The 134,746-nt window shown below is 38.0% G+C and overlaps 4 protein-coding genes across 5 annotated transcripts in view; 2 read left to right on the top strand and 2 right to left on the bottom strand.

The window, feature by feature from the left end:
* Nucleotides 1–13,762: 13,762 nt before the first annotated feature.
* On the bottom strand, nucleotides 13,763–14,494 carry LOC129923454 (involucrin-like). The gene has a single exon (XM_056014369.1). The coding sequence runs from the start codon at nucleotides 14,492–14,494 to the stop codon at nucleotides 13,763–13,765; it is 732 nt and encodes a 243-aa protein (XP_055870344.1).
* Nucleotides 14,495–21,803: 7,309 nt separating this feature from the next.
* On the bottom strand, nucleotides 21,804–71,926 carry LOC106069499 (sensorin-A-like). Of its 2 annotated transcripts, none has more exons than XM_056014648.1 (4): nucleotides 71,603–71,926; nucleotides 25,452–25,634; nucleotides 23,513–23,601; nucleotides 21,804–22,209 (listed from the first exon to the last, which is right to left on the bottom strand). In XM_056014648.1, the coding sequence occupies exons 2-4, from the start codon at nucleotides 25,622–25,624 to the stop codon at nucleotides 22,172–22,174; spliced, it is 300 nt and encodes a 99-aa protein (XP_055870623.1). In that variant the 5' UTR covers nucleotides 25,625–25,634; nucleotides 71,603–71,926; the 3' UTR covers nucleotides 21,804–22,171. The 2 variants fall into 2 exon arrangements, with proteins under 2 accessions (XP_055870623.1, XP_055870622.1); XM_056014647.1 differs by lacking the exon at nucleotides 71,603–71,926 and adding an exon at nucleotides 42,972–43,003.
* Nucleotides 71,927–91,298: 19,372 nt separating this feature from the next.
* LOC106058429 (mammalian ependymin-related protein 1-like) lies at nucleotides 91,299–98,795 on the top strand. The gene is made up of 4 exons (XM_013215860.2): nucleotides 91,299–91,478; nucleotides 94,047–94,165; nucleotides 94,496–94,698; nucleotides 98,213–98,795. Exons 1-4 carry the CDS (start codon nucleotides 91,395–91,397, stop codon nucleotides 98,449–98,451), a joined length of 645 nt encoding a protein of 214 aa, XP_013071314.1. The 5' UTR covers nucleotides 91,299–91,394; the 3' UTR covers nucleotides 98,452–98,795.
* A 13,261-nt stretch (nucleotides 98,796–112,056) lies between these two features.
* The window catches only part of LOC106066853 (uncharacterized), a 443,149-nt gene continuing 420,459 nt past the window's right edge, over nucleotides 112,057–134,746 (top strand). Inside the window, exons 1-7 of the mRNA XM_056013586.1 lie at nucleotides 112,057–112,202; nucleotides 114,384–114,453; nucleotides 121,259–121,297; nucleotides 122,715–122,878; nucleotides 125,186–125,293; nucleotides 129,685–129,825; nucleotides 132,158–132,302. Of these exons, the coding sequence (XP_055869561.1) occupies nucleotides 114,390–114,453; nucleotides 121,259–121,297; nucleotides 122,715–122,878; nucleotides 125,186–125,293; nucleotides 129,685–129,825; nucleotides 132,158–132,302 (661 nt within the window). The 5' untranslated portion in view covers nucleotides 112,057–112,202; nucleotides 114,384–114,389. The remainder of the gene's footprint in view (nucleotides 112,203–114,383; nucleotides 114,454–121,258; nucleotides 121,298–122,714; nucleotides 122,879–125,185; nucleotides 125,294–129,684; nucleotides 129,826–132,157; nucleotides 132,303–134,746) is intronic.

Here is a 134,746-nt window from a genome sequence, read left to right as displayed (position 1 = left end):
CAACTGAACATGATTGGGAACACGATGGGAAACATGAGCAGGAACATAATGTTGAACAAAGTTGATAAAAGTGTATTACAAGTAGAAGGCCAAATAGACCAAAGTGATAACATTGTGTCGCAAGCAAAAGGAGGAATAAACTCGTTATGGAAGGAGCAGTTGCCTGGTCAGGACTGTGGCTGCACAAACAGTGGTGATGGAGGCGCTGGGGATTGGAGCGCCGTCTGTGACTGTGTTGTGGGCAAGTCTGTCGGGGATGACTTTCAAGGCGAGAAACGTGACGACGATTGCTTCGACGATCTGAACGGTATGTTTCAAATCGAAAGGAAAGAATTAAATGAAGAAACAAGAGAAGTCTGTTATGTGCCTGAAGTGTTTGTTCCTGTTGCACCTGTTACCAGTATCTCGGTGAGCCGGACAGATCAAGACAACGTTGGGTCTGCGTCCAAGCTTTCTGCTGTGGACCTTAAAGACCTCTGTTTATCTGTCAGTACCTTTGGCGAGAATTCAAACCATGAAAGCCTGAAGACCGTTTCTGATTCCTTGCCTTGGATGTCGTCGGGTGAAATTACGAATACGGGCCCCAACAATGGCCGAGATAGAAACAACGAATTTGACTTTGGCAGCGGCATAAGAGAGAACTCGATGCTTGGCAACTGCATCCATTGACATGAACTGTATATGCGGCGCCATGCGGGGACAGTGCCCATGCCTAGAAACCTAGCTACAAGATCTGAACTTGACAGAAATGTGTACTTCTGCCCACATCAGTGAGAGTGACTTCAACGGTTGTGAATTAATTCCAGCGAAACCTGATGTAGAGGTGGAAGAACATTACAAGGATGCTTCATCGGCATACCTTACAGATGAGGCTGAGAAAGACTATGTGCCTGAAACCATGGCTACCAGTGGGCCTACAACTGTGTCACGAGACATCCATGGAAAAGGTCCGCTGACTCAGCGTCTTGGAACAACAACCCTGGAATCTACAAAGATCGCCACAATCTCCATTTGTGTTACGTGGCTGGCAACCATGACCTCCACTAACTCTCCCTGTGTCATCTGGCTGGCATCAGCGACTATCGTCATGAGGTTGAAGCAGCGACCACGACATCGTCTCAAGCGTAGACTGGCCAACTGGAAGAAGAGGAAGCGACGGCCGCGGAATACTGTGCAGATGGCTTCGTGGGCAACAGGCTCAATGCCCTCTGTGGCTCCCACGGATCGACCTCCACCTGAACTGTCAAACCTCAGCTGCAGTGTTTCTTTCCGGGACGAAAAGTGCTAAGACGGGGGCAATGTTATGACTTTGCCATGCGCACCGCCATCCAAGATAGTGCAGAAAGAAGGTGCGCACTATCTGTGACTAAGCAAGTCGGATGTTGACGTAGGAGACGAACGATTTCCGCCCAAGTAGAGAGCCAATATGGAGATGCTGTACTCAAGGCAGATGCCCTTTGTGTTTGTCATGTCTCCATGTAAATAAACGTCTATGTCCTCGTTGAGTTGCCTCACTTAAGTTATTACAATATATATATATCGATCAGTGGGAGCCACAGGCGGCAGGGAGCGTGTTCCCCACGAAACCATCCGCATTGTTTTCCTCCAGTGCCGCTTTCTCTTTCTCCAGTTGACCAGGCTGTTGTTGCGACGATGACGTGGCCGTTTGACACACAAAGAGATATTGTCGAGCACTGTTTTCTTCAGCACAGCCGTTGATTGGACACGCTGTCTCAGCAGACCTTCCCGACAGACGCCTCTCAAGGGAGCTGCAGGTTCACATGCAGCCACGTTGCAAACAAAGTCCAATTCACCGCAGTCATCCTCAGACAACAGTTTCACGTCCAGAATACAGGTCTCTTCAGTTTCAATTGGAAATTGTCTTCCTCTTGACGGCTCAGATTTAGAGTAGTCCGATTGACATTCGTCTATGCCAATGTCGATGATGATAGTAGAAGTACATATGCCCTGTTGGTGGTTTTCTTGGCATCTAAATTCTATGTATGATGCGCCGCACGTACAATTCATGGTAAACTTCTGGATGAAGTTGTCAAGCTTCGAATTTCCCTCGTGAGCACCGACAGATAGGCAGAGGTCTTTAAGGTCCATAGCAACAGGCTTGAACGCAGACCCAACGTTGTCTTGCTCCGTCCGGCTCATTGAGGTATTGGTAACAGGTACAACAGGAACAAACGCTTCAGGCACATAACAGTCTTCAGTTTCTTCATTTGTCTCTTTCCGTTCGACTCGATACATCCCGTTGAGATCATCACAGCAATCGCCATCACGTTTCTCGTCTTGAAAGTCACAACCACAAGACTTGCCCACAACACAGACGGCGCTCAAATCCCCAGCGTCTCCGTCACCACTGTTTGTGCAACCACAGTCTTGACCATGCAACTTCTTTACCAACGAGTCTACAGGCAACTGCTCCTTTACCAACGAGTCTACTCTTTCTTTCACTTGAGACACCATTTTATCTACCTTGTTCCCCATACTGTTAATTTGTTCACACAATGCATCAATACCTTCATTTATCTTGCCAATAAGCTCATAAATCTCCGGTTCAATTTCAAATAGGTAGGTCTCCGGATCTTCGTCTTCATCAATTAGGGCTTGCCGGAGACGAGCTGTAAGCACCTCCTTGCTACCACCAAGCTTCAGGCGTCTGTAACGAAGTTCCTGCCTTAGCTCTTTAACTAAAAGCTGGTCTAGTTGTTTCAAAGATGCCATTGTGCTAGAATCCTACCTCCTCTCGTTGAGTCGCCTATAATCCCACTTCTGACACCAATTGTAATAACTTAAGTGAGGCAACTCAACGAGGACATAGACGTTTATTTACACGGAGACATGACAAACACAAAGGGGCATCTGCCTTGAGCATAGCGACTCCATATTGGCTCTCTAGACTTGGGCGGAAATCGTTAGTCCTAATGTCAACATCCGACTTGTTTAGTCACAGATAGTGCGCACCTTCTTTCTGCACTATCTTGGATGGCGGTGCGCATGGCAAAGTCATAACAATATATATATATATATATATATATATATATATATATATATATAAATATATATATATATATACTTTGAAGCCCATTTAATATTTGTGGTTGTTCGCGGGCCGCATAAAACGCTCCGGCGAGCCGCATGTGGCCCGCGTACCGTAATTTGCCCACCCCTGATCAAAAGTATTAAGATGTCAGATTTTCATTATCTTTCCTAGTTTACGAGATCTAAACGGGACGGACAGACATTCCACACAAAACTAGTAGCGTCTTTTCCCCTTTCGGCGGCCGCAAAAAAATGCTTAAAACTCTTGATAAAGATAAACTTATCATATAAAGGTTTGACAATAGAATACACTTTAAAAATACTTTATATTACTTAAACATTTCCATGTCAACTATTCAAAGGAAAGATAACTACAGAATGTTCCAATAATAAGACAGACATCTTGAGGCTATTCACATTATAAATCATTATAAATATAAAACTTTTAGTTTGTTTGAATTGAGTTATCAAGGAAGTATCAAGAAAACAATTCGATTGGGGGTTATGTTGACATCAATTAAACATTTTCTCTATTTTGTGCAGAATTTTTACACTTCCTCTTATCAGCTTACACATTCAAGTTTACATGGACACTACCTGGACACGGATCTCGAAAACAGCATTAACGATTTTCCTAGAATTTTAATAGTTTATGTATATCTTTAGGAAAATAATTCCTACCTAATCGGCCACACAAGGAAAACTGATTTGGTTGTTATAATTTTTCAAATTATAATCTACTTAAAATTAAATTTGGTCTGGAGGTCTAAAGGACCAGATGATGGCGTAACAAAGGTGCCCCCGTAAGCGCTATAAAGATCAACTCAGGCGCCATTTTGCCCCCATTGACATAGAGGAAAGTAGCTGGCAGCAGATGGCCTATGAAAGAGACAGTTGGAAAGCTCTCAACAAGCTCTCATCAAGGCCGACGGAAAGACATTGGAAAGTAAAAAAAGACAGGCGCAGAAGACGAAAATAAAACTTCAACAGACCGCCAGTGGACAACGGCTTTGTCTGCACGAGAAGCGGTCAAATATGTCTTAACTAGGTTTGCGCAGTTGGCATGTGAAACACTGCACTCATCCTTAATTTTTGGAATCAAAGACATAACCATTATTGCTCCTACCATCATGAAATTATTATCTGCTACAAACAGAAGCGCTTAGAAAATTCGAAGCTTCTGTTTGTAGCAGAAAATACTTTCATAATTGAAGAAGTATTAATGTCAAAGTATTCTGTATGTCCAGGCTAAAAAAAGTGAACAAAAAGTTGGCATTAAATCAGACATATTATCAACACCTCCTTTAGTTTGTGCACCGGATACACCAAAAAGTTATCAATTTGTAGTTTTGTTCTTCACTAAAGATAAACTAAAAGCAATATCAATAGTAAACGTAAAGAAACACGTAGTGTGACAGCTCCGAAACTTGATGAAGAGACACGATCTACATCCAGCTCTTTCCAAGAAATCTATAGAGACTAGTGAAGTTAAACAGACAAGAGAGCAATATTGCACATTCCATGCAGCCAGGGCATACAGATTAATAAAAAAAATGACAAGAAGTGCTTTCATAAACATGAATGTAACAGGCAATATATAGAAAGTTTGTGCTGCACACAGGGCCGGATTTGAGTATGTGGAGGCCCCGAAGCAGGATTTTTGTGGGGGGCCCTTACACTTTTTTAAAAGGTTTAATAAAAACCCACTAAGGAATGAAAACACTTCTATCTAAAAGCAATAAATATTTTAGAAGAAAGAAATGGAGTTCTTGTAAATGTTATCTTATTTTTTTTATAAAAACATATTTTATATGCATTTTTATTTTTAAAAAGAGTATTTTTGTTATTAGCGGGGAAGGGGATAAGGCCCTTGGTAGAAGCACTGCCGTAAATCCGAATCTCTATTTATTTATTCCAAGCATGCTACAAGCTTACACTTCTTAATTAGGACAATTTGGCCAGACTTAAAAATACAAGGAAAAAATATAAGAAGTACAAAAGTTTCTGACTCGTAGAAATTCAGATATATTTTAATATTATTTGTGGAGGGCCCTTTCTTGTGGATGCCCCGGCGCTGTAGCCCCACCTGAATTCCCTTAATATCCTTTCCTAGTTGCACACAATTTCGTAGGTTGTTGTAGTACTGATTTTTACACTCACACTTACCTTTAGGACAAGTCCAGTAAATGCGGCTGAAATAATGGCTAATGTAGGTCCACTAAACCTTAGGAGAGAAAGGTCAGTACTGACCTGCTTTGAGCGGTATAAAACCTTGGATGAATACCTCCTAGCTAGAAAACTAGTGGATAGTTGGAGATGCAGAAGACGTATTCAGATGCAGTCTTTAAAGCATCATGCCAATAGACTATCTGATAAAGCTGGCCTCTCCACCAACCGACAAAACATTCAACGTTTTCATCCCCTTCCCCCTTTGGGTCGCCCAACAACCCCAGACATACGTATGAAACTAGTAGACCCTAATGCAACTAAGCTAAGTCGTTCATCTAACGACCTTCAAATTCTAGCATTGGATACAATTAATACCTTCAAGCCCAATGCTATTTTTGCATACACTGGTGGGTCGGCATCGATAGATTCTGGAAGAGCAGGCTTTGAAGCCTACATCGACTTTCTTGGCGCTCACTCAGTCAAAATTTTTGGACCATGTGGTAGTGTTTGCTGTTTCGATGCGGAGACCATGGCAGTCTGTGAAGTCTTAAAAGTCATTTATTCTCATCTCAGTGTGAGCAGGTCAGGGTGTGGCGCTACTGAGTGAGGCCCTTTTTATTATTATCTGCTGCTCAACATTTGTTCAATATTTATAACAGTAGGCAGGTGGTAGCTCTACTGGGTGGGCCCAATCTGTGCACCTCGGTCTGCGACCAAGGGGCTAGAGTAGCCTAAGCAATCAGACAGCACAGTTAAACTAAACTAAACTAAACTAAACTAGCTAACTAAAAATAAAATAACAAACTAAAATTTATAAAAAAAAATTATATACACTTTATTTACATTGACACAAAAAAAAGTAATAAAACTAAATATACACACTACTAAACAATAAACCACTCAAATAACCTAAATTACCCCAACACTACCAGTAAGCTACTAGCGGCAGTAAAGCAGAACTACAGCAGACAGCTATAATGGCAGTACTATAGCAGTAATGGCAGTAGACATAACGACAGCAAACAGTTGGCAGTAGCAATAACGACAGGAATTATAGCCTGCAATTATACAAAATAAACAAACATAAGACATATGAAAAATATATAAAATAATCATTATAATGGACTAGATCTAGACTAACACACACTCAAAACAATCTACGCAGGTAATAATAATCACCTTCATTTGGCTAATAAAAGCCATACATACTCAAGTCAAAGTCTAAGCCACAACACACATTGGGCCAGACTACAATAACATAAATCTAAGTCTAGGCTCAACAAACTGAATAAAGCCGCCATGACAGCGATGCTTAGGACGCAGCCATCATTTAGATTAAAAAATTAAAATTAGGAACCTGCCAACTTGTAAAAGTAAAAATAAAAACATTTTCCAACTTACAGGCGGTCCCAGCTGAAATTTACACTACAATTACTAACTACTAACTCCCTTCATGGTCACACGACCAACGGTCAACACCGGAAAAAGAAAGAACTGACCGCACTCTTTCTATTAATAGAGCCAGGTCATGACTCACCTAAACTAACTCTAACATTAAAGAGCTGGCGGGAAACATGCATGCACTCAGCACTAGCCTAGATAGTTTACACAAATTAACAACAGATAAAAATAGATAAAAAATTAGATCTAGGATCGCCAGCTCACATCAGCAAGGGACATTTGAGGGCAACGCAAAATCTGTACTACAGGCTTTGCAAAGCCCACGGACCATGGCCTCCCAATATCGACACTGTCATCATGACTTGACACAACATAAAACAACGCTATGGCACCCCTGTAATAATGCAGTGGGTTCTGAGTCACATAGGTGTGACTGGCAACGCTATTGGAGACTCCTTAGCCCATCAGGGAGGGCAAATTCCACCCACTGAACAGGCTGTAAGTTTTCATCATGCCCTGGCTATAATTTTAAAAAAAAACAGAAATGGAAAAGTGGTTTGAGTGCTGGGACAAGTCCCAAAAAGCCCGGGGTGGAAGAGGAAACCGTGCCTCAAATTCTGTTTGACTGCCCCAGACTTGCTGATCTCCGTCTCGACAGGTCTGGGAAACCCAAAATTCTCGACCTGTACGGCGACATTTATGCACTACGCAAGACAGCAGGGTTTCTGTCCAGGGCTATTGCGAGAGAGGATTTGAGCCTCTCAAGCCCTCACTCTAATGGAGTTTGATGATGATGATGATGACACTCACACTTACAGGCCCATTAATTTACATACAGTCTAAGGCAGCCGCTGCAGGTCTCTAGTATCACACATTTTTAGGTGGCCCATGCGGGTGTATGCAACAATTTAAAAGTTCTCGGACTAGAAAGCGATCAATTTTAGTGGCGGCTACAACGTTATTCAGTTACTTTAGCTAGAAAGTAGCGGTAATAGATTGATAAAGTGAAAGCAATACTACAAGAGGGTCTCAAGCCTATCCATGCCTTACAATACAAGATTGTCTGCTACATCTAGACGCAACACATTCATAGCAGGGAAACAACAGCGAAAATAAATCAGCGGTGATTGAGTGGCAAAGAGATCGGTTTCCGAACCGAGGGCTTTCGGGTTCGAATCTCAGTGAACCGTCGGCCATGGAAACAGATTTCCTTTACATCAACTGCCGAATAGATTCATAGGACTGAAAGAGGTACTTTTTGGGAGAATTGAAAAGAACAACAATGTAGAAATGTGTATCGTATCAAGCCCTACAAGTCTTATTATACATGGCACGTAACTATAATGGACATCTAAACCAGATCTACTGTTGTTTTGATTTTTTTTTATCCCTCCTTCCCACTCCAAACAGGCGGCATTCACGCAGTTGGTCTGGTACACATTCACGCAGTAGGTCTGGTACACATTCACGCAGTTGGTCTGGTACACATTCACGCAGTAGGTCTGGTACACATTCACGCAGTAGGTCTGGTACACATTCACGCAGTAGGTCTGGTACACATTCACGCAGTAGGTCTGGTACACATTCACGCAGTAGGTCTGGTACACATTCACGCAGTAGGTCTGGTACACATTCACGCAGTAGGTCTGGTACACATTCACGCAGTAGGTCTGGTACACATTCACGCAGTAGGTCTGGTACACATTCACGCAGTAGGTCTGGTACACATTCACGCAGTAGGTCTGGTACACATTCACGCAGTTGGTCTGGTACACATTCACGCAGTAGGTCTGGTACACATTCACGCAGAAGGTCTGGTACACATTCACGCAGTAGGTCTGGTACACATTCACGCAGTAGGTCTGGTACACATTCACGCAGTAGGTCTGGTACACATTCACGCAGTAGGTCTGGTACACATTTGCGCAGTAGGTCTGGTACACATTCACGCAGTTGGTCTGGTACACATTCACGCAGTAGGTCTGGTACACATTCACGCAGTAGGTCTGGTACACATTCACGCAGTAGGTCTGGTACACATTCACGCAGTAGGTCTGGTACACATTTGCGCAGTAGGTCTGGTACACATTAACGCAGTTGGTCTGGTACACATTCACGCAGTAGGTCTGGTACACATTCACGCAGTAGGTCTGGTACACATTCACGCAGTAGGTCTGGTACACATTCACGCAGTAGGTCTGGTACACATTCACGCAGTAGGTCTGGTACACATTCACGCAGTAGGTCTGGTACACATTCACGCAGTAGGTCTGGTACACATTCACGCAGTAGGTCTGGTACACATTCACGCAGTTGGTCTGGTACACATTCACGATAGGGTATAGGTGGCTTCTTAGTAAGGGAGACTATCGAATTAATTTTTCTTATTTCAACTTGTTCAGTGTCAATAGATCTCAATTACCCGCGGTGTGGTATCATTGACATTAGGAAAGTGCTATCAACAACGCCGGCTAGTTTCTTCAATTTTTATCGTGACTAGGGCAGACAATCGTGATCAATCTCTACACATTTGTGCTCATTTATTTTATTTTTTTCATTTTACAGAAAAAAATTCCCAAGGGAGTTTAAATAACAACAAACACTTAGTGGGCCACTGTGGCTGTGGTACTTAGTACTACTTACACGTAAACTCACACACAAACAAAACCTACATTGGAATCACAACTAGCAGTATGGTTGTGCTCATGGTCGTCAATTGAAATCTGATTTCCAGTAGGCATTTAATGACTTCTTGTAGCCTGAAAGGTATGAATAAGTGATAGTAAAAATGGTATATCAGTATTGTATTTGTTATTTCTCAAGTGCATATCGAAGTCATACACCTTTGTTCTAAATTTGATAGGCACACAGTATGCACAAACATATAAACCACTTTTAAACCAAGGTAAAAAAAGGGAAATAACTTTTACATTTTTAGAGGTGGGGATACGACATTCTCTTGAAAAATGATTTTTTAAAAAATATTTTGCTTGTTATTCATTTAGAATAGAATATGCTACTTAGGTATGATCCAAGTATATTTATACTAGCGTGAATTCTCTTACTTAAGGTTGTTTGTTATTCACTTAGTATGCTATAAGACTGAGCTCACCACAATCACAGTATGTGGTTATGGGCATTGCAGCAGCCATTGAAGTAGATATCTCTCGGAGAAGCTGGAGATGGATAGGTCACCCCCTTCACAAACATGCAGCTAACATAACAAGGCAAGCCCTAACCTGGAACCCCCCCCCCCCCAAAGAAAGAGGGAAAGGGGACGGCCCATAAATAGGCGCCGCAATTTGGAAACAACAGATGCCAAGACATGGGGGACAGTTGGAGAGACTCGCCCAGAACCGAGATGCCTGGAGGAAGCTGATTGAAGAGATGAAGGTCTACATTTACTGAAAACAAAGTCACTTTATGCCATGTTACACCGCAAAACCTAAAAATGTATTTTCTGGTAATGCAAAGGCCATTCGTTTTGTAGGGTTCTTTTTCTATAGATATTTTATCAATGAGATTACTGCAATTTAGGGGGCACGGTGGTTGAGGGGTAAAGCACTTGGGTCTCGGTGAAGACTGGGGTTTTTAATTTCGGGATTTTTAGAACAGTCCACCTAACTCGAATGGGTACCTAACATTAGTTGGGGAAAAGTAAAGCGGTTGGGACTTGTGCTGGCCACATGACACCGTTGTTCAATAGCGGCCAAAGAAACATATGACCTTTACATCATCTGCCCCTATAGATCACAAGGTCAGAAAGGTGTACTTTACTTTTTACTGCATTCAACGTCGGGCTGAAGGCCCCATTTTTTTTACAGGCCCACTGGGCATTTGTCCAGATGCCCGTCTATGTAGCCAGTCTACCCCTGACTCCTTCACACTTAAATACAGACACTACAACAGTTACACACACACACACACACATACACACACACACACAATACCCTGATGTTTAAGTACTAAAATGAGTTACTACATTTCCAAGCACGAAATCACTGTCAAACCTAGCCAGTGGCATCTACTGTGCTCGTGTTTGATAGATGCAGTGTGTTACTAACAAGTCATTCGAGTGATCGACCAGGAAAGTTGAAAAAGCTTTCTGAATTAGATCTAGAAGTCATTAATGTACTTAACAAGGCCTGCAGCTGACAGAATACAGTGTCAAGGTCATAAAGTAATGTAGTGTATAGGAGATTTACAGTGCTCAGAAAGCGCTTCAAGTTTTATTTTTTTCACTGAAATGTCATCGATTTTCTCTTTATTTCTCTCTCTCTTTCTCTCTTTCTCTCTTTCTGTCTCTCTCTCTCTTTCTCCCCCTCTCTCCCTCTGGTCAATGCATTCTGCAATATATAATATTTTCAATGGTATTTGTGGTGCACACCCACAACCTATTTTGAAAAAGGCCAAGACATCATTTTTGCGAAGTGCGCACAATTTGTGATAAATTCCAACCAGCAGAGATATTTTACTCTAGTCTTCCTCTTTTCACTTATGCCACACAAAACCAACTGTTAACGATCTGGATTGACACTGTACACAAAAGAATGGTTATAAACCATCGAGGAGCCCAGGTAAAGCAGCATCTATCTTTATTGTGACCAAGTTGACCGCCAACTGGTTGTCCATCCTCACATTTGCCAGGTAAAAATAATGAATAGGCCATCACTTTCCTCTTTTCACTAGAACAGGGATGGGCACATTACGACCTGCGGGTCACATGCGGCCCGCTGAAGTGTTTTATGCGGCCCGCGGACCAACAGAAATCAGGTTTGCCCACAGTATATAATGTAAAAATTGAAATCTATTAAAATAACTATAAATATCTATATAAAGTATTGAAACTGTCTCATTATAACATTTCCAATTATAAAAAAAAAGTTTGTATTGTAGCCTATCTTCAATACACTCTTCCTAAGACACAATCTCAGGCCAGTATTAATTCAATGCAATGAAGAACTGTGTTGAGTGTTGGGTATGAATGGAACAAGGTGGAGCTCGATCTTTGACTGAGAAAAAGTTTTTTTTTTTTTTTTAATAAAGAATATCCCAACCAATAACTCTAAACAAGAAAGTTTGCATAAAGTTGTATAAAATATTTACATAATATAAATGCAGTAGTAAAAGTTATTAAAGTTATCAGAGCTAAGTCAAGTGTCCTAACTACAGGCAGTTCTGAAAAGTATTTGAAGATAGACACAAAATATTCCAATGTATTCTCTGGCTTAGAATGGGCAAGGTAAAGAGAAGAATATAAAATGTCAAGGAAGAAATTGTTATGTTCCTTGAAGGACATTGACTGTGATTTTATTTCTAATATTTCTAATGAAGAGTGGAAGACAGAGCTAATGCTTTTCATGATTGGTATTACAATGGGTTGCTTGTGCATGTTAAATCGTCGAACAACGCTTTCCCATTTCTCCAGGCAAGCAAGTGAAAATAGACTTTGTCATTTTCCTTTGCTGAAAACTGAAACTAGTTTTAGTGAAATGGTTAAAAGTACAAGACTTATTTAGATTCCCAAATTGTGGAATTTATAAAAGCAAATTTTAAGACGACAAAAACCTAGAGCTAGTTTTCAATACCACCAGATCAACATTTAGCGGAGAAGCTCCAGAGAACATAACTCCAAGCAAATTATGAGCTGAAAGAAAAATTCCAGTCAGTACCTCCAGTACTATATATATATATATATATATATATATATATATATATATATATATATATATATATATATATATATATATATATATTTATATGCGGCCCTCCGTTCCAAAATTTTGTTTAATGCGGACCTCGATACAAAAAAGTTGCCCACCCCTGCACTAGACTACGGCATTTAATTTCTCAAGCGCGAAACATTGCTTAAGAGAGGTCATTGGCTACTTAATCGCACGCACTAGATCACGTCCAGTATGTTTGGCGACAGGTTTAAACTCATACATTTAATTTATATCCCTCTCATTGGTACCCGCTGGCCTCTACGATCATGGTCTAATCTAAGCTAAGGCATACACTCTTAATAGATCCTTCATCTGAAATAACCCCTGCTCAACTCTGTGACTGGGGAAAAGGGATTTCAAGATCTGCACGCACTGGTTGAGCCCCAGACATCTAGACCTAAACCTAAAGTTAGTACCCATTTTTTCATCACTACATCTATCAAGAGGACCCTCTCCTGCCACAACCTCGTTCTGTCATAGCGGGATATCATTTCAAATAACATTTGCTTTCCCCTTATTTTAAAGAGCGCTAGGTAACTAGTGATAGTCCAATATCGGACTAATCCTCGTCTCATTGACCACAGTCGAGGGTGGTCATCCACGTTGACCTGTAATAGTATTTACACTTAAGCCTATAAGTTCGATAATCCGGTAGCTTCCTCGGCAGCAGCAATCGCCCCAGAAAGAGCAACAACTTGAGACTATAACTACTGACCAAAGTTATAGAAAAATTGGGCAGATAAAATATATATTCACAGCAGCAGTCGAGAGATGATTAAATTCTCTTATCTATAGTTATAGAAATATAAATGACATGAAGTCAAAGTCTGAAGTCATTGCGATGTTCCCCGCTATTGTCATTCCTCTTTTTATCTTCTTCTAGATTCGTTACAACTTTGAAACTATAATGATTCTTCCTTGCATTATGTCAACTCTTAGTATGCGCTGGTCTTTGGTTTAATTTTAGAAACCACTAGATCACTAGACCCATCAGTGACATCTCTAATTAAATATTTAGTTAATTAATTCATAAAACACCAGGATCTCACAGAAGAAAACATTGGGCTTTCCGGAAGTGAAACTGGACAATTCGTTGTTTAGTACAAAAGTAAGACAAGTCCATTAGTAAAGTAGAAAATTTTCAATTTGGTCCATTTTGTTTTATATATATGTCTGTCTGTCTACTTATCTATCTATTTGTCTAGCAATGTTATCTGTCTGTACGTCTGTCTCTCTGTCTGTCTCTCTTTTCATTATTGTAGAGTATTTTTTTCAGAGAAACTGTGTTTCTGTTTCCATGTTTTATTTTATTGGCATTAGGTTAAGGTATTATTAGAAAACTGAATTTGTTATAGCAGCAAACTTTGGGGTTTATATACTTCGGAACGCTGAATTCTATAAAGTCTATTTTATTTCTAATTGTATGTGCACACGAGTCTCCTTGTTTTATGTGCACACGAGTCTCCTTGTTTTATGTGCACGCGAGTCTCCTTGTCTATGTACACATTAGTCTCCTTGTCTATGTACACATTATTCTCCTTGTCTATGTGCACACGAGTCTCCTTGTCAATGTGCACACGAGTGTCCTTGTCTATGTGTACACGAGTGTCCTTGTCTATGTGTAGACGAGTCTCCTTGTCTATGTGCACACGAGTCTCCTTGTCTATGTGCACACGAGTCTCCTTGTCTATGTACACATTAGTCTCCTTGTCTATGTGCACACGAGTCTTCTTGTCAATATGCCCACGAGTCTCCTTGTCTATGTGCACATTAGTCTCCTTGTCAATATGCACACGAGTCTCCTTGTCTATGTGCACAAGAGTCTCCTTGTCTATGTACACATTAGTCTCCTTGTCTATGTGCACAAGAGTCTCCTTGTCTATGTGCACACGAGTCTCCTTGTCAATGTGCACACGAGTCTCCTTGTCTATGTGCACACGAGTCTCCTTGTCAATATACACACGAGTCTCCTTGTCTATGTACACATTAGTCTCCTTGTCTATGTGCACACGAGTCTCCTTGTCTATGTGCACACGAGTCTCCTTGTCAATGTGCACACGAGTCTCCTTGTCTATGTGCACACGAGTCTCCTTGTCAATATGCACACGAGTCTCCTTGTCAATATGAACACGGTTCTCTTTGTCCATATGCACACGAGTCGTGATTGACAAGTTATTTTTTTTCTCCTACTGTAGGACAGTTATAGAACCTGTTCCATAGTTGCACACTAGGGAAAAAACAGTTTTCCCTTCTAATAACCTTTGCATGAAAATGTTTATAGTTATAATTATTTATGACATTTTTTGCTAAAGAATTTTTTGCAATCATATATCTTGTCATCCCTAGAACATTAGTACCTGCAAATAAGATCTGAACTTTGACCTATGTATTTTAATTTACCTTTATTGTTCTTAGGACTCTTAAAGTAGACTAAAAAGAAATGATAGTATCTGTTTGCTCGTTTTGTCTGTCTCTCTGCCAATTCCCCCGCTACGGATTTCCTTGTTGAGATTGCAAGTATTGTTATGTTTACCTGTCTTTTTTTGACAGCTACTTGCTATTCCGACGTTAAGGGCGATAACAACTGTAACAGAGTTAATACTGTTACGAATCTCACTATCCAGGCTCTCTGCAAACTGCACCTTACACCACCAACTTGAAGAACTTGACAACTCAGGGCTCCAGAGTAACGTAACACTTTAATAGTTGAATAAATAACAGCCAATACTGTGCAATTGGCAACACGTACACTGTACAAATATCTCTCCGATAACACCGTTCCGCCGTATCAACTCTTGCACTGGCCTCTCCGTCTCGTTCCGGGCTTGCACTGGGTTCAACAGTTCAGGACTGACTTCACACACTAGGCTCGTTGTGTCAGACTCGATCGCAGACCAAGATCAAGACGCCGTTCGTCTCAACTGTACTTGATAGTACTCCGCACTGAACCGTCGTAATGCTCCGTACAGAACCACACCGCTGAACTGTGCTGTAGTCGACCGGACTGTAGTGAACTGGGCTCTGAACCTCTGCCGTGAACCGTGCTGTATTGAGCCCCTTTTCTCGACCGACCTGACTACGACACCTCCGCTCTTTATATAGGATCCCTACTGGCCTTCTCGAACCGGACAGAACGCCGCTCGACGTTTCTAGGTGGTCAGATGACTACAACTCTCGTGACGCTGCGATCCTTCCCGAACCTTCCTGTTGATACTCGACTCGGCTGACAGTCGTAGCTCGTCACGGTTGACCGCTCGTCTAGCGCTGGCCTGGGGCGATTTGCGTCGGCTGACTACACACACACCACTACCCCCATCTGTGCCACCACCAGGTTTATAACAATAAACAGAAAGATTGTTTGACAAGGAGAGAGAGAGAGATTGAGAAGGAGAGGAAGAGAGAGAAGTGAGAGGAATATATGGTGCCAACTTTAATTTAATTAAAATTATTTGACTGATAGTTATAATTCAGCTTCAGATGGTTAAAGTGACCTATCTTTACAGGTGCGGTGGCTGAGTAATAAAGTGCTTGGCTTCCGAACCGGGGTCCCGGGTTCGAATCCTGGCGAAGACTGGGATTTTTATTTTCCGGGTCTTTGGGCGCCCCTTAATCCACCCAGCTCTAAAAGGTACCTGGCATTAATTGGGGAAAAGTAAAGGCTGTTGGTCGTTGTGCTGGTCACATGACACCCTCGTTAACCGTAGGCCAAAGAAACAGATGAATCTCGTACAATACATTTCAAGCCCCTCTCTCTCTTTACTGAACAGATTTTCACTTATCTCCCCCCTCCCGGAGAAAAACAAAAAGTTAGTCCTTCCTACACTCTATAACTTTTCTTCGGCTTCTCAATTTAATCTACATATATATTTCGACCTTGACCCTCCCCTTTCTTTTTGCAAGCTTTAATCTTAATGAATGCAATGTACGGTATTAGACACCGCATACATTTCTTTATACCATCAGTTTCAGGCCTAGAGGAAAAAAACCAACATAAATCCATGTTCCGAAGGCCCCAATGGAATGCCACATTCCCGTTACCCTGACTACATTTATTTTTGTATTTTGTTCTCTAAATTAAAGACTAAATAAATGGAAATATCATTTTGGTTTGATTTAGTTTATCTCACCACTTTTGACTTTATCTAAATGACAATAGATCTATTCATTTCGCGCTCTCCCTGCGATCCCCGTTTCGGAAAAAAAAAGAAACAGACTTTAGATCTATCATCTCAATCATATTAGGATTGGTTTTGTTTTTTTATTTAGTGGAAGGGGCAATGATGTAATTCAAGTTTTAAAAGGTTCACTTTGGGGGAAAGAACTAATAAACAGGAAGTCTTATTTGCGTGATATTTTTTAAATGCTTCATAATATGTAGACTGACTTTTGAGGAAAATAAATACAAATGTTGATATAAAGCTTGCGGTTACCGTTCTTTTTGAGTGTCGGTGCGTAGGTTATAGTCATAGACTTATAGATTATATACTATATCATGTCTATATCTAGACTGGACATGGAGACTTTTTAACACTACAAAAAATGTGAAAATGTTTTAGAAAGTTGGATCAAGGCGTTGTTTTGTAAAGTAGTTAAAAGAAGTAAAGGCTTTTTTTTTCAATCCTAACCTATGTAACATAATATAATTTAATCTCTAGATCTAGATCTAGTAAATGAACATCAAAAATAAGAGTTCTCTCGTCTCATAATTATTATTTTGCAATTTTTAGGAACATAATCTTCTTTATCAAAAGACTGAATGCAAGACTAAATTGTGATTTTTGTTTATTTTCGATAATCAATTACTAGATCTAGATCTAAAAAATAAAACAACTTTACTTCTTTTAACTACTTTACAAAACAACGCCTTGATCCAACTTTCTACAAAATGTTCACGATCGATCAGTCGCGGATAAGAATTAATTTCCGCAGTCTAGTTGTAGAATATTTGTATTACACAAATAACAAACTAGTGTTTAAGAGGGAAGACATATTAGGAACTCCATTTATTACGTAAACACAAGCGGTGTTGCACTGACGCGCTAGTGTGCAAATGTACATATATTACTATTATGTTACATCTCTCTTCTTTAAAATTTAGAAAATCTATTTATCAGAATAACTAACAAACTAGTCAACTAAAAAGTCTAATCAGTTCATCACAAATCAAGTCTCTTGGGTTTGTTAACTATTCTGCCTGAGCGTGTTACATAAGGTTCATTTGGTCTAGAGGTGTTAGAAGAAGCAGTGTGTAGTGGCGGCTCAAAATCTAGTGTAGTTTGTAATCTTGGACTCTCTAGATCTAGTGGTTCTGGTTGTTCTGAGATGTCATCTGGAAAGTCATAATTGTTGTCAAATCTGTTTGCTTTCTCAGAAGACTTTCTGATGTGTATTCTGTTTCTTCTGTAGACCTTATTTCCACTTTTGACATCATACGATCTAGGCTTAGAATGCTTCGAAACTACTGTTCCTGGTTTCCACTCAGAATTAAGTTGCATTCTGACTGCCGTTCCGTTTTGTAGTGGATTATGACTCTTAACTCCTTTCCTCTTATCATAATAATGTTTCTCAGACTGTTTCTCGGAGTCAAAGTGTTTCTTCACCACCTTGAGATCTGGTGTCTTGGTAGGTATTAGCGGTTCTGACACATTTTGATTCTGATGTTCAGCACACCTGCTACAATCCCTAACTGTCACTTCAATGTCTGCATTCATGCCTGGCCAATACATGACTTCTCTGGCTCGCTGCTTACACTTGACTATTCCTAAGTGAGACTTGTGAATCAGATTTAGCATGTATTTACGTAAGCTTGGTGGCATGACTATTCTCAGACCTTTGTATATAATACCATCCGAAGTTGATAACTGGTCTCTTGAATCCCAATACGGCCTGACTTCAATTGGAGTCTCGCTTCTTGTGTCTGGCCAACCAGTCATAATTACTTCCAGAAGCATTGAAAGTTCCTTGCTTGTACAGTCTTTAATTTCACTGTATTTCGAATCACTTACAGAGATCATATGCACTGAATCATCTGTAAATTCACATGTCTGTGTATCAGTATTTGGTAGATGTGCACGAGAAAGTGTATCGGAGATAAACATTTCCTTGCCTTTTCTGTAACAGACTTTCAGATCATACCACTGCAGTCTTATCAGCATCTTCTGTATTCTCATTGGTGCTGAAAATAGAGGTTTCTTGAAGATTTGCTCCAGAGGTTTGTGATCATTATAAACTGTTACTTCTTTACCAAATATGTAGCAGTGAAATTTGCTTGTACTATACACAATTGAGAGCATTTCCTTCTCAATTTGAGCATATCTTGTTTCTGTATCTGTGAGAGCTCTTGATGCGTATGCAATTATACGACCTTCCTGGAGTAATACTGCTCCCAGTCCATCTTTACTTGCATCACATTCTATCTCTACGTTCTTGTTGACATCATAATATGCTAAAACTGGAGGGTTTGTACAAAGATGTTTCAATTCTTTGAAACTCTTGTTTTGTTCATGATTCCATTGAAATTCTATATCATCTTTTAGAAGCTTTCGTATTGGAGCATCTGCTTGACTTAGATAAGGAATAAATTTTGCTAGGTACTGAATTAAACCTAGAAATCTTCTGATTCCATCTTTGTCTTGAGGAGCTGGCATGTCAATAATTGCCTTTATCTTTGCTGGATCTGGTTCTAAACCTTTCTCTGACAAGATATGGCCCATATAAGGTACTCTGTTTTGCCTTATCTTGCACTTGTCATAGTTCAGCTTTAGATTGTACTTCGTTGCTCTTTGCATGACTTCAAAATGTGATCATGATGCTCAACATCTCTACCAGCTACTAGAATGTCGTCTATGATGACATATGCTCCTTCAATTTCTTGAAGCATTTCATTTATAATTCTTTGGTAAATTTCTGGCGCTGATTTGATACCAAAAGGTAATCGTAACCATCTATATCTTCCCAGAGGTGTGTTGAAAGTTGTGAGAAATGAAGATTCTCTTTCAAGCTTTATTTGCATAAACCCTGACTTGGCATCGAGAACTGAGAATATCTTCGAATCTGGAATATTAGTGATCACATCTTCAATAGTTTTCATCTGGTGATGTTCCCTTCTGATGCTTTATTGAGATCTTTTGGATCAATACATATTCTAACTTTGTCATTCCTGAACGAAACAACCATGGAGCTAACCCATTCAGTAGGTTCATGTACGGCAGTAATAAATCCATCAGCTTGCATTTCTTTAAGTTTTTCTTCAACTTTATTGCGTAGAGATGCTGCTAAGCGACGTGGTGGATGAATAACTCCTTTAGCATTTCCTGTAACTGAATCTTGTATTCTCCTGGCAGTGTTCCAGTTGTTTTCAGCATTTCAGGAAATTCTCTTTGTAACTCGTCTTCTGCCTTGGATTCTATGCTGTCAATCCGTTGTAGTAGTCCTAAACATTCTGCTGTGTCACCACTCAAAATGTTCTCTTGACTAATGTCTACTACCTCAAATCTTGCTTTCACCTCTTGGATATTATTTTTCAATGGTAGCACCACTGCTCCTAAAGTCTTAATAACATGATTAATGTAAGACTTCAGCAACTTTACTGAATAAGCAAGTTTTACTTTGTCTTTGAGCTTTTCAAACTCTGACTTGACAAGAATGTTACATCTTGCACCAGTATCGATACGAAAAATTAATGTCTTGCCATGCACGACTAGTTTTACAGTCCACTTGTCTTCGACGACATTGATGTTCTCAATATTACCCTTTCTATACTGGCTACTTGCAGTGCTAACAGGTATAATATTTTCATCACTGTGACTGTCATCTTCTACTAGATTGACGTTGCGTCTTTTTCTGCACATTTGAAACCAGTGGTTTTTCTTTTTGCAGAAATTGCATGTGGTTCCTATTGCTGGACATTTTCCCTTTTCGTGGTTCTTGCCGCATTTACTACATAATTTATCTGAGTTGTCTTTAGACTTCTGCTTGAGTACATTGTGTGACTGTCTCTTGATTGTTAGAACTTCTTGGCCCCTAAACATTTTCACTTGGCTTTGTGACAATTCATATTGTTGTCCAATTTCAATAGCCTTGCTAAGGGTCAACTTCTGTTCCTGATCAAGTAGTCTTAACTGTACCTTTTCGTGTATGACTCCACTAATAATCAAATCAATAAGCATATCGTCTGGGTTGTCATACTCACAGTCCATAATGAGAAGCTTTAGGTCTTTAACAAAGTTATCAAAACTTTCTCCTTCTACCTGCTTTCTCTGATGTGCTCTAAATCTAGACACTCTTTTATTTTGTCTTGGCCTTATGTAGTCTTCTATTTTCTTTAATAGCAATAGCGGATCTCCCTCTTCACTATCAGTAATATTTAGAGTTTTGTAAACTTCACGGCCTTGTTGACCTATCCACATTCCCAGCCATCCGGCTTTTTGTTTACTATCGGCACCAGCTAACGGTCCTTTGAAACAAAAGCTCACCTGCTGTTGAAATCTTATAAACTCTTGATACAGATCTTTAGCATTCCAATTCAAGATTGGTTGCTCAAAATAAAAAGAAGCCATTATTAGATTAATAAAAACCTTTGTCTGGACAGCTTTTCAAGTTTTATTCTGACACCATGTAGAATATTTGTATTACACAAATAACAAACTAGTGTTTAAGAGGGAAGACATATTAGGAACTCCATTTATTACGTAAACACAAGCGGTGTTGCACTGACGCGCTAGTGTGCAAATGTACATATATTACTATTATGTTACACTAGTAGTAGATATAAGTCTATGGTCTATGGTTATATTATTCTAGCACCAATGTTTATTAATGCGCACAATTTTTGAACGCACTTTCTTTTCTTTGTTGCCTTGCTTTTAAGCGTATGGAGTGGTTTTGTTATTATGCTGGTGTAACGTTTCTTTAAGATTCTTCTGTGTACCCCTGTTTAGGGGAGTTAGTTTTGGGATTAGGAAGTTTACACTAGAAGCTAGAGTCAGCAGTGCGTTGTGTTGTGCTTGTGCGTACTAATGTGTTACGTTGTGGGACTGCAAGGTGCAGAATGATTAGTTAATTAATATAACAATTATATTATAACATTTGTTAACTTCAAGGATATTATTTCATCAGTTTTTCAGCATAAAGTACATTTATCCAATGAGACAGCTATATTGTTAACATCGAGTCGATTGTTTATTGCAAGCTCGAAGGTGCCTGTTGAATGTCAGGTGCCCGGGCGAACGAGCTATGGCATAAACACAATCCTGAGAGTGAGCATCTTGGAGGTAAAGGGAACCTGTGTAGAAAATTTCATGCGGATACGTACAACAGTTGTTGAGATCTCTTGATCGATCAGTGAAAAGTATTTGTAAGTATGTAGTAGATTTGGACAAATATTAAAGAAACATTTACACAAATATGTGCATAGATATGTACACAAATAAAAGTCGTACACATTTTTTGGGGGGGGGGGGGGTTCAATGCTATTTATTTATTATAATTAACCGATCAAAAATATAAAACAACTAAAAACAAGAAAATTCCAATAATAAATATCATCAATATGAAACAAATATAAACAAAGAGACTTCTTAATACAAATGTGATTCTTTTGGTTTGTTGATGTTACAAATTCATTTTTTTCCTAAGTAATAATAATACTGTAATTACGTAAGCATTTTAGTGCCACACTTTCTAAAGGTTTTAAATCTATCTGTATAGAAACCAAATCTTTAAAAAAAGTAAAATTAGAAATAGGTAAATAAAATAATCAAGTAAATATTTGTTTATTTAAAAAGGTCACTTATGACTCTGGTCTCTGTAATGTCGATCATAGATCAGATAATTAAGTCTGTAGCTGTTATGTATCCATCATCTGAAATAGAAATAAGAGTGTTACAGAAAATGTATCTTATATTGGATGAAAAAGAAAGGATGATATAAGTGAAACATATCTTCCTTGTCTGTAATTGATTAATGTGACTAGATAACGTCAAAGAAATTGATTCTAGGAGACTCAAGATTCGGGCAACGAATTGAAAGTACCTGTCACTGGTACAATAGTACACTTATTGTAATGCACTATGTTTTACATGACATTGTTACACATAAAGCATACAAGTGTGACCTTCACGTGAACCACTAATTTTAAGTTGAACGGCTGAACGAGAGAACGATCTATAGGGCAGAAGGCGTTAGGGTCATCTGCTTGATTAGCCAACAGTTAACGAGCAGGGTGTCATGTGGCCAGCACAACGAACAACAGCCTTTACTTTTCTCCCACTAATGTCAGGTACCCATTAGAGCTGGGTGGACTCAGAGGCGCCCAAAGATCCCGACATTAAAAATCCCAGTTTTCACCCAAACCCGGGACCTCCAGTACAGAAGTCAAGCGCTTTACCGCTCAGCCACCGCGCCTCTATCTTACATAAGAATGTACAAAACTAACAAAAAAAAACCAAATTACAAAAAAAATCATGTGGGGGGGGGGGAAGAAAGCTGCATCTTATACAATCAAGACTCTACAGGGTGGAAGATTTTAAATTATAGAAGCAAATACATAATCTAGTGTATTGTGTAATAAACATAGAGATGGGGTTAACACCAAGCATTGAAAATGACAGAAAACGTGACGTATTTGGACTAAGACTACGATAGGATTATAGAAGACATTACTGCCTTGCCTTCTTAAGGGTAACATTAATGGGGTCAGAAGACATGGCCTGGATCTCTTAGTGTTTACTAAACATAAATACTGATCTCCGTCGGTTATTACAGTTACTCGAGTTATTATATATCTTGTGATGTTTGTTGTTATTTAACGATCTCCAACCTAATTCAACCAAGGCCTTAGAAAAAAACCCAGACAAACAAGCAAACTTTACAAATGTTAAATTTTTGACTTATATAGAAACACTTTACGACTCCTGTCTAAGTGTACGCAACTATACTTATGACATAATTTACTCATATTTCTTTATAAATATGTAATTAATATATGTAGATATGTATAGTTAGAAGTTTATTTAATTGTGGCAGCAATTTAACTAATGCAGAATTGTAAAAAAAAAAAAAAAAAAAGCAAATGTTCAAAAGTTATTTTGTATATTTAAATTTCATGATCAAGCCCTGATTAAATTCGTCATCCTTAGTGTGGTTACAAAATTTACGAAACTTACCATTGCGGTCTAAGATCGTTATTAATTCTGATAATAGTTCTGGTTTCTTTAATATTAGAGATTCCAGTTCTTGCTTTGTTTTCATGTCACTGTAAAACAAAAAAAGTGCTTCATTTTCAACAGAGTATCTTAACTAGAAAGACAAAAAAAGTTAAATATCACATTTTTCGTTTTTTTTTGTTTTTTTTTTAGGAACTGGTTCCGTAAGTTTGTCATTGCCGGAAGTGGTAAAGAATGTAGCCACTTCACTACCTATAACATGCTTCCAACGGCATGTACCTCAAAGTAGCTTCTGACAACCAATTTAACTCCTGACTTTCATGTGTGGTTCAGAAATTGTGTCTGGCTTAACTGTCATCACGGAAAGGAGAAGGGTCAAACGAGCCACTGCGAGCAGGAGTGGCTTGGTAGCCTTGGCTGGCTACTCACTGAGAAGAAGGAAAACTCTGAAGTCAATCTTCGGCTACATTGAGGCTAGACCGAAACATGGAAACGCCGCTGATTCAAAGCTGTATCGGCATCTGCCGTCTCTTTGGTCACATTAGCTGCGTGGAAAGGTGAAACTGCTGTGCTCCATCCATAGCTAATGCCAATGCTATCATCTTATAATTTCTACTAGATGATCCATACTCGCTTCGCAAGCGAAGAAGACCATAGATAAGAACTATTAAAGAAATGTGCATAGAAGATAATTAAAACTTCAAAACTATCTCGACGATTCAAGGTCCAACTTCTAGAACAAAACCATACACTTGTCCGAATACTTGAACGATACAGTTACTGAAATTAAATCTCCTAACTGAACCGTGGTTTCTGCCCAGGTCCGGCCTTAGGCCACTGCAACCTATGCGGTGCCGCACGTTCATAGGCCCCGCGCTAGTTCTTAAATTAAACCATTATAATTTAAAAGTCCTGGAGATCTCCTGAAATTATTTAAAAAAAAACTCCTGAAAATTGTCATTTTGAAGATGTTATTCAATATGGAAAACGTCAATCCTACGTGCGTAAAAAAGGCGTTATCAGCTGTCATTTAATGAAAAAGGTAATGTAAAGGCAAATTTATTTTCTAATATAAAATCTTAATTATCCTTATCCCTACCCAGACGGGGCCCCGCGAAATCCTTTTCGCATTTGGCCCCGCAATAGTTAGGGCCGGCCCTGATTATGCCTACTATATTTTTAAATCTCTTCAGTTCTTAAATTTAGTCAAACTCACTATAAGAGACGGAACTCCATCCTGAAAGCTAGTGAGGCGCTTAGCTGATGTCTGATTTGAGCGTTTTGAAAATATTTTAATAAGTTCCGGACATTTCAAGGACTTTTTGTATATATTGCAATTTCAGAAGATTTCCAGGAGCTCCTGGAAAATCAGGAGGCCGCGGGAAATCTGTTATAACTTATAAAATTGTTTAACTTAATAATTTACACCTAGAATTAGCGCGAGCCCTATGAAAGTGCGGGGCCCAGTGCGATCACATAGGTTGCAGTGGCCTAAGGCCGGCCCTGCAAAATAGCGGCGTATGCTACGCCGTGGGTCGACTAGTAGTTAATAAAAGTGTACAAGAGAACTTGGTCAAACTATCATTTGTACCTAGCAACTAAATTGGACTCCAGATGACCTATGTATCTATCTATGTATCTATCTATGTATCTATGTATCTATGTATCTATGTATCTATGTATCTATCTATCTATCTATCTATCTATCTATCTATCTATCTATCTATCTATCTATCCATCTATCTATCTATCCATCTATTCATCTATCTGTCTGTCTGTCTGTCTGTCTATCTATCTATCTATCTATCTATCTATCTATCTATCTATCTATCTATCTATCTATCTATCTATCTATCTATCTATCTATCTATCTATCTATCTATCTATCTATCTATCTATCTATCTATCTATCTATCTATCTAATGTATTTATCGCTTACTTTGATACTATATCAATAAGACTTGTGCTCGGTGATTCGATTCCTCGTTTTCCAAACAAATAGCCGACTCGATATTTGTGGGCAGAAGCCAGGTCCATCATGGCGCAGCACGTGACCAGGACAAGAAGGACTACCGGAAGAAAGTGGACTTTGGACGTTCTGTTGCTGGACATTTTGAAATTTCTGCAATAGTGAAACATATCAAAATTATAGGGAGTATCGAGATTATCAAAATTGTAGAGATTATGAACATTATCATTAATTATTAGAAATTATCAACATTATCAACACTAAAAATCTTAAACATTATCAATATCATAGAGATCATTATGGAGATAGTTAACATTATCAACATCATAAACATTATCGTCATTATCAACATTATAGAGATTAAAAACTATCAAAATTATAGAGATAATTAACAATATGAACATTATAATAAAAAGGCTTGTCTTCGAGTCCGAATGTTAATGAGGTGGGCAGTATTTCATGTGGCTACGCAAATGCGACCAACATATTATACTACAATTAACAATCGGACTATAAGAAGTCCCTCTATAGCAGTGATTCCCAAACTTTTTTGTCTCGTAAACCCCTTGCCACATTTTCTGGTTTTCGGTAGACCCCTTGCATATTTTTGCAAATTCATACTTTTTTTAAATACAAATTTCTAACTGTAGTGAGTTGAAGAGTGAAAAATTTAAAACTACATATGAAGTTATAGAAATCTATCTTTCATTAATAAAATTGAAATGTAAACCAATTGAAATAGCAATTAATATGTATTGCTGGAATCACCAAATACACTGGAAATGTTTTTTTTTTCATTTTGTAGGTTTATCATCCATTGCAACGGGTATTTTATATAGGAATTTGTTGTTCTATGATGTAGTCCTTCAAATATTAAATATTAATTAATTCATTTGCCTTAAGTGTCATTGTAAAGTTTTTTGCAAAGAGCAGTTTCTCGTGTATTTCTTGATCTTTATGTGTGGCTCAAATATTGAGTCCGAGGAACAGTTTTAACAGGAGAATGGGGCGAAGGCGAGTAACTGGCGCCTAAGCAAGTAAGCTTCAAACAGGAAGGGCTCATTAGCCTTGGCTTGCTAACTACCTAGCAGAAGGAAAACTGAATTAAAAACTCTGCTGTCTTGCAATTATACCCAAACATGGGAAAGGTTTCTGGGTCAACCCTGAGGAAAAATAAGGAGCTGGCTAACCATAGGCAGTTTGCAGCACATAGCTCTACATCCTGTGAGAGTCTGCGACGCTGCTGATCCCAAAACTGTATGTCACAGATTACATTATAGAATTGTGTGTACATTTCACATTTGAAAGTAATATAAGCCCTCGACATGAGACTCGGGATTTACCCCTCAAATTTAGACACTTGACAGCACGTCGCAGGATTTACCCAAGGGACGTGATTATGAAGTTTGAAATCTATTGGTTGATTTGAAATTAAACAAAGACATTTTTTGAAAAGAGTTAGCGCCAGAGAATTGGCGGGGAGTAAGAAAGTAACAGGAGTCGAATAAATAATGTCCTTGTAGACAGTCACGTTTCTAAGAGCTCTGTTTGAAAAGCCATTGTAATATGTTCCATGCTCATTGATTTGTAATTTGTACATAAACTGTACTTACGTTATATTTAAATAAAGTTCCAGAGTTTTGTTTTATCAAAAGAATCGTCAATTGTAGTTCTAGATCGTCATTTTTGTTAACTATTGAATTCAAGTAAAATCCCCGGCATCACAACACATCGTGACATCATACCATTAGCCCATGTTGTGACACTGTATATATGTCGTTTGTAAAGAATTACATAAGAAGCTTCTAATTGTAGAACTCATACCACCAATGTGCCCCTGTAATGTATTGATGCTTAAAGAAATTCTTTTAATAACATCAGATGTAGGTTTGTGTAAAACAGTATTTAAGATTAGAACGGCTGGTAAAATCAATGTTTTACCTATAGTGTTTTCCGTATTTTGATAAAAGTAAATAGATATACAATTATCTTCTCAATATGATGTCGAAGAGAGATTTCATGGTTCTATTTTGAATTTTATCTTTGAACATTCGAAAGTTTTTCAAACCTTTATCTATTTTATCAGAGTTACATTGTCTCATATCCTCCAGCATAATTAGTTTCATATCGTCAAAAAAAGGAACTTGGGCAACCGCTAGTGTGACAAGGAAGGAATGACACTTTATGTTAAACATTAGTTACATGCAGACAAAATTAAGCTTTTTAAATAAGTCTTGCAATTAAATACAACAATTTTTCATTTGACTATCAGGATAAATATTTAAAGGATTAAGGTGCAACTCATATATTAATGTATGAAAGAATTACATTAATGAGATGTAAAAATTACACGACCTGCTTAAATGAAATCTATTATTATAGACCCACGTGGACATGTCATAGACCCCAAATTTTTTTTTTTTTTACTTTCGTAGTCCCCTTAGAAGTCTTCGTAGACCCCTGAGGGTCTATATAGACCACTATGGGAATCACTGCTCTATCTATACCGGCGATAGCATGACATCGCTATTTGTAGTGCAGTCTTGCCACCATGTGTCCTGGAGCGCAAACATCTCTGATGAGTGTTCAATAAACCTTAGCTGCTTTCTGTACAGTACCCATGTCTCACTGCCATATAGAAGGGTTGAGAGAACCATTGCTTGGTAGTTGGTAGACAAGACACTTATTTTTGTAGGTAGGCGGTGTGACAGGTGGTAGCGTGTGACGTGTGTTTGGCTTGTTTAATGTCTAGGGGATGATTATTTTTGAAGTTATCACACACTGACCCATCAGCATATAAATCGGGAGCAGGCACGCAACGAGACAAGCAATAAAAGAGAGATACAAAGTTAAAAATTGAAGAATATTTATTTACATAAATATTTACATAGAAGAATAAAAAGGGGGAGGGTTTGCATCTATCTCTAATCAATATTATCTATATTTAATCATCACTCTTGCACTTAATAAGAGAGTATTTCACTTTGTCTTCTGAACTTAGCTGGTCGTCCTGCTTGGGTCGCAGTTGGGTGTGTCCTAGCTTGAGGCTCTGCAGCTGGAGGTGGCGCTCTAGCGGATAGAGGGACTCCCGTGATTCTGTTCTTGTGGAGTCTCAATCCAAAGTTCTGATATCTGTAGTGGGCACAATAGGGCGGGTGGACGGCTACCGTGGGCACACGTGTACTGTGGGCAGAGCTGATCTGCCATGGGTAGCCTAGTTAGCAGGATATGTTGCCGAGATCTGGCGGAGCTATGACGCCTCGCACAGGCACGTGGTCTATAGGGACGTCGTACCTAATAAGTTGACAGGTGGGCTGTCGAATAGGCAGGCGAGTAGAGCCGATAGCGCCAAGTAGTAGATCGCAGTGTTGACTAGCACCAAATAAAGTAGGTGATTGGTGTGGAATAAGTAGGCAGAAGTGCAGTGCTGAATAGCACTAAGTACATAGGCAGACACCTGGGGGAGGCTGCGGATAAACAAAGACAAGTTAGGACAGGTCTCTCATGCATCTTATTGATGCCCTCGACTGAGGTGCATTCGTCAGATTGGTAAAATCTCTTTTGAGTACAATGTGCAGATGATGACAAATGGGATTTGGAAAATAGATGGCTAAATAGTAGCAATATAAAAATGTACAGAAAAGAGGAAAAATAATCTCAAATAAACAACACAAGTGAAAAGAAAAATGGGGGGTGGCGGACGCTGGTCAGCGACCATTACGCTATTGTTTACACATGGCCGTCGGCCATAAACATAGTAGCGAGCTTGAACGGGGAGAGCGTCCGTTCGTTGGGGCGCAACTTTCGTCAAAGTAGAATGACTACAGGGTAGATAATTCATATCTCTTTTCTAAGCGCAGTATTAGTGCGCTAGTAAAATTATCAAGGCGGTCAACCGAGATACAGGAAATAAAATAAGATGTACAAATATATACATGGCTGCATCAACGATCAATTGAGCAACATAGCATTAATAGATTAATGCAATACATAAATATATACATATGCCATGTTTATATTTTGCTACTTACGACAGTGAGAAATACACAATGCACTAATTAAATATAAATGAAATAATAAAATAGACATGATAATATCCAGTGAGAAATATGCACAAAGTAATTAAGTGGAACTGTGATTAAGCTCGGCTTACAACCAGGTATTCCTCTGAGAGTAAGAATGTATGAAATAGTCCAAACTCGATAGCCAGCGAGAGAGAAGTGAGAGCGTGTATGTCCCGCCTTATCCTACCTTATAAAGGTCCGGAAGAGATGGGCGGATAGGCTAAAGATTATCTCTCACGTGGGTAAAGCCCGACGAAAGTTGCACCTTGGAAGGGTCAAGAGGAGTGGTAACACGAATAATCTCCTTGATCAAAGAGAGACGTGGGTGGGGTAGAACAATTAATGAAGCGTGTGCCATCAAAGCTGGCTTCGACTTGAAAGCCGGACATCTAGCGCCTAAGACCAAAGTACGAGACTGAGTGTTTAGTTTTCCCCCGGTCAAGGGGAGATAAGTGAAAAGACGCGGCCTAGTTGTCGCCAAGGAGGTGGACTAAGTCTAGTGAGAAGAGGAAAAGGTGGGGCGGGTGATGAAATTGGGGATAGAACGGGGAATTAATTAAAATAAAATAAATAAATAATAATACTTAATGCTGTAATAAAATTGAGTGACTCTGACAACAAGCTTTTGACTTGTCATACGCGGAACGATCTATTCCGCCAAACTCTCGCCTGGAGGCGTCCAAAAGCACTCCTGGCCCTGTCCCGACGGTTATCAACTTCCCTTGAAAGCGATGCGACATTTGAAACTACACTTCCTAGATATGTGAAGTGGTGAGATTATCCACAGCATAAAAATTATATTACACAGATTAATACTATTATAGAAATTATCAACATTTTAGAAATTATCAACATTAACGATTTTATTCACATCATCAATATTTTCAACATTAGAAACATCCTTAATGAAACGCCCGAGGTAAGTGTGTCGAACATTTTTTGCAACCTGAGTTGTTTGTGACAGTTACTCGCAAAAACAAAAGTACACAAATAAAGTGACACCTATTTCTCCTTAATTAAAAGCGTGATCCAATATCAGGGCCGGCGCTAGCAATTGCAGGTCCCAATGCGAAACGGATTGCGCGGGGCCTTCTGGGTAGGGAAAAGCATAATGTCAAAATTAAGATTATTTTAGTTATTTTATAGGCACCCAAAAAATAACATTATTGTCCATTTTTCATGAGATTTTAATAATTTCAGGAGATTTTTAGGACTTTTTTGTTCATTTTTCCTTTTTAGGAGATTTCCTGAAAATCAGGAGGCCGTGGAAACCCTGTTATTATATATAAGTTATAATGGTTTAATTTAATAATTGACACTTACAATTACCGCGATGCCTATGAAGACGTGGGGCCCACTGCGACCGCATAGGTTGCAATGGCTTAAGACCGGCCCAGTCCAATATACATCTTACATATATAAACGCAAAAGCCCTGACTAACTGAATCAATAATTTTCCAACTTGCGGTGGACAAAAGATGATAATTTTTTAACTTACCGTGTACAAAATCAACTAAGCCTTTTTTTTTTACGATAGAAACCGTGGGGTTTGGCCCAATATTTTTTTTGTTTAAAGCCGACATATTCAAACGTAAATTATTATATTTCTTTAAGAACTATTGAAACTCTTTTTGTGTAATTTTGAATAGCACTCATTGGCGCATAACTTTCTTTTGTAGACATTTATAAAAAAAATTTTTATGACATTTAAAAGTGGGACATTGCATTTTTTTAAGGCTGGTATTGACGTAATACGTGATTTTGTTTGTAAAAAATGTAAAAACAAAATGAAATGTAGGTAGAACATAATGATTGTGTGTGTTGAGAGTGAAGGTCAATAAAAAAGATAAAAGAGTTCCTGGGTGAGAGAGCGTTATGATTTCAGAGTGATAACCAAAAAGGGATCCAACCAATAATTAGCATATATGGAATATATTAATATTGCATTAAGAAGCCGAAGAAAAGTTGCTGAAATTATATAGAATTATTTTTAGGGATTATGACCCGGGCGGGGGGGGGGGCAGGGATAGTGAGAAAAGTCAAACTAGAATGCTCAGGAGGATAGAAGTATGTGTCTGTGTGTAGGAGGTCAACATATGTTCTTATTCAAAGTTCTTCTTCTTCTTCTCCTAGCCAGCTTTTTGCTGCTGAGCTGTGAGCTCGTTTGCAGACTGTGCCAAGAAAATATAATGTGCTGTTATTTTCATTTGTTCGGCACTGCCATACATGGTGTTGGTTATGTTGGGCTGGAGTGGTAGTAGGGTCTGCCTAAGGTGGATTAGGAAAGGGCATTCAAAAAGGATATGCTAATTCAGCGTAAACTACTTTCATTCATGGTCGAAAACTGATGTCAAGGGAGCGTTCAAATGGAAGGGGTGGGGAGGTTCGACCAAAATATGTGAGCGTTCAGTGCTCAGAACAGGGGGATACAATAAGTAGGGCCTGGTAGGGTGGGGGCGTTAGAGACCTGGCATACTAAAATTAGTTTTTTTGAAGTACCTTTTTTTGGGGAGGGGGTGAGTGATACTGTTATTATCGGACGGTCTAAATCAGTGATTCCCAAAGTGGTCTTTATAGACCCCCAGGGGCCTACCAAGACTTCCAAGGGGTCTACGAAAGTGAAAAAATAAATTTGAGGTTTATGACATGTCCAATGGGGTCTAAGATTATAGATTTAATTTAAGCAGGTCGTGACTTTAATTTTTACATCCCATTAAATGTAATTATTTCATATAGGGCCTATATTATTTGTACCTTAGTTAATCATTTAAATATTTATCCTGCTATTCAAATGAAAACAATTTTGCACTTAATTCCAATAATTATCTAAAGAGCTTAATTTTGTCTACATGTAACAAATTTTTAACAAAAAAGAAATGTAGATTAAACAGCTATGATTATTTAAAATTGGGATTCATTCCTTCCTTATCAAACAAGCAAATGCTAAGTTTATTATTTATGGCGATATGAAACCAATTGCGCTGGAGGATCATTTGAGGCAATGTCATCCTGACAAAATAGATACAGATTAGAAAAACTTTCGAACACTCAAAGATAAAGAAAAGAACCACACAATTACTCTTCAGCATCATATAGAGAAGATGATGGTTTGTGAGTCTTACAATATCTCTTGACTTTTAGCAAAATACGGAAAACACAATAGATGAATCATTGATTTCTTAAGCAACAATACAGTTCAAGGTCACATCGTTGGCATGATTTATACAATTAAAAGCTTTTTTATAATTCTTTGCAAACGACATATTTACAGTTTTGGATCAGAGGCGTCGCAGGCTCTGATAGGGTGTTGCGCTGTGTGCTCTGACAGGGTGTAGCGCTGTGTGCTCTGACAGTGTAGCGCTGTGTGCTCTGACAGGGTGTAGCGCTGTGTGCTCTCACAGTGTAGCGCTGTGTGCTCTGACAGTGTAGCGCTGTGTGCTCTGACAGGGTGTAGCGCTGTGTGCTCTGACAATGTGTAGCGCTGTGTGCTCTGACAGGGTGTAGCGCTGTGTGCTCTGACAGGGTGTAGCGCTGTGTGCTCTGACAGGGTGTAGCGCTGTGTGCTCTGACAGTGTAGCGCTGTGTGCTCTGACAGTGTAGAGCTGTGTGCTCTGACAGGGTGTAGCGCTGTGTGCTCTGACAGGGTGTAGCGCTGTGTGCTCTCACAGGGTGTAGCGCTGTGTGCTCTCACAGGGTGTAGCGCTGTGTGCTCTGACAGGGTGTAGCACTGTGTGCTCTGACAGGGTGTAGCGCTGTGTGCTCTGACAGGGTGTAGCGCTGTGTGCTCTGACAGGGTGTAGCGCTGTGTGCTCTGACAGGGTGTAGCGCTGTGTGCTGCAAACTGCCTAAGGGTCTTTGGCTCCTAATTTTTCCTCAGGATTGATCCCTGAAAGCTTTCCTATATTTGGGTATAGTTGCAAGGTAGCAGAGGTTTGAATTTCGGTGGGTAGCAAGCCAAGGCTAATGAGCCCATCCTGCTCAAAGCTTACAGGTTTAGAAGCCAGTTACTCACCTTCGAAAGCTTGTCTGGTTGTCATGGCCAGGGGTGTCAATGGGGTTAAGCTCCCATTGTCTATAAAGTACTCCTAATGGCATGCGTCTCAAATAGCCTCTGACAACTAAGTCCAGCACCTGGCCTGCTCGTGTGGCTTAGATATTAAGCCCGGCGAAACTGCTCTTACTAACAGGTGAAGGGGTGAAGGCGGATACCTGGCGCCACAAAACCGGGAGCTTCGGGCAGATGGAGCTCGTCAGCCTAGTAAGGCAGTTCATCTAGGAGAGGGGTACTCTGACTTCAAACCCCCGCTGCCTTGCGGTACTGAGGCTTCAGGAGACAACCTCGAGGAGAAATCAGGAGTGAAGCCCCTTAGGCGTTGGGAGTATCAGCTATGAAATTCCCTCCGGCAGCTTCTGCAACTGAGTTGGTGCCAAATGTAATGCGATGCGTTCCTTTGGATCACATCAGCAAGGTCGAGAGAGGGATCATGACGCATGGGCCACCCATGACCCCTTTATCCAAGGCCCAGGAATGCGCCCCGGAGAGGAAACTCTGGTGCTGCTGCAAAGCGGCTAAAACAACACGGGAGACAACAGTTACGGGTTATAAGTCCAACTTGATTGGCGTAATGTATGGACGCCACGGGTTGTCTCTGACGGTGGGAGAGGTCTTCGCGCCTCACTGATCAGCTACCGCCCGCCTCAACCTGGGCAGCCCCCAGTCAGTTAGGTGCTGATCCGCCACAGCCTGCCTGCTCTAATGGGTGCTTAGAGCTTAGTTTAAAACGACAAGTAGGCTGGAAACTTGCACCAAGCAACAAAAGAAGAAAAATTAAACTGAAAAAGAAAATCCCTGTCATGCGACTGGCCACTTGGAATGTCAGGACAATGTGTCCTGGTCTCACTGATGATCTAAGGCAGATCGACGATGCAAGGAAGACGGCAGTTATAATCAACGAGCTAAAAAGGCTACATATTGACATTGCAGCCCTGCAAGAAACCCGACTGGCCGAAAACGGCATGCTCCGCGAGACTGACTACACTTTCTTTTGGAAAGGGAAAGCACAGGATGAGACTCGAATACATGGTGTGGGCTTTGCTGTCAAGAACAGTCTTCTTCCCATGATAGTCCCCCCAGTTGGTGGCTCGGAACGGCTACTAAGCATAAGTATGATGACAGCATCTGGAAAAGTCACTCTAATTAGTGCCTATGCCCCCACACTATGCTCGCCTCAGGAGGACAAAGACAAGTTCTATGAAGACCTCAAAGAAGCCATTGCAAACATTCCTCAAAAAGAACATATGATCCTTCTAGGTGACTTCAATGCCAGAGTAGGATCAGATCACACTACCTGGCCAGACTGTCTTGGGCTTTTTGGAATCGGAAAGATGAATGAGAACGGACAAAGACTGCTTGAATTCTGCACATACCATAAGCTCTGCATTACCAACACATACTTCAGAACAAAACCACAGCACTGTGTCTCATGGAGGCACCCTAGGTCTGGGCACTGGCACCAGCTGGATATGATACTGACACGAAAAAAGGACATTGGAAATATACTGCTGACACGTAGCTACCAAAGCGCGGATTGTGATACTGATCATACTTTAGTGTCATGCCGGACAAGACTGCTGCCAACTAAGATCCACACTTCACAGGGAAAAAGAAAATCACGCCTGAATACTACTAGCACAAAAAATCCTGATCTTTGCACCGAATTTGAGAACAAATTAGAGGAAGCTTTTAAAAACTTCTCTGTGACTGAGGTAGAAAAAAGCTGGACGTTTATGCGTGATACAATCTACCAAACATCGTCACTGGTCTTTGGAAACAAAACCAAGAAAAGCGAAGACTGGTTTGAAGCTAGTCTACCAGAAATGGAAACTGCCACTACGAACAAGAGAGCAGCCATGCTAATCTACAAGAAGGATCCCACCCCAAGCAACTTAATAAGGCTCAGAGCTGCACGTAACAATGCCCAAAGAGTAGCGAGACAATGTGCTAACAAATACTGGCAGGAGCTATGCGAAGATATTCAATCTTGTGCCGACTGTGGTAACATAAGAGGACTATATGAGGGCATGAGAAAAGCCTTTGGACCTCACACCAGCAAGTGTGCTCCACTCAAGTCAAAAGATGGCTCAGTCATCAGCGATCGTGCGCTGCAAATGGAACGATGGGTAGAACACTATGCAGAACTCTACCAGATTGAAAACGCCATCTCACCAAATGCTGTTTCCAACTTCCCATCACTTCCAGTTTTGACGGAATTAGACGAAACGCCCTCAGTAAAGGAGCTGAGCATTGCCATTGACATGCTTGCACATGGGAAAACACCCGGAGGAGATGGCATTCCTGCTGAAGTAATTCAGGCTGGAAAACATGCCCTAATCAAACCACTCCATGAACTGCTAAGCTTGTGCTGGGAACAAGGAATGGTCCCCAAGGAATTGAAAGACTCCAACATTGTTACAATTTATAAAAATAAAGGCGACCGCTCTGATTGTAACAATTACAGAGGCATCTCACTGCTTAGCATAGTCGGAAAGGCTTTTGCTAGAGTGTTACTAAAGCGATTACAGATCCTGGCAGATCGTGTTTATCCAGAGTCGCAGTGTGGCTTTAGGGCAGGAAGATCTACAACAGATATGATTTTCTCTCTGCGGCAGCTACAGGAGAAGAGCAGAGAACAAAAGCAGCCCCTCTTCATAGCTTTTATTGATTTGACCAAGGCCTTTGACCTTGTTAGCAGAAGCGGTCTGTTTGCTGTACTAGAGAGAATCGGCTGTCCAAATAAGTTAAGAAAACTAGTGTCAGCTTTTCACGAAAATATGCAGGGCACCGTTCAGTTTGAAAGTTCTTCCTCCAGGCCATTCTCTATTAAGAGCGGTGTAAAACAAGGATGTGTACTGGCCCCTACACTTTTTGGCATCTTCTTCTCAGTCGTACTATCCAGTGCTTTTAAATCCCTGGAAGACGGAATATACATCCATAGCAGATCCGATGGAAGGCTCTTTAACCTGGCACGTCTTAAAGCCAAAACGAAAAGGCGTCGTATCTTGATAAGGGAGCTGCTGTTTGCCGATGACGCGGCACTCGTATCTCACTCACAAGGAGGTCTACAGAAGCTAGTGAACGCCTTAGCAGCTGCTTGTCAAGAGTTTAGCCTTACTATAAGTCTCTCCAAGACCGAAATCCTGGCACAAGACGTTGCAGAAATACCTATAATACAAATTGGGAACCACACCCTTTCAGTGGTGCAGGAATTTACCTACTTGGGTTCAACAATTGTCAGTAACCTAGACTTAGACATCGAGCTGACAAAAAGGATAGGAAAAGCTACCACAGCATTGGCAAAACTCTCCAAGCGCGTCTGGGAAAATGGTAAATTGACCACAGCGACCAAAATCCTAGTCTACAACGCCTGTGTTGTGAGCACTTTCCTTTATGGCAGTGAAAGCTGGTCAACATACATGTACCAAGAGCACAGATTGAATAGTTTCCACTTGCGCTGCCTGAGACGCATAATGGGCATCTCTTGGAGGGACCATGTCTCCAATCAGGAAGTTTTGAGACTGGCCAATATGAACAGCATGTATGCTCTCCTGACACAAAGGAGATTACGCTGGCTCGGACATGTCACCCGCATGCCAGATGGTAGAATCCCGAAAGATATCTTATATGCTGAGCTTGTGGAAGGAGTCAGACCCAAGGGCCGCCCAAGACTAACATATAGAGATGTCTGCAAGCGAGACATGAGAGCCTCAGGCATCAGTGAAAGTATGTGGGAAAACATAGCCAAAGACCGGAGTGCATGGAGACAGACTGTGCGTGCTGGGACAACCCTTGCTGAGAACAAAAGAATTGAAGCGGCTTTAATCAAGAGGGAAAAAAAGAAAGCTGCCCTGTCTGCTAGCCCTAAATCAGAGGCATACAAATGTACGAATTGTGGCAAAGTCTGCCGTTCTAGAATTGGCTTGATTAGCCACACCAGATTCTGCCCCGTCTCAAGATTAAGCCAAAACCAGTGACTCACTTGGGCGCATCCATTGCCTTTCGAGACAAAAGGAGCCATATACTCACCTTCGACCCATCTCCCTTAGTGACAACAGTTCCGCGGACTCAATATTTGCACCACACGTTAAAGATCAAGAAATACACGAGAAACTCTTTGTCAAAACTTTTACAATGATACTTAAGGCGAATTAATAAATAAATTATAATTTAATGTTTAAAGAACTACTTCATAGAACAACAAATTCCTATATGAAACATAATATCCGTAGCAACGGATGGTAAACCCGGGACAAAAAATTTCCAGTGTGTTTGATGATTCAAGCAATACATATTTGTTGTTACTTTAATTGGTTTAAATTTGAATTTTATCAATAAAAAAAAAAAAGATATATTTGTAGCTTTAAGTTACTTTTTTACTCTTCAACTTACTAAAGTTAGAAAAAAGTTTTAAAAAATGTTGATGAATTGGCAAAAAATGCAATACAAATACAAATTAAGCAAGGGGTCTAACAAAAACAGAAAACAAGGCAAAGGGTCTACGAGACAAAAAAAAGTTTGGGAACCACTGGTCTAAATCATCATAATAGATACTGGAATTCGAGGTGGATATAATGGGGTGTCGCAGTTGTGCTGGTTAAATGGTACTTTGTCAACCGTTGATTACGGGGGTACATCTAATACAACTCAAATTTCCAGGGTATTCCTCCAACCACTTAAACTAAACAAGTGGACACAGCAGCCAAATCTTGTTATTACTGCACGGCTAAGTATCGATATTCACTTGTATGAGTCTATAGTTGTAATATATTCATCATGTATTTCTATTTCATGTAGATCTAAATAGTATATAGGCTCAATGTATTTCTCACATCCCAATGCGTTGTCCAATAGAACCAAATAAACTCAGAAACTGTTAGTTGGATCAAACAAGACCCAGGAATCTGGTAGTGATAGACCAATTGGAAGTTTTCCCCCGGGTCTCCACGTGGCGACTCAGCGATAACGTTTTGGACACAGGGCCGACCAGCTTGTGAGAACATCATATCTCCCAGTGGATAACCCCACTACCACACTACGAGACTGCGATACTACCACACTACCTCGTGTTATAAACGAAACAGCTGTTTTAGATTAAAAGTTTACAAATTAGTCGCGCGCACTTTTAGTTGGACAAATAAAAATATATACCATAGTCCCTTTTCACTACAAATAAAATGTATGCAGTTTTACAGTAAATCCTGCCCACTCCCCTAGCACGAGATCTGACTTCAACCAACTCCTAAAGGCAGCAAGGAAACCTTCTTTACGATAACTCCTCCCCCTCCCCTACCTCGAGATCTGACTTCAACCAACTCCTAAAGGCAGCAAGGAAACCTTCTTTACGCTAACTCCTCCCCAACACACACGAAGAGCATATCAGACTAAACATTATAAAGTGGAATGGAAGGCGAGTTATAGTACCAGGGGTTCTCAACCTTTGGCTCGCGATCCCCTTAGGGGACGAATGACGATTTTCCAGGTGTCGCCTAAGACCATCGGAAAAATATATTTTTTTTTGTCTAAAAAACTTGTCATTGTTTAAAATTGTTCATGGCTAATTACTACTTTTTCCTATAATTGTCATTCGAAAATAGATGTTACAAACTACTGAATCAGAATCTTTACAAGCATTTTGTTTTTCGCAGCATAAAGTTTTGTAACAGTTAAACTTACTGTCCATCAAATGGAGTGGGAAAAGCTGCGTTGTGCCATTGCGTTGCTGCCTGGTCGTGAGGTTTGCACGCTGGACTGTCGTTCAGATTTATCGATGGTCCCGGGTTCAAACCCTGCCCGCTCCCATCCCCCGTCGTCCTGCGGGAGGTTTCGACTAGGAAGTAATTATCTTCAACTCTGAAGGAACATCCGAAACATGTAAAACAAACATTTTTACAAACAAAATCCTAGAAATGATTTCTATGGTGAAGATTTACGCACGTAAGTTAAAAGCACATTCATTTCTAATTAGAAATACTCCATCGTGTAATTGGGGGTAATTTTTTCATTATATGACACATCCTGAAAATGGAGCTTGAAAAAAATAAAATATAATGACGATTTTTCACGCTATGGCTTTATTTCAATAGTTAATGCAGAAATAGAAAAAAACTTGTATGCTTCAGTGGTAATGAAGTTCTTTTAGCAGAACGAACTGCAATGTCATTTTGAAATCAAACATTTCCGAGCTTTACTGACAAGGACATACAATATTTTAGAAGAGTCTAGAAAGCCAGTAAATACGACTAAAAGATGGTTATTTTAAAGTCGAGTTTCTTTTTTGTAAATCTCTTGAAATGACTCCTACAGCATCTGATGTATGAGACACAAATTCTTGGACGAATGTTTGAAGTGACTCCAAAGATTCTGCTCCAGGTATGCTTGGATGTTGTTCTTCGTTTCAACATGTGTCAAGTGGCTCCGTGCTGCAGACATAATATGTTAAGGCTTTGGATCTGACTGTATGATTCATGGACGAATATTAGTAATTTCCACGAGAATTACATGAAGTAATAAAACAAAAAAGATGTTAGTTTTGGGAAATCGACTGTTTTAAACAGTCGACTGTTTTCAAAGCATTGTCATGAATTCGAAGCATCCAAAAATGTTCTGATTTTCATGAAACAATTTTTGTTTAATCTTCGTTATCAAGTAGAAAACAAGCCACAGTTGTAAGCGTTCTTTAGCACTGAAAGTGAACTACAGCAAATACATCCTGGTGGACGTCTAATGTTATCTTCAATGAGTTAAATCTTCAACAGCATAGTGTTATAAACCTGGTGATGGCACAGATGGGGGTAGTGGTGTGAGTGTAGTCAACCGACGCAAATCGCCCCAGGCCAGCGCAAGACGAGCGGTCAACCGTGACGAGCTACGACGGTCAGCCGAGACGAGTGTCAACACGGTGGTTCTGGAAGAATCGACGTCTTGAACAGAGCTCAGGAGCGTCACGAGAGTTGTAGTCATCTGACCACCTAGAAATGTCGAGCGGCGTTCTGTCCGGTTCGAGAAGGCCAGTAGGGACCCTATATAAGAGCGGAGGTGTCGCAGTCAAGACGGTTCACGGCAGGGGTTCAGAGCCCGGTTCACTACAGTCCGGTCGACTACAGCACAGTTCAGCGGTGTGGTTCTGTACGGAGCATTACGACGGTTCAGTGCGGAGTACTGTCAAGTACAGTTGAGACGACTGGCGTCTTGATCTTGGTCTGCGATCGAGTCCGACACAACGAGCCTAGGGTGTGAAGTCAGTCCTGAACTGTTGAACCCAGTGCAAGTCCGGAACGAGACGGAGAGGCCAGTGCAAGAGTTGATACGGCGGAACGGTGTTATCGGAGAGATATTTGTACAGTGTACGTGTTGCCAATTGTACAGTATTGGCTGTTATTTATTCAAGTATTAAAGTGTTACGTTACTCTGGAGCCCTGAGTTGTCCATTTCTTACGTTGGTGGTGTATGGTGCAGTTTGCAGAGAGCCTGGATAGTGAGATTCGTAACAATAGCTTTGCAAAACATTATTTTCCAACGTGTTAAAAGAGAACTAGATTTGATGCAGAAGATGACATTCATTCTAACCTTGCAAAGGCTGCCTCAGAATTACTGATCTGGCATGACATAAAGAAGTTTAACCTTCGCAATGAAGTTTTGGCTTTTTCAGAAATGTACGCAACAATTTTGTAGCAATGTAGGATAGAATAGCTCGATAGTTGACCATGCTCCGTCATGCTTTGTAAGTTGCCAGATAAATATAAACCATGAATAGGGTGGACACGCAATGGAAAAGTAAGTATATGTAAGTCATAAAGACAAAATGTCTATTTGTGATCTACCTATAAGCAGAAAATTACACAGTGCTTTGTGACGAAACATACAGCTCTGGCTATTCTTACAAGACATTTAAATCATGATTAGGGTTTTTAACACTAGCAAAAACACAGATGATTTTACGATTGAGTTCGCCGCATTGTGGGAAATTTCAAAATAGGCTCGCGGGACTAAAAAGGTTGAGAACCGCTGTTATACTATTAAAATAGTCTGTTTATCAAATCCATTACAGACGTTCCTTCAAAGAGAAGATAATTACGTCCTACGTGTAGCCATGTGTATGTTAATTAGAGACTTACACTGCTATGTCCTTGTTTTCCTGTCTGATTCAGGCAACTAGTTTCATGCTCTGATAGCACTAGGAGAGAGTGAGCATTTGTATGAAATTGTTCTAGAATATGGAATATGAAATGTGCCTTTATCTTTTTCTTTGTCTCAATAATAATATTTCCAAAGAATCTAATGATACAATTAGAAGGAGCAACTCTACAAATATATTGTCAACGCTTGATTCTGACTAGAAAGTACATGATTAGATATAACAGAGCCACACATTCTTTTTTTTGCTTTGCAATGATTAGAAACATCACTCGACAAATAACCAGGGGAGGTGACACATAGGATATAATTAAAACGTAGTAGCTTCCCCTTGTCCACGTGGGTCCAGTGATGGAATGGAGCCTTTTAGAGAGCATTTATTGGTACTGTGACATGAGTACAGGCGTCAGCGTCAGTGACATCTTCAATTGAATTATAAATGATTATAATGTATAAATGTCGTTTTGGTAAATACTGGCCGCGGTTATTTGGTGTATGGGAATGGATTAGAGTGTGGGGTGGGGAGCCATTCACTATAGGCCACGCATTCGTAAGCTCTCTCCGTAAAAACTATTTGGGTTGAATTAGACGCGAGTCGTGCAACTTGTCACTCGGGCTATTTACTGAACTATCGAGAACAGGTGAAGGCCGCCCACGCCTCACATCATCTTTTTGTTTCGAGTTGTGTAGCAGTTTTATTCATTAAACCCAGTCTCTATTATAGCCGTGAGCTTATCTTTGTTGCAGCCGTGAGCTTATCTTTGTTGCAGCCGTGAGCTTATCTTTGTTGCAGCCGTGAGCTTATCTTTGTTACAGCCGTGAGCTTATCTTTGTTGCAGCCGTGAGCTTATCTTTGTTGCAGCCGTGAGCTTATCTTTGTTACAGCCGTGAGCTTATCTTTGTTGCAGCCGTGAGCTTATCTTTGTTGCAGCCGTTAGCTTATCTTTGTTACAGCAGTGAGCTTATCTTTGTTGCAGCCGTGAGATAATCTTTGTTACGACTGTTATATTATCTATGTTACAGTAAAGACTATCTCTTTTACAGCTTTGAGATCATCTGTTACATCTGTGATATTATCTCTATTACAGCTGTGAGATTATCTCTTTAAAAAAAAGGCAAGCTTAATAGCAGTAGTTTGTTTACTAAAGAGCCCACGATACTTTCTATTTAGCTGAAGCTATTATAATTAAATACATTTTATTCTACTTCTAGAATGAAGATGATTAAATTACAGACCCAAAATCTACTACCATGTGACAGCGATGGATATCGAATGATACCAATCAGAGAGCCTTTGAAGGTCGATCGATGTTCTTTGGGAAGAAGGAGTCAGATTAATATCATCGATTTTTTGTGATGTTTATTAAAAAGTAATAATTTGTATGAAAAGGAAATACAAAAGGAAAAAAAAAAAATAAATAAATATTTTGTAGCGTTAACACATAGACTTGTATATATTATACCTAGACTGGAAAAAGGAAACACATTCTTATCCGATTATTATCAGTATATATATATATATATATATATATATATATACATATATATATATATATATACATATATATATATATATATATATATATATATATATATATATATATATATATATATATATATATATATATATATATATATATATATATATATATATATATATATATATATATATATATTTCATTTACTTTTACATTTACTTTTCAAGCTGTAATGGAAGTCGCCCTAAATGTACGGAAATCATTCTTTTCTAACTTAGAAAAGTAATGATCTTTAGTTTTCAAAGTCTAGAAATAATGCAATACCATTTTACGGATTTTATAAATAGAATGGGCTATCTATCACAGAACTATATATTCAAGCAAATCTTTGAAACAAAGCCATTTCCTGTTAGTTTCCATTGAGATAATGTTTAGAAAATCCTAAATGGAAATAATTGCTGGGGGGGGGGGACGGAATTAAGTGACTGATTTTTGCTTTCATTTTGTTTATTTTAGGTGAGATTTTAATACTAAATGATCACTTACCACAGCACAGCCAAGAGGGATTTGAGTTAAAAACCCTCTACCAGGAGGTTTTGAGATTTAAAAACCCCTATCAGGGGGTTTTGAGATACAAATCTCTCTACCAGGGGTTTTGAGTTTAAAACCCCCTACCAGGGGTTTTGCAGTTAAATCCCCCTCTTCTATAAACAAAACTGAAAAAAATGAAAACGACAATTCCAAATTCCAAGAAAACAGCTAAGGAAGATTTTAACTTTAATACCGCCTCCAAAAATTACGATAAACCCCCTCTCAATATAAAAAAGCAAATTACACACTCACGATTCTATGAGCGTAACCAAAGGGGTTTTGAGTTTACCCCCCCCCCCCACTCCAGTTGGGGTTTGAAGCTAAAAAGTACCTAAAAATATTTTTAAAAAATCAAATTACACACTATAAAATATATGAGCGTAGCCAAAGGGGTTTGAGTTTAAAAGCCCCTGCCAGCGGGGTTTGAAGCTGAAAACTACTTCTTCAATTTAAAAAAAAAAAGCAAATTACGCACTCAAAATGCCATGAGCGTAGCCAAAGGGGGTTTTGAGTTTAAATCCCCCTCCTCCAGATGGCTTTTTCTTTAAAGTTTAAAACCCCTCCAGATGGTTTTGAGTTTGAAATTCCCCTACAGAGCGTTTTGAGTTGGAAACCTCTCTCTTCAAAATTATTTTAAAGCAAACTACAGTCACCAAATTCTATGATCGTAGTTAAATGATGTTTTGAATTAAAAAAAAACAACAACAAAAAAAAAACCTCAATGATTTTGACGATAAAACTTTCCTTTTCGATATAAAATCTAAAGCGAAATACAGGCATGTACTTCCAAGAGCGTAGTCAAGAGAGGTTACAAATTTCTACCAGTGACTTGGGCTCCATTAATAAAGTGTGAATAGTCTTCTGTCGAAATTAAAAAACACTAAATGTGGCTCAAGAAAGATGGCTAAGACAGATTTTAGGAGTCAGTTATAGAGATCGGGTCTAAATCAAAGAAATCATATGCCGAACTGGGAGTCGAATCCTTAGTAAGGTTGTGACAGAGCGTCGCATGAGGTTTTGCGGGACATGTTCTCCGACAAAATGAATTACGCATAATAAGAGTTACGGAAACAGCTTGCCGGAAAATGCGCCGAAGGGCGCGAGAGGGTCTAAGCCAGTAAGAATAGCACATTAGGTTTTTGAAATAAAACTTTTTAATAGAAAGATAATTCACTGTAGATACCTCAGAATATGCATTTTGTTGGCTTTCAATACCAGAAATAGTATTCGCTGGGGGAGCGCTGCGAGCTCCCCCAGACCCCCTTGCTAGCAAGGGCGGGGAGTCTACAAGTTTTCCACTAATTCCAGGAAGAACCTATTCTATGGCACAATAAACGTCTTCCAAAAGGGTCAGAATGTAATAAAGATTAATTATGTACACACACACACACACACACACACACACACATATAATATTTTTTTTCCGCAGGACCCCCCCCCCACCCCGAAAAAAAAATCCTGGCTACGCCCATGCTAGATATAATATATATAGGTCTGTGAGTCAACACTTTTACAATGTCAATAGCTACTCCTTTTATCTGCATTATCTGGTTCTTTCAAATAATGTGTAGGTTTGGGTCACTTCTGCCATGTTGAAATAATTGTGTGCTACAAACGAAACTGCCAAAGACATAAAATATATAGACCGGAAGACAGGAAATGATGTATAGCCATTTTTTGAGCTATATCTGTGGAAACGTTTTTTTTTTTTTTATAAATGGTGCATAAGATTCTAGGAATTTAAAACAATGATCTTCAATTTACTTTACAAAAGAAAAAAAAACGGTTTGTAGTAGTCTCCCTTAACTCAATATACGCTTTTTTTTTTAAATTGTATTTTGGTTTATGTCAACCCACTCTGTCTGTCTGGTAAAAAGTTTGAACACGTTATTTTTTCCACACCCATTCTCGGATCAAGTTGAAACTTCGCACAATTATTCATTGGTACAGACAAGACATGAGTCAATAATTTAAAAAAGTAACCAATCAGTCAATTAATTACTAGTAATTATTTTGTTTCATAACAACAGGGTAAAGTAATAATAATAATAATAATAATAATAATAATAATAAATGGCTAAATTTGTTGCGTTTAGTCCCCTTAAATAAATGTCAACGCTATTTCTCCCTCACGTATTCGTCGATCACGTTGATACTTTAAACAATTATTTATTGGACCTAACAACACGTGGATCAATAAAATACTCAATTAGTCCAGTCTAGATAGTGTATATATAGGTCTATATAAGTATATATATTGTCTAGTCTAGATATTGTATATATAGGTCTGTCAGTCTGTCCCTAATGCTTTGTTTGATTTTTTATAATAATTTCATTAATATGGGAATTCTATGATAGTATTTTCCTTTATTATATAACATTTAGGTATTTTGAGTTTTTGCCTGTATAATTGGTTTACCATGAATAAGATATGTGGTATTTATATGTTGTAGTGTTTTTGTTAGTCCTTAATAATTGACATTTTTCTTTGTGGAGAGACATGCTCCAACTTTTTTCCCTTTTCTGCAATCGATCTGGAACTAATTCTCTTTCTAAAATTTCTGTATCATGTATTGTTTTTATTGTTTTATATAATATTCAATCGTCTGCAAATAATGTGACTTTTGTTTCTGAACTAATGCAATTTGGTCAATCATTTATGTCAATTAGAAATAGAAGTGGAAGACTGTTCCTTAAAGTTTATCTGAGCTTATTGTTGTTGGTGTTGATCTAGAGACATTTATTATTACAGATTGAGTTTGTTCTCTCCCTAGCAAAAAAATCCTAAATCCATTTATGTCATAAACTGGACAGAAACAAAGTTTGTGAAATCATAAGAATGTCTTCATAACGTTCTAGAATTAAGACCAATAATATTGGCCCAAGGCTAATTGTTCACGCCAATCGAATTGAACGCGGAATAAAATGAACTTATTGTTATCACTGGAACTAACTATCATTATATTGGTAACAAACCAACTGAATAAATGGAAGTTTCTAGCTTTGCAGCTATGACCACGTGTAACCAAGAACAAAATCACGAGATTTTAACGGCTTCTCAAGGCTCCAGCCATAAACCATTAAGGTACCCCTTTAGGTTGTCAGGTTAAATGAAACTTGTAAATGTAATGAATGTCCAACACAAGCTCAATCCTAGATTAAAGTAGAAGCTATGTGGAATCTCTAGACAGTGTTTTTGTGGATGGTCCTCAACTAAAGTCTTTAATGAGTGAACTTCTATTTAGCTCCTCCTTCGTGATCGAAGATGAGCACATTTCTCAAATCCTATAGACTCGAAGATGCCTGCAAAGTCCAATCCTCGCTTTAAAAAGCCGGCCGCATACGTGGAATTGGTAAGTTTGGTCAGTTGCAGATAGGCCAGCTTCTTCTCTCAGCTTTCTTTTATTTCGGCACTACGTCTAACTACGTCATGAACCTCTTCTCACAGCACTATCTCTAACTACGTCATGAACCTTTTCTCACAGCACTACGTCTAACTACGTCATGAACCTCTTCTCACAGCACTACGTCATGAACCTCTTCTCACAGCACTATGTCATGAACCTCTTCTCACAGCACTATGTCTAACTACGTCATGAACCTCTTCTCACAGCACTATCTCTAATTACGTCATGAACCTCTTCTCACAGCACTATGTCTAACTACGTCATGAACCTCTTCTCACAGCACTACGTCTAACTACGTCATGAACCTTTTCTCACAGCACTACGTCTAACTACGTCAGGACCCTCTTCTCACAGCACTATGTCTAACTACGTCATGAACCTCTTCTCACAGCACTACGTCATGAACCTCTTCTCACAGCACTATGTCATGAACCTCTTCTCACAGCACTATGTCTAACTACGTCATGAACCTCTTCTCACAGCACTATCTCTAATTACGTCATGAACCTCTTCTCACAGCACTATGTCTAACTACGTCATGAACCTCTTCTCACAGCACTACGTCTAACTACGTCATGAACCTTTTCTCACAGCACTACGTCTAACTACGTCAGGACCCTCTTCTCACAGCACTACGTCTAACTACGTCATGAACCTCTTCTCACAGCACTACGTCTAACTATGTCATTAACCTGTTCTCACAGCACCACGTCTAACTACGTCATGAACCTTTTCCCACAACACCACGTCTAACTACGTCATGAACCTCATCTCACAGCACTACGTCTAACTACGTCATGAACCTCTTCTCACAGCACTATGTCTAACTACGTCATGAACCTCTTCTCACAGCACTACGTCTATCTACCTAATGAACCTCTTCTCACAGCACTATGTCTAACTACGTCATGAACCTCTTCTCACAGCAAAACGTCTAACTACGTCATTAACCTCTTCTCACAGCACTACGTCTAACTACGTCATGAACCTCTTCTCACAGCACTACGTCTAACTACGTCATGAACCTCTTCTCACAGAACTATGTCTAACTACGTCATGAACCTCTTCTCACAGCACTATGTCTAACTACGTCATGAACCTCTTCTCACAGCACTATCTCTAATTACGTCATGAACCTCTTCTCACAGCACTACGTCATGAACCTCTTCTCACAGCACTACGTCTAACTACGTCATGAACCTCTTCTCACAGCACTACGTCATGAACCTCTTCTCACAGCACTACGTCATGAACCTCTTCTCACAGCACTACGTCTAACTACGTCATGAACCTCTTCTCACAGCACTATCTCTAACTACGTCATAAACCTCTTCTCACAGCACTATGTCTAACTACGTCATAAACCTCTTCTCACAGTACTATGTCAAACTACGTCATGAAACTCTTCTCACAGCACTATGTCTAACTACGTCATGAATCTTTTCTCACAGCACTACGTCTAACTACGTCATGAACCTCTTCTCAATGCACTACGTCATGAACCTCTTCTCACAGCACTACGTCTAACTACGTCATGAACCTCTTCTCACAGCACTATCTCTAACTACGTTATGAACCTCTTCTCACATCACTACGTCTAACTACGTCATGAACCTCTTCTCACAGCACTACGTCTAACTACGTCATGAACCTCTCCTCACAGAACTATGTCTAACTACGTCATGAACCTCTTCTCACAGCACTATGTCTAACTACGTCATGAACCTCTTCTCACAGCACTATCTCTAATTACGTCATGAACCTCTTCTCACAGCACTACGTCATGAACCTCTTCTCACAGCACTACGTCTAACTACGTCATGAACCTCTTCTCACAGCACTACGTCATGAACCTCTTCTCACAGCACTATGTCTAACTACGTCATAAACCTCTTCTCACAGTACTATGTCAAACTACGTCATGAAACTCTTCTCACAGCACTATGTCTAACTACGTCATGAACCTTTTCTCACAGCACTACGTCTAACTACGTCATGAACCTCTTCTCACAGCACTATCTCTAAGTACGTCATGAACCTCTTCTCACAGCACTATGTCAAACTACGTCATGAACCTCTTCTCACAGCACTATGTCTAACTACGTCATGAACCTCTTCTCACAGAACTACGTCTAACTACGTCATGAACCTCTTCTCACAGCACTATGTCAAACTACGTCATGAACCTCTTCTCACAGCACTATGTCTAACTACGTCATGAACCTCTTCTCACAGCACTACGTCTAACTACGTCATGAACCTCTTCTCAATGCACTACGTCATGAACCTCTTCTCACAGCACTACGTCTAACTACGTCATGAACCTCTTCTCACAGCACTATCTCTAACTACGTTATGAACCTCTTCTCACATCACTACGTCTAACTACGTCATGAACCTCTTCTCACAGCACTACGTCTAACTACGTCATGAACCTCTCCTCACAGAACTATGTCTAACTACGTCATGAACCTCTTCTCACAGCACTATGTCTAACTACGTCATGAACCTCTTCTCACAGCACTATCTCTAATTACGTCATGAACCTCTTCTCACAGCACTACGTCATGAACCTCTTCTCACAGCACTACGTCTAACTACGTCATGAACCTCTTCTCACAGCACTACGTCATGAACCTCTTCTCACAGCACTATGTCTAACTACGTCATAAACCTCTTCTCACAGTACTATGTCAAACTACGTCATGAAACTCTTCTCACAGCACTATGTCTAACTACGTCATGAACCTTTTCTCACAGCACTACGTCTAACTACGTCATGAACCTCTTCTCACAGCACTATCTCTAAGTACGTCATGAACCTCTTCTCACAGCACTATGTCAAACTACGTCATGAACCTCTTCTCACAGCACTATGTCTAACTACGTCATGAACCTCTTCTCACAGAACTACGTCCAACTACGTCATAATATTTTTCTTACAGCACTACGTCTAATTACGTCATGAACCTCTTCACACAGCACTACGTCTAACTACGTCATGAACCTCTTCTCACAGCACTACGTCTAACTACGTCATGAACCTCTTCTCACAGCACTACGTCTAACTACGTCATGAACCTTTTCTTACAGCACTACGTCTAACTACGTCATGAACCTTTTCTTACAGCACTACGTCTAACTACGTCATGAACCTTTTCTTACAGCACTACGTCTAACTACGTCATGAACCTTTTCTCACAGCACTATGTCTAACTACCTCATAAACCTCTTCTCACAAAACTACATCTAACTACGCCATGAAACTCTTCTCACAGCACTACGTCTAACTACGTCATGAATTTTTTCTTACAGCACTACGTCTAACTACGTCATAAACCTCTTCTCACAGCACTACGTCATGAACCTCTTCTCACAGCACTACGTCATGAACCTCTTCTCACAGCACTACGTCTAACTACGTCATGAACCTCTTCTCACAGCACTATCTCTAACTACGTCATGAACCTCTTCTCACAGCACTATGTCTAACTACGTCATAAACCTCTTCTCACAGCACTATGTCAAACTACGTCATGAAACTCTTCTCACAGCACTATGTCTAACTACGTCATGAACCTCTTCTCACAGCACTATGTCTAACTACGTCATGAACCTCTTCTCACAGCACTACGTCTAACTACGTCATGAACCTCTTCTCACAGCACTACGTCTAACTACGTCATGAACCTCTTCTCACAGCACTACGTCTAACTACGTCATGAACCTCTTCTCACAGCACTATGTCTAACTACGTCATGAACCTCTTCTCACAGCACTACGTCTAACTACGTCATGAACCTTTTCTCACAGCACTACGTCTAACTACGTCAGGACCCTCTTCTCACAGCACTACGTCTAACTACGTCATGAACCTCTTCTCACAGCACTACGTCTAACTATGTCATTAACCTGTTCTCACAGCACCACGTCTAACTACGTCATGAACCTTTTCCCACAACACCACGTCTAACTACGTCATGAACCTCATCTCACAGCACTACGTCTAACTACGTCATGAATATCTTCTCACAGCACTATGTCTAACTACGTCATGAACCTCTTCTCACAGCACTACGTCTATCTACCTAATGAACCTCTTCTCACAGCACTATGTCTAACTACGTCATGAACTTTTTTCTTACAGCACAACGTCTGACTACGTCATGAACCTCTTCTCACAGCACTACGTCTAACTACGTCATAAACCTCTTCTCACAGCAAAACGTCTAACTACGTCATTAACCTCTTCTCACAGCACTACGTCTAACTACGTCATGAACCTCTTCTCACAGCACCACGTCTAACTACGTCATGAACCTCTTCTCAAAGCACTACGTCAAACTACGTTATGAACCTCTTCTCACATCACTACGTCTAACTACGTCATGAACCTCTTCTCAGAGCACTACGTCTAACTACGTCATGAACCTCTTCTCACAGAACTATGTCTAACTACGTCATGAACCTCTTCTCACAGCACTATGTCTAACTACGTCATGAACCTTTTCTCACAGCACTATCTCTAATTACGTCATGAACCTCTTCTCACAGCACTACGTCATGAACCTCTTCTCACAGCACTACGTCTAACTACGTCATGAACCTCTTCTCACAGCACTACGTCATGAACCTCTTCTCACAGCACTACGTCATGAACCTCTTCTTACAGCACTACGTCTAACTACGTCATGAACCTCTTCTCACAGCACTATCTCTAACTACGTCATGAACCTCTTCTCACAGCACTATGTCTAACTACGTCATAAACCTCTTCTCACAGTACTATGTCAAACTACGTCATGAAACTCTTCTAACAGCACTATGTCTAACTACGTCATGAACCTTTTCTCACAGCACTACGTCTAACTACGTCATAAACCTCTTCTTACAGCACTATCTCTAACTACGTCATGAACCTCTTCTCACAGCACTATGTCAAACTACGTCATGAACCTCTTCTCACAGCACTATGTCTAACTACGTCATGAACCTCTTCTCACAGAACTACGTCTAACTACGTCATACTATTTTTCTTACAGCACTACGTCTAATTACGTCATGAACCTCTTCTCACAGCACTACGTCTAACTACGTCATGAACCTATTCTCACAGCACTACGTCTAACTAAGTCAAACTACGTCATGAACCTCTTCTCACAGCACTACGTCTAACTACGTCATGAACCTTTTCTTAAAGCACTACGTCTAACTACGTCATGAACCTTTTCTTACAGCACTACGTCTAACTACGTCATGAACCTTTTCTTACAGCACTACGTCTAACTACGTCATGAACCTTTTCTCACAGCACTTTGTCTAACTACCTCATAAACCTCTTCTCACAAAACTACATCTAACTACGCCATGAAACTCTTCTCACAGCACTACGTCTAACTACGTCATGAATTTTTTCTTACAGCACTACGTCTAACTACGTCATAAACCTCTTCTCACAGCACTATGTCAAACTACGTCATGAACCTCTTCTCACAGCACTATCTCTAACTACGTCATGAACCTCTTCTCACAGCACTATGTCTAACTACGTCATAAACCTCTTCTCACAGTACTATGTCAAACTACGTCATGAAACTCTTCTCACAGCACTATGTCTAACTACGTCATGAACCTTTTCTCACAGCACTACGTCTAACTACGTCATGAACCTCTTCTCACAGCACTATCTCTAACTACGTCATGAACCTCTTCTTACAGCACTATGTTAAACTACGTCATGAACCTCTTCTCACAGCACTATGTCTAACTACGTCATGAACCTCTTCTCACAGAACTACGTCTAACTACGTCATAATATTTTTCTTACAGCACTACGTCAAATTACGTCATGAACCTCTTCTCACAGCACTACGTCTAACTACGTCATGAACCTCTTCTCACAGCACTACGTCTAACTACGTCATGAACCTCTTCTCACAGCACTACGTCTAACTACGTCATGAACCTTTTCTTACAGCACTACGTCTAACTACGTCATGAACCTTTTCTCACAGCACTACGTCTAACTACGTCATGAACCTTTTCTCACAGCACTATGTCTAACTACCTCATAAACCTCTTCTCACAAAACTACATCTAACTACGCCATGAAACTCTTCTCACAGCACTATGTCTAACTACGTCATGAACCTCTTCTCACAGCACTATGTCTAACTACGTCATGAACCTCTTTCACAGCACTACGTCTAACTACGTCATGAACCTCTTCTCACAGCACTACGTCTAACTACGTCATGAACCTCTTCTCACAGCACTATGTCTAACTACGTCATGAACCTCTTCTCACAGCACTACGTCTAACTACGTCATGAACCTTTTCTTACAGCACTACGTCTAACTACGTCAGGACCCTCTTCTCACAGCACTACGTCTAACTACGTCATGAACCTCTTCTCACAGCACTACGTCTAACTATGTCATGAACCTGTTCTCACAGCACCACGTCTAACTACGTCATGAACCTTTTCCCACAACACCACGTCTAACTACGTCATGAACCTCATCTCACAGCACTACGTCTAACTACGTCATGAACCTCTTCTCACAGCACTATGTCTAACTACGTCATGAACCTCTTCTCACAGCACTATGTCTAACTACGTCATGAACCTTTTCTCACATCACTACGTTTAACTACGTCATGAACCTCTTCTCACAGCACTACGTCTAACTACGTCATGAACCTCTTCTCACAGCACCACGTCTAACTACGTCATGAACCTTTTCTCACAGCACTACGTCTAACTACGTCATGAACCTCTTCTCACAGCACTACGTCATGAACCTCTTCTCACAGCACTATGTCATGAAACTCTTCTCACAGCACTATGTCTAACTACGTCATGAACCTCTTCTTACAGCACTATGTCTAACTACGTCATGAACCTCTTCTCACAGCACTAAGTCTAACTACGTCATGAACCTCTTCTAACAGCACTACGTCTAACTACGTCATGAACCTCTTCTCAGAGCACTACGTCTAACTACGTTATGAACCTCTTCTCACAGCACTACGTCTACGTCATGAAACTCTTCTCACAGCACCACGTCTAACTACGTCATGAACCTCTTCTCACAGCACTACGTCTAACTACGCCATGAACCTCTTCTCACAGCACTATGTCTAACTACGTCACGAACCTTTTCTCACAGCACTACGTCTAACTACGTCATGAACCTCTTCTCACAGCACTACGTCTAACTACGTCATGAACCTCTTCTCACAGCACAACGTCTAACTACGTAATGAACCTCTTCTCACAGCACTACGTCTAACTACGTCATGAACCTCTTCTCACAGCACCACGTCTAACTACGTCATGAACCTCTTCTCACAGCACTACGTCTATCTACGTCATGAACCTCTTCTCATAGCACTACGTCTAACTACGTCACGAACCTTTTCTCACAGCACTACGTCTTACTACGTTATGAACCTCTTCTCACATCACTACGTCTAACTACGTCATGAACCTCTTCTCACAGCACTACGTCTAACTACGTCATGAACCTTTTCTCACAGCCTTACGTCTAACTACGTCATGAACCTTTTCTCACAGCACTACGTCTAACTACGTCATGAACCTCTTCTCACAGCACTACGTCTAACTACGTCATGAACCTCTTCTCACAGCACAACGTCTAACTACGTAATGAACCTCTTCTCACAGCACTACGTCTAACTACGTCATGAACCTCTTCTCACAGCACCACGTCTAACTACGTCATGAACCTCTTCTCACAGCACTACGTCTATCTACGTCATGAACCTCTTCTCATAGCACTACGTCTAACTACGTCACGAACCTTTTCTCACAGCACTACGTCTTACTACGTTATGAACCTCTTCTCACATCACTACGTCTAACTACGTCATGAACCTCTTCTCACAGCACTACGTCTAACTACGTCATGAACCTTTTCTCACAGCCTTACGTCTAACTACGTCATGAACCTTTTCTCACATCACTACGTCTAACTACGTCATGAACCTCTTCTCACAGCACTACGTCTAACTACGTCATGAACCTTTTCTCACAGCACTACGTCTAACTACGTCATGAACCTTTTCTCACAGCACTATCTCTAACTACGTCATGAACCTCTTCTCACCGGACTATGTCTAACTACGTTATGAACCTTTTCTCACAGCACTATCTCTAACTACGTCATGAACCTCTTCTCACCGGACTATGTCTAACTACGTCATGAACCTCTTCTCACAGCACTACGTCTAACTACGTCATGAACCTCTTCTCACAGCACTACGTCTAACTACGTCATGAACCTCTTCTCACCGGACTATGTCTAACTACGTCATGAACCTTTTCTCACAGCACTACGTCTAACTACGTCATGAACCTCTTCTCACCGGACTATGTCTAACTACGTCATGAACCTTTTCTCACAGCACTACGTCTAACTACGTCATGAACCTTTTCTCACATCACTACGTCTAACTACGTCATGAACCTCTTCTCACAGCACTACGTCTAACTACGTCATGAACCTCTTCTCACAGCACTATGTCTAACTACGTCATGAACCTTTTCTTACAGCACTACGTCTAACTACGTCATGAACCTTTTCTCACAGCACCACGTCTAACTACGTCATGAACCTCTTCTCACAGCACTACGTCTAACTACGTCATGAACCTCTTCTGACAGCACTACGACTAACTACGTCATGAACCTCTTCTCACTGTACTACGTCTAACTACGCCTAGGTTTCCGCTCCCTTTTAAGGTCTAATGATGTTATTTCCACGAAGGCATGCCCGCCGCCGAGGCTCGCTGCTATGAAGATGGTTGCAGAGAACTAAATTTAAAATTAGCTAGTTTATGCTACGAGACAAAAACACACACACACATACATACATACATACACACACACACACACATACATATATACATATATATATATATATATACACACATACATACATACATACATACATACATAGTTACATACCTCAAAACTCTCTGTAGAGGGATTTTAAACCCAAAACTATCTGGAGGGGTTTTAAACTTAGAAAAAGCCTTCTGGAGAAGGATGGGTTTAAACTCTAAACCCTCCCTGGGCTTGGCTACGCTCATAGTAGTTTTTTATATTGAAGAGGTATTTTTTTTTCTTCAAACCCCGCTAAAGGAGGGTTTAAACTTAAGTTTTGAGTAATTTGCTTTCTTTTATATTTAAGAGGTATTTTTTAGCTTCAAAGCCCGCTGGAGGGGGGCTGAAACTCAAAACGCCCTTTGGCTTCGCTCATAGAATCTGGTGACTGATGATTAATTTCGGAAGTGGTTTTAAAATTAAAATCTTCCTTAGCTATGCTCTTGGAATTTGAGGATTGTCGTCTGCATTATTTTTGTTTGTTTGTTTTGTTTTATAGAAGAGGGGGAATTTAACTGCAAATCCCCCTTGGCTGCGCTGGGGCAAGTAGTAGATTAGTATTAAAATCTCACCTAACATAAACAAAATCAAAGCAAAAACTCAGTAAATATGTTCCGACCCTCCCCCTGCGAGGGGGGGGGGAGTTCCTTTCTGAGGGGGGAGAGTTTGAATCCCCAACCCCCCCTGCCTACGCCCATGAGTTCATCTATGTGTTTTTCTGAGTATCTTATTAGGTTCTGTTTTTTGTATTTGTAATTATGTTTCAGTGTTTCATGTAGTATTTCTACTTAACGTCTTAGTCCATTCTTTCCTGAAATGAGGGGTCTCTAACCGAAGACAAAAAAAAAAAACAAAAAAAAAACAACAACAACAATCTTATTGAAAATACACTTAATTAATAAAACATACCTTAGTCAATTAAAACCACCATGACCCATATAACTATTTCAAGTGGTCAATAATGAAGGGAATTAACAAAAAATATTCAAAATATAGAACATCATTTTAAAAAGAAAAAAAAAAGAACTCCGCACTTACAATCATATCTGCCAAAAATGTAAAAGTTCTCTTATTCGGTATAAAAAAATATTAATTACTGCTTATTAATTAACTGATTTGATAATTTTTTTTTTTTTAAATCGATTCATGTTTTGTTCCGTTCAATAGATAATCGTTGAAGGGTTGAACTTGATCCTAGAATGGGTATGACTAAATGCATAACTTGTAGGATGTAATCATCTTGTTTTTTGAAGTAACGTCTGAATCATATAAAGAAGAGAAATAAAGTGTACAAACTTTTTACCAGATAGACAGACAAAGTGAGTTGATATAACTTATTATTAAATTTAAATAACCTTACTTTATACACTTCTGTTAAATACATATCTTCTTATATGATTAACAAACCTTACTTTATATAACGTCTATTAAATACATATGTTCTTAATTGATTAAAAAATACGTATTCTAAATAAAGTCTATTAAATATACTTCGTAGGTTTAGCTTTCATCGCCAGATGGCGAGACATCACAGAGAGGTGTATTTAACGCGGTCCCCCCCCCCCGTACCACTAAACAGTTCCAACTCAGATTGTTTACTCAGCGGCTGCCCAGATTGATCAATGGACTCACAAAGCTATTCATACAACAGAACGTTTCTGAGTTACGTAAAAAAAAAAGTGAAATTAAAACTGAAAGGCAATTGTAATCAAGCAGTCCGAACGAAATTTCAAAGGAAAACTTTAAAACTGATGCAAAACTTGCGAAACAAAATTGAATAACTTTAATTTTGTTTTCTGAAGAGTTCTTCATTTTGCAGAAAGAAAGGACACTGATGAATATAAAAGACCACGAACAATATGAGCAATCTCTCAATGCATGGTCTTGAAACTGAAAGAAAAACAAGTGGACGAACAGTACATTTGAAAACAGACGTTTCTAAATGCTTCTCTCCCCCTTCCCTCGACAAACACACCAGTCTAGATTCAAAAGCTAGAAGATTGTAATGGAAGAATGAAATACATCAAATTCTTTACAATTTTTTTGTTTAGAACTTAAGAAAAAAGTTGTAGTACAATTCTGTTTATTAACTTGCAAATTCTTCATGGATTCTGGACACTGAGTGGAACCTGAATAATGATTTCAAAAACGTTTTTAAGATTTTTTCCTAGAAATTCGACAGTGTATTTATGTCTTTGGGAAAAAGGTTTCACACTTCTAATTTTTCAAAATATAAACATCTTAAAATTAAATTAGGCTTTTTAAACACGCATAAAGCGGGTATTCCCGCACTTGATTCAAACTGCTTTTTACAATACCTCTATTCAAGTCATAACTTCATGGAGGAACCTGCACGCTGATCTCAAAAACGGCTCTAACGATTTTCCTATAAATTTAGCAGTTGATGTATATCGCCCTAGTGTACCGATAAGTGAGTTGCTTATTAAATTTATAGATGTCCTGATGTTATTGATAGATTATCGCAGTTGGGCTTATATTTTACTTAAATGTAATATAGATTAGGTCTAAATTTTAGATCTTAAGAGCTCTAAATCAGAAGTCCAGATCTTGTTGTCTATATGATGAAACTACCAATAAATAATAGCTAAATTATACATTACCCACTGGCCTAGAGGGTAGCAGTGTTCGTACAATGATGTGACGGTGTCAAAACCACAAGTTCGATACCGGTTTTGAACCAAAAAATAAATAAATTATTTTCTTTAAATTGTTTAATTCATTATATATTACATTTGTGACGTACTGTATGTTTGAAAAGTGTTATTTTATAAAATGTTTTTTTTTGTTTTATATCAAGTAAAAGGCTGAATACATATGTGAGCTTGCGCTCCCAGAGCTATTTTTATATGTAATTTTAGCTATTTTTACATGTAATTTTATTGTTCTACTTTTATAGGTCAGAGCTATTTTATGTATTCTATTTTTTTTATAGGCTAGTGTAAGATTTTATATTTGTACTTCCGCTTTTGTTATATGGGTTAGGGCGGGTAGTATAAATAGTTAAATCCATGCTACATCCTGTACAGTTGACCAGCGGTCAGTAAAGTATATCTCTGTCTGTGTGACAGTTGATGATCTTAGTGATCTGGCGTATGATAATTTAATCATTGCTATATTTCTGTACCTGGGACGGCCTGTAAGCTTATAACTATTTTATATTTTCTTTTACTAGATCTATGTCACACTATGCGTAAGGTAGTTAATTTATTTTCTACTTGGACTATTTGTCATAATAGTTGGCAACATGCTGTATTAAAGATGGCGGCGTCCATCAGTCCTAATAGAATATATGGTTTTGTATTTATAGTTTTGTATTTATGTATTGCAGGCTATTATTACTGCTGAATATAGCTGCTGAAATACATGCTGCTATCACTCTGCTGTAGATCTAGATTTATTTTGTTTCTGTAGTGTTGTCTTAGTGGCTTAGTTATAGTCTGTTTCTGTTCTTAGTGAAGACTAATAGTAAGTGTACTAAGGCTAAGGTGTTCTTGTTTTTGTGTTAGTGTTATGGGTTGGTTATAGTAGTAGAATATTGTAGATCTAGACTAGTTTATTGTAGTGTGTTTGTGTAGAGCTAGGTCTAGTGTAGTAGTTGTAGTGATTTAATTAGATAGTTGGTTATATCAGTTTGTGTTAGATAGTTGGTTTGGTTAGTTTGTTTGTGTTGGTAGTGTCGTAGATTTAGAGGGTTTTAGTTAGTTGCTGGGTTTAGTTGTAGTTGTTAGTGTATATATTATATTTTATTATTGATTTATTTTTATGTAAATAAAGTTTTCATTTTGTCTTATTTAATTTCAAGTAAAGTTTCGTTGGTGCTTTCATTTAGTTTAAGTTAGTATAGTCTAGTATGTCTGGTTGCTTAGATGACTCTGGCATCTTGGTCGTAGACTGAGGTTTCACAGATGAAACCCACCAAGTAGCGCTAACATCTGCCTACTGTTAAAATTTAATGTTGAGCAGAGAAAAGGTCTCACTCTCGCACCTCCTGACCTGTTCACACATAAATAGACGCCACTAAACATTTTGTGCATTTCTATGTACAAATGAGATGAACAGTAACAGAAGACCTTGATTGTGCAAAGCTCACTGGAAAGACTTATTGCAATATTAAAAGACTAGCATTACACATCGGCAACACCCGTTGATTTGTTTCTAGGCTTTTTTTTTTGTTAGTTTAGCCGGAACATCCACCATTTTTTGAAGCTTTAATGAATGGTCCGCATTTTAAAGATCCCTCTAACATACTAACTAATTGTGCCCGTGAATCATTTTCTCTTTCTAATTGTTAGATGCTATGAGTGTTGTTCTTCCACCGTGACTAAAAGGATCCGAACAAGAAATTAAAATAGTACGTAAGGCAAGTTAAAAATAAGTTTCATTAGAGTAAAAGAAAGTAAAATATGCTTTTCGAAAATACGGAAGCCTTTTTTTAAAAAAAATAAAATTACTTATGCTTTGTAAATGGGATGCGGCCTTTTGGGGAAATACCAAAAATAAAATATATTATTTTAATAGAAGGCTTGTGGATTAGTCTTTTCAGAATTGTCATGTTCATACTGTGAATCTGTCAAAACCAGGTCTTAGCAAGTGGTGAAAGGAACGTGAGTACACAATTTTAAAGCGAATCCATGAGATAGTTTCAAAGATCTCTTAATATTTATGAATAAATAAGACCAGTAGCATATAATATACATTAATGAGAATGAGTCCTCACTTAACTATGGGTCTATTTAACAAAGAATTAACTTTACGACGGACTTTCGTTTTTTTCCGATGTACGCCCAAATTTCAAAGATGCGACAGATGACCGAGCAATATTTTTGAATTTCGCGCGGTGCGAGGAGCTGTAGCAGCAGAGTGGACTGTTAGGTACGATAACCTGGGCTGAGACAATTATCTGAATAATTTCAAGTTGAGTTTTTATTTTGTCTACATGTCTGTAGCCCACATGTCCATGTCTTTGTTTCAAGTTCAAATCTAGACTATTGTAGGCAAGTGGAATTGTATTTGCTTCCATTGGAATATAATGGTGCATTCCTGATAAATTTATATTTTTGTTAATAGAACAATCTTTTTGTCACCTGAATTAATACCTAACACAAATCTAGAGTCATACTTAACAACGGAACATCATTAACGACGGACTTAACCCTGACATTAAGCGGGTAGTCATTGTATTGGCTTAACTAAGGTTAAATAACATTTTAGTTTTATGTTAATGTTTGATTTGTAAAAAATTGTATTTATAAAACCCTAATGCTTTGTTTGATTTCTTAACAATTTCATCAATATGGGGGTCCAACATTGTGCCTTTAATTGTTATTACACATAGTCTTAGATATTGTGTGTTTTTAGTCCGTGTAACTGGTTTACAATGAATAAATTAAGTTGTTTTTATTTGTTCTAGGTTGTTTTTTTTACTACTCTTAAAAGCAGTCATTTTTCTGGGTGGAAAGACATGCTCTAATTTGTTATTCTTCTAATTCTCTTTGTAAAATGTCAGATCTTTATTCACGAACTTATGCAAGTTGGTAGGTCATTTATGTAAATTAGCAACAGTATTGGGCCTAAGAATGTTTCCTGATTGAGTTTACTGTCCTTGGTGTTGATTTAGAGCCATTTATTAGACAGTTCATTCTCTCCTATCAGGAAGTCCTGAATCCATTAATGTAATGAACTAGTATTTTAACTTTTTATGCAAGCTATGTTGTTGAAGTTTAGAAAAATCTGATAAAATGGCTGTTTGCTCATTATTATATAAATCTATAAAATAAATAAAAAATAATAGACCACCATCTGCTTTAAAAAGGAGGAATTTATTTTAATAAAACACTTATTTTTTTAGTGTTTTAACACCTCGAAATATTGCAGGTCTCATGTTTAGTTAAAAAAAATAAATTATTAGTGGCAACAGATACCTTCCCCCACCCCCCAAATAGTAATAAGAGTTTGTGTCTATACGTCTCAAACAAACTCCTAGGCCGCTTCTGCGGACCCACAATTAACATTAGAACAGATGGACAAGCAGACAGCACAAAATGTTTTTTTTTCTTGAGGGTGCCACTAAAAAATCTAAATAACAAATACAATTCACAAACAAATAAATAACGTTTTAAATCATAAAAAAAAAAATAACTAGAGATGAAAAACAAAACATCTTTGCAGTAGTTTTAAAAACTGTGTATGTGTCTATCAGTTCACAAATCGCCCTTCGATCAGATGATGACTTATAAACAAGAAACAATATATCACACTTAATCCAACAACAGTCGCATCACAGACTTATCACGTGATTCCCAGGCATGCGCACACACGGCCCCTTCCTCAATGGCCATTGGTCCCCAGAGGTGGAACAATAAGCTGGGCTTTCTGTACATTGCAGATGGACAAGCCCCCCACAAAGTATTTCTCGTCAGTTCGGGGAAAGTCAATATTGACGCACACGTTATCTTTATCCCGCTGTTTCCCGCCTTTTCCCCACCCGTTCAGGTACCCTTCCCAAGGGAAGACTCTTGACTATTTATACCTAATGACATTTGTATAGGTCCAACAGATTGTGACGGTCCTAAGTTGATCATCCACTCCTTTTAGCATAAAGGCGACATTAGTTGTCAGCCTCTACAACATTTCATTAAAATGGAAACTGGTTCCATTCGGCATTAAATTTATTGGACACTTTCTGATATAGAATAACCAGATCTAAGTTTCAACCAGTACAGCTCATAGAATGACTAGATCTAACAGTGGCGTCACTAGAGTCGTTGTCACCTGGTGCCGGTTTGAAACTTATTCGTCACATTCGGCAGTAGAATGACTTGATCTATGTTTCATCCCGTACAGTTCATAGAATAAATTGATTTATGTTTCATTCCGTAAAGTTCATAGAATGAATTGATCTATGTATCATCCCGTACAGCTCATAGAATGATTTGATCTTTGTTTCATCCCGTACAGTTCATAGAATGAATTGATCTATGTATCATCCCGTACAGCTCATAGAATGACTTGATCTATGTATCATCCCGTACAGTTCATAGAATAAATTGATCTATGTATCATCCCGTGCAGCTCATAGAATAAATTGATCTATGTATCATCCCGTACAGTTCATAGAATGAATTGATCTATGTATCATCCCGTACAGCTCATAGAATGACTAGATCTATGTTTCATCCCGTACAGTTCATAGAATGACTAGATCTTTGTTTCGTCCCGTACAGCTCATAGAATGACTAGATCTTTGTTTTATCCCGTAGAACTTTCCCTCTTCCTCTTCTTGAAATGGAGCTCTGTTCTGATGCTTGGGTGTGTGACACGCGCACTCGACTGTCATCTCTATGGTCTGGGGTTTAAACCTTGCCAATCGCCACCCTTCTATGTCCTGCTCTAGATTTCATGCCTTTAGGAGTATTTTCTTGACCTTGGCCATGACAACCTTTTCTAATTACTAATACTACTAGAACACTGTTCAAAAACTCCTCGTAGGTTAAAAAATAGAAGAGTAGCTTAATAATATAAATGCTGTTTGAGGCTTCTAGTACTTATAGGAAATTATGAAAAAATATGACCTGTAACACATAACAATAGCAAGCCAAGGTACCACTGATGTGGTGGTATAAGCTGAACTAGTCCCCTTTATAGGTTGGCATGAGGAGACTTGAACCACGAGTTCAAATTTAGGTAGTTCCACTTTAAAAAAAAATTCTTTCAAAAACCGATTATGTCACATCCAGCCAGATCTCCCTTTCTTTATCTCCTCCCCTCTTACCATTTCCTCAACAAATCCAGACAAGTGATAGAATCATAGCGTAGTGAGAAAGTGATAGAATCATAGCGTAGTGAGAAAGTGATAGAATCATAGCGTAGTGAGAAAGTGATAGAATCATAGCGTAGTGAGAAAGTGATAAAATCATAGCGTAGTGAGAAAGTGATAGAATCATAGCGTAGTGAGAAAGTGATATGATCAAAGCGTAGTGAGAAAGTGATAGAATCATAGCGTAGTGAGAAAGTGATAGAATCATAGCGTAGTGAGAACGTGATAGGATCATAGCGTAGTGAGAAAGCTAAAAGCATGAAATAGCGCTAAAAAAAATAATTGGTAAAAATATTAATCGCACATATTTATTGTTGTCGGTCTAGATCAGTTATGCCCAACATAATTCGACCTGCGGGCCATTTTAATTTCCAACACTCGTTTCGCGGGCCACATGACCGAAAAGTTACAAAAACTAAATGATATTGTTCTGAAACTATTTTACCAAAACCGTTCCGACGTAGTGCTACATTCATCATTTCATGTGATATTTGACGATAATATTTTTTACGCGTCAGAAAATAACTTCATTTGTCTACTTAAAACGTGAGCATCAGTGTAGGTCTCTTTTTGGTTACTAGTCACATCGATCCTCAAATCTCTAGTTCAACAATCTTTTATTCATGGTTGAAACCCATAATGGCACCATCATTATTTTATAATGCCGATTTATATGTTGTTTTAAACAGCCACACTTTCTTTATAAAACAAAGATGTAGGCTTATTATCATGTTCCACAAACTAGTAAAGATCCGCCCACTGGTCCTGGTAGATTCTACATTCAGAGTCTCTGTTCATAAATGTTAAAGGTCATGGTATCAATACATCAGAGAAAATATGAGAGTCCTAAGTAGGTAAAGATACATTTTTCAACCTTTTTTTTTTTTTGGAGGGGATTTTCTCCACTTTGTGTCAACGTTTCGGCGGGCCGGATATAACCACGTCGCGGGCCGGATCTGGCCCGCGGGCCGTATTTTGGGCATCACTGGTCTAGATCTATTACAAATTTAATAACATGACGGATTCAAAACTAATTTTAATAGCATGACTGATTCAAACGAATTGAAACAACTACACTTAGTATAAGCTCTGTTTTTCTTTAACAAAATTACTTTGGTATGTTTTTTTTCTAACTACAGTCGTTTTCATCTTTTTGCTGCATTGCAAGTATTTGAACAGATTTCAATGCACAATATACATGGCAGTCTTCAAGATACCCCCTTTAAAAATACAATTCGTTCAAAAATCTAGTTCCGTGTTGACGCTGTTAATTTTTTAAGTGCTAGTCTGGGTGTTAATGAATTAGAAGTTATTATTAATTAGATCGTAGAATATCGCGTGTAAAATAAATATGCACGGCTGACCTAGTGGAGACGTCAGTTTCAATTGGTACAGTTGGTACATATGAACAGACTTGCAGTTGAATGAAGCTTAGGAATGGATGTTGAGACTAAGACTATGGCATAAACAATTATCTTAATGAGTGTTTAAAGACATCCCATACACAATTAGGACTATAGTGTTATGCAATACATAGTCAATTAGTACTATATTTTTATGCAGTACATAGTCAATTAGTATTATATATTTTTATGCAGTACATAATCAACGCATGACTAGATCATTAGTTAGTACACTTTTTTAAACAGAGGACCAGATATGTTGGAAGTGCTTAGTCACCAGAGGGCTAGATTTATTGGCAGTGCTTAGTCAAATGAGGACTAGATTTATTGGCAGTGCTTAGTCAAATGAGGACTAGATTTATTGGCAGTGCTTAGTCAAATGAGGACTAGATTTATTGGCAGTGCTTAGTCAAATGAGGACTAGATTTATTGGCAGTGCATAGTCAAATGAGGAAAAGTTAAATCCAATACCTGACTATATCTTTAAAATGTACATTAATAATTTATGCTTAATTCATAAGTAAATATCTTTCTAGATAGGACATTTGATAAATTTTATCCGAAGTTATTCTTCTCATTGTATTAAATGACTTGACAAAAGTGGCAATAAAGAGCTTGTTTGTTAATTTTGCCTGGCATTCTCTGCGAAATGAAACATTTTATATTTTATAGAATGCCTGGATTTCCAGGCAAGAAACTTTCTAAACATTTTGTTAGAAAGCACAATGTGTAGTCCACCGTGCTAGTTCTAGAAGGCACCAGCTCCAGAACTAAAGGTAGACTATCAGCTTACACAATGGCTTGAAGGATTTATTTTTGTGTTTATTTCTGCAAATTTCTTCAAGAACTCTCGTTCTCTCCAGGTGTAAATGCCGAATAAATATTTGTTTAGCTAACACGAGCAAATTTAAAGAAGTTGGTCTTTATGCTGGCCACACACATTTTTAATGACGTAATTTTATAGAATTTATATTTTATTTTGAATGCCCTAGTTGTGCTAGAAAAAGGGCAAAACACATTACATTACTATGTGAACCAATTATTCCCACACGACTATTTAAACGTGTAGACCTATTTCCCTTTGATACATACCCTTTAGGCCTACACAAACAAGCTGTTATGGTTGAAAAATAAATAGTAGGACTATTCTGTCACATTTACTCATTTCGAAAGGAACGAAGCCCAACTAATCAAGGGACATAATCCTGTATTTGTTTTGGCTTCAGTTTTCTGAGATGGTATCAGACATAACTAATACGAATGTGTGTTGCTTTGTAAAAAAAAAGTATTTTCAGACTTCACATCTGTGTTCCTAGTAGCAGTGCGTACCGCTTAGATTTATTAGATAAATTAAAACTAGCCCAGATAATTATATTAAGGAAAGGTTGACATTCTAAACAATGTACAAGTATTCAAACACGGATTGTAAGATTGAATGATACAATATATCCTGCACATACAAGAGAATCATGGTACCATACAAGAGAATCATGGTACCATACAAGAGAATCACGGTACCATACAAGAGAATCATGGTACCATACAACCATACAAGAGAATCATGGTACCATACAACCATACAAGAGAATCATGGTACCATACAAGAGAATCACAGTACCATACAAGAGAATCACGGTACCATACAAGAGAATCACGGTACCATACAAGAGAATCACGGTACCATACAAGAGAATCACGGTACCATACAAGAGAATCACGGTACCATACAAGAGAATCACGGTACCATACAAGAGAATCACGGTACCATACAAGAGAATCACGGTACCATACAAGAGAATCACAGTACCATACAAGAGAATCATGGTACCATACAAGAGAATCATGGTACCATACAAGAGAATCATGGTACCATACAAGAGAATCACGGTACCATACAAGAGAATCATGGTATCATATCACGGTACCATACAAGAGAATCATGGTACCATACAAGAGAATCACGGTACCATACAAGAGAATCATGGTACCATACAAGAGAATCACGGTACCATACAAGAGAATCGCCAATGGAGCCTAAAGAGAGCCCAACTTAAAACGTTTCTTTAAAAATTTCCCCAAATACAAACACACACACAAAGATTCATGCCGAAACGTATCGTAAAAAGACGTGCTGTCTAAAAATGACTCAATATAAAAATGACTCTATATAAAAAAGACTCTGTTCCAATAATTAGGCTACTCTCTCCATATAAATAATCATTCCTTATACAAATTACTCTGAATCAAAAATGACTTTTAATTTATATTAAAATTTGATCAACATTTCAACAAAAGACTCTATAACAAATATGACTCTATTTTAAATATGACTCATTAATGAATATGACACTATAAAAAATGATTCTAATTTTAAAAAAAAGAGCTCCTGACAGAAGGACTGGCAAGAAAGACTAGATGACCAACGTCACTAGATGAATACAGTCACTCAATGCAGACTGTACTTTTAGTACAACTATTATTTGTTCATATAGTTTCTTCCATCGTGGTTCGATGATTGAATTGAATTGACTTGTTACAAGGGAGTGGGGAGTTGATTTTTGACAAGGTGGGGGGGAGTTGATTTTTGGTGTTACGTAATATCTAAATGTTCCCAAAGAACTTACAAACGTATCGACTTCGATGTCGTATTTAATTTTTTTCCCCGTCCGCCGGAAAACTCGTGGTGTTAAAAAACAAACGCGGAGTATTTTTTCCAATAACATTTGTTAGAAAACCTTTTTGTCTGGCCCTTCAACGAAACTGTAAGGACCGCTGCACCTGATAGTTCATTTACATTTCGGACATTTTGTTTTGTGTGTAGTCAACAAATCTTCAGACCCCCTCCACCATTTCACAATTCGTAAAAAATTGTTATACCCCCATCTCCCCTTTAAGTAGGATTGTAATATCTGAGCGTTCCCTTTCGAAGCAATCATTGTCTCACAGAGATTTAATGGGAACGCGACTGTATTTGTGAACACCTGTTTTATATTAACGCAGGTAAATTAATAAAAGACATACGCGTAAGTTTAATGGTTGCGGTGGATGACTGGCTAAGCGCTTGGCTTCCGAACCTGGGGTCCTGGGTTTGAATCTCGGTGATGACTGGGATTTTGAATTTCGGAATTTTTAGGGCGCCCTGACTCTACCTAACTTTAATGGATTTAAGCCTCTCAAGCCCTCACTCAAATGGAGTTTGATGATGATGACATAACTCTAATGGGTACCTGACTCTAGTTGGTGGATAGTAACGATGGCTGGTCGTTGTGCTGGCCACATGGCACCCTACCCCTTTAATCGTTGGCCAAAAAACAACAAACCAACTGGTGACCTTAACATCATCTGCCCTATAGTCTGTATGGTCTGAAAGGGGAACTTTATGTTTTACTGCTGAGTTTGATATGTAGAAATGACACTATTTAATGACATCATCTATGGCTCAATTTAACAAGTTATAGGTCTTCTTCAAATATTTTCAATCTAATCTGGTCGCCTATATTTTAGCCAGTACGTAAGACTAGGTGCACCCAAACATCATCGAAACCTTCACGTCTGCCAATAAAATAATCGCATGTGTATAAGATCTTAAAGCCGTTGGGAGGTCAAACGTTTTTTCATACATTTTTAACCCCAAATTTATTAAATAGCATAAAAATTCAAGGGGGAAAAGTCCTGATTACATAAAAATTCGATTCAATTTCCGGTCTTGACAAAGTCGCATTATCGTTGCTTTATTCTTTAATGAATATTTTGGACAAAAAATAAAATAAAATCATTTTTCGGAAAGAAAAATAAACACAGAAATATATAAGATCAATCTCATTGAGTACACACAGGAGAAGAAGAATTATTTGAAAATACTTTGGAGAACACATTTATACATTAATTCAAATGCGTAGGCTCGGAGAAATTCTCAAATGATAATGATCAAGATTGATGGACATTTGGATTGGCTTCTACATAAATAAAAACTGTTCCTCAACAACGACGTCTTCAGAGTGCCTGATTACTTTGAAGCTGAAGTCATAAGTATTGGAATGATGAAGTCCACATCCACGATTTAGTGTTAATTTGTTTGTTTTTTTTCGTTGTTTATTATTATTATTATTATAGCTTTTATATAGCGCTACTTTCATGCTTATAGCATGCTCAGAGCGCTTTTGGTCCAATCTCATTTGTGGACCAGTGTGTGTGGGGGCGGGCAGGGGGTATCTGGTTGTTGGTTTTCCGTGCTGCCTTTAGGAGCACAGTAAACACAACTCTGCCCGAGTTGGGTGTCGAACCTCGAGCCCCCTTCTAGGTAGCCAAGACAAGCGCACTTGGCCTCTCCCCCTTGACCACGCTTCCCACCATTTAAAGATTTAGCCACTTTTGTAAATATTATGTCTTTCGAAGTAGATATTTGTCTGGAAACGATTTATTGAAAATACATCTATGATTAATTTTGGTCTGGTTTGATTTGTATCATGCAAATAAATTCTAGGAAAGTGTTGTGGGTCTAAACTATGTCTTTGTGCCGTGTGTCTATGAGATATGTATCTATTACACATTTGTTAATGAGATCTGTGTTTGTGTTATTAAGTCTATGAAAAATTTTGAGATTTGTACTAAATATAAAAACATAAGTTTATTTACTTTGTGCCACATATAGTAATTATTCCTATAGTGTATTTACTATGTACTAAACATCGGTCTACTATGTAACTAATAATAAAGTTTTTTGGCTTGGAGCGAAATATCAGTCTAAAGTTTGTTGGCTAGGAGCTAAACATCAGAATAAAACTTGTTGGCTAGGAGCTAAACACCAGACTAAAACTTGTTGGCTAGGAGCTAAACACCAGACTAAAACTTGTTGGCTAGGAGCTAAACATCAGACTAAAACTTGTTGGCTAGGAGCTAAACATCAGACTAAAACTTATTGGCTAGGAGCTAAACATCAGACTAAAACTTGTTGGCTAGGAGCTAAACATCAGACTAAAGCTTGTTTGTACATTTGTTGCCAAATATCTATTTAAATTACTTACTGGCCTGGACTGAATCAAACATTTGCAAAGTATACAAAGTGAATAAAACCTTTTATCTGGCAATGATTTACTTTGTACAAATAAAGATTTACCATATTTTGTGACTTGGGTGAGCTTAAAATTAAAGGTACATGATGATCTTACAAGCAAATCTATTCCTGGCAGCAGGATGGCGGACACCACGTGGTTAAATAACAAAATTAGCTTCAGATTTTCATCATTGCTTTCACTTTAAAATACGTAAATAAAAAAAGCAATAACTTTTCTTACCAATATCCACTAACATTTGAAATAATCATTAGCTCAAGACATTCTACGTGTTGACCAGGTTAAAGAAATGTATACTTCTAAGACTAAGACTAAGACTGCTTTATTGATCCTTATGGAAATTTGTTGTGATTATAAGGGCCCTCTTCTCATATAAAGACAAAACAACTTCTGACTTGAAAAAGAAAATTAAAAGTAAAGACTTGCAATACAGCTTTAAATATCAACAACAAAAAAATCCAACTAGATAAAATATATATATAGATTTTTTGCAACATAGAATATTGATCCAGTCATAATGTTGTTAGAAATCTCTCAACGGCAGGATGATAGTTACATATTTAAAGAGAACATTTACATAATGGTTTTAATTTTACTTTTATTTTGTTTTTTTATTCCTAATAAATTAACTCTTTTTTTTTTCGAAATTTAATAGTGATGAAAGCAGGCCTGGACATTGAAATATTAGGTCCCTGTGTACATTGGTACTGCAGGGACCATTACTATGAAATGAGCGGATTCCTAAAGGGTTCCGCCTCTGTAGATAGGCTTACTGAGTCGCAAACTTTTTCTTGTATTCTTAGCTGAGAAAATGAATTAAAATATAGTTTTGAAAAAATCACGAGGCCCCATTCAGCTTCAGGGCTCTATGTGGTTGCAGACTGTGTACACCCAATATTTGAGAAACAGTGTCCACCTATTTTAGCTATTTGATATATTGAATCAATTAAAATATGTAGAAAAAAATGATCCATAGAATAACAAGAAATTCATGTGATTAAAAAAAAGTTCTGTTAACAAAATCCAAACTTAATTGGCCTGTAGATTGACTATGTTGTTATACACCTTTATAGATTTGGTATTGAAATTACCATTCTCATTTTATTTATATGTAATATGAGCTTGTAAATAACACAATATTATTATTAACATAAAATAAATTCTTACATTTGTGTCACTTTTATAGTTTGTATTCCTATAACATCCGGGAACTTGCTCAGAAATTGAAGATCAAAATAACTAACTTAGTGTTGTTTTTTTTTTTGAAGCTCAATCTTTTGCGATGTAAATCTTGTTAATGGAATCAATCACAGTGTGTTTTACATCGAAACACTTTTTAAAATACTAATTATAGAAGTTAAAAACTTATGATTAATAAAACTCTATTATCTCCCTTAGTCCCTAGTGTTGTTCTAAAAATAAGTGTATAGATCCTTAGTAAATGAGTCTACACTCTATATTTATATAGGCTCGTGGCGGCGCTGAACCATCGCACACGTCGGTTAACAGCGGAACCAGGCAGTTCTCACCAGTGGCGTGAAGTTTGTTACGGTGCCAGAAGTGTATTGATCACAGCTCGGTATACTGGGGGGTGTCACACAACATTCCTACACCCACATCACTCCCCAAGCTTGGCTCCACGCCTTACCTGACACGCGCAAACAAAGTGGCGGTTGAAAGCAAACAGTGATGTGTGTCCCTTTCTTCCACCGTTTGCTTGTCCTTCGACGTCACGATCCCCAGTTTTGTCTCCATCTGTATCCCCGGTTCTAGGTCCATCCCTAATTTACTCTCTATCCTTAGTACGATCCACAGAACTATTCCAATCTCTATTCTTAGTACCATCAACATATCTATTTCAATCTCTATTTTTAGTACCACCCACAGATGTATTTCAATCTCTATTCTTAGTATTATCCACAGATCTATATCAATCTCAATTCTTAGTATTATCCACAGATCTATTTCAATCTCTATTCTTAGTATTATCCACAGATCTATTTCAATCTCTATTCTTAGTACTATCGACAGATCTATTTCAATCTCTATTCTTATTACCATCCACAGATCTATTTCAATCTCTATTCTAAGTACCATCCACATATCTATTTCAATCTCCATTTTTAGTACCACCCACAGATCTATTTCAATCTCTATTCTTAGTACCATCCACAGATCTATTTCAATCTCTATTCTAAGTACCATCCAAATATCTATTTCAATCTCTATTTTTAGTACCACCCACAGATCTATTTCAATCTCTATTCTTAGTACCATACACAGATATATTTCAATTTCTATTCTTAGTACTATCCACATATCTATTTCAATCTCTATCCTTAATACCATCCACAGATCTATTTCAATCTTTATTCTTAATATTATCCACAGATCTATTTCAATCTCTATTCTTAGTACTATCCGCAGATCTATTTCAATCTCTATCCATAATACCATCCACAGATCTATTTCAATCTCTATTCTTAGTGCTATCCACAGATCTATTTCAATCTCTATTCTAAGTACTATCCACAGATATATTTCAATCTCTATTCTTAGTACTATCCACAGATCTATTTCAATCTCTATTCTTAGTACTATCCACAGATCTATTTCAATCTCTATTCTTAGTACTATCCACAGATCTATTTCAATCTCTATTCTTAGTACTATCCACATATCTATTTCAATCTCTAGTCTTAGTACCATCCAAAGATCTATTTCAATTTCTATTCTTAGTACCATCCACAGATCTATTTCAATCTCTTTTCTTAGTACCATCCACAGATCTATTTCAATCTCTATTCTAAGTATCACCCACAGATCTATTTCACTATTTCAATCTATATTCTTAGTATTATCCACAGATCTATATCAATTTCAATTCTTAGTATTATCCACAGATCTATTTCAATCTCTATTCTTAGTATTATCCACAGATCTATTTCAATCTCTATTCTTAGTATTATCCACAGATCTATTTCAATCTCTATTCTTAGTACTATCGACAGATCTATTTCAATCTCTATTCTTATTACCATCCACAGATCTATTTCAATCTCTATTCTAAGTACCATCCACATATCTATTTCAATCTCTATTTTTAGTACCATCCACAGATCTATTTCAATCTCTATTTTAAGTACCATCCAAATATCTATTTCAATCTCTATTCATAATACCATCCACAGATCTATTTCAATCTTTATTCTTAATATTATCCACAGATCTATTTCAATCTCTATTCTCAGTACTATCCACAGATCTATTTCAATCTCTATTCTTAGTACTATCCACAGATCTATTTCAATCTCTATTCTTAGTACTATCCACATATCTATTTCAATCTCTAGTCTTTGTACCATCCAAAGATATATTTCAATTTCTATTCTTAGTACCATCCACAGATCTATTTCAATTTCTATTCTTAGTACCATCAACAGATCTATTTCAATCTCTTTTCTTAGTACCATCCACAGATCTATTTCAATCTCTATTCTAAGTACCAACCACAGATCTGTTTCACTATTTCAATCTCTATTCTTAGTACCAGCCACAGATCTATTTCAATCTCTTTTCTTAGTACCATCCACAGATCTATTTCAATTTCTATTCTTAGTACCATCCACAAATCAATTTCAATCTCTTTTCTTAGTACCATTCACAGATCTATTTCAATCTCTATTCTTAGTACCATCCACAGATCTATTTCAATCTCTATTTTTAGTACTATCCACAGATCTATTTTAATGCCTATCCTCTGTACCATCCACGATCTATTACAATTTCTGTCTGGTCATTTAGGCCACGTGATGCTAAGTTTTACAACAGAAACAAGTTTACTACTCGTTCATGTCAGAGATTTAAAACCTACTTGATCAGGGCTGATTTTGGCAGAGGGAGAGATAGAAATGTTTCTGACCATCAGTCATAGCCTAATCCTAACTCTCGGAGACCTATATACAAGAATATATTCGTACCTTCAAATTTTAGTTGCTTTTTGAACATCTCCATACTTTAAACTCAACTTTCTAGTGATTCTCTGTAACATTTTAAGTTTTCAATGTCTTTCTCTTTACAACAGTTTCACTAATTAGCTGTTTTAATTCACTCTCCATTTCGATAGAAAAGATTTTTTGATAATCTTTATCAACTCACTCTCATGGATTAAGGTGGCGCTTTGCATAATTATTTATCGTCGATGACAACACATGAGTCAATCAAAAAATTAACCAAATAGTTAATTGATTAGCGGTAAATCATTAATTTAGTTTCATATAAAAAGAGAGATAAGTCTTGTAGTATTGACAGTCGTGACAATAGTTCTGCTGCTCTTCTCTTTATATAAGCATATATATATATATTTATTTTGCTTTTTTTTTTTCCACAGGCGTTAGGTCTCACAGAAGTTCTACTTTGACATAATGTTGCTGAGGTAATTAAAAGAATCATTTCTTTACATACGTTGGTGGTGTCAGTATTTGTCCTCGTTGTGACAGAATGTCCAGAGAGCATAGCAAGCAGACTTGGGTCTTATGAAGCCAATATATCGCTTCTGTCTTATTGATTCTACTAGACAACTCTTTTACTTTTTTTTTTTTATTAAAACAAAATTCTACTGCGTAGATTATCTACCTTTAGTTCCGGGTACACTTCCTTCAGCGGTCAAAAATTTTGAGAAGAGACATAGGGTGATAAATAATTTATATGGCATTATGAGGAAGATAGATTGAATAATGTTATGATGAGGAAGATAGATTTGAATGATGTTATGATGATTAAGATTACATTGAGTGATGTTATGATGAGGAAGATAAATTTAAATGACGTTATGAAGAGGAAGATAGATTTAAATGACGTTATGATGAGGAAGATAGATTGAATTGATGAGGAAGATAGATTGAACTTTTTTCTCCGTAATTATTTTCCTTATTCCGACGGAATTATTCATTTTGCTTATATTAATTTCACTACCATGTTATGATTAAACTTAAATAAATTTCTTGTTTTTTTATCAGAAAATGTTGCCTGGTTTACCAAGGACCGCGCCTACCGTCACAAACCAGGGCGGAGGGGAAAAGTATATCACTGGTCCATGGAAAAATAAAATAATGGTCAGGAAACGGTGAATAGGTCACACACGAACTGAACAGACTCCGTTTAAACATCATAGGATTCTATGAAAAGCGCAGGAAAAACATAGGCGAAATAACAGATGAGGGCCATAAACTGCACTACAGTGGACAACAAGATATTCGCGAACAAGCAGGGAGTTTTCTTATACGCAGGAACTACATCAAGAGTTGATGAGTAGAAACAATTGAATGATTACTAAGACTAAGACTAAGACTAAAACCTAGACTAAGACCTAGACTAAGACTAAGACTAAGACTAAGACTAAGACTAAGACCTAGACTAAGACTAAGACTAAGACTAAGACTAAGACCAAGACTAAGACTAAGACTAAGACTAAGACTAAGACTAAGACTAAGACTAAGACCAAGACTAAGACTAAGACTAAGACTAAGACTAAGACTAAGACTAAGACCTAGACTAAGACTAAGACTAAGACTAAGACCTAGACTAAGACTAAGACTAAGACTAAGACTAAGACTAAGACTGCTTTATTGATCCTTACGGAAATTTGTTGTGATTACAAGGACTCTTTTCTCATATAAAGACAACACAACAGAAAAATGCACATAAATACAAGAGACACAACATAAAGAGTTCATTCAGCGACTACACACAGGTATCTTGGTGCATTAGGAGCTAGACTAAATGATTTTACATTGAAGTAAAAACAACAACACATTTCTATACAAATATTATTTTAGTCATATTTTATGAATTCTATAAATTTTATTTTTACACATTTATCGGTAGGTAATGTTGATTCTTTGTGTGTCGAGTCAGTTGATTAAAGGACTGAAAGGGCTTGAAAAACATGCCATTCAACGCGGTCATCCAACAAAGACTTGATTGACTATTACAAATAGGAAGCGGTGTCTTGTTCTTTTATATAGTACACTTATCCTATTTAAAGCTCATGGTCCTAGCCAATAAGAAACAAGTAACAAATACAGGTTTTAAATTCATGGGCAGACATAGGGGGCCGCCCTTGAGTTTGTAGGAAACACAAACTCTTTCTGTAATCTTGTTTAAAAACAGATTTCTCCTTTAGGAAGCTGCAACTGTTTATAATTTCTCATGAAATTTATTTCTTATATTGCAAGGAGTCTTTCCGGTGACTTTGTACAATCTTCTTCTATTAAAACTTCAGCTAATGATTTTTGTCTAAATCTATTTATTTATTCCAATACAAAGAAACATTTGAGTCGAGTTCGGTAATTCCCGCTAAGGCCGTGTTTGAAAAAAATATGTAAGCCAAATTTAAACAGGACTATAATTTGAAAATTATAACGATCAAACCAGAGTTTTCACGGTATGATTAACTAGGTAGTTTATTTCAAAGATATAATAATCTATGTAATTTATAGTAAATTTAATATAGACGTTTCTAAAATACATGCCTACCCAGTACACAGTCAGTCTCCAGCTTTTTGATTCCTGAACCCATGAAGATCTTATCTTCTTATCTTATAAAATACAGACGTTACTTCAAAAAATATCGTCCTACGCGTGCCTCTAAGTCAGTCTAGTCATGCATGCTAATCATTGACTTAAACATTCTGCCAAATCGTTGGTTTTCCTGGCTGAATCAGGTAACTCTTATAGCAACTAGGAAAAAGGAGCATTTTGCAAGGTAATGGTATTTTATGTAGCTTAAGATCAATGTGGTGTCCTAGAGAATCGAAACCATTTTATTCTATTTCCCACGCCAACAATTCCTCTACCCAAATCAGCACAGCAAGGTAAGCCTTCAGCACAGCAAGGTAAACCTTCAGCACAGCAAGGTAAGCCTTCAGCACAGCAAGGTAAGCCTTCAGCACAGCAAGGTAAACCTTCAGCACAGCAAGGTAAGCCTTCAGCACAGCAAGGTAAGTCTTCAGCACAGCAAGGTAAACCTTCAGCACAGCAAGATAAGCCTTCAGCACAGCAAGGTAAACCTTCAGCACAGCAAGATAAGCCTTCAGCACAGCAAGGTAAACCTTCAGCACAGCAAGGTAACCCTTCAGCACAGTACAATAACCCTTCTGCATAGCAAGGTAACCCTTTAGCACAGCAAGGTAAGCCTTCAGCACAGCAAGGTAACCCTTTAGCATAGCAAGCTAACCCTTCAGCAAATTACAATAACCCTTCAGCATAGCAAGGTAAACCTTCAGCACAGCAAGGTATGCCTTCAGCACAGCAAGGTAAACCTTTGGCACAGCAAGGTAAGCCTTCAGCACAGCAAGGTAACCCTTCAGCACAATACAATAACCCTTCTGCATAGCAAGGTAACCCTTCAGCACAATACAATAACCCTTCTGCATAGCAAGGTAACCCTTTAGCACAGCAAGGTAAATCTTCAGCACAGCAAGGTAACCCTTCATCACAGCAAGGTAAACCTTCATCACAGCAAGGTAAGCCTTCAGCACAGCAAGGTAACCCTTCAGCACAGCAAGGTAAGCCTTCAGCACAGCAAGGTAAGTCTTCAGCACAGCAAGGTAAACCTTCAGCACAGCAAGATAAGCCTTCAGCACAGCAAGGTAAACCTTCACCACAGCAAGGTAAACCTTCACCACAGCAAGGTAAGCCTTCAGGACAGCAAGGTAAGCCTTCAGCACAGCAAGGTAACTCTTTAGGAAAGCAAGGTAACCCTTCAGCACAGTACAATAACCCTTCTGCATAGCAAGGTAACCCTTTAGCACAGCAACGTAAACCTTCAGCACAGCAAGGTAACCCTTTAGCACAGCAAAGTAAGCCTTCAGCATAGCAAGGTAAGCCTTCAGCACAGCAAGGTAATCCTTCAGAACAGCATCGTAAGACTTCAGCACAGCAAGGTAAGACTTCAGCACAGCAAGGTAAGTCTTTAGCACAGCAAGGTAAGCCTTCAGCACAGCAAGGTAAGTCTTTATCACAGCAAGGTAAGCCTTCAGCACAGCAAGGTAGGCCTTTAGCACAGCAAGGTAAACCTTCAGCACAGCAAGGTAAACCTTCAGCACAGACATGTAAGCCTTCAGCATAGCAAGGTAACCCTTTAGCATAGCAAGCTAACCCTTCAGCAAAGTACAATAACCCTTCAGCATAGCAAGGTAACCCTTCAGCATAGCAAGGTAACCCTTCAGCACAGCAAGGTAAACCTTCAGCACAGCAATGTAAGCCTTCAGCACATCAAGGTAACCCTTTAGCACAGCAAGGTAAGCCTTCAGCACAGCAAGGTAACCCTTCAGCACAGCAAGATAAGCTTTCATCACAGCAAGGTAAATATTCAGCACATCAAGGTAACCCGCCTGTGTTCAGCACAGCGAGGTAACCCTCCAGTGTTCAGCACATCAAGGTAACTCTCCTGTGTTCAGCACAGATCCGTCAAAGTTTTTGTTACAATAATTTGGCAAAGAAAAAAAAACCCACATAAATTTGTCAAGAAAAACTTGTTTAAAAAAAAATAGGGTTTCACAGTTCTATACATCCCGTTGAGAAGATCGGTCCTTCAGCGCCATCCCTTGTGCTCCCCTATTGATTTGCTTTAGGCTTCACGAGTGCTGTCATAAGTCTTCATTGCTTAGTGGATTGTTCTACTTATAGAAATTATATCTTTCTTTGTTAAAGTCGCCCTAACAAACATGTGAGAAACATTGTTCCTAATGTTGGGATGTTCATGATGGTGAGTTTCGTTTCGAGAGATAGACCCAGTGGCGTCTGAAGAACAATCCCTCTGACCAGTTTAGCATAAATAATTAAAAGATGATAACTTCCCCTTTTAATAATGTTTATGTGTATCCCCCCGTTTTGCCGGTTGTCAATGAGGTGCTGAGATGTCAAGGGGCTCAGGGGAGGTGATCGCATGAGCCACTCGGTCACCGCACTTGTCTCGCGCGTCCTGTTAAACAAAGGGGAAGATAACTGTGGATGTCCATGTATAAAATAAGCCGAGTTGTCTACCTTGGCACTTAGCATAGACATGTCACATTTCCAACACGTCAGCCACTTACGGTTCTTCGTTCGCATAAATGCGAGAATACTGTGATCTGGTCAAAGGTTGTAATTTATACTCTCCAATTCAATTCTGTATTAATTTACCAACTTTTTTTGGCTGTCTGACCATTTATATATATATATATATATATTGTTGTAAACCTGGTGGTGACACAGATGGGGGTAGTGCTGTGTGTTTTTAGCACGGGGTTTCTACCACCTCGTTGAAAGCTTTCAGCTCGGGTCTCGTCACTTCTTTCACTGAAGTGTACATCTGTTCTACTCTGGTACAGGTATCTTTCTGTAAGTCACCCTTCCACACGTTTTGAAAGTCAGCCAGCATCTGTTCTATAAAGGTGATCAACAGCTGCACTACATCGGGTTCTAACTCGAACAGGTAGGTGTCTGGATCTTCACCTTCTTCAGTTAGTTCTTCTCTCAGGCGTGCTTGCAAGGTTTCCTTCTTTCCGATTGCCTTCAGTCCTCGATCACGGAGTTCTCGCCTCAGTTCTTTCAATTCAAGTTCGTTCAGCAGTTTCAGACGAGCCATAGTAGATCCGATCCCACTTCTGACACCAGTGTTACGTCTCTCTCCTACTATTCTGGCTCTCTTTAAACTGCACCACATGACACAACGAACTTAAAGAACCTCACAAGATAAAATAAGATAAGATAATTACGTTTGACTACAATTGACAACCTCAGCGATACTACTGTACAATAACAATATAGATGCAAATACGAACAACATTCACAGATGAAACACATACACACTCACAACCAGCGCTTTATAAATTAAACTTCTATGTACTTCTCGATGTAAACATTACAACTGTTTTAAAAATGACCTATGAACTCTAAAATTAGTTTAATTGGAAATATCACTTGAAAACTCTATATGTGTGTATAGTTTTCAATTTTTGCTAATCTTTCATTAATTACATGGGAGAGTTATTATAAATTTAGGTTTCCTCTGTAATATTTAGCACCTAAAACGAAGACATTTCGCTTGTTTCTGTGGAAACTTAAAGTCTTTCTGAATTCCTTTCAGATGTTCATCAATATAAACGTAAAGTTTGAATCAATTATTTCTTGGTTAAAGAGAATTAACCGTTTTCCTTAAACTCTATTGCAAGTACAACCCAGAAATTAAAACATGTATTCTCTCTTTTAAACAAAAAATATTATCGTGTGCTCCCAAAAGTCAACGTAAAGGAGACTGACCTTTATTTATCTCTCCTGACGTGACATGCCTGTTATATTGTCTGCTACTTCTTGACGTCTGCTGTGGAGAGGGCAAGCTGGACGTTGTTTTGTTACATATCAAGTGTCAATGTAATAAATGGGATGCTCACACCGTATACTTCGAATGTAGATTATCTTACTGACGCCATATAGTCCCAATACAGGTTGTCTTGCTGACGCCATATAGTCCCATTACAGGTTGTTTTGCTGACGCCATAAAGTTCCAGGACAATAACAAGACAGCAGCAACAGATACCAAAACAGGAAGACAAAATAACAGAATGCCGGATACCAAGACATCAAGACAAGATACCAAGACAGCAAGACAAAATACCAAGACAGCAAGACAAAATACCAAGACAGCAAGACAAAATATCAAGAAAGCAAAACAAAATACCAAGACAGGAAGACAAAATACCAAGACCTTGAGACAAAATACCAAGACATTGAGACAAAATACCAAGACAGCAAAACAAAATACCAAGATAGGAAGACAAAATACCAAGACCTTGAGACAAAATACCAAGACAGGAAGACAAAATACCAAGTCAGGAAGTCGAAATACCAAGACAGCAAGACATAATATCAAGAGAAGAAGACAAAATGCCAAAACCTCGAGAAAAAATACTAAGACTGCAAAAAAGATATAAAGACAGTAAGACACGAAACCAAGACAGCAAGACAATGATGTCACCGAGATTCAATCAGAAAACAAAGAAGGAAATATACTGTTTCTATGTTTCTTTCTGCTTAGGGATTCGAACTCTAGTCATTTGGATTGCTTTTAGTTCTAACTTTGACTCTAGGCTAGAGTCAAGCACTAGAATTTCACCAAGATTCCAACTCTAGTTCTTTGGATTGCTTTTAGCTCTAACTTTGACTCTAGGCTAGAGTCAAGCACTAGAATTTCACGAAGATTCCAACTCAAAGTTTCTTATACTTGAACACTAACCTACAACGTCATAACCTGTGGGCAGTTTGACCAATAGCTCGTTGCCACGTCACAGGTCTTTACGGTGTGGTAACGAGCTATTGCTCTAGACTGCTCACAGGTTGTGACGTTGGAGGTCAGTATTCAGACGTTCTATAACAAATGGTCTCGTTTGAGCATTCGTCTTTAATTGTTTCTCTTTCAGACTACACATCATTTTACTGGGAAAACGTCAGTATCCCAGGGTGTATTCTCTTTGGACTGGTTAACCGAGATTTCTAAAGAAATGTCCAGTTTTAATTTTTGTTTCGGGATTTTCATCGTTATGCCTGATTGTGAATGTATCACTGTTATTGATTGTTTGTATCTACTTCTGATTTTTATGACATCCGATTGCGTATGTATGAAGAAAGGGAATTAGAGAGTCAAATAATCTCTCTGATTGGGCTGTAAGTAAAAGTGGCTGTACCGATTCTGTTGAATTAGAGCAGACTTATTTAAAATAAAACAAGTATGTGAATAGCTATCATAAACAGTTTTATAGGAATATAAGAAAAGGTGGTCTAGAAGTTTAATTGAAATCATTTGAAATCGATATTTTGTGAATTAAAAAAAATTGTATTACATGTGTTCTTTATTTATTCTGCTAACACTTGTCTCAATTTCCCATAAGACTCTTCACGCAAGGGATGACCACATTAAAACACAAAAAATGGGTTAAAGCATTCCATAGCATGCGTTTGTTTTGACATAAGAGAGAAAGTTAAAAGAAAGGGAATAACACATATGTTTCAATATCTCAATCCATGTCAGACCATGTCAATCATGATGCTGGTCGAACTTGGGGTCAGAAATTTAACTTTGCCGGGCAGTCATGGGTATTAAGACATTTGAGACAGGTGATTTTTTACAAAGCTTTTATCAACTCACTCTCTGTCTATCTGTCTGCCTGTCTGTCTGGTAAAAAGTTTGTACACGTGATTTCTACAACACCCAATGTCGCATCAAGCTGAAATTTTGCAGAATTATCCTTTGTACCTGACAACACAAGAATCAATAATAATAAAAAAAAACAATTAGTTAACTATTGGTCATAAATTATTTTGTTTAGTAACTCGGGCAAGGGAAAGAAATTGTAATTGACTGAAGTGGTGGTATAAACTAAGTTACTCCCCTTTATTGATCGTCTCCCTAGTCTTAGTGGACACAAACAAATCCAGGGACAGTCCAGCAGAGTTTGTACAACAGTCAGTGCTACATATTGTCACTTGTATAACATTGGCTGCCGTTTTAGTAGACATTCAAGATTTACTTTATTTTGGAGCCCGAGTAGCCCGAGTGGTCAAGTACTTTGAGTTGTCTGTGTTGTGTAGTGCAGTGTTTACAGAGAGAGATAGAGTAGTCAAGTTCTTTGAGTTGTCTGTTTTGTGTAGTGCAGTGTTTACAGAAAGAGAGAGTAGTCAAGTACTTTGATTTGTCTGTGTTGTGTAGTGCAGTGTTTACAGAGAGAGAGAGAGTAGTCAAGTTCTTTGAGTTGTCTGTGTTGTGTAGTGCAGTGTTTACAGAGAGAGAGAGAGAGAGTAGTCAAGTTCTTTGAGTTGTCTGTGTTGTGTAGTGCAGTGTTTACAGAGAGAGAGAGAGAGAGTAGTCAAGTTCTTTGAGTTGTCTGTGTTGTGTAGTGCAGTGTTTACAGAGAGATAGAGTAGTCAAGTTCTTTGAGTTGACTGTGTCGTGTAGTGCAGTGTTTACAGAGAGTTTTTAATGTTATTGATTAATACAATTATTAATTGAGATTGAGATTATTGTCACTAGTGGTGGCAAAAAAGGGTGAGCACCCAATTAACTTGAATCTGAGTGGGTAACTGACAATGCTAACATGTATATTACAAAGCCTTTGCTCTGTTTTCAACTAGAGGCGTTACGGTCTCATTTAGTCACAAGATCGCGCACATCGTTGCCTTAACGTTATGGCAACTATTTATTTTGTTTCATGAGCGAAATCATTTTTCCAGAAACAACATAACAAATAGATTTAGACAAAGGATAGTATCTTATGAAAGGGAGGGAATATTTTGCGTTTACTCCATTTCCTTGTTTATATTTCAACACTTTCAGCGTTCAAATTGAATGGGATTGCTTACTCTTTTACTACAAATTTAAAACTGTACCGGTCAATAAAGTAAAACAATTGGTACCAGATACTTTTGAAGAGTGACCAATCGGAGTTGTAAAAAAAAGGCGGGGGGGGGAATTTTAATTATATAACAATATGAGAAATTGTCTCTAACGACCGACTTAGTTATATCCACAGATGAGTTATAAGTTTTTGTTTTTTCTGTCACATTCTTTTCTGCGGTGTTCACGCTCAAAACGCGTTAATCCCAGCGACCTCTTCCTATTCCTACTATGTAACTCTTCTTTAACTGTGCGAGGCGGTCAGGAACGGAGAGGCGTATGGGACGAGCCTTTCTTTCATCTTCGCCATGTGCATTGTACTAACTACAGTTCATTTTATCTTCCACGAGGATGTCGCGCATATGGTGGTAGCGTTCTTTTCTCGGTACAAGTTACCAATATAAAGTAATTCTTACCATATACAAATGTTAAATAATTAGAACCATATACCAATGATAATGTCAATCATAAATTACCTATCTAATGGTAATTAGGCAATATACCAAAGTAAAACAATTAGTAGCAACTACCAATGTAAAATACTTATTTACAGATAATATTAGATACCAAAGTTAAATTATTATATAGCAATGTTAACCAGTATGAGACCCTAATGTAAAAAAAATGGTATAGAACATATTTTTTAAATTTTTACTGGATAAAAAAAAATCAAAATCAAGTTCCAAAACTTGTGGTTATAAACGAGAAAGGCTTTCAGGCAATAGAGAACAAAAAAGATTCTAGAAAAGAAGAGTTCCTATAAGCCAATTGTTTTCAAATGTTCTTACCAATATATAGGTTAGGGTTGAACGTCGTCTGTTAAGGTTATTGTTTGTCAGGCGCCACGCCCCCTCGCTACTTTCAACATCTTTTTTGTTATCGTAATAGCCTTGGGTCTGTTTATCACATCTGTCGACCCGTCACGTGATGAGCAGCCGTGTTAAGTACAACGTCTTATCTGGTCATATCTAAAGATCCAGGAGCGTAAGTCATGGAAGTTTCCAACTGTAAGAGTCACACTATAACAATAATAATAATAATAATAATAATAATAATTTAATTTATAGAGCCCTGTTAACAAACAAAATGTAAGCTCAAGGAGCTGTGATAACATTACAAACATAAACACGAGAGCTAAAATGACAAACGAATCTAAAAAAGTTTGAAACAGGTCTTAATGTGCTTCTTGAATGTAGTGTAGCATGTTGTCTGTCTGAGATCCATGTGGACCTTTGGTCCATACACTGAAATAGCCCGCAGACCGTAGCTTTTGAGGGAGAAACGAGGCAGCACTAGAAGCGTTGAGTCCATGGAGCACAGGGCTCTCTGAGGGACATATGGAGTGATCAGTTCATTTAGTGTCGATATAATGTGTGGCCACCTTGTAGTCGATTCTCGCTTTCACAGGAAGTCAGTGGTGTAGGCTCTATGCAGAACTTATCAACTGATTGAAAATGTAATCAATGCATCGAAATAAACTCTTCGTGTTCCTCACTTTCTTTCTACTCAGTTAAAAAAAAAAAGAAAAGCGAAGAGGCTAAACAAAAGAAATAACACAAAGAAAGGAAAGAGAAGAACGAGTTTCAAAACAGAAGTTTGAAGGTCATGGCTTGTAAACGTGTAGCGATTTTTCCGGACCAACAAAATTTTTTTTTATCGTTGGGGCCTTCAAAAAAAAACCCAGACAGATTAAAATATTAATGAAAACTTTTGGTCTCTTAAATGCTACTCTTATCTTTAATGTTTTAGAAAAAAAAAAAGTAAAAACATTAATATTGAAATTGTGATATGGGTTAGTGACTCAGTTTGATTCTGGACGCCTGCTAGTCACGAAATGCTATTGGGAATAGTTCCATGCATCACAGGAAGTCTGGGAAGGATTTGAAGTCAGAGACTGAAACCTGATCATTGTCTTATCTACCCAGATCACCAGCTGCACGACCAGCTATGCGAGAAGATGAACTACAGCTAATGTATTAATGAGCAGTACATTTTGAAAAATTATATAGACTACATCCATCATAGAAGGATTAAAAATAAAAAGTTTACATTTCTGTAGACATGTTAATATATTTGACAGAATTCTACGAACACTCAAGAATGAATAATATATGCATCTTTACATGTGCATATCCTGCATACATTCACAGACAGCATTTTCAGAAAAAGTTTTAAAATGTCGAAGTCAATCTAGGTCATGATGTCGCTAGGAACGAAAGTTCCCCTTTCAGACCTTGCGATCTATAGAGCAGATGATGTAAATGTCATCTGTTTCTGTGGCCAAGGAATTTGTCCGGTCAACACAACGACCATCCTCCTTTACTTTCCCCAACTAATGTCATGTACCCATTAGAGTTGGGTGGACTCAACCTAAATTAAAAATGCCAGTCTTCACCAGGATTCGAACCCAGGAGCTCGGTTCGGAAACCAAGCGCATTACCGCTCAGCCACCGCGCCTCCAAACGTATAGAACACACTATATTGGAAGAGTAAATTAAAAAGCACAACCTCACTCCTATCACGTTCTGTCAAGATATTTTGAACTTAAGGAAAGCAACTCAAAAGAAGGAAAGACAAGATGAGTTTGGTGTTTATTTACAATGAGTAATCAACAAATGGTTGACAACGACAAACACAAACAGCGGTTGTCAAGTCTGTTTAAGGATTTAAGGATTCACCTTTTCCTTCTGCAAATGCAGGTTCCAGGCACTCTCGCGTACAGACCCTAGTATGGTTCTCAGTAAACGACGACAGTCTTAAGTCACCATGCAAGACGATGGACGCTACATTAGTCAGGTTCCAAAACGATAGATTTTCTTCAAAACAATTTCCATCTTGTCACTTGGGCTGATGTATGCTTCTCTTCTCTCTAAATAGTTCTGTCTAGGCCCAGTTCTTAACAGTGCACTGGTGGGCACCATAAACAGGTGCACGGGCAGGGTTACAATAATTGTCAACAATCGCCTTCAATTGATAATAGTTCAATAAATGAATTGGCAAACGAAAATTCACTTTATACATTTACACTGAAAACAATATACAGACATTTATGTACGGGACATCACAAATACATTCAACAGCGTCTGCCTTGAGCACAGCATCTTCATCAGCTCTTAGACTTGGGCGGCGATCCATTCTCTTCTTCCTAATGTCAACATACTTCTCAGTCAAGTCTCTAGTAGTGCGCACCTCCTCAGTCTAGTCTCTAGTAGTGCGCACCTTATGCACTATCTAGAATGGCGGTGTGCATGATAAGGTTATAACAATGTCTGAAAACAGATTGCCATACAACAGATGCCAAGGACAGTCAGTCTATATAACTTTTCAAAATGTAGTGCTCATTAATACATTAGGTCTTCTTATTGGGTCTTCCACCCGAATAGAATTGGTCAATATTGTTTGTCATAGGTCTACCGTAAGGGTTACTACTCAGGGTGACACCAATGTAGGACGCTGTCAAAAACCGACCATATGGGTTTTAAACTTAGATTTGAGCTCGAAGTTTTTTGGGTTGACAGATATTAAGATCTTGCTTATCTAGGGCTGTTGCGATTGATCAAAATCTTGGTTAAAATTTAATTACACTTAATTAGATTTAGTTTGGAATATGAAATAACATTTTGTCAGTTGATTCCCGTACAAAATAAATGTTCTTTTCATCACGTCCACCCCTTCCCCCTGGCCACTTACCCTTATTTTGAACGGTGTTTAAGCTCTGCTAAGCTCGGCTATGGGTGACGAACCGTTTTAGCTCACTCAAGATATCACTCAGGTCTAAGCATTTAATTAATTTATTTACTCGCTATTAATCATCAATTTTATTAATTTAGCCAATCAAGCGCTACAAACACAGCCACCACCCCTCCAATCCAACCCCACCCCCTTTGGCAGCGATGTCACATTTAACTATCCCACCTTGACACGTGCCACACTAGACTCTTGACAAGAGTACGCTCCCCTTTTCCTATCTTGGCAAACATCCGTTGACCCCCCCCACTTGTTGGGAGCGGCTGGTCACTTCAAAGTGCCCATTCAACTCAACGCCTCGGGCAACACTGTTCGTCTGGCACTAGCCTTTATCAAGGTATAATCTCCATTGATGTACCCAGCTCTGATAATCTCCCCTTCATAATCCACCTGACCACCTGGGCTGATTTCCTGGGCTTTCAACTCGCGCCCTCGCGCAATGTCTATCTCCCGGAAACTCTCGTCACGGTCAAGCGTGGACCCCTTTTGTCAAAGACGTCAAATAGTCTAGACCACCTTTGCACCTATCTCCCGCCACTCACCCCCCCCCTTGGCTATCCACGTGTATATGGACAAACTTCATCGTCCGATCTCATTCACGCTGGAGAGCCCAGAGGGAGCACATCTATCTCTTGCTTAAGCTCTAGACTATTTTCACTCCCTTATTTCACTTTGGATTGGTGGTATGTAACTTAGTAAAGTGCTTGAGAACCATTTTACTTAGTAATGTATATATATATATTTGTGCATTTATTACTACCTTATTTGTGTACATATTTGTGTATTCTTATCATGGATAATGTAAGTAGATTACTGTATACTTATATTTTATATCATGACTTTTGTGGCTAAATGTTCAAACCAGCTGGACTAGAGTTTATTAACAATTCTTACCAGATGTATTTGGCTCTTTAACTATTATTAATTTAACTCGGATATATTAGCGCTCGGCACGAGCTTTTAATATATCATCATTGATTAATTCCTTGGCAGGGAGTTATCAAAGCATTTCTGTAAACATGTCTTATTGCTGAGTATGTATCTACTTATGCTCTATGTTTACTTATGTGGGAACATGGGCGAGTATCAGACGTTGATCTCTCCTTCCCCTGTCATCTCATTTATCTAAGGGATGTATGTACTTGCTACTCACCGTGATTGGTGAACGTCACCTGTATTACTTATCATATGTCACTTACTACTGTTTGTTATTTCCCTTTACGGGAGTCCCCATTATTATTGTTATCTCCCTTGATGGGACACTTTATTCATTTGTTGGTTCCCTTTGATATTTAAGAAACTAGCTTATAGTTTCTCTACATAAGACTGAAGATGTCCTTCACGGAAAGACATCTACCACCCAGTGTTATCATTATGGCTAAGCCGATCATCACATCATATCGTTGCAGCTTTTATCTATAGGCTACATCTGCCTGAAATCTTAGCAACCTAAAGCTGATAGCAGATTTGCTGGCACCAGATCTGCAGACATCAGACCTACTCATCCTTCAAGAGTCCAAGTAACAACGCTAGCCACAGACTCGTCACTGGCTTAACTGATTGGTAGCCTAATGACACTCAGACCACTTGGTACTAATATCTGATGATGATAGTCCTATATATATGTAAATAAGCTAGATTCCATACTAGCAACTGTACAGCATTTCACCTTTCATTATCTTATTTTGTATAATAAACTGTACATAAGTTCATATCTAAATATAGTATTTGTTGCCTGCATTATAACTCTGTGCTTGTAGTTTGTGTGTGCAAGTAAGGATTCTCAAACTATAAAATCCCCTAGACACCCAAAGCGGCCAAATCTTTAATCCGACTTGTCACACTATGTCAGTACTTCAAAATACTATCACACTGTCATGTGCTTTGTCTCACTGGTGAAGATAATAGGCTTCTGGGTGACACAAAGACATCAGAAAGTCTTGATTGGATCTTTTCTCTAACTTGATAAAGTCATGCGATAACGTTAAATGATAACATCCAACTCTGGTTCATTCAGTTCAGAAGTAACTTTGATTTTATTGTGAAGTGTGAATGGTCACTCTTCGAAAAAGTAGAGATATGATTACCAAAATATGCCGACCATCCTGTCCTCATTACATCAGGACATTGTCTTCTAAGCATGCAATACACATTGTTACATATTTACATTGTTACATATTTACATTGTTACATATTTACATTGTTACATATTTACATTGTTACATATTTACATTGTTACATATTTACATTGTTACATATTTACATTGTTACATATTTACATTGTTACATATTTACATTGTTACATATTTACATTGTTACATATTTACATTGTTACATATTTACATTGTTACATATTTACATTGTTACATAGTTTTAACAAATACATGTTTCCGGTAGTTTGTACACACAAAATATAATGTATTTATTAATTTTAATATATTTAACAACTTAGTTTTACAAACAATAAAACCTTATGCATGCAGGTTATCGATAAAAATGTGTTTCCCATTTATTAATATAACATCCCCTATTTTTACTCTAATTTGTATAAGCTTTTGTCACATATTATTTTACAAATAAAATATTTTATAAAAAATAGTTCACATATATAATTTTATGAAAAAAAAAAAAAAAAAAAAAAGGATTCGTTTTTAAAAGACAAATAGTAGCCGCTACACTTGAACTTAGCAAGCTATCATGAAATGGTATTTTCAAAGCTTTGAATTGTTTTTAGGTCTAAACGTAACGGACGGACTAAAGGGCATATGGACTGCATACAGCGGTTTAAGCCGAGACCGATCGTTATATCTTATATATAATACAGACGTTACTTCAAAAAAAGAAGATGATTACGTCCTACGCGTCATGCATTTAGTCATGCATATTAACCAATGACCTAAATTCTGCCAAGTCACTGGTTTTCCTGGCTATCTCAGGCAACCCATTCCATGCTCTAATAGCACTAGGGAAGAAGGAGTATTTGTACAAATTTGTCCTAGCATATGGGACGAGGAATGTGCCTTTATCTTTGTGTCTTTCAGAGTATTTTATTAAATTTTGTTTTTGTATTTGAAGATTATGGTTCAGTGTTTTATGTATAATTGCTATAGTTACTATATTGATATAGTAGAACTCAATACTGACCTGTGACGTCGAAACCTGTGGGTAGTTTAGACCAATAGCTCGTTTCCATGTCATAGGTCTGACGTCACGACTTGTGACGTGGCGACAAACTATTGGTTTAAACTGCCCACACCTTTCGACGACGACGACTTTCTGTAACGATTGGTCTCGTTTAATTTCTTTTTCGTCAGTCACTTAAAAGAAACTTTAAACGAAACTTTAAAAAAAAAAATTGAAATGCTAGAAATGCGTAATTGAAAAATTAAAATTGTTCTTTTTACTTAAAAAATTCTTTGATGCGATTAGAAAATGATATCGAAGTGTAGTTTCTGATATGTCTGTCTTATGATCTACTTGATAAGTCCGCCTAACACACTCTGACTGTCTCCAACACACACTCACAAAGTCACTCACATGCTGGTCTTATGATAGGCCTATACTTCAAACCAGACACACACATACACAGACATACGCATGTACATCTATCATTAAGTTATCACTTTATAATGTTGTATCGAAAGTATTTGGTCTAGATATTTCGTTCCTTTACTGGACTAGAGTATAACTCGAGACAGGTGAACAAAACCAGGTGCTCTGTCCAGCTGGTCTCACTTTGGTGCTTGTTACTTACCTGTAAGACTCACACGGTGGACCAAGATGAAGGCTATTCTGCTCATTCTTGCTGCTCTGGTGGCCGTAAGCTTTGCGGCACGCCCCTGCTCAGCCCCATGGGAACTGACAGTAAGTAATTAGATGTAGATCTACTATTCAAATCTAATCTGACAAACATAAATAATAGGATCTTATGTGACTTATCTTTAGCATATTTGATAGTCACTTTACATATCTGAAACAGTGCGATTCTTCCATGAGATAGTAAGGTCTCTTTTCAAAGCTCCACGTAATGTCGAGAGATGTTCCGTAGTCTTACTAATCAAAGATTCTACATTTAAACATTCACATTTATGTTATTTATGTCATGTTTCCATTAATTGATTGATTGGGAGTCTTTTTCTCTTAATGAGTCTTTATAGCTGCAAGATGTAGATGAGGGACACTGGAAGTTCAGTTTTATCTTTCTTACATTTATCAGGACTGTTAATTTAGTATATTATTTCATTTGAAAAGACTGGAGTATATTCTTTTGCTGCTTCAACTCTGTCGTGAATAATGAATTATTTCAATCCCCTTGAAAGCAGAGACTTTCTTTTCTAACGTCAAACACATTTGCACTGATCTCCTAGGAACATACAAATAATAACATTGTTTTGATTATAGTACATGTATTAAGATCTAGTAATTTCAGTTGCATATCAATGACTTTGATAACATTTGAAACAAAAGAAACATTTGGTGCCTACATTACCAGATCAGTATCAGAGACTTAGTCAGTCTTTCTTTTCTCTTTGTTTTTAGCGACCCCAGTAATGGGGGAAAAAACGCTGCTTTTAGTTGATCTCATGTTCTGGCAGCCTCAGTGATATAGCCTTAGATTTGTAGCCTCATTTTTACTGTAGAAACTCCTCCAAGTTTTAGGTACTTTGTTTCTCCATTGCCTGAGAATTAGAACCCAACACCTTGTTACGTCCTCAGCTCGTCTGCACATAACGTAACGAAAATCTACTTCTCTTTGAATTTACTACCAGGCCTTTGGGCTTCTGTTTTAGTTGTTTGTTATAGGTGGACAATATAATTCTTGTGTGTGCTTTAAATCAAACCTAGACTTTCAAATACATAAATAAATATGTTAAACAATCGGTGTTTAAAAAATATGTTGCTTGTTAGTATTATATATTGTCATATTATTATTAAACCATTATTTAACAGATGAAATTTCTAAATAAAACTACTGCCTAATTTCTGACCTTATTAAAACTGTCATCAAATAATTTATAAAAAGATCTCAGTAATATATGTCAGTTAAGACCTTAGCGATTTTCTAACATTCAAAAATGTAGAGATGTATTTTCCTGGTGTCTACAGTGCATACTATCATGATAGGGACAAAGTCAACAAAAGTCTAATAAAGAAAAGGAGAGAAAAGTCGAGATGAAATTGTGAGGGAAAAGAGAAAGTGGAGTCACAAGCTAGCTTAACACCGGCTTTTTGTTTTTTCGAAGCGGGCCTGTTTTGGTTACGAAAACTATGTGTAATCGGAAAGAGATTTGATGCTTGGCTCTACATGTTGAGAATCGCTGCCCTGTTGCTACACCTACTTCATTGAACACTTTCTCTTTCTGTTTCAATACTCCAACAGTTCTCAGTTTGTTGTCACAGGCACCGTAGCGATAGAGTTTCGTAGAATTAATGGCTACCATTTTTTTTAAAACGTATTTTTAGAAAATAACATTTCTATCGTTTATAGCAACGAGTTTTTTTGGCAAGTATAGCTACAAAAAAAAACGTAGGACTGTTAACCAGAAAAAATGGAGACTCTCTGATCTGTAATGCTGGTGTTGTCGATAAATTACGTCAAATTTGTAGCCTACACTTGTTTTTCCCAGGGGGCCTCTTTCTATAGCCATTACCATATTTGGCAACGGGTTGGACCGCTTCCGCTACGTCATTGCCGCACGCGGGAAAAAAAGAGATAATGTTTAAATGAAGTTAAAAAGGTGAAAGTTCAAAGTTGACTGTTGGCCAGGGAAAGGTCCGCTCCTAGTGCCAAACCTATAATTAAATTTCCAGAGATTAATTAAGTATCGTATATAAAGTGATAATGTCAAGTTTTGTTGCATCGATAACCTTATAATGGTTTCTGTTGCACATTCATCTACTGCCCAGATCAAACAGTTTCTTATGAATATATACATCAATCTATCTATCTATAAAGGGTTACAAAATGATTGACAGATTGTCGGCCACTCACAGGGTATCTTAAATCAGTCACTTGTCTGTGTCTATGAGCATATCAGTTAAATCAGCCAATCTTTGTTTTTTGAGCCTAGTTATTTGTTAAGCAGTCATTATTTCCTTTAAAACACTATCTTTATGATAGACACTGACGCAGATTGATATGTTTTCCTTTTTGTATTTCGTTATTTGTGTGTGTTAAGTTGAACTAGACCAATCATTTCTATAACACATTGAGGCGCACCTTTTTAGAAGACGCTAGCTAGCCGAGAATAGGTTGTGGAAGTCACTATAAGACAATCTATGTGGAGAATCTAAGTTTTAAGCAAGACCACACCTTTATAACACATCTAACGCCATAATGTATGACTGAATACCAATAAGACGATTGTCATTCCACTTGCATGATATTGACGTCGATGTTATAAGACATTGTCATGTGATTGTTGTCCACAGTTCCGTGCCTCACGTCATGACCAGGGCGACACCTACTACAGGAGATACTACACAGAGTATGACAGACCAAACCAGAGAGTAGTTATGTTCGAGGAGTCCTTCACTGGCGGAACCAGGGAGTAAGTATACAATGTACAATCGGTACATCATGTAGTAAGCTGCATAGGAGGCTTTAAATTGAATGCTATAAATACAACGCTAGAGGTTATATTGAAGCGCCCATACATAAACATATTTTATGTTAAGTTAAATACACGATCAAAGCACAAGTAGCTAACATATGAACGTACATTTTAGAGGATGCATTGAAAGTTGTTTTTTTCTTCAAGTTTTCAAAAATTAAAAGAAACCATTGTCATATTTTATCATTATTAGTTCCCTTTGTTTTTGGAATATTATTGTTGGAAACTGTCACTATGTCTTTGACTCTGTATTTGCTCTCGTCACAGGCTTCGTGAGTTCCTCTTCCTCCACTACATCGACACCGGGTTTGAGTACGACTTCAAGCTTAAAAACTGCACACGTTTCAGGACCGGCCCCTTCAGACCCTTCGAGGTCCCCTACAACTCCACTTACGAAGGTTCCTTCCAAGTTGGTGGCCCAGGAGAAGATCTGACCGTGGACATCTGGTCCGACAGAATCCCCACCAGACGTAAGTGTGCCAATACGAACTCAGGCAGTATTAAACTGTTTCTGCATATATCCAAAAGTTTGTCTTTGAGCCCCAAGAGTAAGGAAGAGACAGTATTTCACATGACGTCACACTCCTGTGAGTCTGTGACCTACATATTTTGGCAATCAAGAGTCGATTAAAAATTATATTTTTTTTGGCAGTAGATTATCATTTATTTTTCATAGTGTATCCCGCTGCCTTAAGTAGTAGCTCCCCTAATGTATAGTCCTCAAGTCATGTACTGACAGGTATTTAAAGTAAGCTGGTTCCGATAAACGAAAGGGGGTTGTGATCAAGCGTGAACCTAAGAAACGACTGACAGATAAAAAGATTTATGATGTACAAAGCTTTTTCTAGATCCCTATGGTAAGACATTCCCTATACATAGGAATTAATATCGATTCGACAATACTATTTTCTGTGTCAATCTTGTCATCTTGCAGATATATTTGGAATGTTTAATAAATGCTATAATAATATTATTTAATTTATTTGAGAATTACGTAGACAGCGAAATGAAAATCTAAATCGACCAGCGGCGGACAATTGTTCATGTCTGCGCTGGATGTAGCTAAATATGTAGGTCGCAGCTGGGGCTGCGTAGCCACGGGAAATACTTCATTCCTCATTAATCTTCGGACTCAAAGACAAGCCTTATTAATGAATTATTTATCGATGCCAGTGTACCGAGAGTGAAACTAAACTACAAATAAAATAAATAAATAAGGTTTACATGAAGCAGGAATGCAGTACTTCAAGAGGCTATGCAGTCCCAGCTGTGACCTACTTATTGTGCTACGACTCCCACAACCAGCACAGGCGTAAACGTTGTTCACCGGTGTTCAATTTAGGTTCTCTTGAAGTTGGAAAAAAAAAAGTTAAAATAAATTAAATAGAAACTAAAACTAAATTATAACTACAACTAAACTACTTCTTTGTCGTAAAATGGAAAGGAGCCGTGTTTATGAATCACTCTTTTCGGTGAATCATTTATGGTTCTTTTTAATATTAAGGGTAGTTAAAAAGATATTATTGAAACATTCTAGACCCTACACATGAGCCGCAACCACCGTTATTCTTCTACAACTTTTCCCCTCATTTCTCTGAACAAATGTATTGTTGTTATTATTTCATTTTTGTGTGTGTCTTCTGTTGCCATGTTCTGACCCATCGGGCAAGTGCTCAACCCAATCGCCCTTTTTGTCACAGCATCACAGCGATTGCCCCAGTCAAATATAGATAGGCAGACAAAGCCAAAGGTCGGGTCAATAATTGATGCACATCTTCTGGTCTCCAGACGACGAATGTGACCTATGAACGCAATGTATCTACCCCCCCCTCCCCTGGATCAGCCAGGGCGACAGGGGGCGTGTTGACAGATAGAAAACAACAACGTTAACTTGTCTGTTATCAAACTGTTTGCTCCTCTCTCTGTCTCACACACACACACACATACACATACAAACACACACACACACACGCACACACACACACACACACACACACACACACACGCACACGCATGCACAAATCATTGGCGTTTTTCACGAATGATAAAACAATTATCTTATCTTTAAGATAATTAGAAAAGAAAACTTAGTGTAATAGTTAAGACAACATTCTTCTCCAAATGTCTATCTGTGTAATCATAGGATAACATTGTAGTTTACCTTTCAAATCTGTATGTTATGCTCTGGGCTTCAGAATGAAGTTTCAACACGGAGGCATTTATTGCGTTAGTAAACAGGGTACTAAGGCAAATACAACCAACCAAGACTAAGTTGATTTATATCCATTAATTGGCTAACAATGGTTGCCTAGCGATAGAACAGAAGGCTAATGAGAATGTCTGTCATTAATAATTAATTATCAAGGATATTTTTTTGATCGGTACTTCTGAAAAGGAAGAGTTACAGATCTAGTTGAAATTAATAAAGAAAGTGTTAAACCAATAGTTAGGAAAATAAAATAAAAATTCAAATCAGTATAAAACAAGCAAAATACAAAGAAAAAAAAAATTCTTAATCGCAAAGAGTAGTTGTGTCAAGTAGTTTTGATCAGTCAAGTGATTAAATTTGTTATAGATCTAGACTGACAATAATAAATCTGTGCGATTAGAAATATTTTGACTGTTTTTGTTCAGCTAGTCTGGACCAGAACGAGGAGTGGAGAAAGAATGGGGTATCTGAGTGATCGCTTTTTAAATGTAATTACTTTTTAAAAAGCCAATACGGTAACCACTGTGCAAGGAATCTGCTTATGAAAACAGGTTTTATAGCTATTTTTAATTATTTTAAAGCCTTTTTTTCTTCAAATAATTTATCAGTCAAATAAGATTTTTTTCCCTTGCTCGAGATACCAAACAAAATAATTAATTACCAATAGTTAATTAACTAATTAGTTTTTTTTTAATGGATTCATGTAATGCCATGTAAAAGAAATAAATGTGCAAAATTTCAGCTTGATCCGAGACTGGGTGTGGGAGAAATAACGTGTACAAACTTTTTACCTGACAGACAAACAGATTTGATATAACCTTTTAAAAAAAATGTTAGTTTGGCCAGGGAGGTTTGCATTTCTGTAAACATGACAACCTGGTTTTTATATGGTCATGAAAATTTGGTTTTTATAAGGCTATGAAAACCTGTCTTTTATCTAGACCTTTACATCATTTGCCCTAAAGACCACAAATTTTGTTAGGGGAACTTACTTTTACTTTGCTATTTGACCAACCAAACCAGACTTTCGTGTAGCTTTTCACGACGTCACCAATCTCGCACCAGTTCGCACATTCATCGGCAAAAACTGATTGGTGGACTGTTTTCTCATAGACGGCTCTAGCGATTTTTTCTAGAAATTTGACAATTGATATCGTTGAAAAAAGAATTACTAGCTTAACAGTCACACTGGGAAAACTCGTTATTAATTTTTAAAGTATCAAAAATATTTTAATCTGACTAGAGGATTAGAAAATCTTTATCTTGAACAGACTATAGGTATTCGATATATTAGTCGTCGTCTAAACTTTTGAAAATGGGAAATTTTTTTATAATAATGTATAAATTTGGAGGTTTTCAAACTAAATTTGTTTGGGTTCTTGTACACGTTACCCTAAATTGTAAGCAGGGGCGGACTGGCTATATATTTGTTACGCGGGGGGAGATCCCACCCCAACCGATTAAAATCCTGGCTTCAACATATGACATGATATATGTGGGCCGGTTTATATGGCAATGCCCGGGCCAATTTCGATATCCAGTCCAACGTTGGTGTCAGCTGTATGACACCTCGTATAAAGTATACTTCTTCAAAAGCTAAAAAGACTAAGTACTCTTTGACTGCATTATCAATGACTACATTATCTTTAACTTCATTAACTCTGACTACATAATCCACTTTCCAATGTAAACATTAAACCTAATTACTATTAAGTTTTCTTTTTCTTTTAAATTTATAATAAGGTTATTATGATAATCTTTGTGTCCATCAACAGGTGAAAACTGGCTCGGTCAGTTCTCTCTCAGAAACTGCTACCCCGTCAGCCAGTTTCTCGTGGACACCCAGAACTTCAACAGGACCTCCATCTCCCACTTCTTCGACGTCGTTCAAGGCATTGTCAACCCCAACGACTTTGATGTCCCCACTGAATGTGCTCGTCTGACCACTTACTCTGCCATGCCTGACCAGGCCAGGAAAGTCCGATCTCTTTATACCGGAACTCTCGACTTTTAAACAAAAGCAGCACCGATAACTGACCTCCCAAGGTTTTATTCCAAAATAACAATAGTTATTGCCCTTTGTAAACTAGCTTGGTTATTATATTAGTTCAGTTGTATGTTTTGTTGTATAAACTAACACAAAAAGTGCATTTATCTAGTTGTTATGTTGTATTGGCTGTTTGTTGAGCTAGATGTATAGGCGTATCTCACTAGTCTTTCACTAACTTGTAATGATGGGCTGTTAGCGATGGTCACTCCTAGTGATTCACTTTCACTCACTTTACTCGTAAATACTTTTTTTTAAAAAAAGATGTTTTAATTTAGACATTAGGAAACAAATAAAATGTATACACATTTCTAGCATTTTATTATTTTTTAACAAATAAATGTGTTGAATTACATTCACAAAGTAAACAGAGGCGGACATCACAACTTCTCTAGCCTTGGGACACTTGCGTTTTTGCTTTTAATTTTAAACTAATCTTATGTAAAAACATTTGAAATCCTTGTACAAATAAAATACACGAGTAAAAACAAGGACATTTTATATCATTACAAATTATTGCCAAGAAGAATAACTGTCCAATGCATCCAACAAACGAAAACAAATCTTAACATTAAAACACAAATTATAAATGATTGTCGAAAAAAAAAATCCTAAGTGTTTTAGTCCAATCAATAAAATTATGTAAATATTATTTGTTTTAAAACATTATATCAACTTCATTTTGGAAATTCGAAACTATTTCAATCGCGTCATTACAAGGAAACTTTACGACAATTCTATCTTTGTCTTGTAAGAATTATCAGTCAAATAGTAACTCAAAAGTCATTACTATTCATCTTACAAAGTATGACTTGATGTTTAGCTTCAGGTTTCAAAGCTATGCATTTACGTAAAAAGTACCTTAAAATTAGTGTACAATCCAATCCAACTTTGTATTAGTCCTACCAAACATCACCAGTATTTTGACTGAGCAAATGTAGGATCTATTTATTAAATGTCTATAACTAGACTTGAAGTAACACTATAAAAAATATAATATAAAAACGATTTAGGCATAAAGTTGGCATTTTTCGAGTTTGAAAGATTTCATTCCCAACAATGACTTATTGAAATGTTCAAATCTCCAAAAGGCCGTACCGTGCAATACTCAGAGCTGTATATAGTTTGTGTTCCTTAAGTATTCTTCCTGTATACAATGATTGAGGCCCCACCCCTCCCCATTCATGAACACTTTGTTTTATTCTTTTAATGTCCATAATTATATTGCTATAATAGTTACATATATCCAGCGAGCCACTGTATCAAGACATAATAACATTTGATTTTTTTTTCAATATTAAATAGACAGAGATAGTAATATTGATTTATGCATTTATTTATAAGTGAGACAATATCAGAAATATTCCATTGTGCCAACTTGTACATACGATGAACATATATCTATAAAAACAGAACTAAATAAAAATGTGTTAACAATATAGCTTTACATTTTTTTTAGTTTTCTTTCCTAAAATAGTTTCTTAGAAAACAAAAGATAAAACAGACCAACACACGAAAAGATAATAATAATAATAATAATAAAAATAATAATAACAATAATAATAATGATAATAGTAATAATAATAATAATAATAAACACATGTAATTATCTGAAATGCACTAATATAAGGATTGAAATAAAAATGAAGGACAATTATTTAAAATGCGTTTTGAAAGTCAGAGTCATCTTATTTTTTTCAACTACTATAAAGTCTAAAATTATTAAAGAATTGAAACACACTCCTATTTTAATAGTGATGCATAGATATTGACGTCAGCCTCCCTGGCATATGGAGACTTGTGGATAGGAACAGTGATAAATGATTTGAATTAAAAGGAAAAAAACATTTGTCTACAGCCAGATAGCTGTAACCTGATAGACTCTATCCTCACACATTCTGTCATAAAGAGTCAATATAAGAAGTCCTTGGAGGGACAATGATAGACTGTATATAAAAAGTCCTTAGAGGGACAATGATAGAGACTCTATATAAGAAGTCTTGAACAATGATAGAGACTCTATATAAGAAGTCTTGGACAATGGTAGAGACTCTATATAAGAAGTCTTGGACAATGATAGAGACTCTATATAAGAAGTCTTGGACAATGATAGAGACTCTATATAAGAAGTCTTGGACAATGATAGAGACTCTATATAAGAAGTCTTGGGCAATGATAGAGACTCTATATAAGAAGTCTTCGACAATGAATACAAAATAACAGACGGATATATTTTAAATAAAATGATTTCGTTACAAATTTTAAAGTAGAAAAATCTTGTCGACAATTAAATTTGTACTAAGTAGTAGCTTCTCTACATTAAATGGGCGGGGTCGTGTGGCTCGTTTTGGTTGGCGTTTCAATCGGAGCTTACATTTGCCACTGACAAGGTAGTGGTCTGAGCCGATATCAGCTCCTCTGCGGGTCCGCACGTCTAACAGAGATGACCTCCATCGTTTGGAGATGCAAATGTAATCTATCTCGTTGAAGGTTTCCCCATTTGGTGATCGCCATGTTTTTTTGTGTATTTGTTTGTGCTTAAAATATGTGTTTCCAATTGAAAGGCTGTTGGATGCGCAGAGAGAAATCAAACGCTCGCCATTATCACTGATGTTTTCTGCAGAGCCATATGGTCCCATTACATATTCAAAGCCAGTTCGGTTGGGATTGATTTTGGCATTAAAATCTCCCATCAGTAGAATTAGGTCGTGAGTAGGTGTTTCATCAAGAGTGGTTTGTAGTTGATTATAGAACTGATCTTTGATGGTATCTTCTGCATCCTCTGTAGGGGCATAAGCTTGGATGGTAGTGACTTTAATTTGCTTTGTTTGGAGTCGAGCTGTAATGATGCGGTCACTGATCGGCTTCCAAGCAATTAGCGCTGAAGCTGCTATTTTAGACATGATGATTCCTACACCACCAATGTGCTCCTTGTCATGTCCTGAATATATTATTGTCTTGCCATCATTGATAATTTTTCCACTTGACGTCCACCGCATCTCGCAGATCCCAAGGATGTCCAGCCGATAAGAGTCAAACTCTCTTAAAAGTTGGGCCAGTTTACCGCATTGATTCAGGGTTCTTACATTCCACGTGCCTATAAGAGTCGGTTTCCTTGCGTTGAAAGGCTTGCCATGTATCGGGTATTGGACTTCCAGTTGGCTTTGATCCAACACCGTCATCAGGGTTTGGCCGCCCTCGCCGCATGTATAGTTTTCATTATGTGTCGAGTTTGCCGTTTCTGTAGCAATAGTGGTTTTACAGGGTGGGGTCGCTAGCCCCACGCCAAACCCTCCTCCTTTCTCACCCGGGCTTGGGACCGGCATACGGCGGAGTTAGCATACACATACAGTTAGCATAGTGTATGTGTTAGCATACACGACCCCGCCCATTTAATGTAGAGAAGCTTAAAGACGGCAATACTGCAGCACAGTTCCAATTGAAACTAACGAACCGCTTTGAGGCTCTTGCAGATATATTGACCCTTGAAGAAGAGTGGGCCAACTTCAAAGATACCACTATTGGGTGCGCAGAAGAAGTTATCGGAAGGAGGCGAGGTTCATACAAGGAACGGTGGATACAAGACAGAACATGGAAATTGATAGATGAGAGGAAAGAGGCCAAACGTAGACGAGATCAGAAAAATGAAACACAGGATCGCAGCCTAGCGGAAGAAGCCTATAGGGAAGCAGATCTGAAAGTAAAGAGAAGCTGTCGGCAAGATAAACGGGACTGGATTGAGCAGAAAGGACAAGAGGCACAAGCAGCTGCAAGCAGAAATGACACAAAAACCCTCCATCGTATTGTCCGAGATCTCACTGGAGCAAAGAGTGGACATGGGGCACCAATAAAAGACAAGCAAGGCAAAACTTTGTTAACGAAAGAAGAACAGGATGCAAGATGGGTAGAGCACTTTAAAGAGACCCTTAACCAACTGTCGCCAGACATAACTTACATATTCAAGGACCCCTCTCCAGACAATGATCTCAAGGTCAAGACAGACCCAATAACTGCTGAGGAGGTTACCATGGCCATTGCAGTGCTAAATAATAACAAAGCACCAGGACTAGACATGATATCAGCAGAAATGCTAAAATATGGGGGACAGTGCATTGTTAACAGAATGACTGATCTCTTAAATCTCTGTTGGCGAACTTCAAAAGTCCCAGAGGACTGGCAAAAGGGAGTGATTGTAAAGCTTCCAAAAAAGGGCAACTTGGCAGACTGTAACAACTGGAGGGGCATTACTCTCCTCTCTGTCCCAGGCAAAGTTTTCAGCACTGTTTTGTTGAGACGGCTTCAACAGTCTGTAGATGAAAGGCTCAGAGAAGAACAAGCAGGTTTCCGAAGAGGCAGATCATGTACAGAGCAGATTTTCGTTTTACGAAATATCATAGAACAAAGTTTTGAGTACCAACAACGGCTAACGATCAGTTTCGTGGACTTCAAAAAAGCGTTTGATAGTGTCCACCGAGAATCACTATGGAAAATAGTTAGAGAATACGGTATACCAGAAAAATTCGTCCAGATCCTACGACACCTTTACAGTCAGTCTAGTTGCTGCATTAAAACAGAAGAGGGAACAACAGAGTTTTTTACAATCGAGACAGGTGTGAGACAGGGGTGCATCTTATCTCCCTTCCTTTTCCTCCTAGCCATCGACTACATAATGAGGAGAGCAATGAACCAGACTGCCTTTGGTATTCCATGGCATGAACAACTCCGATTGACGGACTTGGACTTTGCTGATGATGTTGCACTACTCGGGGCTACAAATAAATGCATTCAAGAAATGACGGAGAGCCTAGACAGAGAGGCACCCAAAATTGGCCTCCGCATAAACTTGGATAAGACTAAAATTATGCGAGTGGGATATAAGGCAAAGGGTGTCCCCGTCAGACTTGGCGAGTCAAAGCTTGAAGAGCTGGACAAGTTCACGTACCTTGGCAGCATCATAACAAATGATGGAGACGCTTACCATGATGTAGCGTGCCGAATAGGAAAGGCAGGGAGCATTTTCCAAAGGCTGCAACCTATTTGGACTAGCCAAGCCATTGGACTCGAGACAAAAATACACCTTCTCAACACAATCGTCATTCCAACTGCTACATATGCATGTGAGACGTGGAAGTCATCTGTCAAAATTGAGAAAAGACTAAATGTGGCTCAACAGAGATGGCTGAGACGGATTTTAAGAGTCAGATACACAGACCGGATCTCAAACAAGGAAATCCTTTGCCGAACTGGGAGTCGAACACTTAGTGAGGTTGTGACTGAGCGTCGCATGAGGTTTGCGGGACATGTTCTACGTCAAAATGAATTACGCACACCAAGAGTTGCGATAACATGGAAGCCAAAACGAGGAAAGCGCAAACAGGGACGTCCTCGTATTACCTGGCGACACACCTTCATGGAGGACCTCAGAACAGTGGACACCAGATGGGAAGAGGCTTCAGACATTGCCAGTGACAGATCATTATGGAGACAGCTTGCCGCCCAATGCGCCGAACGGCGCGGGAGGACCTAAGTCTAAGTCTAAGTAAGACTAAGTAGTAGATGCTGTTATAAATGGTGAGAAATAGAACTGTCATTTACATCCACAGGATCGTCTCTTGATTTCATTCTTCTCTTTCTATTAAAAGCTTGTTTCTCAACCAGGAGTAAATTATCGAAGGGGGATTTTACCCTAAAGCCCCCATGCGTTATGATTATGAAATTTGGTGACTAGTTATTCTTCATTTTTTTTAATAGAAAAAAACGGGATTTGAAGGAATTATAATCAGAACCCCTTTTAGCTACTCTTATGTAATTTAGTGACTTAAGCTTCGCTTTTCTTTTTATTGGAAGGAAAGGGGGGGGGGGTTTACATTTCGTCGGCTACATTTATTCCATTTAGAGACAGTCGTTTTCCTTTAGGTTTTTTTGGCGGTAATTTAGAAACTCAAACAATTACCCCATGGCTATGCTCTTGGGATTAGGTGACTGTCGTTTGCTTTAGATTTTTATCGAAAAAGTTGGTTTTTTTTTAAGTTAAAACACCCTAAAGGGGAAGGGGCTCAAACTCAAATCCCTTTGGCTACGTTCATGGAATTGGGAATTTGAAAAGAGATAACAGTTACAAAATTCCACGCCCTTCTGCTGGGGGGGGGGATTAAATTTCGAAGGGGGTTTGAACCCCGACTCCCCTTGTTCCCAGATGTTCAAGTGTTAATGCTTGGAGCTAGCAATGTCAGAAAGGTTACAGAACCATCGTTTATCATCAAGCTCATCAAGAATAGCATGTGCTATTTAACTGGGGAACCCTAGCCTATTTCTTGAAGCCCACGTGAGCGAGACCAACATTTAAATCTCAAACACACCTTTTGCTGGAAAAGTATTTACACTATTTACTTGACAATTATTCAATTATTCACTTCAAATGCCTTCAAAACATAGAAAATAAGCTTTTAGGAAAACAAAATACTAAGATAATATAATAATTAAAAGCACATTATTTTTCTCTCTTGTCTCCCCAATTCGTTTAAACACTTTCTTTCACTACGTTTCCTTCCTCCTATTTCTTTCACTTCCTCCTTTTCTTTCCCTATCTCTACTATTTCTCTCACTCTATCTAGTGTTTGTATGAGGTATAGAACAAGCAGGATGGGCCTAGTCTGTGAAAACAAAATGTAATTCTCTTGAAAACACATTTGCACCACTTCCAGTGGTTCAATGTGCAGCCAATTAGTCACGTCTGACTTGATGTTACGTGTTACAGTGACCCGAAATGTTTCCCGAGAACCAACACCTGAGTTCAGAGCCTCTGATGTGAGTTTAGAGACGGCGTGGTAGCTAGCCAAGAGAAATAGTGGGCCAATTACGTCATCAAACATATCACAGCAGAACAAGATATCATGGAACTAGTCAAATATTTTTTGTAATATGTAGTCTATCTATCTATCTATCTATCTATCTATCTATCTATCTATCTATCTATCTATCTATCTATCTATCTATCTATCTATCTATCTATCTATCTATCTATCTATCTATCTATCTATCTATCTATCTATCTATCTATCTATCTATCTTCTTCTTCTTCTTCATCGTTCTCATTGTTATGTTGGAGTGTTCATATGACTAGACCAATACATGAGATGAACTGCGCAGTGGTTTCCAAATCAGGGAGCTCTCCATATAGTTTTCTTTCTATTGGGGTGATTTGGGGCCAATGTCTTATACGGGCCTCTTGGTAGAGAGAGCAGTTTTGGAGGACGTGGTCGGCCTTTTCTGGTGATACTCCACATGGGCAGATTTCACTGGTTCCAATTTTGAGCTTCCGGAACATGTGTTGTCGCATTCTGTTGTGTCCGGTCCTGAGTCGAAAGATTAGACGTTGGTCTTGTCGGGATAGCTTATAGTAAGCATCATCTTTCTTGTGATTTGGATGGGAGCTCGTCCATTTCTCATTTATTTTATCTACAAATAATTTCTTCATTTCTTCTGGTTAGAGTGCAGAGTTTACTTGTGAGTTTGTTCTCCCACTCTTGGCGAGTGTGTCAGTGTGTCAGCCTTCTCATTTCCTGTTTCTATCTATCTATCTATCTATCTATCTATCTATCTATCTATCTATCTATCTATCTATCTATCTATCTATCTATCTATCTATCTATCTATCTATCTATCTATCTATCTATCTATCTATCTATCTATCTATCTATCTATCTATCTATCTATCTATCTATCTATCTATCTATCTATCTATCTATCTATCTATCTATCTATCTATCTATCTATCTATCTATCTATCTATCTATCTATCTATCTATCTATCTATCTATCTATCTATCTATCTATCTATCTATCTATCTATCTATCTATCTATCTATCTATCTATCTATCTATCTATCTATCTATCTATCTATCTATCTATCTATCTATCTATCTATCTATCTATCTATCTATCTATCTATCTATCTATCTATCTATCTAGTATTCTACCTGTAAGTAAAAAGTAAAGTCCCCCTTTCAGGCCTTGTAATCAATCTACCTGCACACACATACACACACGTATATATAAAGATATACATGTGTGTGTGTGTGTAACTGGCAAAGTGCGAAATCCGGCATTCTAAACAAATTTTATAGAATTCACCAAACGTACAGACAAAGTGATTAGTAATGTCTTCATGTCGTTCTTTGCCTAGGAATTGTATAGAATAGTCAAAATCTTTGGACCATGTGGTAATGTTTGCAATTTTGATGCGGAGGTCATGACAATCTTAGAAGCCTTTAAAGTCATTGACTTTCAACTAGACGAAGCGCATTTGAGGGCATTTGTGGGCAAAGATTGTTGTGGTCACTGACTCAAAACTTGTATTACAGGCTTTGCAATGCCCTGGACCATGCCCCCCTCCCAATATCGACATTGTCATCATGTCTTCACACAACATAAAGCAACGCTATAGCACCCCTGTCATAATGCAGTGGGCACTTAGTCACATAGGTGTCACTGGAAACACTATAGCAGACTCCTTAGCAAACACCACCCACCGAGATGAGTTTTCATCATGCCACTTGCATTTTGACATTCGACAAATGACATGAGATTGTGACGGACCTCGTGTATGACGTGTGTAATTGGCTTGTTTGGTGTCTAGGGGATGATTGTTTTTGAATTGCCACGCACTGGTCCATCAGAGATAAATCGGGAGCAGACACGCAACGAGACAAACAATGAGAAAGGTAAAAATTTTGTAAGATTAAAGAATATTTATTTACATAAATATACAAAGTAGAATAAAATGGGGGGGGGGGGTTGCATCTATTTCGTTAGCAGTAGTGTATCATCATACTAAGCATTTAATAAGAGAGCATGTCGCTTTCGTCCTCTGCACTTAGCTGGTTGTCCTGCTTGGGTCGCAGCTGGCTGTGTCCTGGCTTGAGGTTCTGCAGCTGGAGATGGCGCTCTAGCGGGTAGAGGGACGCCGGTGATTCAGTTCTTGTGGAGTCTCAATCCAAAGTTCTGATATCTGTGGTGGACAAAGTAGGGCGGTGGCCGGCTACCGTGGGCACAAGGTTACTGCGGGCAGAGCTGATCTGCCGTGGGCAGCGTCGTTAGAAGGATAAGTCGAGTGAGTTGCGGAGATTTGGCGAAGCTATGACGTCTCGCACAGACTCTGGGTCTATAGGAACGTCGTACCTAATAAGTTGACAGGTGGGCTGTCAAATAGGCAGGCGAGTAGAGCCGATAGCGCCAAGTAGTAGATCGCAGTGCTGACTAGCACCAAATAAAGTAGTTGATTGATGTGGAATAAGTAGGCAGACACCTGAGGGAGGCACCAGGTATTCCTCTAAGAGTAAGAATAAACTGTTAGTCCAGACTCGACTGGTCAGCGAGAATTAGAAGTGAGAGAGTGTCTGTCCCGCCTTTTTCTATCTTATAAAGGTCCGGATGAGATGGGCGGAAACAGGAAATGTGATAGGCTAGAGATTATCTCTCACGTAGGTAAAGTCCGACGAAAGATGCACATTGGAATGGTCAAGAGGCGTGGTGACACGAATAATTTCCTTGATCAAAGAGAGACGTGGGTGGGGTAGAAGAAATAATGAAGCGCGTTTCATCCAAAGTGGTTTCGACGTGAAAGTCGGGCATCTGACACCTAAGACCAAAGTAAGAGATTGTTTGTTTGATCTTTTCCCCGGTAAGGGGAGATAAACTAGAAAGTCGTGGCCTAGTTGTCGCCAAGGTGGTGGACTAAGTCTAGCGAGAAGAGGAAAAGGATGGGGGTTGGTAGGGAAATCGGGATTAAAAATGAGAAATAATTAAAATGAAATAAATAAATAATAAATAATAATGATAATGCTGTGATAAAATTGAGTGACTCTGACAGCAAGCTTTTGACTTGTCACAGAGATAATGTACGCACAAAATATATAAGCCCAAAATCAATTGGTTCAGTATATCAGTAAATTTAACAAAATATAATCATTAAAACTCTTTTAATGAATAATACCGTTGTTAACTAGCTAAATAATACACAAGTGACAAATCTCAATTCATATCACTTAACGTCGTGCATTCTGTGCAGCAAAGACATCTATAACATCATCTACATTGATACTATCTAGTATTTGTGACTTTTTTCCATGATAAGCCTTTCTTACGTCATTGTGCTCCTGAGATAGTTTTTGATGAGCTTGAGCTTTGAGAATGATCTCTCACATGACGTAATGGAAGTGGCCTGAGTAAGCGGTATTCGGAGGAGGTTGCAAGGTTGGAGCACACGTAATTACCATATGAAGCCTGTTTCCTCAATATGTGATTGTATTTCTGGTTTGTCGATGAAAAGTGCTTGTGCATAAATGACAAGCGATTTGCCATTTATTTCATCATACAAACAGGAAAAAGTAACACAGTTTGTCATAGGCGTGTCATCATCCAACAGGTGTCATGGTTCAATAAGAAACCCAAAGGTATCCATTTTCTTTCCAGCCTTTGGAATCTGCCCTTCATCTCCAAATGAAATCTGTCCAGCACTTCTGTCGCACACGTTTGAATTGCAGTTCTATTGACAGTCCTACATTAGAACTCAACTTCCCATCAAGTCTTTTCTTTCTTCTGGTTGTTTTAATTACAGGGAATCCATAGTATTCACTACCTTCTTTTGCTTTATCGATGGATTGGGTTTTGTCAGTTTCTCATCATTTTTCAGAAAGCATGAAAGGGTACTAATTTTTCTTCTGAACTACATTAATTGGGCGCAGGAGCTATGACCAGAATTCCAGATAGGCAAAAAATTCTTAATTTTCGACTGCATGAAGAAGATTCTGTGCTAATATTATAATGGTATTACGTCATTGTTGGTTGTTTATGTTTTGTGCGAAAGCAAAAGGATTCAATGCATACAAAAGTGGGAAAGATCCATATCTCGCTATGCTCGAGTATAGAAATACTCACAACTGCTGATGAGTAGAAGACTCAGGGACATAATTCCAACTGATCCCATACCATTGAAACCATCTGTAGCTGAAAATGCAGAGATATTACTCAATGAACGACAGATGAAAAGCAAAGTGAAATACGATGCAAAAGCAAGACTACATAAAGATTACTCTGTCGGAGAGAAAGTGAGAGTTCGTCTAGGACAAACATGGCAGAAAGCAGTTGTCATAAAAAAAACATTCAGCACCCAGATCTTACATCGTAAAGACAAACGATGGAAAAACATACAGAAGACATCAACGCTTTTTAAACAAGAGTTTCGATGAAGACATCTCTGGGTACTATGATACCGATGAAGACAACGAACAGCAAACTGTTGGAACAAACGAAACAGACAGTTATAGACCAACGTCTAGAGAACTTGTTGTGCCAGTCAAGACAACCAGAAGTAGACGAATTGTTAAAGTTCTTAGTAGATATCAGTCTTAAGAACTTTAAAAGGAAGGATGTGATAATAACTTCAATAGGAAGGATGTGCTAATATTATATGATATTGTGTCATTGTTGGTTGTTTGTGTTATATGCGAAAGCAAAAGGATTTGACGGAAATAAAAAGAGAGTCTTCTATGTCTACTTTGATAATCACAGTCTCCATTCCATTTACATTATTATTAATTAATGTCTACAGTATGTTAATGTTAATATCTATCTGTGACAACAGAACAGATTCTGTGCACTGCTTCTAGTGTCCATTCTTTCAGTTGTTGATTCAAAAAGTTTCTCATTCTTCCCTGGGGCTATTAGAGCATGGAATGGGTTGCCTGAACTAGCCAGGAAAACCAGTGACTTGGCGGAGTTTAGGTCAATGGTTAACATGCATGCCTGAATGCATGAAACGTAGGACGTAATCATCTTCTTTTTTGAAGTAACGCCTGTATAATATAAGATAAGATAAGATCTCAGCAGAATGAAAAGCTGCCAGGTTGAGAGAGTGATTATCACAGTTCAGAAATGTTGCTTTTGGATTTATGCCCAACAGACGTATCCGCAGGCTAGACAGACGGCCAGTCATTGTGGCTGCGTTATCATAGCTTTAACCTTTGCGTCAGGCTGTTTTGTAGCCCCACTCTGGTCGACTCGGCATGGGGGAAGTTCCCATAGAAAATAAAACATTTTTTAAATTTCAAAAATAAAAAATATGCCATGATTGTGAAATTTCCTCTGACGAAAAGACATACATTTAGTTTTTTTTTATTCATTTTATCACCTTTGCAATTCCCTCTTTTATCACACTATAAGAACGTTTTGTTTTAATTTAGAAAAGCATGTTACCATTGGATTGAGGAAAGATGAATATAGGGGTAATATAACTCTAGTGTGAAGTTTAATTCTGAACTTATAGACGCCAAACCCGAATAATAGACATTATTAAGAATAATATTGGATCTGTTATACCCGATTCTGTTAATTTTGATTCAAGGATAAATAGCGTAACCTTAAAGTACTCTCCATTTAAATCTATTATTAGTAAAGGTAACAAGATACATGGAATTCGCTGTATATCATACATTTTTATTCGTGGCAAGAAATAAATAAATATTCTTTATTCTTGCTGCAAGCACATGTTTGATCTCTTTTAAAAGGAAAATAAATCGGCAAAAAATCTATTTAAGATTTGCAGTTAAAATGTAAAACTAACTTTAAAAAACAACAACTTTGATCTCTGTGGAAAAAAAATATTTTTAAAATGTCAACAAAGTCAACGTACTGATAGACCTAGATCTAGGTTTAGTCTTTTTATAAGTTTAATGCATAATTGTTGAAAAAGAAGACACCCGTTGACACTATTTTCAATCAAATATATTAATTTTTGTATTTACAAACAAATTTCGGACCCATTTTGGGCCCCCTCTTAAGTGGGGCCAGGGGGACTCTTCAAATTCTCCCCCATTCCCCCCCCCCTTTAGCTACGCCATTGTCTACCCTTTACACAATGAAGTTACACCTACTAACTCAAAGTGCCACCTGTATCCACTAACAAAATGTCGTCCTAAATATGTCACCCTCATTTTTTATTTTATAAAATTTATGTTAAACCGTCAATGCATAATTTGTACAATATAAATCTATCTGAGTAATGTCCCTTTCTATTGTTATCAGAAATGAAAATGTAAACCAACTATGGTACAACTATGCAGGTTAGAAACGACCAAATAACATTTCCACGATAAATAGATCAAAAACCCAAATTTCCGATGGTCTTAGGCGACCGAAACAAAAGGTCATTCCACCCCCCCCCCCAAAGGGATAAATATCCGCAAGTTGAAAAACCCTGTTTTAAAAATTAGTAGATCTATCCATTGACCTATTTAAAATCTAAAATTTATTAGTTATGAAGAGAACTAAAGCAAAATAGCATAGCTAGAGATACCATGGACAAAGGATATCGTCTTTTTCTTTAAAAAAAAAAAGTGTTTTAAATGTTTTTCTTTGTACTATGGCATTCACTGTTTAATCTTGTAAATAGTATTTCTTAAAAAAATAGAAATACATTTTGTAGCAGCTCTTCATGAAAACTCAGATTTTATTTCCATTTGGAAATTCTCAGAAACAAAATAATGTTCTTATCGTCCCATCTCTGTTCTTTTAATGGACACTTGATAACAATTCACCCCTTGGTATAAGTAGACTACATAGAGAACTCACTTCCGTGTAGAGAGCATATAGTATAGGACTGTGAAGGAATAAATTGACAGTTGGTCAATGTTGATGTAGTCATGTATTACAGTGTAGGGTAAGTCATTTAGTGATATGCTTAGAATCTAAAGTAGCCCTTGTGATCACGATACTACTATGTTTCTTCTCATTATTTAGGTGATTAACATATTCATATTTAAAAATATTTAACTGCTGATTAATGAAAGTGGACGCGTGGTCCAGAGGCCAAGTATGCATGAACTTGGCTTGGGTACCTATGAAGGGGGCTCGAGGTTCGTCACCCAACTTGAGCAGAATTGTTTTTACCGAGTGCCTAAAGGCAGACACGGAAACTCCCATTGCATAAAAGTAGCGCTATGGAAATGTTATAATTTTATTTATTTATTGATTGATTTATTAAAAGACTGGTGATTTTTCAATTTTCAAAATTTTAGAGTATCCGTACCGTATGCGAATATGGTAATAGTATACGTATAATTTGAACTTGAAAAGATGGTTTAAGTTTTACATTGGCTAGAGACATGAAGTTATTTTCCCTTTACATTTGGTCTCTCATTACTTTTCTATTTCTCTCACTAGTTTGTAGAAACAGAAGGTAATCCATTAAAAAACATGCCCACCTTCTAGGTGTCAAATGTGCCGCCATCTGGTCACCATGACTGACTTAATTGTTACATGTTATTGTAACCAAGCGGTTCTCAATCTTTTTAGCTCTGCGCCTCCTTTTTACAATCGCTCACTATGAGGCGTCCCCCCCCCCCCAACCGTTAAGCCTTCTGGGTTGTGCAACAATGAAAATGTAATCTTCATTAACATGATGGCGTATTAAAAAATTATAAATGGATGTCCTCTATAATAACGTGGTTAAATCTTCACCATAGAAATAACATCCACCATTTAACAGTGGAATAACGTTGCGTTTCGCTAGGCCGTTTGACGGACAGTGATTAAAACAGTTACAAAGGGCTATAATGTGACGATTTAAATGTTGGAAACATTAATATTTAGCTGTTTGTAACATTTTGGTATATATATACGTTTTAATAACAAAAATACAAAACAATCAGTAGCATTTTTTGTTTTTACAGTTTCAAGCTTTTTAAGACAAAAAATACATTTTTCCTATGGGTCTTAGACGACCCCTAGAAAATCGTTATTTGACTTCCAAGGGGGTCACGACCAACACTTTGAGAACACCTGATGTAGCCCTAATCCTATAAATTATTTTATTCAGTAACCATAGTAAAGAAAAAAAAAAGTAAAGTTTCCCTTTCAGACCTTGTGGTCTATAGGGCAGATGATGTAAAGGTCATCTGTTTCTGTGGCCTACGGTTAACGAGGGTGTCATGTGGCCAGCACAACGACCAACCGCCTTTACTTTTCCCCAACTAATGTCAGGTACCCATTAGAGCTGGGTGAACTCAGAGGCGCCCGAAGATGCCGAGATTAAAAATCCCAGTCTTCACCAGGATTCGAACCCCGTTCCCCGGTTCGGAAGCCAAGCGCTTTACCGCTCAGCCACCGCGCCTCCAGTAACCATAGTATCTCTCTTAAAACATTTCTTCCAAAGATGAAATTCATAGACTCACTGTTGCATTCCTGTAGTTAAACAGTGGCTTATTCAAATTTTGGAACTTGTTGATGTCTAAGAGCTGAGCCGAAGGCTCTTCGAGCTCTAAGTTTGAAAAAAAAAAAAAAACCTGTTTGGTCGTCCAGCCGAACAGTAAAAAAAAAAAACAAACCTGTGGGAACACAGTTCTGTTTGAGAGGGACCCGAGTCAATGCCTATGTAAAACATTGCTGTTTCCAATGCCTTTGGCCCCGACGCATGCTTGGCTGCACATGGCCGAAGGCCGAGGGCACCGGGAGCCACCGTCATTTTCCTTCGTTGTACCAAGCTAGCTGTGTGGGAACCGCCATTGATGTAACGGTCCCTTTGAGGAACAGCGCATGGATGTGGGACGTGTTCGTGGGGACTTTTTTACAACCCCGCCCGTGTAAGAGGTTGACTCTCGTCTACCCGTGGGCATCCCCACGGGAGTTATGTTTCGCCATTCATTTAGCCTAGCTACCCCCTCAAGTAGCCGTTTCCACGCGGGCGCCACGATGAGGCAGAACAGCGTACCCGCGAATTTTGGAACTTAAACATAAGATCGTGCATCCATCTAACCATCCATCTGTCGATCTGTCCGTCCGTCTGTCTACATGTATCGTTCCAATGCAAGATTTTAACTTTAACATTGATTTTTACTTCCAGTCCACAATGGGGCGTCTTAGCTTGAGTTATCTGGAACTCTTCATGGTCATCCTATGTATTGTTTGTCAAGGTACTTATTTTTTAAAAAAATATAGACAGTTTTAAATAGCTAAGAGAAAGAGACTCCATTCAATTTATTATGTTTCCAAAAGTCCATAATGTTATCTTAGACTTGATGCTTTTTCTAGCAGTTTCCAAATAAAAAAAGCTGCTTTTCATTAAAGTGTGGCTTGTCAGCATGTCTTATCTTATCTTCTTATCTTATCTTATATAATACAGACGCTACTTCTAAAAAGAAGACGATTACGTCCTATGCGCCATGCATCTTGTCATGCATGTTAACCAATGACTTAAATTCTGCCATGTCACTGGTTCTCCTGGCTAGCTCAGGCAACCCATTCCATGCTCTAATAGCGCTAGGCAAGAGGGAGCATTTGTACGAATTAGTCCTAGCATATCGAACGAGAAATATGACTTTATCTATGGGTCTTTCTTAGTATTTAATTAGATTTTGTTTCTGTATTTGAAGATTATGGTTCAGTGTTTTATGTCTGTCGGTTTCACATCTCCAAACCTAAAATCGTTATTTAAAATCTAATGGTTTATTAATTACTTTTTTGTGTAAAAAAAACATTTAAAGAATGCATATGAGGCACACTAAAGCCAATGGTTCGAGAATTATCTCTAGGGCTGTGATTTGTCTTATTTAACAGTAGTACATATACTCAGAACACAGTATGCTTTCTTTTACTTTCTCTATTAGTAGAAAACGATGTAATGTTCACGCTGGCAGTTTTCCGACATGCGACAAGCAGGACTTAGCATATTGGATGTGCGTGATTGAAGACAACTATGATTTAAATTAAAATTTTGAATGGATGTAGATAGAGGGGTGTGATTATTGTTAGTTTATTGTTATAACCACGCATGAAGATATCATTTGACTTTTTTTTGTGTGCTTAAATCTCTGCTTAGGACTCACCGCCCGAAGCAATGAAAATTGACACTATACAAAGAAATATATACGTCTTTATAGCATTGACGGTTCTTGTAATGGTGTTGAGACAGACTGTTCGTACATACGTGTGAAAAATGAAAGGAAATTCCAAAAAAGTAGATATAAAACTTTCAGTTAGTCAGTCACCAGGTGACCTTCTGAAACTAACGGGCGATACCCCACTAATGTTTGTACGGGTCTTTAAAAGCTTGTCTAAGAAAGTTGGTAATAATAATAATAGTAATACAGATTCGGTATCATAAAATGGAGTGACACCGACCTACATAATATTGATAGAATTACGAGAAAACTAGTAACCAAATTTCGATGTTTAAACCCCAAGTCCTCCACCATAAGGTTATACCTGCTTAGAAAGGATGGAGATTGTGGATTGCAGAACATCTTCAGATTATGTAAGATGCAAGTTTTAAAAATATCAAAACTGAACGCCTCAAGCAATGATTTAGTTTTCTTCCTAAACAAATACGACTCCAAAGCAACCCCGTTGAACCTAAAGAAAGCTGGAGTTAATGTCGTTTTGGATAATGTTGCCAAGGAAAGAAAAAACACTCCACGGAAAATTCCCTGCTTTATTAGATGGGGACAACATTGACATTGCCTTAGCATGGCTCAAAGCAGGTCATCTCTACCCTGAAACAGAAGGCTTTGTTACAGCAATACAGGACAGAGTAATTATGACAAAACATTACGAGAAACATATCCTAAAACTCAATATTGTTGACAAATGCCAAAAATGTGGAAATGTGGTTAAGTCAATTGAACACATTATGGCAGGATGTTCAGTCCTTTCAGGTCGCCATAACCAAGTTAATACACCAACACCTGGCTTTGACGTACAAATTGATCGGTAAGGACAGTTCCCTTATTATAAGTACTCTCCGCCGCAAGAGGTTCTCGAGTCTACTGAACATCTGCTGTACTGGGATAGGCCTATTCTGACCGACAAAACGTAGATTTCAATCGCCCGGATCTGCTGTTCATCGATAAAAAAGAAAAAAACCGCTACCATTATCGATATCGCCGTACCACTGTCTCTTAATTTAAGAAAAATTGAGATAGAAAAACAAAGAAAATATGGGAACCTAGGCTTGGAGATTAAGCGTCTATGGACATTGTCCAAAATAACAATAAACCCCATTGTTATATCAACCGAGGGGATAATAACAACTGACCTCACAGACACCTTCAAGGCCCTTAACATTCTTAGGAACATCTTCGTTGCCTGTCAGAGGGCGGTACTGCTGCAGACCTGCCATATCACCAGAAAATTCCTCAGTGGAAACTGTTAAAGGGACTACGATGAATTTTGTTTCTCTTTAGCGAAACTCGACCCTGGCAGCGCCAGAGAATGACTACTCGTTCATTTCTAACATTATAATAATAATAATAATAATAATCGTTATTATCCATAATTAATTTGTTTACAGTATAAGTATTAGACTAATACAATAAAGTTCAATACAGTTTAACAATTATACAGTCCGTGCTTCTCTAATACTTGTATATTTTTCATTGCCAGTTAGTCCTTTTAAAAAATAAACAAGCAAATAGAAATTCCCAAAGTCCTTATATTCTAAAATAAGCCATCTTTTGTTGAATGTGGCTTTTTTGCTTATGCAAAAATAAAAAACGTGACCACCAACCACTGGCGGATCCATTTGGGGGGGGACGGTAGGGGCTAAAATTCGTCCCCCCCCACTTCCTGCACAAAGTAGCACTATTGTGATATTATTATTATTATTTTTTGGTAAATTAACAAGTAATTGAACTGGGGAAGTCAAACAGAACCTAGAACGCACTCTGAGGTCAAGGTTGAATGAGCCACTTATGACTTTCCCCTGCCATCCAGCAGCTAAAGTGTTTCAAACCTCCGCTTCAATGCAGCGCACTTTTTCAAGAAATAGTTCAACAGGCAAGGTCGGTTGGGAAAAGCTGTTTCCTGCTTTGCAGGCACTGTATGGAACTGTGACTGTGCAATCATTGGCAATAAATATAAAATGGAGAGAGGACTCTTATATGATTAATCGTTTTCACTCTACCGCCCCATCCCCTTTTCCGACGAAAATGACTGTTAAATCCGAATAGTCAAATATGGCGACAGAGCACTGGCGGATCCAGAAGAGGGGGTGGTGGTAGGGGCATCCCTTGGGAATAGAAAATCAATTAAAGTTTCAAAGAAGAACCCATTCCTTTTGGTTAAAAGTCAATAGGGGTAACTGGTTTTATATGTGTCCCATTAGATTCAAATTGTATTATACTGTACCACTGCTTAAAATAAAATATATAAAAACTAAAATTTAGTATGTGTCGTCAAGAAGAAATAATTTTATAAAATTTCAAATCGATTGGAGGATGAAAAATGAGAAGAATAACGTGTAATCTACAAGAAAGACACATTGGAGTGAGTTGATGTAAGAATAAGTAGAAAGTTTGTTTTTATTACAGCGTGTCCATATAACGTAATGGATTGATTCAAACGATCTGTAGTTCCATATTGTGACCTAACGAGGGTTCATGTTGAAAAGTGACGATCCCCCATGTGACCTAAAGAGGATTCATGAACCAATATGAGTTCACATTACCTAGTAGCGGGTATAGCTAAAAATATTCAATTAGAATTATAGCTAGATTTAGGTATTTAGATCAACAGATCAGTGTTAAAAGTGTGCTGGCACGTTCGTCCAGAGGTGTGCTGGTCCCTTCTTGTACTGCCTAGGTTATTAGGTATAACCTCCAGGTATACAATTCAACTAATGTATGCAACAAAAGACTTTACAAAGTCGCAGGTAAACATATTTACAAAGTTTATTTACATGAGAAAAATAAATGGCCATCAACTCACAGGCCGACACAACAAAAAGTAAACAAAAGATACTCAAAAATAATATGGCACACAGCCCTAGTCATATGTTACATTATCGTCACATTCTGGTTATCAATAATACAGGTCACAGGCCTCAGGTCAACACATGACCACTTTTGGCTACACTATGGTTACAGGCTTCAGGCTTACACTAGCCACTTTTAGCCAAAAAAAACAACAAAATGGTCATGATGAACTATAGGCTTCAGAGAAACCTATGAGCCTACAAGCTTCATAGAATCCCACCTATAGCCATCCGTTTGGTAAAGCCCATCTGATGATTCAATACAGGTTGAATCCCTCAGAGACAAGGCTAACAGAAATATGTAAAGTCCATCTGATGATTCAATACAGGTTGAATCCCTCAGAAAAAGGTTACAAAAATATGTCACGTTTGGGAGTACCCCAGGATGCAGAACATCAGGGTAAAAAAAATATACTGACTGGAAATCATTTGGGGCTATATCTATTAATAAATACATTATATAAAATACAATAATACTAAAGACATACTTAGCCCAAAGATCTCCAGAGCAGGGCACACTTCTCCGAGTACCCCATGACACACGACCACTAACAGAAAAAATACTATACACAACACAGGTCAAGTGGTCAAGCTGGTAACTCAGGAGCAAGTGGCAACTAAACACAGTTTGCAAGGCCTTTTATAAACTACATAAGGGGAATCACTCCTAACTATACAAGTAATCAAAAATAGTTATTTCCCCATTATGTCACACATATATCCAGTTTTTTTTATGTTACTTTGGCAGCATTATCGATTCTCGATATTCTTCTTTATTTCTACTTCGTAATGACGTCACGTTTTGTTTGTCTTTGTATCCTAATCACAAATCATTCCTTTGCTACATGTTCTTTGGAGGAAATGTTTTTCATGTGTTAATTTTCTAGACTATGGAGATTAAAAATCAATACCTCTCATGGGCGTAGCAGGGGGGAGGGGGAACGGAATTAAGTGAGTGATTTTTGCTTTCATTTTGTTTATTTTAGGTGAGATTTTAATACTAAATCATCACTTACCACAGCACAGCCGAGGCAGTTTTGAGTTAAAAACCCTCTACCAGGGGGTTTTGAGTTTAAATCCCCCTACCAGGGGGTTTTGAGATTTAAAAAACCCCTATCAGGGGGTTTTGAGATACAAATCCCTCTACCAGGGGGCTTTGGGTTTAAAAACCCCTACCAGAGGTTTTTGCAGTTAAATCCCCCTCTGCTATAAAACAAAACAAAAAAAAATGCAAACAATCCCCAAATTCCAACAGCACAGTTGAGGAAGATTTTGATTTTAAAACCCCCTCCAAAATTTATGATAAACCCCATCTTCAATATAAAAAAGCAAATTAAACACTCAAAATTCTATGAGCGTAGCCAAAGGGATTTTAAGTTTTACCTTCCACCCCCCTCCAGTTGGGGTTTGAAGCTAAAAAGTACCTCTTCAATATAGAAAAAAAGCAAATTACACACTATAAAATCTATGAGCGTAGCCAAAGGGGTTTTGAGTTTAAATCCCCCTCCTCCAGATGGATTTTTCTTTAAAGTTTAAAACCCCTCCAGATGGTTTTGAGTTTAAAATTCCCTTACAGAGCGTTTAGAGATGAAAACCTCTCTCTTCAATATTATTTTAAAGGAAACTACAGTCACCAAATTCTATGATCGTAGCTAAATGGGGTTTTGAATTAAAAACAAAACAAAAAAACTCCAGAGATTTCTTAGTTTAAAACCCCTCAACAGATGATTTGACGAAAAAACTTTCCTTTTCGATATAAAATCTAAAGCGAATTACAGGCATGCAATTCCAAGAGCGTAGTCAAGAAAGGTTACAAATTTCTACCAGTGGCTTGGGCTCCATTAATACAGTGTGAATAGTCTTCTGCCGAAATTGAAAAACATTAAATGTGGCTCAACAAAGATGGCTAAGACAGATTTTAGGAGTCAGTTATAGAGATCGGGTCTAAATCAAATAAATCATATGCCGAACTGGGAGTCGAACCCTTAGTAAGGTTGTGACAGAGCGTCGCATGATGTTCTCCGACAAAATGAATTACGCAAAATAAGAGTTGCGGAAACAGCTTGCCGGAAAATGCGCCGAAGGGCGCGAGAGGGTCTAAGTTAGTAAGAATAGCACATTAGGTTTTTGAAATAAAACTTTTTAATAGCAAGATAATGCACTGTAGATACCTCAGAATATGCATTTTGTTGGCTTTCAATACCAGAAATAGTGCTCGGCGGCGGGGCTTCGCCCCGCGCTGGGGGAGCGCTGCGAACTCCCCCAGATCCCTAGCAAGGGCGGGGAGTCTGCAATAAACAATAAACGTCTTCCGAAAGGGTCAGAATGTAATGAAGATTAATTATGTACACACACTCACACACACACACACACACACACACATATATATATATTTATATATATATATATATATATATATATATATATATATATATATATATATATATATATATATATATATATATATATTATATATATAATATTTTTCCGCCGGGGGGGGAGGGGTCGGGGGGAATCCCCCCCCCCAAAACCCTCCCCGAAAAAAAAATCCTGGCTACGCCCATGATACCTCTACTTATATCTAAACATATACAAGATCTTCACTGGGGGTTTTAAATTGCTAATTTAATTCATAGTTATAAACTTGACATTGTTATTTGATATAGTAAAGGAAACTAAATGGTTTTGCAATTTTTTGTGTGCATCCTCTCTAAGGAAAACAAAAATAATGTAAATGTCGTAGCTAGACTTCAATTAAATTCTACACCACAAACGATCGTTTTCTGGTTTAAAAAAATGCATTAAGCAATTATTCTGCATTTACTAGAGACGATATTTTATTTATATAAAGAAAGTAAAATTTTTTTATTTTATGATTTTCAGAGATATTTTGAGATATTTAGTATTAAAATATTTTTGTATAATTTGTATTAATATATCTTGCTATAATAATAATAATTTTTTTTCAGAGAGTGTTCCTGACGTTCCTGTAGCCATAACAGACACAGGTGAGTTACTGGTCTAGATAAATTAAGTAATGTTTATTTTCCAGTAGTAAAAAACCCCCTCAGTACTAATTTTTTACAATTAAGTCTACATTATGTATTTGTATTAAAAGTTATAGATTATTGGTACTAACAATTTTAATCACAGAAATATAACATTGTAATATATATATATATAATATATATATATATATATATATCTATTATAGTGTTACAGATGACAGTGATAGGTAGAGGTCAACGTGTGACCCCGGCGAGATAACACAGCAGCGGTTGCTCTCTGGAATGTACATGTATCAACAAAGACAGGATGTGACGTGTCCTTACGTGTTATTCCAGAAGGTACTAGCAATGTCCAGTGACAGATAGAGGTCACAACTTGTGACCCCGGCAAGATGACACTGCAGCCGATGTTTTCTGGAATCTACATGTATAAACAAAGACAGGATGTGACGTTTCCTCACGTGTTATTCCAGAGGATACTAGCCGTGTTTGTGCAACTTTGGACAAGCGATTAGGGACTCTCTATAAGCCAGAGAGTTAATGTGAAAGTCAGTCGTGAGTGAGTCGTCGGTACTGTTGTCTACTGTGCGAGACAGTAGAAGAGAGATGTGTACGACTCGATGTAAGTTAACTAGGGTAGAGTTAACTGGAGTGGACTACTGTCGTTAAAGTGTATACAGCGAATTACAGTGGACTTGAGCCGTTACAGTCGATACAGTCGATGTAAGACGTGTGCGACTCTGATTCGGTAGACTTGAGTACGACTTGGTTCACCTTTGGGAGACCTGGAGCGACACTGGGAAGTGTGTCGTTGGTCTGTTCAATGGAATACGGCTCGATGCAAGTTGAGAAGAGATGAATTGCAACGAAGTATAGCTAACTGTAAACTGACAGATATTGTACAGTCTTCTACACTACATGTTACAGTAACGAATTGTTAGAGTTAATAGTCATTAAAGTTATATGAAACTGAAAGTTTAGTCGTCAAGTTCTTTACAGTGTTTTTATTTGTGTGCCAACTAATACATCTAGCCAGAAGATTCAGAAATACGTAACAATATAATATATATAATATTATTGTAGGGGGCTAGGAGGCTGGGTGGTTAAGCGCTTGGCTTCCGAATCTGGGGTCCTGGTTCGAATCTTGGCGAAGTCTGGGATGCCATTTGCATTAATCATGTGACTCAGCATACAACTTCAATCTTTTTTATTTGAGTGTAACGCTCAGCGAGTCCAAGAGCCTGTCGTTTAAATAGTGAGACAGACTTTGTCCTTAACTTTTAACGGACTTTTAGAGCTCTAAAATGTAAATGTTTTGATCAAACGTTTTCTTTGTAATGATCTTCACTTGATTTATTGAGGACTAGGAGATAAACATCTTTGATCTACTCTGTTAACATAATTATACCTTTTACAGGTTTAGCTGATGTCGCTATAGTGTATCACCTATCAAATGCCGCCAAGCCAAATGATATCAATTCATTTAAGACATTCCTCAAGTCGATATTAGAAAAAGCGTCCATCGACAATGGAAACGTGAGAGTTGCCCTTATGAACTATGCTAAAAAAGGTCGTAATCTGGTAAGTAAACCATGTTGCCAACTCTTATCTGTACCACATCATTTTTTGTAAGCATAAGCTCGATTTCTTCTAGTCTTCATTTTATAACAGTATTCGAGGCTGCAGTGCTGCAGTACTTGAGTTTGTTTAGTTAGTTCTTCCATCACGAATTATTTGTTTTTTCCAACCAAGCTAAAGATACTCATTCCGGATTTCGCAGTTAACTGCTTTCATATTTACTATCATATCGTTAGCTTCATACATGTGACGATACGAAACTTGCATGCAAAAGTTCATTTGAGTTTTTCCCAGCAAACTGTGAGAAACTTTATTTTTAACATAAAACAATTATTTTCTTGTCCACCCATAACTAATTTCTTGTAGGATTTATTCCCCCTCGCACGTTTCTCACGGGACGAATCTCGACGTAAAACATTAACTAGCCTCTCGATGGCTAACTTTTAATTATTGACCGCTGGACAGCGCTGCACCCGCGCTAAACGCCGCGGCCTAATAACTTTTCACACCTAACCCCCCCCCCCCCCCCCGCAGGATACACATCGCTCTAAGAATAGCATTGCACTCGGGCTGGACAGATACATATTCGCTTAAGACTTTACTCCCACGGTAGGCAACGAATATTGACCATAAATCTGACCTGACGCCTGACATCTCCGGTACATCGATACATGTGAGAAAATCAGTTAGCTTTCTTCCCCACCCGGTAAACGAAAAGTCCCATCTATATATAGAGAGAGACCAAAGCATTCCAAATTAGGCCCGCTAGGATTCATACAGTCTCCTCTGTTAGGAAGTTTAGTTGTGGGACTTCATTAGGGACAAACGGCCTGGTTGCTACCCCTGATTGCTACCCCTGGTTGCTACCCCTGATTGCTACCCCTGGTTACTACACACGATTGCTACAACTACCAGATCTCCATAGAAAGCTGTAACCGAGGCAGACCACACCAGATACACCCCCCCAATTACATACCTGTTAGCAAGAAGGCATTGCCTACTGTCCTTGGCCCTAACATATTGCCCAGTGTCCACAGTGCCCTATACTGCCCAGTATCATCTGCCCAGTACCCGGCCCAAACTGTCCACTGCCCAATAGTTATTGCCTAATGCCGACAGATTAGAGCAACCTTCGCAGCAGAAGATAAACTGGTGTTGAGTTAGCACGGCTCTCTACGAGCTAGAGATCACAGCTGAGAGATCGTCCCACTACAACTTAGTCTGCAGCACCAACCATCTCTATTGCTAAACAGGCAGTGGCGTCACCCTAGAGCCAGCTTGCCTACCGCATAGAGAATATCCCGAGCCGACGTCCTAAGACAGAGCCGGATGACTCATCCTTCTGAGTGCCAGTCCTACGACCGCCAGAAGACGACCCAAGGGCTAGCAGCTAAGAAAAATAAGTAGCAGACATAGGAACATTCTTCTCCTCCAATCACTCAATAATTAGCAATCCATGATGAACAGTTATTTTAGATATTAGCACCTTTACTTCATTTCTTAATTATAATTTTATTTGGTCATTTTTATCTTGTAAACTTTCATTCATTAAATTATTTTTATTTATGAACTTATAATATTGGTCTGTTCTTACTGTAAGTTGCGGTGTGCCTGTACAAAATCCTATATGTGAGCGGGATAAAATTAATAAAATTTCCCCTAGACTCAAACAAACGCGCCGAATATTAACTAATTAACATCTCGTCACAATACATAAAATTGAATATATTGAAAGTTTACAAAGCAAATATCAACTCTCTCTGTCTGTCGTCTGTGTGTCTGGTAAAACGTTTTTACACATTATTTCTCCCACACCCATTATTGGATCAAGCTGTAACTTTGCACAATTATTCATTGATATAGACTAGACATAAATCAATAAAAGAGTAAACAAAAAGGGAAACTAATACTTCAGTATTCACAGATATGGCTAAATTTTGTTGGGTTTAGTTTCCAGTTGTTAACACTCTTTCTCTCTCACGTATTCTCTGATGAACTTGATACTTTAAACAATTATTTATTGTACCTAACAATACATGAATCAATAAAAAAAAATTAAAATAGTTAATTAATTATTGGTAATTAATTACTTTGTTTGATATCGAATAAGGGAAATGAGTTTTACCTTACTGACAGATATAATTTTAAGGGCGGAGTTATTCCCCTTTAGATAACCTTTTGTTTTTGTAAGAGGATTTTTTAAAATTTTCTAGTTTTAAATTTCTATTCTTGAATTAAATTGCATAAGAATTTAGTTTTTTGGTTTGAATAGTAATTTAAATTTAATATTTTGCATGTACGTTTGAATAGGTTGACTTTAACAAGTCTAAAACAAAAAATGGCGTGTTTTCTGCTATTGACAAGATTGATCTAAAATACAGGGCCGCAGCCTCTAATGCCGGGGCTGCTCTCAACGAGGTATGTAAATTATTGAACTAGGCTTACAATACATTTCATTAAAGAATACTTTTCAATAAGAATACATTTTTAGAGCATATTACTATCTTTTTTATTATAAGATTACATTTTCACGAGACTATATTTCAATAAAACTACAATTCTTAAAGACTCTATTTAAAAGTGCATTCCAATAAAAACACATTTCAATTAGTCGTTCTTAGACATCATTCAATGATATTTACTTTTCACTTGAGCTTAATCTAGGTTTCTGTGTTGGATATTTAACACGAAAATAAAGATTGCTACTGGTGGAGGGACCTACTCTTCTCATTTTTAATTTTGAAATCTAACGTTTGACTTTTATTAACTCGCTATTTCTTGGATGTTGACGTTGTTAATTAGATTTTTGTGATAAATATGTCAACCACTTCTCCTCGTCCACCAAACTGACCTGACTCTTAGAAATAGAGGAAAAGACTGGGCATATAATCAACAAAAAGAAAGTTATGAGGATCAACAACATACAAGAGAAACCAATCCTGCTACAGGGAGAGAACATCCTTGATACGGACCACTTCACTTATCTGGGAAGTAGAGTTAGTAAAGACGGCGGAGCTGATGATGATATAATAATTTCAACTCATCAAGCAATCTGGCGCTCTAAGGCACTATCTCTACGTAACAAGATAAGAATCTGTAATACAAACGCGAAGTGTGTCCTTCTACAGGGTTCAGGGACAAGGAGAGTCACTAAAACAAATATGCAAAAGTTCCAGATCTTTGTTAACAGATGCCCTGCCGTATGTAGTTCCCACAGACCGACCTCCACCTGCACTGACCAACGTGCACCTGAATCTGCAGGGGACGAACAGAGCTGAGAAGGGGGCTATGTTGTAACTCCACTCCATAGCCATGTTGATACAGGAAGAAGGACTGTTGTAGATCCGAATGAAGTTATGGGGGTCTGAACAGTCTGGGGCTAAGTGCTGACCTTGTGTGATACTAGTGAACTGCTTGGAAGACCTGGAGCGACACTGGGAAGTGTGTCGGTAGTCTGTTCCAGTATTAAGTAGGACTGTTTGGACTTCAGACATTACTCCCTGTGACTTGATAGCGGAAGTCCAAGTCTAACTATTGATAGCTTATAATTAATACATCATTTATTATTACCTGCTACCTTTCGTTGAGTGCTTGCCTTAGAGTTACAACAATCGGTAGGATGTTCTCTTGAGCCAAGACAGACCAGACTCCAATAACTTGCAGATCACTCCAGCCGGATATATATAGACTCAGGTCAAGAGAAAACCAGAAGCTCACTACAGTGACCAAAAAATGGAAGTCTACAAGGCATGCGTTATGTGTACGTTACTTTATGGCAGTGAATCATGGTCCACCTATGCAAAGCAAGAGACTAAACTAAACTCATTCCATTTGCGATGTCTCAAAGGATCTTGAAAATCAAATGGAAAGAAAGAGTGTGCAATTCTGAGATCCTTGCGCAAACAGGTTTTCCCAGCATGTTTACAGTCCTCAGACAACGCCGCCTGCGCTAGGCTTGGACATGTTCGCCGAACGGAGGACAATCGCATCCCGAAAGTCATTCTATACGGAGAACTCGCGACTGGCTCAAGAAAAACTGGTCGCCACAACCTCTGTTACATGCATGTGATAAAACGGAAACTCAAATCAGTGACACCAAGACTGACCATTGGGAAGAGATAGCTCTAGACCGCACCAGATGGAGAGAGACAGTAACCAAGAAAGCTATGGACAGCGAAAAAAAAACATGGGCCTAAGCTCTGGAAGTAAAACAATGCGAAAAAAAAAGTGCCAGCTTCTCTATCACCAAAGCAAAAGCCACCTTAACCTGCAAAATATTTGGACGGAAGTGTCTCTCCAAAATAGGGCTCCTCAGACATATGAAAAAGTGTTCGAAATGAACCATAGTCGCTCTTTGACTGAAAAGGCCAACTACAGCCATGGATGCGCCCAGATGAGTCACAAGCTTTGGTTACGTCTTGAGATGGGGTTAATCCAGTGACGGATCAAGCCAATTCTGGAGCGGTAGAGTTTGCCACAGTTCGTGCATGTATCTGTTATAGCGCTAGCTGACAGGGCAGCTTTCTTTTTCTTTCTCTAGGCTGATGCAGCTTCGTTTCTTTTGCATTTATATATATACGGATTAAAGCCGCATTTTTTGTGCGTTTTGTATTTGTAAGTCTATCCGTCCGTCATGTTAATATAGAAAAGGACTAAAAGCTATTCTTATTAGTTTTTAATTTTCTTTCCGAAACATCTCAATAGTTTTAGGAATCTATAAAAAATTGTTTCGGATTTATATGTATATAGTGAGAGAAAAAAAAAAGAATTCCAGATGAATCTAATTAAATTTTTGGGATGGTCTCGTATGAAAATTTAATGTACCATAGCCTTGTGGAGAGATTTTCATACCATACTTTGGTGTTTGGAAGTTGTTTTCCTTAAAAAATCGGAAAATAATATGAACGATAATTAGATTTTATAACGTTTTAGCTAGAGAATTAAATGTAGTGTAAGACAGAAGTGCGATTTTACATAAATAGAGTTGAAATGTTTTTCCTAAGAAATCCGGAACAACCGATTTTCGTAAATGTGAAGAAGATAATTTGTTTTATTTATTAGAAGAGATATTTCAAAAAGTTATTTGGCGTTAGTAGATTTTTCATATTAAATTCGGAACAATTTTAGCGACGACTTGTAAGAAAAATAAAGTAATGTAGATCGATTTCTTTTTGAAAACAAAATCCGGAACATTTTTTACCAATTAAAAAAATTGTTATGTTTCAGCAAGAAAATTAAATGTAAAATAAGTCTAAAAACAGATATTTAATAATCGTTTCTAGTAAATTACTTTCTTATTTTAAAATCTTTAACAACCTATTGTCGATATATTTGAGAAAAAGTCATTTGGGATAAATTTGTTTTAAATTAAAAATACGGAACAATTCTATATCGATATTTAAACTTTAGTGACGTATTGTCCAAGAATATAAGTTTAATATAAGTCAATTATGCGATTACAAACAATCATTTGACGTAATTTTTTATTTTTTATAAAATAATATCAATAACAATTATATAGTTAACGAAATATAAGTCAGTAAAAAGAATTTTATTTAGCATTTATGTATCATTTATTTAAAAAAACCGGAACAACATATGATTGGTCATGTGATTTTGCAACGTTTAAGCACGGAAATTAAGTGTAATATATGTTAGAAGCGCAAACAGTCATTCGTTGGCATTTATTTGTTTTTCGCAAAAACATTAGAAACAGTCTATTATAGATTTTTTAAACTATTGAGATGTTTCGGAAGGAAAATTAAATGTTTCGATAGCTTTTGGTCTTCATATTTTATCTAAACGTGACGGACAGACCAACCAACATACAGAACGCACAATAATAAGTGGCTATTATCCTGGTGGGGGCAAAAAATAAAAAAAAATATTGAAACATTTTGAGGGAACTATTTTAGTGCAGCCTTGTTATCGCGGCAGTCACGCTACCGCATGAAATTCGCTGAATAAAAAGTCCATTTTAAAAAATGTGGGTAATATTTACATACAAAGTGCATTCTTAGCCTTTATAAACAAACATAAATGTTTTTTTTTAATTTTAACAGCTATTTGACTAAAATAGACTTTAACTAATATTAATATTTGTTGTAAACATTTCTTGTGTATTTTATAAATATATTTGACTTATTTTATTTTTCTTTGTTAACATATTGTAACATTATCTCCCTTACATTTATGTATTGTTTTAGAATTGGTGCATTTTTATGACAAAATAGCTTGCATAATTAATTTTATTAACTAAACGGTTTGCTTTTACCTAATAGCGGATTTTCCTCTTACTGGGGCCGCTTAAAATATTTTAAATATTCAAAAAATAAAGTAAAAAACAACAACTCTTATTCTAAAATACTCTAAAAAGTACAAATAAAAAAAAGAACGAAACAAAAACGCTGGTTATGAATTTTAAAGGTTGCAACATTTTTTAGTTTTGATCCATAATGGTACAAATCAATCATTTTAATCACATCTTATGTTCAAGCGTGAGGGCTTATTAAGGCTCTTGGAGGGAGGGGGGAGGCTTTCAATTTTTGTGGAGACTGGAATTTCGGGATTTTAAGGCATTCTTGAGTTGGTTCAACTCTAACGGGAACCTGTTGGGCATAGTCAAAGCGGTTGGTCGTTGTTCTGTCCACTTACATCCTCGTTAACTGTTAGCTTTAGAAATAAATGACCTTTACATTATTACAATGTCTGAATTGGATACTTCACTTCTCTAACTTCAATGTGCAGACATAATACATATATATGTGTCATATCCAACTACACCCTAATGGTCTTATTCTACGATTCAGGTACAATCCAAATTTTTTACTAAGAATCTTGATCGCCCTGAAGCTGAGAATATTGTCATACTCATCACGGATGCCAAAAATTCAGATCAATCAGAAAATATGGTGAAAGAAGCTGATGAGCTTAGAAAGAGTGGATTCAAGGTGAGTTAAAGTACAATTTTACTTTGCAATGTCTTAGAACAGGGGGCAAAACAAAACGCCCCCAGGTGAATGGTTTCATAAAAATGGTTTGAAGGGGGTAGAAGCAAAAGTGATGGAAGCGCTGCTGAGATGAATTGTAAACTAAACAAACCAAATTAAAACGTTGTCTTCAACGTAACCCTAGTTTCAAAGTTTTTGGCCTCCTTCTGTCGTAGGACGACTCTGGTTCATCTCGAACACTTTTTCATGCGAGCCCTATTTCGGAGAGACACTCCCGTCCAGAAATATCGACATCTAAGGTGGCTTTTGCTTTAATGATAGAGGAGCTGGCCATTTTTCGCATGGCACGCTTTTCTTCCAGAGGTGAGGCCCATGTTATTTTCGCTGTCCATCGCTTTCTTGGTCACTGTCACTCTTCAACTAGTGCGATCTAGGGCTATGTTTTCCCAGTGGTCAGTATCATTGTTCACTGCAACAAAGTGACTGACTAATTAAAGATATGCTAATTGTAATAAATTTACATTTGTTCTAAGAACAGAAACAATTTCAAAGCTGTTTTTTTTAAGTTTAGAATTCTATTTTTCTATGTTCTTATAAAAATCTATTTTGGGTCCTCTTTTACCTCGTTATTACCGATTGTGTGCAATTTGTGTCCAGAGAGTATTGCTAACATTAGAGGTCTCTTAAATTTGTGTCCAGAGAGTATTGCTAACATTAGAGGTCTCTTAAATTTGTGTCCAGAGAGTATTGCTAACATTCGAGGTCTCTTAAATTTGTGTCCAGAGAGTATTGCTAACATTAGAGGTCTCTTAAATTTGTGTCCAGAGAGTATTGCTAACATTAGAGGTCTTTTAAATTTGTGTCCAGAGAGTATTGCTAACATTAGAGGTCTCTTAAATTTGTGTCCAGAGAGTATTGCTAACATTAGAGGTCTTTTAAATTTGTGTCCAGAGAGTATTGCTAACATTAGAGGTCTCTTAAATTTGTGTCCAGAGAGTATTGCTAACATTAGAGGTCTCTTAAATTTGTGTCCAGAGAGTATTGCTAACATTAGAGGTCTCTTAAATTTGTGTCCTGAGAGTATTGCTAACATTAGAGGTCTCTTAAATTTGTGTCCAGAGAGTATTGCTAACATTAGAGGTCTCTAAAACTTCGTGACAATTAGCATTGCAGCTTTACGAGATGTCATTTCCATAATGAGACATCATGATCCCAACGAGGCTCTGAAAGTATTATCAATTAGAGACACTTCAATTTAAAGACTGATCGATATATGGCTAGTAATGTGAAAGAAAAACTTGGGGAAAAAAATTATTTACAAAAATGGTAAAAGAAAACTAATGAGCAGTACGCTAAGTCTTAAAACCTAGAAGGTTTGCTGGTTTTTGAAAGAGAACGTCAAGCCTGTTTTGTCGAGCTCTTTAATACAATTTAAAAAATTCTTTGACAGAGTGGAAGATTTATCTATTTGCAATGATTTAAGGACGTTAATGATTAATTTCACATAGCAGGAATATAAAAAAAAAATTAAATGAGCCCTTATTACTTCAACGTCTCTTTCTTATGAGAAATTAAATGTCGTTTATCAAAATAATCCAAGACATTATGTTTCTACTTCCCCCTAAGCTGATTTGGTGACGACTTAGTTTCTACTAACTGTTTGAGAACATTGACGTTCATGCTACACATTTAGAAATGCCTAAGGAAGAAATAACAATCGCTTCATACTTAGACTTTGACGTACGTTCTCCCGCGCTGTACGGCGAATTGGGCGGCAAGCTGTCTCCAGAAAGATCTGTCATTGGCAATTTCTAAAGCCTCCTCCCACCTGGTATCCACTGTTCTGAGGTTCTTCATGAAGCTGTGGCGCCAAGTAATACGAGGACGTCCCTGCTTGCGCTTTCCTCGTATTGGCCTCCATGTCATCGCAACTCTTGGTATGCGTAGTTCATTTTTTCGTAGAACATGTCCCGCAAACCTCATGCGACTCTCTGTCACAACCTCACTAAGTGTTCGACTCCCAGTTCGGCATAGGATTTCCTTGTTTGAGACCCAATCTGTGTAACTGACTCCCAAAATTCGTCTCTGCCATTTCTGTCTAAAGTTAATTATGTTTGCACTGAAATAAAGTTCTTTTTAGTTTTGATCACAAAAGGAGTTATTCAAGTTATTTCAAGTTTTAAGAATTAGTATATAATACAGTTTATTTGTCTACCAGCAGTTTGGTTCTACAAGTCAACCACCGTCAGCAACATCTAGTCCATACATACTTACCTCTCTGTGTTTCAGACCTAAAGGAAAAATAAAAATTATCTTTTTTCTCTCCTTGCAGATTATCACAGTTGGCATCAGAGGAGCAGACGCCAATGAACTGAAGGGCGTTGCCAGCCAGAGCTCCTTTGTCTTCTACTCTCCCAGCTTTGAACGTGCAATTTCTGCAGAATTTATTGAGTCCGTCTGGGGTGTTTTGAACCCTGGTTAGTCAACATTTGAAATATACGTTTATGTAGATAATTTAGACTATGTCAAGGGCTTCGTTCGTTTAATTTACACTGTGTGTGTTTGGGATGTATATAATGTTGCCATTATTAGCAATGGAGAAGAATTACGATTCTAGTTGTTTCTAAAAAAAAAAAAAAAAAAAAAAAAAAAAAAAAAAAAAAACTTGCAGAAAAGTTGACCTATTATATTAAGAAGCTTAATAAGAAAGTCTAGGTAGAAAAGAAGGTTTACATTTTTGTGACTAAATATTAGATTCCCCTGATAGTGTGTGAGTTTGTTAAAAAGTAAGATCCACATATGTTGTGACTAAACTAGTAAGCCAATGAATAATTTAGATATGTTAATCTTTGAAAAATATTCTCCAACAAACTTTAAGCCCACAAATTAAATAGCTAGCCTGAATAGGTAGGTCCCTTAGGTCGTGCAACTAACATCCAATGTTTTATTTATTCACTAAATCGTCTCATTGTAAGTACTTGTATGTCAATTGAAAACGAGTCAGAATCATTTATTTGAAACATTTCACCTTCGCTTTAGTGGGAGGTTGAAGACAATAGACCTCTTTGTTCAGTTGGTCTTCTTCCGTTTGTATCGACTCTGCTTCATCTCGTTGGACATTTTTTCATGTGACTGTGGAGCCCTGTGTTGGAAAGACACTCCTGTCTCACATATATCGCATGTTAAGGTGACTTTCACTTTGATAGTAGAGGAGCCATTCATTTTTCGTTTGGCACGCTTTTCTTTCAGAGCTGAGGCCCATGTTTTTTCGCTGTCCACAGCTTTACATGGTCATCATCTCTTTTCAACTAGTGCGGTCTAGGGCTTTGTCCTCCCAGTGGTCAGTTTTAACCCCTATTCGCATCACTAGAGGCACTATCTGTCAAATCATTGTTTGTGACACTATCAGTGTTAAAAAACTTACTTTACCCATTGTTGATCTGTTCCCTGGATGTATATTGTTTATTTTTCAATGGATCATATCCTTTATTTTTCTTACTTATGACTTGGACCGGCCCGTAAATTCAAATAGCACTTTATTTGATATGCTATATACTTTTTGATCTAGCCCTTTTTAAGTTTTCCACCCTGTAAATCGAAAGGTTTAGTTAATACTTTGGCCTGACTCCTCTTCCCCAATCCATCTTTTGGTCAGTATATTCTTGTATATAATACTTTTTATGGACGGCCCGCTTTGAAACTCACAACTGATCTGTCAATATTACTTTGACACTTTAGGCTGAGTATTTATCGTTTTTTCGATTCCTTATCGACTTCAAAGGCTCTCTGGTATTTTGAACAAAGGAATGAGATCATCATTGACTATTGTGGCGATATAAGTTGAATTAGCCCCAATTTTTCTTCGAAAGTCACCACTTTTAAGTTTGAAGCTAACAGTAGATAACTACAATTTATTCTATTTTCATAAATGATCCACTGGCATAGTGGTTAGTGTATTGGCTAAAGAAGGATGAGGAGGCTATGGACTACGTGTTTTTTTTTCATTTATAAATTCATTTTAATTGCGATCACACAATTATACCCTTATTTTTCCGCTACCCCTTTCCAATTGATCCTGTTAGAAATATTTCTAATCGCACAGATTTGTAATTGTTATTCTAGTCTAAACTTACACAAGTTCTATGAAAGTAAAAAAAGGGAATTATCAGATGTAAATGGGGGTTTACGAGAGTCAATCCCATTTAAGAAAAATGTAATTAACAATTGTCTTATACAAATATAAATTATGTATTCCTTGTTATAGTGAATTCTTTAGATTTTAATCGGAACGAAAAATAATAAAAAAAAATTTATACCTCATTCAAGTAGCTAAATTTAGCCTACAGGGAATTAACATTTTTTAACCTGGCTGAATCTAAAAATGAAATGTAGTCACTTGTATTAATTTCATTGTCCAACGTATATTATATATATGTCAATAATATAGCAAAAAAGTATAAGTAATGATGCTATGAGACCACCTTAGCTGGAGGATCATTTGTGATGATGCCACCCTGATAGAATACATCTAAATTTGAAACAATTTCGAACATTCAATGATTATGATTAAATTTCAATAACACTTTTGTTTGTAATCAGTATAGAATTATAGGAGAATGTAGGCTGTTTTTATGTAACACAAGTTATACTTTCTAAAACCAAAAATTAATGTAATGGGGTCAAATCAACGTTGATATCGTTATTTAGGAGAGAAAGAGTCAAGGAAGACATTTCATAACGTCTCTGCTTACGAAATTCTTTGCAAACTTCTTGTGTCGAAATTCTTCTGACTTTAGTAGATCTTTATGGTGACAACTGTTATGCAACAACAAAAGAAAAAGATCCACAAGATGTTATACTCAACTCTTTATCTCCGTAATTATTTTTCAACGTTCCGACAGAATTGTTCATTTTCACATTT

The sequence above is a fragment of the Biomphalaria glabrata genome, chromosome 16 (genome assembly GCF_947242115.1).
Source record: "Biomphalaria glabrata chromosome 16, xgBioGlab47.1, whole genome shotgun sequence".
NCBI lineage: Eukaryota > Metazoa > Mollusca > Gastropoda > Planorbidae > Biomphalaria > Biomphalaria glabrata.
Note: the sequence above shows the minus strand (reverse complement) of the source record. Positions and strands in the feature narration are given on the sequence as shown.

Bases quoted from the DNA above. Each gene is read 5' to 3' on its own strand.
- LOC106069499 (XM_056014647.1), bottom strand. The intron at 23,602-25,451 runs GTAAGCGATAAA...TTTGTTTTACAG, and splicing joins CTTATTGATATAGTATCAAA to TGACATGAAAACAAAGCAAG. The intron at 22,210-23,512 runs GTAAGTTTCGTA...TTTCTATTTCAG, and splicing joins AACGATCTTAGACCGCAATG to ATGATGGATACATAACAGCT.
- LOC129923454 (XM_056014369.1), bottom strand. From the start codon at position 14,494: ATGGACAAAGAGAACCGTGTTCATATTGACAAGGAGACTCGTGTGCAT.
- LOC106058429 (XM_013215860.2), top strand. From the start codon at position 91,395: ATGAAGGCTATTCTGCTCATTCTTGCTGCTCTGGTGGCCGTAAGCTTT. The intron at 91,479-94,046 runs GTAAGTAATTAG...TGTTGTCCACAG, and splicing joins CAGCCCCATGGGAACTGACA to TTCCGTGCCTCACGTCATGA. The intron at 94,699-98,212 runs GTAAGTGTGCCA...GTCCATCAACAG, and splicing joins CGACAGAATCCCCACCAGAC to GTGAAAACTGGCTCGGTCAG.